Source organism: Pleurodeles waltl, chromosome 2_1 (assembly GCF_031143425.1).
Source record: "Pleurodeles waltl isolate 20211129_DDA chromosome 2_1, aPleWal1.hap1.20221129, whole genome shotgun sequence".
Taxonomy (NCBI): Eukaryota; Metazoa; Chordata; class Amphibia; order Caudata; family Salamandridae; genus Pleurodeles; species Pleurodeles waltl.
In genome coordinates, this window is record NC_090438.1 from 826,490,992 (window position 1) to 826,635,170 (window position 144,179).

Consider the following 144,179-nt stretch of genomic DNA (forward strand, 5'->3'; position numbering starts at 1 on the left):
GGAGCATGGTGCTAACATGAAGCACCGTGCAATGTGTTGCTGACCTAATAAAATATGTTAACAACTTTTTTACCCTTGACAAATTCAATTACTACTGACAAATCTCTTTCGGTGATATGGCTGTCAAATTCTAATAACAGTGATGCCCACCTGCTTGTTTGATTATACCCTAGGACTACAAATGACGGCCTCTGTACATAGTCGATAGCAACCGTCCGCAGGTGTGTGATTATTTTGTGTGCTCATTACATGTTGGTGTTGGACGTTTATTGCGCACATGTGATCTGTAAGCCACTTATGTGACCTTCATTGTGTGAATAATTACTTGAGGCAGATGTAATTGTTTGATGCTGGTCCTCCTTTCCTCTGAATCAGAAAATGGTGTTATTAGGAGCAATTAACAGACAGACTACACGAGAAGAAAAAAAACGCAACACTTGATGAAACTTTGGCCTGGTCTTTTGTGACGCCTGACGAAAATGTGTATTGTTCATTTCACACTCAGAGGATGCACAACTGCACCAGTGTGAACAGTCAGCCCTCCATTGGTGTCGTGTGTGCCAGCGAGGCGTCACCGCACCTCCACAGAGTGAGCTCAAATGGTTGTTCGTGTCAACACCGCTTTTTGCAATGTTCGTGCTTGATGTCGTTGTTCGTGTCAACACCGCTTTTTGCAATGTTCGTGCTTGATGTCGACATCTGTCGCTCCAGATGGTAACTTCTACACAATAGCGCCCTGAAAAACTATGATCGCCGAGGCCAGGGAGAGTAATACAACTTAATTGCTGCCATACTCCATTACAGGGGTGAGCGCTTCTCTGGTGTGACCCTGCCTGGAGGTACAGAAACGAGATCATGTCATCCGTTACATTCATGTTTCGCTGGGACGGTCACTCCACAAATTATACCATTTGTGTGGCTATGTGCTGGTTCCAAACAAATGGAACTATGGGGCAGATTTGCTAACTTTTCGCGCAATGTAGCACAGAAACCAAAGTTGCTGTAGTGTTCCGTGAAAGGGAGAGAGCAGCACAATGCTTATTAAACTAGGTTACTGTTTCCCTCTCTCCTGCACTGGCAACATTAAAGTTACCATGCACCAATGCACACATCCAAGCATCAAAGTACAAGTGTGTGTGTGTCAGACATCAAGACTAGTGGGCAGATTTATGGAAAGTGGCGCTGCACGGAGTGCAGCACCACTTTCCCTGCGCTCCTTAGCGCTCTCCTACCACCACCATGAGTGCGCCATATTTAAAACACGGCGCACCATGGCGCAGGAGAGGCAGCAATAGTCATTTTTTATGACGCTATTGATGTACTCTGCAGGAGTAGTGCCAAACTTTTGCTCTGCTCTGAGCAGGCGGTAAAAGTGCAGGAAAAAATGACGCAAGGAAATCTTTTAAATTTCCTTGCACCATTTTTTGGCCCCCCTAATGGGGGAACACCCCCTTTGCATACATTATGTTGCAGGCATAATGTAGCGCAAAGGGTTCCAAAGTGGCGCAATGCAAGCATTGCGCCACTTTGTAAATATGGCGCAGGGATTTTGGCCTCGTTGAGCCACATTAGTGTCAAGAACAATGACGCTAATGGGACGCAAGGAGGCGCTCGAGGCTCTTAAGTATGCCCCTAAGTTTTCTACTCGAAGGTTTTCCTTCCAGTACAAAATACTATGCATCGACATAGTTTAACACTATTTCCACTTTTGTATGTGTATTGTACAGTGCACCACACATGCAAAGCAGAACATTTTGGAGAAAATAAAACATTGCGCTAATTTAATACTAGATTTTATTTTTGGAGGCAAGTCCTGTGCATAAATATTAGTAAATCGCACTTTGTGTCAAAAACTGTGGTGGTTGTACAGGAAAGCCCATGTAACACCCACTGTACGCTCCCTTGAAGCAAACTAATTTGAAGCAGTACATTGTGCTACTTTATCTGACTTTAGGTTACTTTTCAGCACAAAACAACTCTTGCGCTGGAAAGTAAATCTTAATTCTACAGTTTGCGTCAGTTTGTGCACTTAAGTGATGCACCCCTGGAGCAAAGTGTTAGTAAGTATTCCCCTTTTTACATGGTCCGTTTTGCGTTTTGCTAAATATTGTATGCCCGCACTTACACACATAGGTGTTCCTTTAAACATGATCACCATCATTTTGCATGTGAAAAATCAGTTTTTACACATAGTGCAATTTTCACATATTTTCTATTTAGCATGAAATGTTCCGAGCAGATTGTATCTTATCTCTGTTGCGGTGAAACCACCTCACAGATTGGTAAAAATTGTGTGGTATAGTGGCCCAAAACTGGTCTTTATTGTTTTAGAAAAATATGTAAAATTGTGATCTCGTTGATACTCCTTTTTCATTTTTTAGCTAAGAATGTTAGATCAGGAGGATGTTAGATCAGGAGGCAAAGATTAGTTGCAGTTGTTAATTGTGTTGCAATTTGTGACTTCAGATTTAGGTCCTGTTTAAAATGGGGCTGGCAAACCCGTTTAGGGTACAAACTCATTTGCGCCCTAAACATAATTTCACTGTGGGATCTGATCCTTCAATACACTAAATTACAGGAGCAAAGAGCAGAAACTAACCGTTTTTTGCTCAACTTTTATTAGGTATGATCATGTGTAAATTGCACCTTATTCCTTTAATTAGTTCTCCCACCCAGGAGTGGCATGCAGTGCTTAATTGCTTAATAGGGGCAGGGTGACACGTGCGGGTGGGGGAATTAATAAAAAAAAAACTTACCTGTATTGTCATCGCCACTGCTGTCACCACTGCATCCCTCCTCTGCTGCAGGCAGGCTGCAGGCACAGGCTCCCAGCCTGCCCTGGGGCCAATCCAGACGCTGCTCAGAGCAGCATTAGGATAGGCTCGGAGCACCCAGCCAGGGCGCTCGCAGGTAAACTGGGAGCCTATGCCTGCTCTCTGTAGCCCTGCAACACAATGCCAGGCTGGTGAGAGCCTACTCCGTGTGTGTGTTTGGCCCGCCCGAGACGGTCAGCCAAACATACATGCGCAATGAGGGAGACTGCTCGTCACATCCTGTAGCCCTGACCCTTTTACTAAAAAATGATAATAAACATAGTTTATTAGCATTTTGTTAGTAAAAGGTTTGCTGCTGCTGCTTGCAGGGGGGGGGGGAATGCTCCTCCGTCCTAGTGGAGGAGCCATGCCTGCCCCCATCTACCCTATTCCTGGAAGCACAAATCCTAGACATATGTGGACTACATACCAGTACTAACAATTTTCACCCACTTTCTGTAGCCCAATATGAATAATTTCTCAAGTCCTAAATTCTACAAAAGGCCATTATCTGTGGCAGTCAGCTATGGGTAAAAGTGGGTTTAGACAGTCACTCACCCAACCCTTCAGTGTTGTGTTTTAATGCACATAAAGCCATGGAGTTGTGCACCTGTAGACATTTTGGGAAACCTGTACAAAGTTTATCTTTCCACTTTTAGCGTGATTATCCATTCATACTGCGGGTGGTCCAGTGGAGTGGGAGCATTTTAGGTGACATGTGTAATGTGCTTACACCATTCATTGAAAACGTACTGTATCACATACATCATCAAAAGTGTTGTTGTTCAGTCTCCTTTAGTCATTGGCATCTTTGATACTAGAACTTTCAGTCTTTGGCGTGAGACATTGTGAATCACATGGTAGATCATCCCACGGGAGAATTGTATTTTGGCCTTCTTACTATTGGCTCTTTGGATTTATCTTTCCACCCCCATCCAAATGTATGAGGGGCTAGTCTGAAATGTACACTCTGCCTTCACACATTTAGGGAGTCATTATGACCCTGGTGGTCAGTGGAAATGTGGCGGAAGTGCAGCCAACAGGCTGGCGGTACATACCGCCACATTATGACATTGGCGGGTTGGCTGAAGCCAACCCCATAATGTACCACACCAACCGCCATGGGGGTAGCAGCCGCCGGGCTGGAGATAACAATCTCCAACCCGGCGGCACTACTGTCCCGCCGGTGACATTATGACCCTGCCTACTGCCATGGTTTTCGTGGCGTTCGTAATACCACGAAAACCATGGTGGTAGGCCCACCCCCAACACTCCCCAGACAACCTCCACCCCCTCCTTCATCCAAGCTCCCCCCTTTCAATCCTCCCCCTCGTACACACACACTCGCAAGCACACGCCACACATTCACACACTCACACAGGCATACACGCATTCATACACACATGCATCCATTCACTCACGCACACATCCATACACAAATCCAAACTTAAACATAGACACGCATTCACAATTGCATTCACGCACGCATTCTCACACATGCACACACATGAAAGCAACATTACGCACTCATACGCATGCAAGCACACACTCACACATTCATGCACAAACCCCCCCCCACACACACACACACAACACTCCCCACGCCCCTCCCCTGTCGGAAAGCCGACTTACCTGAATCCAGGGGGTCTTCCGGCAGGGGACGGGATGGGGCGCTGCTACCTCCAGCAGCGCCAGCCAGCAGACCATGCCAGGCTGTATTATTTTTCATAATATGGTTGGCAGCGGTCTACTGGTGTGACGCTGCTGGTGGTAGCAGTGCCACCTTAACACCGCCCGCCAGCATAGCCACAGCCCGATTTCCGCCCTTCTTGTGGCAGAAATCCAGCTGTGGTCATATTATGGCAGACGGATGTTAACTGCAGCGACAGTCTTTTGGCGCTGTGGCACTTATCGCCAAAGTTATAATGTAGCCCTTAATTCTTTATGCTATGCACCTTCTATTGTATATACAAAGCAGTTCTTTTTCAAATTACTTTGTAATTCAGTGTGCATTTTTTGTTTTTGTCAGCGCTTAAGTGTTAGGGGCATATTTACAAAATAAAAATCATGCAGCGGAGTGCAGCAAGTCACCTTGTTGTGCTGCGTGATACGGAAAGGGCAGTATTTAATATTATACGGCACATTCCTGTCTTTTCCCAGCACAATGTGCATAGCACCAGTGCAGGCCCCTTTGCACCATGGTGCAAGTGTGTCTGAGTTGTAAGTATGATTGTTTTTGTTCAGGAAGGGACACAAAATTCCTCTGAGGCATTTTCCTCTTTCTATGTGTGGTGCAGAGTGCAGCACACACAGAAAGAGGAAGTAACAAGGAGAAATAAAGATATTTCTCCTCCTTACGTCTCCTAACGAGGACTAGCATTTTGACAGATTCCCATGTCTAGCAGTAATGGTAAATCTGGGAATTCCCCATCATTCATCTTTGGATACGTTGGAACACCCACGCTTCACCCACGGAACGCCTTCCCAGGGTAGAGTAATGTAACACAGCGATTTGCCCTGTGTTGGGTTCCTCTAGATTTATCAAGCTGTGCAAGGCCACTTAAGGCTTGACAAGAGTTGCATCGCTTTTGCACCTCATTGAGTGGCGCAAGGGCCATGCAAATCTTTAATAAATATGCCCCTTAGTGTCAAACTTGTTGGCTTTGCCGGTGCTTGTTTCACCTGGAGTGGAGTTGTTCAGGTGGTGTGTTATCAGTTCCACCCATGGTCAACTCATCCACCAGTCTTCATCTGCCCTCCAGATCACCTTATGCTCAGCAGCAACGTTTTATTCGTCTCTCACTGAACGGCATTTAGTGCATCACCATACTGCAGTGTGGTGTGACGCCAATGCACACATGGAAGAATCACAGATTCTGACCCCGTTGTTGACAGGTTGTCGGTTGATGATGGGTATTGCCCTTGCTGGACCCAGTACAGAAGAATGTGTCCGCAGGAAGTGTGCATGTTCACTGGTTGAGGAGCTCTCTGTGTTGTGCTGCTCTTGTCAGACTTCAGGTGGAGGACCTGGAAGCGGGTTATTTTCAGTAAGGACAGTTTTCATTGTCATTGCACCGAGTGAAAGGTTGGATACGACTTCCGTGCGTTGCTTTTCACAGGTTGCTTGTATTTCACATAATCTACCGGCGCGTTGGGCCTGCTTGCTTGTATGTGCAGCTTCTATATTTGGCTAACATATTCCTTGCAATGGTTGTGATAATTAAGCCTTGCTTTTCGTCGCCAGTGACTGGAGGATGAGCTCGAAGCGTGCTCAGATGTTATCGCTGGTTGCTAGGTAGGATGGTTTTGAAGAGCTTTGCTAAATGGCATACTAAAATGATTGCAGCTAGCTGTGTTAATAGTGCATGCTTTGCATAAAGCAGGGTGATGTAATCAGTCTCGAGGACATTCCAGGTAGTGTGAATATTCATCATGTAATTAAGCCAATTGATTTCCGTGATTTCGGAGTATTTCCACGTTTTGTGAATTTTTGCTGTACATCGAGGCTATTAGATTTCGCCATGCAAACCACACGTCCTCGCCTGTTCTGTTTTATGCAGTAGCTTTATTTCTATAGCACAAACCTTGCTGGGAATAAAAGGAATGCAGAACAAAAGGGGAGAGCCTAGCCTGTGACCCAAGTCATTTACAATATGGGAGGAAGGAGGTTAAAACTACCCTCTGATTGTACATGGCGTGTTCTGTGGATGTCCACAGACCCGAATGTCTTGCAGGAAGAGGAACTCCCATAAGAATGTGGCATTTTGGGGCAGCTGTTTTTAACAAAAGATCAGGACCCCCATGAGCCACAAACTGAGGATCACAAACAAAGAAGGACGGGGCCACGGCTTCATCTCAAATTCAGAAGGATCATGGACTCAATGGTGTGTCCAAGGAAGCTCAGACTCTGCCCAAAGACGCAAGAGGATTGAAGACCTACTCCATTTGTCAAGTGAGGCATGGAGGCATCCGAAAGTCTAGAGTATTATAGACGCACCCCAGAGGTTACAGGATGTGCAGAGATGGCAAAAGAGCACAATGAGACCTCTAAAGAGTGTCCATATTCTGAAAGCAGTGTGGACCGTACAAATGGTAGTAGGAGCCATACAAGCACCCATACAATAGCGTAACATACCATAACAATCTTGACACGGAACATTAGGGAAGAACAAAATCTTAAACCATGAGAGATCCTGGGAGATCCCATTAGTTCAGAGAGAACTAGGACCTCTACTGGTTTGTGGCACAATTGAGGGACATGCACAGATGACCAGCAGGATCACTACTGTCGAAGATATCATGAGTGGCGACTGGACCCTTCAACACAAACTGACTAGGAAGACATCCAGAAATGAATCTCTTAACAAGGAAGAATATGTGATGCCTGACAGGACAGACACCGTTTCCCACTATCAGAAGACTTCCCAAAGCCCAAGACACAAAGGACAGGGCCTTGAACAATTTGTGTACTAATTGTGACCTATCTCAAATCCCAACATTAAAACCTTTAGAGGAAAGGGCGACTGATGGAAGCTTCCACTATATAAATGTATGTTTTCTTGGTTTTCTTGGTACAGCCTCCTAGGGAAACAACGCATCTAACGTGAGCTCAAGTTAGAGAAGAGACACCTCAGTTAAACATGGCCTGCAGTGACATAATTAGAAACCCGGCAGAGCTAGAAGGGATGCTCATCTGAAATTTTTTAACAAGAAGGTTCCCAGTCTGTTTTACAGAAAGTGTCAGAGTAGATCACCTGATATTCCAGCAAGGTGTGCTGGTAGGCGGTTGGGTTCATCCATGTTTTGCAGAAAAGAGTGATACTCCTGTTCCTCTCCTTTACGGGCCATAACCTCAACCAACCCCTTAAAATCATAATAGATAGTGAAACCAAAACCTGTAGCTGAAACCACAGTTAGAAGACTACCTGAGACGCAGTTGTGGAGCCAGGATTTTAGGAGCCATAGGCATTTTGCTGTCTGGGTACTCCTCTCCTCCTATGATTACTAAATTAACTTGCTGACCTGTGACACCTTCCTGTATTGGTGATGTACATAATTTATCTACTGATGATTTAACAAAACAACGCTCCTGTCGAGAAAACAATTTAATGAAAAGATAGACCATTACCCATTGACGACAGAGGACAACTCGCCTCCAAGCAGACACCCTAGCATCTATGGGCTGCCCCTTCCAAATTGAAAATTTGCTACTGGTACCTCCATGATTTAACTTGGCAAAAAATATGAAGGGTGTATTGCCAAATGCTTCCTCAAAACCTCTTGCCACTTGATTTGCAGTATTATCCTATTTAGAATATAAAGGCATTAGTTGACATTGTTCTGTTTCTGCATCTTTATTGCGTAGTCACGCCCAGCATGTGATCTGTGGTACCTGATGTAAGTCTTATGGGCTCCTGACCAATGGATGTGCATATATGGTTTTTTTGCACACTAAAGGGGTACCTTTCTTCCTTTATTCCAAAGTGGCTGTTTTTTGTGCCTAGCTTATTGGTATCGGCTATAGCCCCTCCAAGTAGGAAACACGTGATACTTTGAGGTTTTCAAGGCTGTTTTTAAGGCCAGTGGGTCCAAATTTATTTTTCACCATGTAATGAACCATGAACCCATGAGAATGAGCAATGAATTACGAAAAACAGATGTTACTAGTAACCTCTTCTAGAAGTGTCGGACGTGTGCACATGTGCCGACATTTGGTTGTATGACCTTTGAGGGATTTGCACTGTTTTGTGATTATTTTTAAGGCGATCATTTTTCAGTCATCTCTCTCTGCAGCCATGCAAGGCTGGAAGCGTTCTGCTGCTGTGGCGTTTAAATACACACTGTGGTGACTTTTATATTCTTTAAAAATAGTATGCTGGTATACATTCGCAGACCACATTCCATAACCTGGAAGTATATCCTCATCTTTGCATTTCTTGACTACCACACGTCCATCCGTGTCCTTCATCTTCAAGTAGGGCATCAGGCAGAATATATTGCTGGAAGATGTTGCTGCTAAGAGTTGTTGACCACACATGGCACTGGGTGGCATAATGTAAGCAATTGGTAAAGCCTCCCAGCCATACCTTTCCAACACCAAAATGATATACCCACCGCCCAATGGACAATATATGCCCTCCCAACCACCTAACAAGATCACAGGGGATGGTGTGGCATACTAAGAGGACTTAAATACGAATAAATACCCAATACTGAAAACATATATCGGAAGACAACAAGGACTCACTAGTTCAGTGAAAATTTTCTAGAGAGGCTCCCCTGGCTAGTCAACAGTGCTAGAAACCATAGCAAAGTAAAAGGACAATGGTTCCATTAAATTTGAACAACATATTATTTGTTGTCAGAACACAATTAATATGCAATATTTAGAGATATAAATATATATTAGACGCAGCCTCAAATCATTCAAGCAAATCAGTGAATTAAGATAAAGTAATAATATATACGTAAGTGGTGCTCAGTGGTGTGAACGACTTGGTGCCCAGGGCGAACAGGGAAATAATTCTGCACCCAAGGATTATAGGACAGTGGCGGAAACTAATTTGTGATCACACCTTTGTACTAAACACTGCCCCGTTAACACTTCTAAGCATCATTTGCTGCTGTTATTGATTTATACGAATAGATTAATTTACTTATGATTTATGGCTGTGTATAGTATATTGCTTACATTAATTGTGTACTATCAACAAAGTACCTGCTACATCATCCAATATTTATATTTAAAGGCACAATTTGTGTTATTTATGATTACTCGAGGCCCGTCACCATTAGATCACCCTGTTGTATTTCACAGAAACCATACTAATATTTGAGTGAGTGTTATATCCATGACACTAGTTTAACATAACATATATATTTTGACAATGAATATATTTTCCAGTTTTTTTGGTGGCTGAAATCTGACTGCTGAAATTCAAAGGAAAGCGTGTAAATTCGTGAGCATATAGTTGGTGGTACTTGTGTCATCTCCACAATTTTGAATGTGTAGGTGCTTTTTAAAGTCAAAAGATGAGAAGGTCTGGCCTACTTGGCTTATTGCTAAATAGAGACTCCATTGTAATGGAGAGTCCTTTCACTTCAGAGGGAGGCTAATCGGCAATCCCACCAGTTTAGAGTCTACAAGGGCGACGGGTCGTTTTAATTTACAAGTCAATTTGAAAGAGAAATTATGAACATTTGCCCCACCTGCATTTAGTGACTGAATTGGAGACCACTAAACCTCTGGAAGCTATTATCTTGATTGTCTCTGGCCACCCAGTGCAAAATGGAAGGCAGCTGTGAAGAGAAGATAAAAGACACCTCACATTCTGCAGCAGGGAATGTCGAAGATGGGGGCCAGTGCGACATTTAAAGAAGATGATGAGGTTGATGGTGTAAGTTAAAAAAAATATCAGAAACTATAATCCTGGTCGAATTTCCTAAATTATCTTATTGGTTTGGGGAGAACTATCTTACCTTTGCCTTTCAATGTTACTAAGCCATAGCGGTAACAAAAATGCCTCTTTACTATTGAAGGACCATATTTAGTATACTTTTGTGTTTTCTTTTTTGTGCAACGCAAACTGAACTACATGATATATGTGAAAGTATTGATCAGTTTTCATGTCCAAACATTTCTGCTTTGAAAAGTTGATGCTAGTGCATTGTAAAAACGGTTTGCGCTATGTAGTGGCAAACCTCTGTTAGGCCCATATTTATACTTTTTGACGCAAAACTGTGTTTGCTTAGTTTTCTATCAAAAAGTATAGCCCAGGACTCCAGCCGGGCACCAAATTTATGGAATGGTGCAAACCGGCACAAAGGGTGGGCTAGCGTAAAAAAAAATATGATATTAGCCAGGTGGTGGTGACGGTATGAGAGAAGGGGATTTTGCACCAAAAAATGACGTTAGACTGGTTAGAGGCAAAAAGAATGCCTCTAACCAACTAGCATCATTTTCTGACACAAAACCATCCATACCACATGACTCCTGTCTTAGACAAGACAGAAGTCATGCCCACCATTCCAATCGCCAGCACAGGGGACAAGGGTCCCCTTGGCATGGCCATTGCATCCTGTGCCATGCAGGGGGCCCCAAGTTGGGCCCCCAATGGCACCTTAATTAAAAACAAAATACTTACCTATACTTGCCCTACTTACCTGGGATGAGGTCCCCCATCCTCCGGTGTCCCTCTGGTGTGGGTGTTCCTAGGGGTTGAGGAGGGCACCTGTGGGCCCATTCCATTGTGTTTAACCATGGAAATGGGTCCACAGGTCCCCTAACGCCTGGTCTGACCCAGGCATTAAATAATGGTGCAAAGCAAGCTTTGCACTATTATTGGGCCCCTCCTCCCACCCATGATTCATTTTAGCACAGGGGATTAATATGGGGGTGTGGGGTTAGCATCTCAATGATGCAAGGTAGGTTCACGCATCTGAAAAATGGTGCAACCTCCAATACTTTGATGTGAGACGGGTCTAGCGTCAAAATATAAATAAGGAGTTAGTTTTGCGCCCAATTTGCGTAAAAAAAATGATGTAAATCCGGCACAAAGGGAGTATAAATATGCCCCTGAATGTGTTCGAAAGTGATCAACAGGATTGGAGCAGTGCAAACATACCTGTGATTTGACGCAAACCCAGATCTACGTAGTGTGACCAGGCTTTGCATGTAATCTTAGCACCCAATGAAAGCAGACACAAAAAACGGGCAAAAGAAAAATTGTGGGATTTTTTTTACGTGTAATACATGAAATGTCTGCACTATTTACACAGAGCCAGGTGTTTGAGCATTGGAATGTGTTCTGCACCGTGGCCCTCAAGTATGAATCTCACACAAGAAACTGTTCCCTTGCTTGCCTCTGTGCTGTGGCTCAGTGGTTAGCCTTACACCAAAACAAATGTTTTTCCACAAATGCTGCCCTTACAATTACCGGTGCAAGGGTCTAGCTACCAGTGGTGATGCCATTGCAATACACGAGGCCCAGAGGTGGGCCATCTACAACAGCCCCTTGAGCCTTGAGAGGGCACCTAAATAACCACAGAGTTCAAGGAGCATTAAAGATGACTTTAGATTCTGTTGTTATGTTGTCACATATTCTGTGAATGCAAAAACAGAGGTCAAGTGTCAGTCTAGTCTACTGACAAATTACTTCGTATTCTTTTGACAGGATCATTGCAGTTTGCTTTTCTTTCAGTTTCTGCAAAGTGTGAGGATTTTGTAAAGTGAACCATGTGAAAACTTTGCTGGATTTAAGCGAAAGGCTGTGCAGTGTCAACGGCTGTACAATGTTAGTTGCTGCTAACACACAACAACATTTAAATACCTCTAAGTAGGCTAAGTAGGTACAAATGTTTAAAAATATTTAAAAATTAATAAACAGGAAAGCACAAATTAAGCACTTTTTCTATTTGTGGGAAAAAATGATTTTAAAAGGGTCAAAAGAAACCAAGACACTTTATTTGTTGATGCGCAAATGACAACTATTTGCTGAAACCCAATTTTCACACATTATCGTTTGTGCGCTATATAGAGCTGTCAGAAAAATCATATGTCTACAAATTTAGAGGTCCTTTCAATGGAAAATGAGCTGCCTGTAAATGACAGTGGCTACTACATCATCCATTAGTTATCTATCTGTGACAGTATGCTACTAAATGCAACAGTAGCTACATAATACACACTTATCACTCTCCTGCTGAATGTGCGTGACTCATTTGCAATACATTATTTTTTGGGTGATGCTTGGATTTCTCAGAATCCGTATGAGTTTGGTGATGTAACATTGGACCAAGCTTTACCTGGCTGATGAGGAGCCTTAACTAGGGCAAAACTGGTCCAAGGTTGCTTTAATTCTAGATCAGGGAGGACCTGGCTTGGCAGTTCAGGCTGGACTTTTCCCACTGCAGCAGGGTCAAGACTGATTTGAAATATGGCATGATGTGCAAAATACCGATGGACTGGGATGTGTCATGAGTAATTACCAGTGGCTGAGATTAATTCAAGCATTCCATCCATCACTTTTTTTATATAGTTTAACATGGATGGCAGCACAACCAGTCTGAAAATTGTTCCAGCATCACTACCTACTAGCACCTCAGGAGCACTTATAGCACTGCGAGCTTGCTGTTCGTTCCGTCCGATTTCCTCAGCTGCAGGACTCAGGTTGCATGCAGCAGAATCTACTGAAGCACCTGGCAGGGCACTGCAATGGCCTCATTGTGCCCACACTGAATGGCTGAGCAATATCCATGCTTACTTTTCTAAATGCAGAGTGCGTCATTTGGTCCTGACTGCCTGACACCAGCAGAAGAAGTTTTGCCCCTGCTGCTGGGTAGCTACTGAAGACCAGACAGTCCGAGTAATTACCGTGGCCAGCCTGAGGGGTGGAGGGCAGACGATGGCAGTTCATAATATAACATAGAATTACTTAGGGCAGGGCATAGGGATTGAAAGGCAAAAATGAATAATTTGAGCTTGCTTTGTTTGTTTCATTTTATGCTAAAAATGCAGAGTTAACTTTAAACAACTCCTTGGGGTCACTAATGCACAATTCTTCCTTATTAAAACCAGAAGCAGGAATAGCTATCCTTCTGAGACCTGTGGAAAGCAGTCACAATCTCAGAAAACAAGATGTTTTTCCCCAGAGTGCGATTGTAAGAGAGGAGGAATTCGAAAACTGTTATACACATTAATGTAACAGAGGTGTGTGAGCCAATAAGTTAACACAGGGAGATGAGTTACTGGTCTGTCTTGGTTTTAAGAGATTCCAGCCACAAGCTGAACCTTGGGAACATTTGGCATGGAATTTGTGCAACAAATATTATGTTAAAAAAGTGTCTTAAAAATTCAAAAAAGTATATATTTTTTACAAGCATTTCACCTTAGTACATTAGAATACAGCACTGCATTTAGAGGTATTAACAGTGATAGTTTTTCAACATAAAACATTCATGCCCCCGCCCCGCACTCTGGCAACAATACCATTAGTGAACTAAGAGGCAAGTCAGTTGTCAGGCGCACTCTATATCTGGGGTATGTTCTTATTTACATGGAGCCACATTATGGTCTATTAAGTCAAACACAAAAGAGATTTTTGTACAGCACACATCCTCACATATTTGAAAATGTTCTTGTTAATGAAAAATATAAAATAATTACCTAGGATCATACAAGTTGGTCAAGTGGCCAAGGTAGGATTGTAATTCAGCCACTAGATTGGCATCCCTTTCTCTCTCCCATTTGACATCAAAGTATAATGTTTTGTCTTTCATTCTTAAGCCCATATTTATACTATTTTAGCACCGCATTTGCACCGCGTTTGGACGCAAAAGCAGCGCAAACTTGCAAAATACTGCGTTAAAAAGTGGCACAAACGCTTCCAGTGTGATACCTGTTTTGCATGTGAGAATATCTTAGCTTAGATAACTGATGAACAACTTGTGGAGCGCTAAGGGAACTTACACAGCTGTCAAATGCAGCATGTGTGTGTGTGTGTGTTTACAAACAAGTTTGATCCACTGGTATAGATGCTGTCGATATTCTGTGTCAATATTCTGTGTTTCAAAGGTAAATTTGCATTGTTTTTACCCAGATTGGTATGAGTTCCTTGGATGTGAGGGAAGTATGTACTCCTGCCTTGTGCTGTATCTTTTATGTTTGTGGAAATCTTGCTATGCATGTGAGTCTATCTTACACTAAAACACCCGAATCTGCTACTTACTCTTGTACCAAATCTAAAATGCTGCTTGTTTGTTGTACCTAAAGAAGGGGTTAAATATTGCTGCCTGGTGCCACACTTGTTCCATGTCTTTGAAGGAATCTTGCAGTGGCCTTGCAATACCACACATTGCATGTCTTTGAAATGTGCTTGAACTGGCTGGCCCTGCAGTTCCACACGTGTTCAATGTCTTTGAAAGAAGCTTGCACTGGCCATGCATTTTCACATTTGTTCCATTTCTTTGAATGAAGCTTGATCTGCTTGGTTCTGCAGTAGCACACTTGTTTCATGTCTCTAAAGTAACCTTGCACTGACTGGCACCTGCAGTACCATACTTGTTCCATGCCTTTCAAGGACGATTGTGATGACCTTGACTAGTGCTGTATGTCTTCTGCATGTGAGCCAAGAACTCCCTGCGTTACAACTCGTTTTGCTCTGTCTATTTCTGTGTATTTTAAAACTGACCAAAGGTTTTAGCTCTCTCACCAGCCACAGGTTTCCTCAATAATAATACTTAATCTTCCTTAGAGAAAACGGGCTTTAGGTAAGCCCAATTCAGTGATTCATCAGACCGAATGTTATTCACATATTGGTTTAGTCCTTCACAAAATACATACAAATACATACAAATGGGCAGTGGATCACCCCTCTTCAGCCATTAGCTTTGTTGCCAATGTTTGGCTCTGCCGAGTAGACAACCGCTGATTTTCAGGATGTCAGGTAGTCTGAGTAACAGCATTTTACCTACTAACTCTGTGTTACTCTGCATCCATTTAAGTCTGACCTCAGGAGATATTTCCTTTAGTTCATCCCCAGCAGATCACCTGCAAATGCAGACTAGTGCTGAGTAATGAGCGTACCAGCAGCTACACTGGTATTGGACCACAACTCACTTATGCAGAATGCCAGGCATCACCGTTGCAAGTTGCAAAACCCTGCCACCACCTTGAAATGGTACTCTAAATACTCTAACAATTTTTACTGTTCCAAAATGGCAGACCAGTTTTTTATTGCAGCACATGCCCTCCACATTTAGTTGGCATATGTTTTATTTTGCTTATTTGTTTCTTTATTTTTAGCGTATGCTTGCACTACAAAGAAAACCACCACACTATTTTTAAAAGGCAGGTGCAACTTTTTTTAATGCTAAGACTTTTCCCAGCAAAAGTCAACAAAGATCAGACTCACATAGTCTGCAGTGCTCGTCCAAGTTTGGCTTATGGGAGATTAGATGACCATGTATTGTAGCTTGATTAAAGTGTAATGTTCTATACCTTTATATCCAGCTCCAGATCTTCGCGAAGATTCCCAATGTTGATTCTTGTAGGTTCTGGTCAGTCCGAGGTAAGGACGACCCTTTCTGGTAGCCACGGTGCTGCTGACGAAGGGATGTCGAAGATGACTGTGCCCTCAAGAAGGAGTCCCAAGAGGAAAAAAACCCAAAAGGAAAAACCTCAGCGCAGACTGGAGATCAAGGAGGAGCCAAGGGAGAAACAACAAGACGGACCAAGGCAGGAACAGAGTAAATCAGAGATTCAAGGGAATCCAAGAAGGAGGACAAGCCAACAGGAACGTAGATAAATCAGGCAGGTACTATATGCATCAGCGGAGCGTGGTCACCTCAACCGGAGGCGAAAAGTGTTGCAATGCAAGGAAATGAAGAACTCAGCCCCTTATGAACCCATAGAAAGGAAGTGACACAACAGGAAGTAAAAGGAGTCCATCTTGGATAGGGAATAGGAAACAAGGAAGAGGCCACCATGTTGGAAAGGTGAGTACAAATACTGTTCCCTAAGCATTCTGGGAACAAAAAAGGAAAAAGGAAAGAGCAGTACATGTCCCCAAGAAAAAGGTAAAAAAAGAACTGTATAGACATTGGAATTGTGGCTCCAATCGGAGCCGCAGTGTTAATTTAATGCACTACCGGCCGCTGCACTGTCCTGCGGTGTGCCTGACATAGATTCAAGGCAGGCATTGGGAGTTCTTCCAAAATGCCAGAAGAGCCATAGTGGGCCTCTGCATTAACCCCTGGAAGGGAGCGCAGCCTCCTGCAGCGGCAAGCCAGGTCACGTTGAGGCCCGAGTCAGAGCCCACAGCGTAACATCAAGAGCTTTCAATAATACTAGTGGACCAATGCTTCAGATACTCAACCTGTGTCTCCTATGCCATCATCTGCCCAAACTCTTCTTCTTCCTAGTGAGCGGTTTACTGTGTTTGAGCAGTATGCTTGTGTGAGCGCTGGATAGATATCATGATTTGTGAGTGAATTGTGAGGGACGTGCTTCAGTGAATACAGGATTAACATTGTCTTTTGTGAGTGCAAAGTTGAAAGTTGTGCTTTTGTGAGTGCAGAGTGAGGCACATGCCCCTGTGAGTGCAATGTGAGGGATGTGCCTATGTGAGGGTAGTAGTGTGGGGGTCCCTGTATTTTACACCTTTGCATGCATGCAAGTTACAAGGGCCAAACCTACTGGCATTGGTAATGCTATTTTGAGTTACGGCTTTGACTTGCAGAAATGCCAGGCTGGGAGTGAAAATACAATAGTGTGTGTATGAGAATGGTAGTGAGTTGTCAGATACAGACTCTGTCAACTTTCTTTCAGGAGCATCAGTGGCAGCTGACAGTCTGACATGCCACACCGGTGGGGAGCCCAGTTATTTTGCTTGCACTAGGTCCCATGGCATTGAGTAATGCAGCGTTGTAAATTTTCATGTGGCGCCCCACAAATTTAGCAAATCTGCACCCTAGTTTGGTAAATGCATTTGGCCCTGGGATAGCCCCATTAGTTTAATGTTTGCTGCTCTGATGTCTGTGCAACCTGAAGGCAAGTTATTGCTTCTACACTGGGCCACCACTTTAATCTTTTCAAGGCATATACATTGAGCTGCATTGAGGAAGGTGATCGTAGCCTATATAGGTTATAATGCCACAAATCAGTGAAAATTTACAATAACAAGCAATGTATAAAATCACATTATCATCCAATAACATGCAAGGCAATGGATCACTGTTTCATAAACAAGAAATTAACAAACCACACACACTGTGGGACTTACACAGTGCTACATCTATTCTTCCTTTAAAGAAGCAAACATTCAAACATGAACAACTGAGGGTTGGAAAAACCTCCAATGATCTACCACCAGATTTCTTCAACGGCTTGGGAGGGAGGACAAAAAGGATGGAGGGTGGGGAAGCCCATTAGATACATGTTATATGAAGCAAGACAAGAGGGTGGGCTTCCATTAGACCTGCAAAAAGCTACTATTATGCTTATAAGCAAGCAAGGCAAACCACAGGCGGACTGCCTCTCATACAGGTCCATCTCCTTGCTGATTATTGAGTCAAAAATCATGGCAAACATCCTTGTCAATCGACTATAGATAGTAGTCAATCAAGGAATCCACTTAGACGAATCAGGATTTATACCCTACATTTCGCCCAGGCATAATCTTAGAGGTCTGTACGTATACATCAAAACTACAGACAATGCAAAAACCAGCCATGTTACAGGCACTGGATGCCGAAATTCGACTAGCCGTGGCTGTGCAGCAGTGTGATGCCAGTTTGCTTTGATGACTATCCAATGGCTGGGCAGTTTTTCACTGACTATACGACGTCACTGGCCAGCAAGCCAGCAAGACTCTTGGTAAGACTGTGTGAAGTGGAATCAAATTGAAAAAAGTAGAAAAAGCTCAGGTTATTTTGAGAAAAATTAAGCTCATGGTTATTCAAAGGACTTTTGGGAGAGACGAGTTCACTTTGACATCCACTGGGATGTCCTTTTTAGAGTGTTTTATCCCCAACACTGGACAATACACAAGATGAGCCACCGGTACCAAAATCAAGACACCAGAAGGGCACAATCAGCACAGTATTCCAAGGTTTATAAAATGAGCAGCTACTTTCTAGGTGGAGCACGAAAAAAGGGCACCGTATTTTAAATAGGATATTTGAGCTGGCTCAATACCTCAGATCTGCCCTCCATGAATTAGAGTACTATTCACAAATGAGAACTAGATAGAATATGCATTTAGATCTAGATAAATACTATGAATGATGACTTACCAGTAATGTCTACACTATACAATTGAAAGAATCCCATTTTTAGGTGTAGGTTTGGCAGCACTTGTCAACCAGACCTCTTGCTAACAATAGACAGGATGGGCTCTGCGACTGGCAATTTCAACCACTGGCTTTCTTCAACCTGCCTATTTCACCCATGGGCTTGAGATTGTCAGTCATCTATTAGCTCAGTATTCACATCTCCTTAATGTTCTTGGCTATTTGAGTGTATCCTTCCCCCGCCACACCAGTGCTTGTATTGAACTGCATAAGGACTACTGTTGCCGCAAGCTCTCTTTCTCCGCTCCTGCTGGCTCCGTCCATGTGTCTCGCTTTGCTTTAATATTATAAATTTGCATGTTTTAACGTAGCACATGCAGTACACTAGTAGTATTTGGATTTGTTAACTATACTGCCTCACACTTTCAATTTGCTATTTCATTTGCCCGGTGGTTATGATTACTAGCTTTGAGGTTATCTGCATGCAGAGCAACTCACCAAAATGCCAGGGGTAGCGTAATTGACATAACTCTCCCTTTGACTTTTATTTTCACTCACACACACATTATACCTACACATTTACTCTGTCTCACATAAATACACTCTCACACGCAAGCATGCACCAAATGTACATTTAAAAAAAAAATACTTACCTCAGCTGCCAGATAGGGACATATTCCATCTAATTGTACTTTATTTTTGATTTTTATTACACAAATAGTGGATAACAGTATTCACTATTTGTGTAGTAAAAGAATTGACATAAAACCATGAAAGTGGAACCCCGATGAGCTGCCCTTCTCTTCCAGGCACTGAATTTTCCTCCCTTGAGGCAGGGGTCACAAAGGCAGTGCCAAGGGTCACAAGGGGCACCCCAGGGGTTGCAGCTTCGACCCCTGGCGACCCTTAAATGACCTCAATGGCGAAGGAGCGTCGTCCCCGGAGCTAAGCCAGGAGCTGAAAGATAAAACAATAGGGTGGGCTGGGCAACAGGAGGTGGGAGGAGGAGAGAGTGCACTTAAGTGCATATGTGTGTTTGGCCGACTGTCTCAGGCTGGCCAAACACACATGCGCACTTAGGTTTCTCCAGCCTGGCTGTGTTGAACAGCTGGGCTGGAGAAACTGCACATTCCCCAGAGTTGTGTCTAAGCGGAAGTCCAAGCCGCTCAGACCAATCCTGATGCTGCTTTCATGCTAGGTTTAGCATGAAAGCAGTGCCAGAATTGCTGGGGAGCCTGTGCTGGCGTCCCAGTGAATGCTGGGACACCAGAAGAGGATCGAGGAGGCAGCAGGAGGCGGTGGCGATGGCAGAAGGTACGTTTTTTAAAAATTATTTTTAGCCGCCCCCCACACACAAGATTTGCGGCAGCCGCAGCTGCTCAATGGTTATCTGTATGAGAATTCTAAGGTCCTCAAGGTCTTTTCACTTTGTTGCCTTTATATCATTGTTCTGTGCATTAGAGAAGTGTGGGCTGCTCATGCACATGGTGTATCTGTTATTTAGGCATTAATGAATATATAGCTTTGCTACACAGTGACCAAAACAATTTGCTTTATCGATAACGATGTCGCTGTCTTGTTAGAGGGTCAGGTTCTATTTGCAAAAGGGAAGGAACGAATCCAGCGTGAACTTGTTTAAATAAGACAAACCCATTAATATTCGGCAGGAATAGTGTGACACAATTGACAAGGTTTATTTGTCTACCCAGATCCGAGGCTGCATTTTTTAGTTTTGAAATTAGCATTCTGAGACTTGCAAATTTCCTCGATGACTTGACAGCCATTTTTGCAGTCGTTCACAAAGAGATCTTCACAGCCCTTTTCAAGGGCTCTTAAGGCCAAGACTATAAGAGAAGCCAGCATGATGAGAAATCCTAGATTTCCATTATTCAGCTCAGTAACCGATCGATGTTGAAACACTTCCCACACAGACTCAAAGAAAATACAACACACTTCCAACCACACCCACACGGTGTTGCATGCTATATGTGTGGATCCGGGCTTCAGTGCCCACCTAGAGGAAGCAGGTGCTATAAGAATGCTACAATACAATACAATACAGAACACAGCTTTCACAGTCAGACACCGTGGGCATGGTGGATGAATGCAGATGATAACTTCTTTTTATATAGCACTTTAAACAGCACCTACTGTTTTTAAGCATTATAAATTATATGCGTGGTGATTGCATTTATATAGTACTTTTTACCACTGAGGAAGGGCTGACAGACTTGGAGGGCATGTAGCACCCTACCCCGTGGGAGTGCCATGGATTGAAGACTGCATGTGTCATATTGGCCTGTATGTGTAGTGTCGAAGTCACGGTACTCAAATCATGGACCTTAGAAGTAGTAGTGGCTCGTGGGCCGCGGAAGGGGCGGGGAGGCGCGGGGTGGGGAGTGGGGAATAAATATTTAATTACACTTCTTTAAAAAATCACTTACCTCCTCTGCCACTCCTCTGATTCTCGATGCTCTTCGCTGCAGGCACAGGCTCCCAGCCTGCCCTGCGCCAATCCTGACGCTGCTCAGAGCAGCGTCAGGATTGGCGGAGCGCCCAACCAGGGCGCTCCCAGGCAGACTGGTAGCCTGTGCAGGCTCTCTCCAGCCCAGCAACTGAGAAGGCCGGCCAAACACACATGTGCTGTGAAGTGGGAGAGCTGAGCACTCCCCCTCAGTGCACATCACCCCGTGGCACCGTCCCTTTCAAAGAAAACGCTAATAAATATAGTTTATTATTGTTTTCTTTAAAAGGTTTTGCAGCTTCCGCTACTGGCGGGGGCGACACTCCTCCACCCAAACAGAGGAGCCACCACTACTTAGAAGGACGGAATGCTGAGTAGGCCTTGTCGTGATTCAAATTCATAATTTACGGGTCACAACCTTTTCAATTGTGTTCATCTCACTGGCCCATCATGCAGATCAGAAACTGTGCTATGACCACCAGTTTATGAAGGACAGAATGATCCAGGTCACAGTGAAAACACGTTTTTCAATTCCCACAAATATGTTGCAGCCTGTCGCAGAGTCATACATGTATAGTGTGCTCTGCGAACTTTGTTGTGCACCATTTGTGCCTCCTGCTTGCACCCACTGAGCAACATTCGTCCACATGTTTATTATACATCTGAGCAAATTACCGTACATAACATATTTGTATATAGTGGATTTGGTGTAAACATTAAGGAGAATTCCCCACAGTTTGTGCTTCTGATGTATCTCCTTTTTTAGAATTTGTTTGGGTGGTAGAATTGCACATATTCAGGTTTCTTTCAGATTGGAAGCTCAATAACAGATTTATGTATTTCTTTTTAACTCTGTCCCTCAGTATTTCCAACAGTTTCTGTTGCATTTATTTTCAGTACATTCCAGTTTAATGTCTGTACTATTTACTGCATTCTGCAGTTACTAATGGGACTTTTCTGATGACATATTACACCCTCGCTGTGTGTGAAATCTCCTCCTGCGTGATTGAAAGCACAGTTAACTACAACTGAACCATACCATAACTTGCTTCACATACACATAGTATAGCCATAAACCACCATAACAAGCTGGCAGAATTCGTGAGATCATTCTTCCGATAGGTTAGGGACTAGCGAACGTGAGCCATGTTACAAAACAAGCAGAAAGCACTGATTTACGTTGCGTATACAATGACTGGTAGACTCACAGGCTGCCCCTCCATTGATGTAGGCCTTCAATGCTCTCTTTACTGGTGCAGAACCCCTAAAGAGGTCGAAGGCGGTCCATTGGACATTACCTGCCCATGCTGGAAGGACCTCTAGGCGCGGCACCCACTGCATGGCGCACAGTTACGGTGTCTGTGGAGGGCCTGTATGTAGGGCCGGTTTTAGCGCTGGTGACGCCCTGTGCGACAGTCTTTTTTGGCACCTGCCACCCCATGACCACATCCTTGGATTTCCTCACTACCACCCGGCAAATGTGCCTCTCTTCTCCATAGCCCCCCTTTCACATACATTCATTTGTTTTAAAGAGATTGTAAAGGCTGGCTTTACTAATCCACTCTGCTATCCACACAAAATACAGATCTGCTCTTTGCAGCAGGCACAGTAACCCTCTACGCTACTTTATGGTGAGTCAAAGCTGCCGCTAGACAAAACTCCCATCTCTCTCCCTAGCAGGAACATTAATCACAAGAGATATCTTGACATTTTAATTGCTTCCTAAAGGCCGAACATACAAAGAACGTTTCAGCAGGTGTTTTTAAATCGCAAGTTTCATAAGTTTATTGCTTAAAATAGTGCCCCCGGTGGTCAGCGCCCCCCCAATCCATGTCAGCACCCGGTGAGACCGCTTGCACCGCCCTAAAGCCGGCCCTGCCTGAATGACTGCTCAAGTAATGTGGCACAGGTGCAAGGGCATTGCCATTCCCTCATTTGCATGGTACAGTACATACAGTTCAATGAACAACTACTTCACCTATGCACACCGAGCAGTGTACATCGCAGAAGAGCCTCACAAAGATGGCTGGCCCCTGCTGTTATCCCAAAGGAGCCAAGCGTGCCCTTCACAGGGGCAAACACCTGCTGTGAACCTTTGATGACATGGCCCAAGATTATGGACAGTCTTATGAAGCTATGAACAATTCCGTAATTTTTTCCTCCTATCTGCTTTAAGGCCCCTTTCATATCTTTTTCGGAACTTCTACTCACTAGGACCACGCAAGCGAGTAATGCGGCTCTCGCTGCTCTCAGCAGGTGGTAAATGGCAGCAAGGAGGGCAGTGCAGGGCCAGGATGGGGAGAGGATTAGGAAGGGTGGGTAGCAGTGTGCAGGTGAGATGTGGCCTGGCAGGGGGAGCAGTAGAAGCGGTCGGGAAGGGACCAGGGTCAGGCTGCACCTGCAGCCCGAACCGAAAGCGACATCACCAATCAGATTTCCTGGCTGCTAAAACTGGGCCTTGTGTTCCTGCAACCAAGAAATGTGGGTGTGGGAACACTGCGTCCCTTATAGTGGGGCAGAGTGGTACCCCACATGTGAATACGGCTCTGTCCGACCTATAGTCAGACCACTGGTACTTTAAAGCAGCATGCAGTACCTAAGAGTACCGATAAACATATAAATAAAATGCACATGAGGGAAAGTACAAACATGATAATAATATTGCACCTAACAAGACACGTTTGCTCATGCTGGTTGTTTGATTCTGAAATATGTCCATGTCTGTTTTTCTTATTGCAGTCTGGCCTGACCTATTGTTTGGGCACACTTATGCTGTGTAGAAGATCCTTAAGTATTTAAAACATCCTGAGCCAGATTTTCTAAGGTTTCGTGTTGGGATTGCATCACTTTTGTGGTGCAGCCCGAAGCAAAATCCTTTTTGACATTAATTAAACACCACAAAACCACTTTGAGTGGCTTTGCATGGTTTAGTAAACACAAAGCAGTACAAGTCAGCGCATAGCGCTGCCTTTGGTTACCTTGCATTGGGAAGGCGTTCCAGGGTGGAGCATGGGCATTCCCATGCATCCACCCATGGGTTTTGGCATATTCTCAGATTTACTTAAGCTAGTACATTTGGGAATGTAACAAAATGCTACACCTTCCTCAGTGAGACATAACAAGGAGAAATATGTTTATTTCTCCTAATTTCTTTCTCTTTCTACGGGTGCTGCATTCTCAAGCACACTAAAAAGAGAAATATGCCGCTGATGATTGTTTTTGTGCAGGAAGGTGTACATTCCTGCAGAAACTCAGTCCTGCCCATACCCAGGCACCCTTGCACTACGGCGGAATGGTGCCTGTATTGCTGGTAGGCTGCATAAAGCACCTTGTCTTTGTAAATATGGTGCATTTCTGCTACCTCCATTTCACACAATGCAACACAGCAAGTTGCCATGGTGTGTTGGTTGCATTGTGTGAAATGTAACTAAATCTGCCCCCCTGGTTTTTATTAGAGTAGGGGCCCACACCGGGCACTTAAAAGTCCTGGGTGGACCATGGCGGACGGAGTCTCCTCCTATAAGTTTAAGGAGAGGTAGCCGTCCCCCATGCAGTCACCTTGCGTTTTCATTACTTTTCCCAAGGGCAAACTTGTGCCTTTGTGGCCCACAGTGTTTTCCGCATTAAAACAACATCTTTCTCCTGGAGAAGAGCCCAGATTGAGGTTAATTCAGGGTGGACTGCCCCAGATTAACCCATCTGTGCCTTAAAAAAGTCAGGAATGTTTTTTGTTTTTTTTACTGTCAAAAACAACAACAGAAACCAAACATATAACACCGAACAATCGATTCTTTATAAAATGTACACCAAATACATTTTATTTCTTCGTTGAAAACTGCAGTTTGTGAATGTAAATAAGACGTGTCTTTAAAACTGTTATGACTTTGTGCAGTTTGTGTTTGGAAATCAAACACCTTAGAAGAAGTAATATAAATAAAAAACGTTATATTAAAATTTCTGTTCATGATTATACATGGGTTTTTGAACTGGCTTTATACAGCCAGGGGACAAAATCAGTTAGTGCTAAGAACACATAGCTTGATAAATAATTTTTGTAAAATGTCAAAATTTCAATACATCACATGCAATAGGGTTGTGGCACTTCTTCTCTTGACATGAGTGCCTTTGACGTCACTTCATGTGACGTCACTTTTCATTGCCTATGGTAACTAGTCCCTTCACTATTTTTTCTAGGACTTGCTGGAACATCTTCCATAATGTTACTTCAAGGGCAGCACGCCTCTCTACTTTCTGCAGAGCATAGACCCACACTTACTTTAAATTCTCAGGTATAACTGCGAGGACCTCATAACGAGTCCATTAGTAATACCTTTTTTAATACATCTGATATCAAAAAGATCTAGGGCCTCATTTACAAGGATTTGGCATAGGGCAGTGCCACACGTTTTTTTGCTGCCCTGCCCTACGCCAGATTGAAAGGGCAGGAATGCACCGTATCCAAGAGATATTGTGCATTCTTGTCCTTTCAGCTGGCACACAATTTAGTGGCGAGTGCCAACGCAGGCACCCTTGCACCATAGTAAGTAACCATAGTAGCAGGATTGTTTTTGTGCAGGAAGGGACATTTCCTGCACAAAAACAACCCTAGGAGGTGTTTTCCTCGATCTATGTGTGCTGCAGGAAAAAAATCAGGAGAAATAAAAACATTTCTCTGCTTTGGGAGGCGTGACGATTTGGCACTGCCCCAGGTTTACAGGCTGTTATAAATCAGGTGCAGCATCAAAATCCATGGGTGTTGTGTGGGAAAACCCACTGCTACTCCCATGGAATGCCCACTGGTGCACAGTAAGGCAACGTAGCGCTTTGCCTTTTGCGACATCTAGGTCACTCTCTACCTAGGCTTGTGCCCTCTGTAACACATTGCGGGTGAAATAAGGTTGAATGAAAAACTTATACAGAAATTTAAAAACATTGCTGTCCAGAGTACACCAGGTGTGCTGGTCATTCTTTGTGACTTTGCAACTCTTTGATGGTTATCTGAAGCTAAAAAGCCGGTGGCTGGACTTGGCAGCGAGCCAACGGGTTAGATTGGGTTATTTTCTGTCCTTTCAGCCCCTTACCAGACCTCAGTGAAGTCTTGACAAACAGCATCAGTGTGGTAGTAATTCACATTCAGGGATGTAGCTTCCTCACAAAGGTTCTGAAATGGATAGATGAGCAGCAGATAACATCCTATTTGCCAGAGTAACAATAAGGTAATATGTCTGGGATATAAAGACCTTGAAGCTTAGTGATAAAATTGTATTATGCTCGGCAGTGCAGGACAGGAATACGATCTGAAGATTACTGGGAACAATAAATTGACCATGAGATCACAAAGTCTATGAACAGCTTTTAAGCCTTCTGTAATTGTATTTTGTAGAGTATCAGAAGGATAAAGAGGGGGCGAATTTCACAGGCAGTGAAATAATACCTCCTCTGTTAAGACTGTATTTTTGATTACATGTACAGTCATGTATGTGTCCGCTTCACTGAAGATTACTTTTATTAATATTGCAAGGCCTGGACAGCGGCTTGTTCGTGTTTCTAGTTATGTTATTCTGAGATTATTGGCAAGGCTCAGCTGCTGCAACATGCCTAGGGGGAATGGGAAGATGGAGGATAGCTTTCACATCTGCAGGAAACCATTTTTATTTTCACACCAATCCATGTTCCTAATGGTACCAGTAAGCAATTTGTACAGTCATGGTTTTGGTTCCGAATCATCAGTGCTTAGCAAAAACTCTGTAGTACTAATGAATGAAGTGATGTATTGTACACCATTATAGTTCGTTGCTTAGTAACGGGCCTAAGAGGTGCATCAGTGTCATTCTATATCATCACTTTATAAGAGTCCTTGATCAGCTATGTACACATACTGTCAAAATATGGGCACAGGTTTGAGAGGAGCCACATGAAGCAAACTTGTCAAGTTGGACTCAATCTTTGAATCAATCAATGGACTGTAAGCATAGAAATGGTCGCGCTGCCCTCCAGTTAGCCAGAAGTGGATCATTATCTGTGGCAAAGGTGGCATATTCATGGCTAACTTCTGTAACAGAACCATGGTGTGGGGGTGTGTGACAGGAAAATGTTTAATGGATACCAGAAGGCGTAATAGATTGATAAGTAATCTTTTATTTTAATTCTTCCACGTTTCCCCTATTTATGAAGATCTCTCAGTTTGTCTCTTCTGCCACTGGTCTTGTCTTTATTTTCTCTGGGTAGTCTTTCTCTTGCAGATCCTTCGTAACTTGGTCATCTTTTTCTTCAGGTACTCGTCACGGAATTCCAGCAATGGTGACACCGGAGGGGAGAGAAAAAGAAGCTGATTTAGAAGGCATCCTGGTAGGTAGCTTATAGCCCTATTCTCCAGTTTATCTCATTATTCTCCTGTCTTCTCCTTGTGTTGTTAGTGCGGTTCTTACTTCTCTCTCTCTTATTTAAATTTTCTCTTTCCTTTTTCCTCGTGGCTCAATACTGTCCTCCACGTTATCTATGTTTTTTTTTTTTTTCCTTTTTCTTGGGTTTCTTTTGGTTAGTAACGTGCTGCCCTTTTTCACCCTGTGTCTCCCTGAAGTCTTTCCTGGTTGTGCATTCTCTTTTCTATATTTCCTGTCTTGGTTTTCCCCTTTTATTTATTTATTTTGTGCACTTAGGCTTGCGTTGTGACTTTTCCCTTTTTTAAATTGTATTTCTTTTGTGCGCGTAGGCATGCTGCTTGACTTTCCCCTTCGTTTCTTCCCAACCCCCAGTATACCCCGTACCTGCTCTGGCCACGTTCTTCCTAGAACGTGGTCGGCTCCAGTGTTTTCTCTCCCTCCTTCTTCTCCCGCTAGTTCTTCTCTTCGGGGTTGTTGCGTCTCACCGCCACCGAGCTGCAACTCTCTGCCTCAATCCCAAAGCTCCGCGTCTCCTGTGAATGCTGCTTCGGCTGGCCTCTGTCTTTCTCCGTCTCCTCTGGTTCCTGGCGGCCATCTCCTCTTGCGTTCGTGGCCTCTCCTTCGCGTCCCCATCCTCCCCTTTGGTACCGACGCTGACCGACTTTTCCCGGCACTGCGCGCTTGAAATATGCCCTGCCTCTTCCTCTTCAGCTGTGGGCCATCGTCAAGTTCCCCAGGGGCACGTCTCACGCGGCCCGGGTCCCGGCGCCCTATCACATTTACTCCCCCTAGAGTGTGGCTGATCGAGCCATGCATTGGACGGATAATGAGACAGATAATCCACATTGGTTAGTAGGGAACCAGGGGAGTGTTGAATCTGAAATGAAAAAGATTGGAGCGATACGAACCGCCGTAAGATGCGTGAATTCATTTCCTTGTGCTTAGAAAGCCAAGTCAAAGGGGCGTGGTCTGTAAGGAGGATAAAGCTCCTTCCAAGGAGGTAGTATCGAAGGGATTCCAGGGCCCATTTAATCGCAAGGCATTCTTTTTCAACAGTAGCATAATGTTGTTACCGGGGTAAGAGTTTTCTGCTTATATAGACAATGGGATGATAGTATCCATCATCCGCTTCTTGAGACAACACCGCACCTAGTCCCTGATCTGAAGCATCAGTTGTACCTGAAAGGGTTTGTGGAAGTCTGGACAATGCAAAATCGGTTCAGTAGTCAATAGGGATTTTAAATGATGAAAGCGCTGACGTTCTAAGTCAGTTAACTGGCATATATGATTGGGATGTTTCTTTTGCAGTAGGGCAGCGAGATCGGAAAAATTTGGAATAAACCTTCTCATCAGGTACTTGTCATAGAATTCCAGCAATGGTGACACCGGAGGGGAGAGAAAAAGAAGCCGATTTAGAAGGTATGCTGGTAGGTAGCTTATAGCCCTTTTCTCCTGTTTATCTTCTTATTCTCCTGTCTTCTCCTTGTGTTGTTAGTGTGGTTCTTACTTCTCTCTCTCGTATTTAAATTTTCTCTTTCCTTTTTTCTCGTGGCTCAATACTGTCCTCTACGTTATCTATGTTTTTTCTTTTTTCCTTTTTCTTGGGTTTCTTTTAGTTAGTCTCCCTGAAGTCTTTCCAGCTTGTGCGTTCTCTTTTCTATATTTCCTGTCTTGGTTTTTCCCTTTTATTTATTTATTTTGAGTGCTTAGGCTTGCTGTGTGACTTTCCCCTTTTTAAAATTGTATTTCTTTTGTGCGCGTAGACATGCTGCGTGACTTTACCCTTTGTTTCTTCCCAACCCCCAGTATACCCTCTGTACCTGCTCTGGCCACGTTCTTCCTAGAATGTGGCCGGCTCCAGCGTTTTCTCTCCCTTTGTCTTCTCCCTCTAGTTCTTCTTTTCGGGGTTGTCGCGTCTCACTGTGACCGAGCTGCAATTCTCTGCCTCAATCCCAAAGCTCTGCGTGCCCTGGGAATGCTGCTTCGGCTGGCCTCCTTCTTTCTCCATCTCCGGTTCCTGGCGGCCATCTCCTCTCAGGTTGGTGGCCTCTTCTTTTCTTCGCGTCCCCGTCCTCCTCTTTGGTACTGGTGCTGACTGACTTTTCCCGGCACTGCGCCCTTGAAATATGCCCCATCTCTTCCTCTTAAGCTCTGGGCCATCGTCGAGTTCCCCCGGGGCACGTCTCACGTGGCCCGGGCCCAGGTGCCCTATCACAGGGTGCAAGGTCCATCATGTACCCAATAGATAGGAAAAGCAGTGGTCCCTTACAGAGAAGTGGCAGAAATACCAACATGCTGGTGGTTTATGTGTTTCTGAACCACCATCCTGAACAGAGATCTGAACAGAGATCTGGAACCTTATCTTCCCCACTGTGTGTGCTTTAAGTTTAGCCTATCTCTGCTGAGGCTTAGACCTCCCTTTAGGTCTTCACTCAACAAAGGTTATCAGGGATGCCGATATTGTATCTAAAGAATGTGCAGCCTTACTAGCCTCACTGGTAGCAGCAGTAACTAGCCCTCTAAATATCGGCTATAACTGCAAGACTGTTAAGGAATCTTTCTTTACTTCTCTCCCTCCGAAATCATATCACGGCCATGGGACCGAAGTCGCTAACTATCCTGCCCCACAAACTTCACCCAGGCCTAATTTTGGTTGTGTGACACATTATGGTTGTCAAATTTTTTATTTTTGCAATTTTCTGAGAACCACCTCAAGCTCCAGGCCCACCAATATGGATTCTACGCAAGTCTTTGTGCTAGCCTCTATCTTGAACAATTTCATATTTCAGCAAACGAAGGATAGTAAAACATAATTATCTTCTTTGATGGTTTTAATTTTTTTTCATTCACTTTTTATTTATGTGTGAGACGGTCCTACTTAGTCTGCTAACGAGCTGTTAAACTCTGGCATTGGACACGTCTGGACCCAAACTTCAATGATTTAATAGCTTCCTGTACAACAGAACATAAGGAATGCAAATTGACAACTTTAACACAGCATCTACCCTGTTCACTGTGGTGTTCTTAATTCATCTCTAACCCTTTCCTTTCTAGTTTTCACATACTTGTTTCCTAAATAGCTATGCGTTCCTCAAAGATATTAACCTTGACGTCTGTTCCTATGCCAGTGACACATAACGCTACCTCTAAGTCACTGACACAGTGGAACATCTTCCTTTGTAGGGAGGGCCTGTGATGCCACAAGGGATGGATAAGAAAGAGTGGACTGAAGTTGCTGCTGCACTCCACCTTCTTCAGACACATTATGGCAGGGCAGTAACAAAAAGTACTTTCCCCCAATAAAGACAGCTGCAAAAATCCTTCCCTACACCTCACTTAGGATCACTGACAGAGTATCAGAAACACAAATATTGTGTGGATAGAGTATTTTGTCAAAAATATTGAGTATAGATTTACTATTCTTAACTCCACATCTATGCACCTTGAAAGTATATTTATCGTGAAGGTACATATTTGTGAAGTTACATATAGTAAAACTTTGTTTACCTATAGAAACTTACCTTCACAATATTTGTGTTCTGATATTCTTGACACAATATATTGTCCTACAATATTTTTATGTCCAATATTCTGTATAAACCCCCCTTCAGTTATCCTCCAAGCAACGTCCAAGTATTCTGACCTAAAGAAACATTTAAGAATGTGTTTGGTTGCAGGACTTGAAACGTGCAGACTGTGCATATAAGTGCCTCTGCGGGCTAGAAGATATTGGAAAAGGTGGGATAACATCAGCTTTAACCCTCTATGTTCCAACACGACACTGGAGATCTGGCTTTCTTCTAGTAATTAAAGTGCTATGTTTCAAGAAAGTAATTTGCATAAGGAAGTCCTTTAGGTTCTTGCCCTACCAGCTGTGGACCAATATTCCCCTACAGCTCCATATGCTGACTACTGTGATGCGTAAAAATGTCCTATTTTGTATTTAGTTATATGTGTTTGTGACATTTGCTACTGTCTTGGTTTTATGACTGTTTCCCTCTGTTTTATGTATGTCTGTGACGGTGGTCTGGCCCCAGTGCCATGATGCCCTTTGCATAAATGTGTTCTATAAATAAATAAATAAGTTACACATGAGACAGGACTGATGGCTTTCCAAAGCGTAGGGCATGGTCAGGAATCAGACTACACGAGGACAGTCCATTGCGAATGATGGTCTTGCTGGCTTTCCTGGTGAAGATCAGTGTAGCTGGAGTTCGTTCCATAGTTCCAGAGCTACCAAATGCCATTTTGACTCTCTCCGGAAACTTCAAATGCTGGCCTCCTTTGAAAGTGAATCTATAAATTACTCATCATTTTTTCCCACTCAAATATGAGAAACAAATACCTCTCTACATATAAAACCGAAACCTTCGTTTATATGTGTTCTAGTCCGTTGTCTTTCAGACCAAGTGGGGTTGTGCTAGAATGAAGCCATTTTACAGTCAGCTGTTCAGAGTGCCAAGTTATTGAGTTGTGATGTCATGTTTCGGAAGATTAACGAAAGTCCCAGACAGATACCATTTGAAGTTTAGTTCAGTGTAAAGAATATTTTAGCTGTAAATGATTTTGTTTAGCTTCTTATATCCATGTTTCCATCACATTCCTATTCTTCTAGTCTGCTGATCTAAATTTATGTTATCGCCTCCCTCTCTTCTAGTCACCACCAGGTCTCCCATAATATTAGACTTCTCCCACCAAAGCAATTTCTGGTATTACTTCCTTCCCTATCACAACCATCACACTCACCTGGGCCCTCCTTCCACGGATGGCCACGTCCTGTGCGTTCCAAGCCAATCCACCAATAGGGTTCTCATTTCCACGACCCCTAGTGCTACTTTGCGTTTGTCACCCCCAAATCTGCAATTAGTTGCCAATCCGCATAAAACAACTCCCACCCTCTTACTCACACAAGAGGTAGTACATGAGATGTCTTCAGTGAAATCTCCCAATCAGGTTCAGTTTAATGGCCCTCTTACAATTGAGGGCATAATACTCTACTCACATAACTCTAAGATAAGAAACTCTAAAAAAATACCACTCCAGGTACTGTGGTCGAAAGCACCAGCCAAAGAGGACCCTTCATCTGATCTGCACTAAGAGGGTTGGTTAGCGCACATAAATATTTGAACAAATTACAAATGCTTTCTGGTTCATCTATGACATATCAGGAGTACAATTGCAAAATATTTAAATTATTTACTCCAGGGTTTTTTGTTTTTTAATTGTGTTATGAGCATTGCATTATTTAACTTTGTGTCTCAACTTCCCTAGTGGAAATAAGCTCTGGTGCTTGCCCGTAAATTACTGCTGTATTTCTCCCAGCAGACTTTTCTGGACTTTTTGCCGTGATTTTTGTGGTAATATGGAGCCAGGCTTGTCATTTAATATGGACGTTTGTTCAACACTTTTCTGACAGCCAAAACCACAAATGTATGCACTTGCCCCATTCCATGTATGCTATCGCTGCTGCTCATGAATGAGTCCTCTATGACCATGTGTATACTTTGGCAATATATAGTTCTAATGTAGAGTTTACCAGTGCTTGATGATAGTGAGCTATGCTTTAAATTCTAAGGGACAGATTTACTAACACTTTGTGCTGTTTTTGTGTCAGACAAATAATGCAAACCAGCTCAAATTATTGTACTATTCAGTGCAAATCTTGTTTTGATCTGGAAAGTAGCCCAAAGTAGGGCAATGTGCTACTTTGTGCTACTTTGCATCAAAGGACGTACCACTGGTGGTACTTAGGTGTTCTTATCCGACGATCCATGTATTTTGACTTAAATCCCTTTCTACTAACACTGATAGACAGGGATTTTAGTAAGAAAATTATACCTCCTCCAGGCATGCACAATATTAGAGTAAAGTGTTCTATTTCTCAAACCTGTCCACCTCTGCATGTGTGCTGTGCTGCACAAATACAAAGTGGGAAAGGTGTTAAACTTTGTCAAATCATAGTATTTTGTACTAGGAGGGTACCCTTCCAGTACAAACCTTAAGCTAGATTTCACACACACCCTTGCCCTATAGTGCAACGGTGTGTGCATTGGTGTCAGGCAGTCTAAAGCGGCACAGAGATACAGGGCCATATCTTTCATAGATATGGTGCTGTTCTGCTCACTCTCTTTCATGCAACACAGCACAGTGACTTTGGTTGCTGCCCTGTGTTCGATGAAAACTTAAGAAATCTCCCTCTAAGTCTGAAAATCATGGTCAATAACAACATTAAGGAAAACAACTTTGAGGAGAGAGGTGAAGCTGTGAGGCTGTGGTTGATTTTGTTTTAAACCAAATGTTATTGTTTAAAGATACTACGCATGCAACATACATCGGTAATAGCAAACACTGAGTATTCCGATCAGGTACTTCATATCGATTCTCATCCATATACATTATAAACAGTATCGCATTGGTACACCATAATAGTTCCACAAATTTACACCATGCTTTGTCATGTTTCTTTGGACATTCTCAGGAGGCATACATTGTTTTTTCTTGGTGTGCACAACAGTCCACCCCCATCCTCCACACCACCATCAATGGAATTGTAGGTTGGTTCCACATGCGGGCTATGTCTCTTTTCATAATGAGGCAAACCACTTCTAGAAAGATCTGCTCAGCGTGGGGGCTTCACAGTTCCTCAAATAGTCCCAGTAGTGCTGTTTTAGGGGTCAAAACAATTTAACGCCCAGGATCTTCAACATCTCTTTGCCAACCGCCACCATGAAGGGTTTTATCCGAGAACAGTCCCAAACCACATGGAAGAAGTCTTCCAAGGGAAAGTTACATCTAGCACGGGCTGGGTGAGTCTTTGGGGACATTCGCTGCAATCGTGCAGGGTCTAGGTAGGTGGCATGAAAGCAGCTGAATTGTACCAAGCGTAGTCTTGCCAATATGGCTAGTTCCTTCGGGGCCAGGGATGTCTCCCAACAATCATCATCATCTAGCTCCCCGACCCACTTTGCCCATATCTGTTTCAGGAAGCCAAAGCCATCTAGTGCATTGGTGAGCAATGATCTGTAAATTTGGGATAACGCTTTTTCCCCCCAAATATCCCATTAGTATCTTTACTTTAAGTGAATTGTAGTTAGGGAGTTGAGTTTCCCGGGGGACGTGCACCGCTAGGACATGCTGCATCTGTAGGTAGCGGAAAAATTGTGTATTAGCTAAATCATATTGTTCTTTTAGATCCTGAAAGGACATTAGATTTCCCCCTCTATAGACGTCTCCCAAGTAAGTAATCCCTATCTGGTCCCAGCATTGAAAACCCGTAAGTGCTGTAAGCTGTTGTAGCCACGTACCCTGCCACAAGGACGTCATCCATGTTAAACAACGGTCCCATTGTATGAAGCGCAAGGCTGCCCTCCAGCAGTATATGGCTCGTCGAGTACAAGAGGGCATCTCTTTGGATATTTTACCCCCATATCGCAGACCAAGAAGTCCATCAAAACCAACTGAATAAACCTCGAGTCAGTAAGCGGGGCCATCCCAGCTCTCTGCAAACCAGTCATTGACAGGCACTAGTTGTTAGGCAAGATAGTAAATATATAATTCTGGACTTCCCAACCCCCCCTTCGAATTGAGATTTTTATGCCGAGTTGCAGGCTACTTTGTGCCCCCCGTTCCATATGAAAGTCGTCATTTTTGATGATAGGAATCGGACCACTCGCATGGTATACATTAGGAGAAGTTCGCCAAAATCTAAAGATAGTGAGGGAGCCACATCATTTTGAGAAGAGCTGTGCACCCCATTGAGTTTAAGGGAAGAATCTTCCTTCGTTGTAAATCTCAGTCAAAGGCCGTGATCAGATGTTTGAAGTTAAGTTGCCATGCCAGTTCAGGGAGGTATAATATGTGAACCCCTAGATATTTGAAGGCATTCTTCCGTACCGGGAGGTTGGGGCACCAGCAGCACCCCTACGCGTACAGTCAGTAAAGCCACCAGGGTGGAATTTAATGGCATTGACAAGAAGCCCGGATAGCTCCCTGTTCAAATCTAATAACTCCACGCACCTAGGACCTGAGGTGGGGGGGTCACCCAAGAATACCAGAACGCCTTCCGCATATAATGCCACTATGTCTTCTAGTCTGTCCCTCCATCTCCAGCCCCACATAAGAGGGTCACCATGCAACAGCCATGCCAAGGGCTCCATAGCTAGAGCTAATAGTAATGGGGGGAGGGAACATCCCTGGCGTGTTCCAGTCCGATTCAGAAATGGGGGGATAAAACTCCATTCACTTGGACCTGGGCTACTGGACTTTGCTACAGGCAGTGGATCATTTTACAAAATTGTATTCCCAGCACCATACGCAGTAGGTCCACTTTCATAAATTCCCATGAGATCGTGTCAACTGCTTTCTATGAGAAGCAGGGACGGTTTACCGTACAGATTTGGGCTTCTGGAAAGAGCTGCCTGAACCCGACGGATACAGTGCAGAGTACTTCTGCCTGGCATGAATTCACATTGATCTGGGTGGATGAGATGAGATAGTGTGTGAGTTAGTCATGTGGCCAATATTTTGGCCAGATCTTAATCTCAGAGTTATTTAAGAGAGATTCGATGGTGTGATGCACATTGGTCACAACGAAACCCTTCTTCGGGAGGACCACAACTGTGGCACAGTCGAGTGCAGTGGTATTTTTTTATTTTGTAGGATTTTCAAGCAATGTCAGTAAACCCATTTTTAGAAGTACGAGTTCTCTGCTATATTTTTGCTACTCTTAATATTAGATATTTTCCATGATTGCATGGTTAAAAATGGAAAGTCCTCCACTGCATAAATTTACTCTAGGGTTGCGCTATGTGACCTTCCAAAAATCAGTCAGTCATTGAATCCCTCCAACTCCGAAGCACCTAAAACATTGCATACATGTGCAGTATCGTGTGGCAATATGTCCTTGGCTGGCTGGATTCCCACCATCTTGCTTGATACAGATAGACTTGTCAAATATCTCTCGGAGAGCACTTTTCCTTCTAACAAGGCTGCACTCGGCACTGCATGTGGATCTGTCAATAATGCTTCTTCTAAAATGGATAATCCTGGAAAAGCGAGATTGTGAGTCTTTTTCAAAAAACGGAATTCAAATTGTTAGGTTCTGGAACAGAGAAACATTTAGCAAACATCCCTTGGCTGATCGAAGTTGGCGTTTTGCTGTATAATTTTAGAAAGAGTTTAATTTATGGTTGTATTTGGAACTGCTGGCCACCAGCAAACATTTTTGGAGACCAGGACCTTTTCATCATCAGACTTTGACCCAGAGCAAGAGAGAAAAAGGCAGAAGGAGAAAGTATGAGGAAAGAAAGATAATAAATCAGTGACGAGAGGAGAAAGCAGGGATGCAAAATATATGAGAGAGAAAAAGGAAGCAACAGGAAGCGATTAATGGTGTAAAGAAGAGGCATGAGGTGCAATCAAGACGAGGGAGCTTTGTTAGTCTGTTAGTCGGCAGCCCTACCAGTGAACTCCTAAAAAATCTTTGGGCACCTGTTTCTTTCCTTCTTTCATTTTTTCTTTTGTTTTTTTTCTTGTTTTTTCTTTTTCAACAATATCTCTTATTTTAGAGCCTTTGAGTTAAGAAAAACAGGAAGTCCGCCTGGTAGCATCTGTGCAAAATTGTTGAACCATTCTTCCTCAAAAATGTTGACCTTCTCTTCTCCCGAAGTCTTCACTCACAAGTGGCAACCTAGCATTTGGGGACGGGCCGTCCACTCTCACCCCTAGAGGTGTCAGGCAAAGTTCAGCCGCTCTCCTTTCTCGTGCCCTAGGCATGCCCACCATCCCTCAATCTCTGCTCTCGGTTATGCTTGTCTCTATACTCTGTAAGGAGCGTTAGCAAAGCCAGTTGACTCGCTTTTCATGTTCTGCAGGGTTATAATTGCTTGTCATGTCTGCCTTTTATGATTGATACTAATCTTTTATTTTTCCCGGAATAGCTGTGCTCTGATGGAGCAAACTGATTTAAGTGTGTCAGTCCGAGCTGCTTCCCCATCGAGCGTTAAAATAGCACGCGCGGTAAAGTTAACCCCACTCAGCTTCACGCAGGCAGAGTTGATATTTTTAACCTCCGCCCTCCTTTTTCATTTTTATTGGACAAGGTCTGGGACCTTTGTAGGGCTCCTGGAGCATCACCATAGTCTACTGTGCAATGAAGCAGGCTGTTCGGATCCGTCCAAAACCAGAGAGGCATTTGAGGTGGCTTCCTTGCAATCAGCATGTTGCAAGGAGGGTGCGTTACTCTCGCCCTGATTTTTCCTTAAGGTCTTCCAAGCACTACAGCTGTCCGAAATACTTCGCTAAAGCATGAAGTCTGCAAAATCGTCCTGCAAAAGAATTTCGCCTACAGAACAAATTGGGACTGCTTTACAACTTTTTCCATTTAGATAAAATGTTGTGAATTTTGTGATGTTTTCGAAATTTTCAACTCTCAATCTCCTGAAAATCATGAAACACCATAGATGGGTGAAATGTTGTGATCTTTTGCAAAACCAGAAAATCGCCCAAAAAATCATGCTGTATTTTGCAAAACCCCAAAAAATCACCCATTCCTACCGAAGACACTAATTATGAGGTGCACTTTATGCTTAGATTTTAATTGATGTCTTGGATCTGGTAGGAGTTGCACCTGTCTTCCCGCCTTAAGCGTGAATCATTAGACATTGAAAGGTGTTTGCTTATGGCTGCTGTGCATTCACCGAGGCAGGTGATGAATTCTTAGACCCTGGCCAAATAGCAAAGTGAACGAAAGAGGAGAGCTCAAACGACCTCATCCCAGAGGTTACCAGAGACATAAAGTTCTCCAAGGAAGCCTTTGTAAATTATTTGGCCAAATGCTACATTTTCTAACTCCATTTTGCAGGAATTTTGGCTAAAACTCCAAGATTAGATTAGATTTAAATGTATTGCTCAATTAATAAAAACCATTGCAATATAAAACAAACACTACATAATAAAACTAACACTTAAAATAAAATAGTTTTTTTTTTTTAAAAGGCTTGACTGTTAAAAATCATTTCTAACCAAAAATAAACCTATGGGATCAACCTTTGAGAAATAACCTACAGCAATTTTCCCAAGTCTGCTTTGGTCAGTTTCTTATGGAGCAGTTGTAAAAATTGTACCCCTTTACAGCAAAATGAAATTGACCCACCCTTGAGCCAGAAGATTACAGCCGATCTACAAGGCTAAAGCTCCAAATGTTCACCATTTTTTAAAGATACTCCCATTAAATAAAGGTCTACTATGCAAGCTGCATTGTACAAATGTTTCATTGAGATGTGGGTGCACCAGCACCATCAAATAGCTTTAAACAAATTAAACCAAAATATTTTATAGCAGGTTCTGCCACAGAAATTTGATTACAAAATATATATAGAACTCAGTTCACATAATCTGGGCCAACAGTTTGATATGGCCTTCCATTTCCAAACAGATATAAAACATCATCTTTCACTTCATTTCCTATCCCATCCCTTTGAATTTATTGTAAAGAAAAGGATGGTAAAATGAAAAGTTTAATTTGCGTGTCTACCTCTAAACATATCTAGACAGGAGACGTATTTCCCAAGTTTGACAGATCTTACAAGGCTTAGCAGAGAAAGGTTACACCATCTCAGAAGCCGAGGGCTCAGACAATAGTCACAGTGATATTAAGTCCACTATAAATGAAGGTCACAAAATACTTTAACATGGATGCTGACATAGCTGACACAGAAAGTAAGTGCCCACTCTTAACAACAAGCATTTGCAATGTAACCGGTCTCGCATTTGCTTGAGCTATTAGAGTTGTAAGCTCCTAACAGGACTTTTCTTGGCACATAAACTGAAAATTAAAAGTAAAACAGTTTCACATAAGTGAGCTGATCCACAGTCCCCCGGCTGCCATGAGCATCAGCGTGAAGAAACACACAAAAGGAAAAAGATGTTCGCTCGCAGTCCAACTTATTGGAAAAAGTGCAATTAGCCATGTAACGGGGCGATGGCCAAGGCGGTAACAAAACCTCCCCAAGGAAGGACAAAGGTAAGCCATTTACCAATGTCATCAAAGGATTTTTGAAGGGCAAACCCACGAACGAGTGGTAGTGATGGGCGTGATGTGAGCGTTGTTAAAAGCCCAGATACATACCAACACGTCGGAAAAGCAGTGATTGCGCACTGCATGTGCAACCTAAAAATATACCATAACACCAGCTATAGGTGTCCAAAAATACGCATGAATTAATACTGTAATGCCAAGTTGACATATTTAAGGAATGCACTAATTGTGCACCAGAGAGTCAGGTGAGCATTTTTAATAAAGAAACCTATGCTGTTCCCATGCTAAATATTAGCTTATTATTTTCTAAAATTCAGCTCTACATTTGATCATCAACTTATCATTTTTATCATTTTTCTAAACTATGCCGATTTGTTTATTAATAACACCTTCCAATTTTCAGAGAAGCACTCCTTTTTCACCAAATGTTAGCGTGTCTTTTTCAGTAACTACGTTTTTTCTATCCATTATCAACATGCTGCCAGGGATGCTTAACCTATGCCAGTTATTATCATTTTTGTCCTGATAACCTCTATTCAGTTGTTCAATGTTTGATGCAATTCCACTTTCTGGTAGTGTTTTTTCGATCATTTTCACAAATATTGCATGACTTAAAAAATGTAGACATCCAGCCAACACGTGTTTTGCAATATAATCGCTTCTCCGGGGATGATTTTAGGGATGATTTCACAAATGTGCCACTTGTAACCAACCTCTCAGATCTCCTTCACAATTCGACTTGAAAACAGTAGAATGGACCACACATTATTATTATCATCTAATTGACCCCAACTAAACATATGATCCGAAAATGTCCAAAGTAGTCATCAATGCCCCATGATAAGGGTAACTCCTCTGTACTGCAATGCCAAAGACCCGATCTGATCCAATTCTGAGACTTTAATAACAACTTGACAAATTTAGTGAATGCATTTTGTTACTACGATTTTGCATCCGGATAACCTCTAGGCACGTCATTCCCATTATGTGTTTAGGATTGGTCCAACATATGCTAGTCGATAACATGCCTATAGATATGTCTTATTTCCCACCCAATGTTGTTCCTGGGCTTAGGTGCTGTTGTTTTACCCCCAACTCATTGGGGTCAGACCCAGAAGACATATAAATACTTTTTAGTGAAAAGGAGACCAGGCAGGTGTTTCTCACTCTCACTGAGTTAAAATCAGTGAGAGGAAGTGTTTAGAGTCACAAGAATCCATCTGAGAATTCTCACTCATTGGGAGCTTATATGGAGCCTTATCTCACATACCAAAATCAGTATGCACACACAACAGATGGTCTTTCACTTTATGAAAATTGATTATACACTATATTTCTATACATCGGAAGCATTAGAATAATCATAAGTATTGTAAACAACTCAGCAATTATTATGGAAATTACTGCAAATGTTAAATATGCCACAATCTCATTTCATCACACATCCCTTCTTTAACTCTTTCTAAATTAGTTGTATCCAGTCTTCTTATAGCATGGTTGTGTAAGCTGTTTTATGTGTTAATATACCAATATGCCAACTTATGCAATGCTTCTCCGCATTCCTTATGGTGACTTGAGGCTGGAAGTTGGAACTCCACGGTCCAATGCGTTCTCCAGCAACCAGTCCACATGTATCCCCCTGCTGCTTGCACGTATACGTTAAATATTTTGTGTAAGTTTGGAGTTTGACAGCCCAAGGAGGGGTTAATTCATGCTTGGCCTTTGTATCAATGTACTGAATAAATGAACAATGCATTCCGTTTCAAAGCATATGTGGAAGTTTAATGCTACTTTCCTTCCCTCCACTTAGAAGAAGTACAACAGAAGGTCCTCTCCGTCAAATCTATCTGTTCAGCTGCCATGCTCACAAGCAATGTGTGCACCCAAGAACTGAAAGGTTCTTTCTCCGTCTTATTAGCATGAATTAGGAAATCTATGGCAATCTAAGCACATTTAAGGTGTCAGATTGTCCATCTCTCCTCTTCTGGGTCTTTCACTTTCACAGTACATGCACAACACTTTAACAAAAAAGGCAGCGTTAAGTTAGCATGAGTTATAAGTTATGCTAAGTTATGTGTATTTGTTAAGCAAACTATCACCTGCGAGGCTATCCTGGTACTGAGCAGATGTGTGCCTATCCCTTCCTAAGGTAGGTTAGTCAAAGGAAAAGCCAGGTATTAAGCTTCTTGGGGAATTCAAGAAGGGGGGAGGAGGCTCTGATGTGAAGTGGCGGGGGGGGGCTTTCCCTGTTTTAAGAACGATGTAAGAAAACATACACAACCAGGCCTGTATTGCATCAACGCAAAAGATAGGTAAATGCCCCAACATACATGTCAGAGCTGCAGCATTTACCAGTCAATACCATGTCCCCAGGGGTGCTCAGTGATAGGCCAGTCGATACCATGTTTCCAGGTAGATATTTTCAAGACAAATACAAATGCCAATTCTGTCACACTGAATACTCCAGAGTAAAAGTAATATTGAAACTTTCTTAATAGGTTTTTTAGGAGGCGTGGCTTCGGGCGTCAAGATGGCGGTCGCACTCTAAGAGTGCTCTGGACCCCTCCGTCATCCGCCCTACGAAGCTGCCACTATTCACACTACTGGCGCTGCCCTGGGGGTGCCCATCGGCTCCTGAACCCCAGAGATCCCCCCTGGAACCATCCTCGGCATATTCGAGCCGTAATAGAACCAGCCGCGGCCGGCTCGATAAATTCAAAATGGCGGCCGGGACCGCGGCGCTCGGCTGAACCCGAGGTGGGAGGCTCCCCCGCTGGGGCGACCGCTCGGTGGGGGATGCCGGAGACGCCGGCCCTGCGGTCCGGGACTCGGGCCCCTTGTGGGCCGATGTGAGGCAAAACGTGTCTGCAGTGAGGAGGAGGACTCCTGGCGACCTGGGCCCGGGAGAAGTGAAGGATATCCCGAGACGCGAGGAGGTCTCCTCCGTCCAGAGTGAACGAGGCCCGGGAATCAAGGAGGGGCCGTGAACACGACTCCGGATGCGCTCCTGAGGGGAGCTGGCTCGCCCGGCGGCCGTCCCGAGTGGAGGGACTGGCGTCGGGGACACCGGCGCTGTGCACCGAGACCCGGGCCCCGGTGGGTCAGGCCGTGATCACACGAGCGGCAGCTGAAGGACTCTCGGGGGGTCGGACCCTCTACACAGGTATGCGGGGACCCGAGAGATAAAACTGACCTTAACAGGGAGGCTGCCAAGTGGGCCATTCCTGCTCCCAGTCACTGACTTTGAACGCCTGGGGCGGAGTAGGTGGCCCCCCGGAGATCGCTGGCGTTGGGCCTTAGGGGGCGAGAGAACTCCGGACCGAGGGGCGGGGATCCCCCCCCTTCTCGGAGGAAAACGAAGGCACCCCAGCGCGTGCTCGGCGGGAAAGAAACCCCCAATCAACACAATACAACGAGCACTTGAATCCAGGAAAGGACAAACCCCACCATCCTGACTGGTACCGAGAGACCTCTCTGGCCCCTAGCCGCACTCTGGGGACACGGCGCGGGCAACACTTCGACCGGCCCCGGACGGGGGGGAGCCGATGGAGACGTCCTGGACTGTGGGGAGGGCAGGGAGTCCTGCGAGCCCCCGATGACCTGGAGGCACGAGGTGAGACCCGACGCAACTCTGGGCAGTCGCCTGACGGTGTGAGGTAACGGAGTGGAGAGGAGCAGTGCCTGTTGGACCCCGAGAAGGTGATTGGGCTGATGCCCACCAGCGTGTGCTCTGATGCCCCACTGATAGACCCCCTCTGAGGTGGTCCCCTGTCGAAGCGGCCGGACGCAGAAACCTGGACGAGGTGGATCTGGGTGACGACCGGCCACCCCCAATTCCCTGAGACAGAATGGGAAAGGACAAAGCAAACAAACAACCCCCGACCTGCCAGCAAAAGATCGACCAGTTCACGATGCCAACGGGCCCCAGAAGAGAAGGGGAAACCGCCAGCGGAGGCGCAGCGCTTGACGGAGTGAGCGCCATCCTCCAAGCAATTCATTCGTCGCAATCGGCTGTGGAGACCAAAATTGGGGAAGTGCGTGAGGACATAGGCCTTATCAGACAGGACCTCAGAAATGCAGTGAGCCGAATTACGGAGGTGGAGGGCTGGGTCTCCCAGACCGAAGACGAGCTGGCTGATCTTAAAACAAAAGTGGCCCAGCTACAAACACGTACCAGCGAGCTGCACCGCCGTGCTGAGGATGCAGAAAATCGATCGAGACGCAACAATCTGCGTTTTATCGGATTCCCGGAGGGTGCGGAGGAGGATAAAGTATTGGAATTTTTGGAGCGCTGGATCAAGACTTGGATGCCAGACCAGGCCCTCCCACCCTGGTTTGCAATTGAACGCGCTCACAGAGCCCTTGCCCCGCGCCCCCCTCCGGGTGGCCCGAAGCGCCCGATGATTGCACGTTTTTTTAACTTTAAAGATCGAGACAATATCCTTAAAGAGGCGAGACGTCCGGAAGATCTTCAATGGGAGAACCACAAGATCCTGATATTCCCAGACTACACACGGGAGGTTCAGACCCGCCGCCGATCGTACGAGCAAGTCAAACAGAAACTCAGAGCAATGCAACTCTCATACATGCTCCTCTTCCCGGCGCGGCTTAAGGTCATCGTGGCTGGTAGGTCGCATTTCTTTGAATCTCCGGAGGAGGCATGGGACTGGCTGACCGAGGAGGGCGTTGGAGCCCGAAAAGGAGCCCCAAAGCAGGGAGGAGAGCCCGCTCGGCGTAGACCCCCCCTTCCGGGGGGGGCCCCGAAGGAGTCGGAGGCGCACCAGTTCTCGGAAAGGGATGCGGGATGGTCTGGCCGTTTCTGGAGGTGGAGGAATGGCTGGAGACTCTAGCTCCCGGGTGGAGGGACTCTCCATCGAGTCCCCAGAGGGGCAGGAACAGATACAATCCGAGGATGATAGACGTCTGAGCCAGTCCCCGGTGCTTGGTTGAACTGTTACACAGAGTCTTCGCTGTGGCACATGGAGGGGATCGGGGGGAACGAACCGCCTTTGTGGGGCCCCTGGGGCGCGTCGTCGGACGATTCGGCGGCCCCCCGGGGTTCGCCACACAAGACTTGAAGACTTTTCACTTATGATTGCAGAATGATCCGACTGAATGGAGGGGTCCACCACTCCACTCCCAAGACAGTCTAGCTGGCTGTTATGTTCTGGTTGGGGTCAGGGGCGACAGATGCTTCCGTGGTGGGAGTATGGGGTGGGGGGCAGTTGGGGGGCGAGAAGTTTGAGTTGGGGTTAGATAGTAGCACTCGGTCATGTACTGACTATAGGTTTAGTACCTCAATGTTATGTTTTAAACGGTCATCCCTATTTCCACTGACAGACACCCAGCAAGATATGACACCCACGCAGCCCACGCCTGGTCCTCACTGACACAAATCATCTCCTGGAATGTAAACGGGCTCTTAGATAAGATCAAACGATCTGCAGTTTTCAGCACCCTCCGCAGATACTCCCCCTCAGTGGTCCTACTGCAGGAAACTCATCTCATGGGAACTAAATGCCCTATGCTCACACGGGGAGGATTTGATAGGGTTTACCACGCAGGCTTCTCCAGGGGTTCCAGGGGAGTGGCCATTCTGCTCAGCCGCTCTCTACCTATGGTAATAACATCTACGCTGTCTGACCCACAGGGCAGATTCGTGATCGCTTCAGGGATGCTTCACGGCACACCGCTGAACCTTGTATGCGCATACGCCCCCCCAGCGGGATTCGACGCCTTCTTACTCTCACTCCGCCAGGTGGTAGCGGGACTCCCCCAGGGAACCACGTTGATAGGAGGGGATTTTAATGCTGTTCTGGACCCCAGACTGGATATATCCGGTGACATTACCACTGGTAGGGCCTCTCGGGCTGCGAGTCTTAACGGATGGGTGGAGAGCCTCGGCCTCTGCGAGATATGGAGAACCTGGCACCCTAAAGAACGTCAATACACACACACATCAGCCGCCCACCGGACACATTCCAGAATTGATTTAATATTTATGCCTGCGCTGGATGTCATCGGTGTCACGGGGACCGATATACTGCCACGAGGGGTCTCAGACCACGCACCTGTGCGAGTCCGACTGGGTGGGACAGACCCCACCAGGTGCCCATTTTGGCGCCTGAATGCATGGCGCTTACAAGATAACGAATATACCCTTGAAATAAGAGACCGCCTCGCTCAGTATTTTGAGTTGAACTTGGGAACGGTCCAGTCCCCAGGTATAATATGGGCTGCCGGCAAAGCTACACTAAGAGGGCATGCCAAGTGTCTTCTTCGTGCACGGGAACGTGCTCGAGACTCAAGAGTGTCTGCGTTGGAGGCTGAGGCGCTGAATCTGGAGCGCCAGCAAACGACCTTATCCTCGGCCTCTATTCTGAGGCAACTTACTAAGACCCGAGAGGAAATCAGACACTTGGGGGGTGATTCTAATCCTGGCGGGCGGCGGAGGCCGCCCGCCAGAATTCCGCCCCCATAATACCGCTCCGCGGTCAGAAGACCGCGGAGGGTATTATGAGTTTTTCCCTGGGCTGGCGGGCGGTCTCCAAAAGACCGCCCGCCAGCCCAGGGAAAAACTCCCTTCCCACGAGGATGCCGGCTCGTAATCGAGCCGGCGGAGTGGGAAGGTGCGACGGGTGCAGTAGCACCCGTCGCGTATTTCAGTGTCTGCAAGGCAGACACTGAAATACCTTGCGGGGCCCTCTTACGGGGGCCCCGCGACCCCCCCTACCGCCATCCTGTTCATGGCGGCTTTCCCGCCATGAACAGGATGGCGGTAGGGGGGGTCAGAATCCCCCATGGCGGCGCAGCAAGCTGCGCCGCCATGGGGGATTCTGAGGGCAGCGGTAAACCGGCGGGAGACCGCCGGTTTACCCTTTCTGACCGCGGCCAAAGCGCCGCGGTCAGAATGCCCTGCGGGGCACCGCCGGCCTGTCGGCGGTGCTCCCGCCGACCCTCGCCCCGGCGGTCAAAGACCGCCGGGGTTAGAATCAGGGCCTTGGTCCTTGAGTCGGCAAAACACCTTTGGAGAGCATCGGCCGCCCGAATATATGGCTGGGGGGACAAGAATGGAAAACTCCTGCATTGGCTGGCCACCCGCCCCCTGGCCAATAGAATCATACCTGAAATTAGAGACGACTCAGGTGCTCTCGCCAAAGCGCCCATCGAGATAGCTCAGAGCTTCGCCTCTTACTATGCACGCCTGTACGCAGAGCACCCTCGGCCCACCGTTGAAAGGGAATCCCCCCTCCTGAACGACATAACTCTTTCCAGAGTCTCCCAGACGGCCAGGAGTAGTATGGATGAGGCAATCAGCCTCACAGAAATAACCAACGCGATTGCCAACCTGGCATCAGGCAAGACCCCAGGTCCTGATGGATTCCCGCCAGAGTTATATAAGAAATGCAGCGATATTCTGGCTCCACATCTGCTCAACATGTACGAGGAGGCTGAGCGGAGGGGACACTTCCCTCCTGGGATTGATCTAGCGACAATAGTAGTGATCCCCAAGACCCAGCCCCCGTCGCAAAACTGCTCGGCATACCGACCCATTTCACTCCTGAACACTGAAGTCAAGGTACTAGCCTCAATCCTCGCCTCAAGACTAAGAGATGCAATACCCACACTGGTGCATCCTGACCAATGTGGCTTTATGCCTGCCCGTAGTACTAGACATTGTATTAGGAGATTACACCTAGCGTTGGCGCATCAAAAGACCCTGCCTCGAACCCCTCTGGCTTTGCTTCTACTCGACTTTGAGAAAGCCTTTGACATGGTAGACTGGTCCTACCTCGAAAACGTCCTACAAAGCAACGGCCTTGGGCCCAGATTCCGAGGATTGGTGAAACTACTTTATGCTAATCCCACGGCACATGTCCAAGTAAACGGAGTAATCTCAGACCCATTCCCTATCGGCCGTGGCACCAGGCAGGGATGTCCATTATCCCCCCTGCTTTTCGCATTAACAATAGAGCCTCTGGCGAAAATGCTAAGGGAAGATCCGCTGATAGAGGGCTGGTCCTGGCCCGTCTGCCAAGAGGATCGCGTGGCACTGTACGCGGACGATGTCCTGCTGTACATCTCAAACCCGGCCAAAAGTGCCCCCCGCATTCTACAAATTCTAGATCTCTTCTCGGATGCCTCAGGACTGACCCTGAACCCTAGTAAGTCCCTGCTGGTTCCTCTCCATCAATCTCGAGACTGCATAGACTGGCAGCAAAACATTCCAATACGAAGAAATAGTTTTAAATACCTAGGCATGCATGTCTCCTTGCTCCCTGAATTAGCATGGGAGCTTAACATTACACCATTAACCAAAAGAATAAAAAACGACCTCCAACGCTGGAGTGACCTCCCCCTTAACTTGTATGGGAGAATCGCTCTTTACAAGATGATGGTTCTCCCCAGACTCCTTTACCTCCTCCAGAACTTCCCTTATCCTATCCCCATGAGATGGTTCAGGGAAATGGACTCACAGGCACGCAAATTTTTATGGAACGGCACCCGTCCTCGATTGGCGCTTAAAAAATGCCAGAAGGACGTCTACGAGGAGGGATTGGGAATGTCCAACATCCATTACTACCACCTAGCAACGCAACTACTAGTGATAAATGATTGGGTGGGGGGTGGATGGACAGATCCGGCGTATCGATTAGAACTTCAGACCATGAGTTACCCAAAGATCTTCGATGCTCTGTATGGAGGCCCGATCTCGCGTGGGACCGCGGAGGTGACCGGGGTGGTACTGCGGGGTTGGCGGACGGCCCAAAAGGTGACAGGGTGGTGGGGACGCCTCACCCATCAGACTCCACTATGGCAGGGAAAACACTTAAGAGAGATAGCGAGATTGGAGGGATTCCAGAAGTGGGACAACATAGGTATTTCTACCCTAGGCGACGTATGGGACGGCTCACACATGCGCTCTTTTGAAGACCTCCAGAAAACGTTCTCACTAAATAAGACGCAATTCCATAAGTATCTCCAGATCCGCCACGCCTTGCTGACAGAAATCCGGACAGGGGATAATATACCTGAATATAGCCCTATGGAGGCGAAAGCCCTGATGGGGAGCCTAGGTAGAGGAGGTGTCTCCCAGATATATCGCTTGTTGATTGCCACCACTGGTGCCGCCATGGAGGGACTCCGTCAGAGATGGGAAGGGTGGGTGGGTCCTATGGAAGAGGTAGACTGGAACGAAGCATTAGCAGCCCCACACACTTTAACGATGACGACTCGTCTCCGACTAATACAGACTTATTATCTCCATATTGCTTACCTAACACCCGTCAGGTTGTACAGGGCAGGTCTCCGTGACGCAGCTGACTGTCCACGTTGTAGGGACCCAGACGCTGACTTTTTCCACATGGTATGGTCCTGCCCAATTATTAAAGCTTACTGGGGGGCTGTTACCATGGAGATCTCAACGGCCTTACAGTATGACATCGAGTTGACGCCAATGTTGCTCCTATTGGGGATCATGGGTGACGCTGGACTGAGGAGGGCGGAACGGACCTTTCTGGGGGTGGCGTCCTTAGTGGCCAAAAGAGACATAATGACGGACTGGAAAGCCCAAAACGCACCGGCTCTGACTAAATGGAGAAGAGGAGTGGACTGGTGTGCTCAACGTGAAAAACTCGTTTACGAGGCCAGAGAGTGCCCGAATAAATATGATAGGGTTTGGGGGAAATGGGAGGCCACTGCACTCAACCCCCCTGCACTGTCGACTGCCTCAGCACCAGAAAGCACCTAAACGGGCTTCCCTCTCCCCCTTTATTGGGTGGTGACAGGCATGGGATACTTTACAAAGAGACGCATAATCTTCACACACAGTGTATTGTCTGAGAATGGGGATTGACCATTGTTTGGTGCCCGTTGGCGCCTAGTTACGTGTATGTATTTTGTTTTTCTCTTTTGCAAAACCAATAAAAATATCTTTATCAAAAAAATAAAATAGGTTTTTTAAATACTTCCCCGGGCTAATTATTGTCACCATATGTCGAGGTGTGCCCCACCTCATGCTAGTGAAAGCCATGTGCTTAGACGTCCTCGATCTATATCGATGCCAAAGCTATAAAGTGCAGAAGTGCATCCTGTCATATTAGTTAATGTCAATGTCAACATTTGCCCAGCTGTCCCCCATACATGCTAGTGAACGCTGCCAGGTGCCCAGGGACTACCATGACACAGTTAATTCTATAATGTGCACAAGTAACACCTGCCATATACAAATAAAATCCTGGATGCGGGGCAAGTATTTTCCATAAGCCACTCAGTGACATCACAAACCCAAGTATACTGATGTTATGTCAATAGATGTCATCAAATTTCTAGATGTTTCCTACAAAATGCAGTCAGTGCCACCATGTTCACAAGTGTCTCTCATATGCCAGTTATCATGTGGCTGAATATACCCTACCAATTCTACACAGTAACCTTTTGTTTCCAGACACACCCTTTGTCAGCAAATGTATCACATGTTCAAGTACTCCTATTCATTAACCATTTTTGTGTTATGCACCCATGTCATCCTAAAATATGAGTTACAGGCACCATGTGCTCAGGTATGTACCATCCATTGCCAGACAATGCCATGTTCCCATGCCAGGTATTGCCATCATGGAATCTGATATACCCTGTCATACAGCAGGCAATGACAGGTGTCAGTGCATCTACCATATACTAGGCATGCCACTGTATGCCTGGCTATCACCTATAGGTAATTTCTATTCATTTTTGGTTTATATAGTAGGAACTAGCCATTTCTGATATAATTAATTTGGCAGAGTAGTGTCTATAGGGTCTGGATTTATATTGAAGCATTTGAGAAGACATAGAAGTGTACACATTTATGTAAAGAAGGAGCATTGATTTTTTAATCTAATTTACAGTAGAGGAATAATTCCAGCATAGAAAAGGAACAATTCATAACTACACACATACAGGGTGAATAAACAGATATTTTCCTGGAAAGTAAAAGAGTCACAAACATCTGCTAAAAGGCGATTGGTATATACAAATCATTCACATTCCTTTCATTGCCTCGGGGAGGACATCAATGTTCAAGGGGTAGTGAAATTGCTAACCGACATGCGAACTGTCGGCTTAAAGCAAATAGCATCAGGTCTAACACACAAGGCTAGGCATACCCTTGATTTCATTTTTACTTATATGGTGGCTACAATATGCAAACCTCTCCCTCCGATCACTTGGTCTGATCACCATCTCATTAAGCTGTACTTCATTTGCAATATGGTCGACACCAAGCACAATACTGCGGACACTGATGAAGCAGAAAATGAAGGTTTTGATTTATTAACGCATAAACGTAGTGCTGACATAATCGTGTGTGACATTAACCGAATTAATGAAGATTGTACGGGGACAAAATGTGCCTCAGAGTAGTTTGCCATCATTTATATGCGTGCTTTATATAACGTGGTGTATTAGAATTGCACTAATCCGACATAATCATAAACATGTGCTACGATTTGCTTATTTGAAATGCCTTAGCTTAGCATTACTTTAGCGGAGGCTTTGGCCTAGTTGCCTGGTCTCACGGTTTAAATGTTCGTATTTTTCCACTGTGCTATTAAACGTGTATTTCTGCTTGAAGCTGTACTTTTCCACAGAGACTGTTCACATGCTTATTTTAAAGTTGGTGCCAGCATGGCATATTTTCTCTTTAATTCAAGGTCGGCTTGCAGGTGCGGACAATGGAGGCTCTGAGAGTAAGCTAATCGAGAGACAATGTTGCAACTTGCGTACCCATCTCCAAGGATAATGTATGCTTAAGTAAAAGCTTGAGAACTGTCGTTTTTGATTGGTCAATTTGAAGCTAACCTATGAACCCTCCAATGGAGACCCTACTGGACTTGAACTGTTGTCTATAAAACCCAGGTGCACGAGAGGAAAGCTCTCTATCTTCGGACATCCCGCCATTTTGACTTCGTAGCTACTATGACCCATTTTGCTGCGACGCCATTTTGAGAGACTTTGATGCTTTCTCTAATCGAGAGAAAGAGACTTTAATGATTCTTGCCCTAGAGACTTTAACTTTGATTTGTCCCTTTGCATGAAGTAGTAATTTATCTTGCCGCCGTGAGGCAATTGCCCCGTTCACCCCTGTCCCTTGTCCCGTCCCATCCCATGCTGATCGAGAAACGGTACCTGTGAGACGAAGACTTCATTGATTGCTGATTGGAATTGGTAATTATGAAAGGAAATTGTAAAATTGCATTGTGTTCCTTTTAGGTAACCAACTGCTGATTTTGATAAAGACCCTAGCTAGGAGTTTTCTAAATTGATGTTGCCAAATTGTTTTTGCATGAAGTCCCACATGCTGATGCTAATTTGAGGTTAGACGAGGATTCCATATGTCGCACGATGCAATTTGAGATCTTGTTATGCTGACTAAATGTACGCAATTAGCCCATTGCAGATTATCGTATTAGTGCTTTGCATTGCCACTATCGAATGCCTTGTGATTCAAATGCTACATAGATTACATTTGTTCCGACGATATGGACAGCTATTAATGTTCATTTATGTTTATCATTTGGTGTTGAGACACATCTATATCGTGCTAGCTTTGTTAATATAGGGAAATAAACTCACTAACTTTGCAATAAACTGGTGTGGTTATTCCTGGCTGAAAGGTCAGGGTTCGCCGAAATGTATTCTGGATTAATTGTTAAGTGTTATGTTGTTCAAGGTGTTGCTTATGTTCGTTATTGATTATCGATTTAAGGTGATTGATCGATTAAGAGTACAGAGAGTTCCCACTTAGTCAAAAGATTCATCGACCTAAAGAGCGTCCGAACGCGGGTAAATTGTTACCACGTTCCGCTCTATCAGTAGATGGTAGCAGAGGACGGTTACGTCTTTTGGGACCCTGTACCATTAGAGTACATGGTGTCGAACTAACGGTTACGCATTTTGAGGCCTCATTCGAAAAGTTGAATCAGATTTTCTTGGATGAAAATAATTGACAAGATGATGATGGGCTAGGTCCACCGCGACTTTCCCGGGATCTCGGAGCTTGCGAATGGAGAGAACGGAGATGTGGAATCAGCGCCGGCGGTACTAGTGATGGTATGAGTGAAGTTAGGGTTTTGCGCTTGCACAGCTTATTGCCGCAGAGTGTGTGAAAAGGTTGTGAGGATTTTTCTTTAAGGATAGCGGAGGCGCGACTCCGAGTGTAGAAGTAGAGAAGTCGTCGAACTTCATAGAGACATCGGAGGTGCGGCTCCGAGTACGAGAGTAGGGAAGTCGTCGAACTTCATGTGCGTCTGGCGCTTTGTGCATAAAAAGGTCCACGTGGTTGTTGTTGTTGAGACGGGCCCTGCGAGGTCAAGAGACTCCGGAGTATGTTGATCCATGTTGTGGTCTGGGCGGTTTAGTAGGTTGATCGGGCGTGGTCAACGAGTGGGTACGTGTGTTAGGGAGTGATAGGAACTTCGACTTCGGGCTTTGACAAGATTCTAAGTGCACTAGAACAGATCATTGACAAGTTGAGAGTAGGTCTGCGGGTCAGATTTGCTTGCGAATGTGGGGAATGAGAAAGACGGAATAGCGGCCGAAGCAGGTGAAAGAGATCGAATAGTGGCCGAGGTTAGTGAAAAGTCCCTAAGGTCCTGAAGCGATTATGTTACCCTTCCTGTAGTAAACCGACAGATCTGTTTTGGTTTTTGGTAGCTCGCGATACATGCAAAAAGTTGTTACGGGAGGACCTGAGTGAAGGAGGATTAGCCGCGAGGCTTTGTCAGCCGCAGTGTGTGTGAGTGTGACGTCACTAAGAGCCGCGCTGGGATAGGTTGGTTGGAGAGAAGGGTCGCGCACGGATTGGACGCAGTCCGTGGGACTCGATTGGAAGGGGAAAGGCAGGTGAAGAGTATTCCGGGAATTAAAGTCACCTATTGATTACAAATTTTGTGGAATAACAGTGACCTATTGATTGTAAACTTTGTGAATTAAAAGACGAGAAAATGAAATTCCTTAAAGCATTCAGGAGCGCGATGAAGGGAGAGTCTTACATCAAAGCGAGCGTAGGGGAGGAGACGCCGCCTGAGGGCACACCAGCTTACATTGTAATGGAGGAAAAAGGGGTAGCTCCGTGCCTTTGGCTAAAACAATGGCACAAGTGGACAGAGAAACATGGGAGCGTAGCATTCCCGATACATGGGACATTCAATATAAGGGTCCTAGAGAATTTGAGATTCGCGATGTATGACATGAAGGTGCCTCCAAGGCCAGCACAGTTTGAGGCTCTAGCAATTTGGGAACTCATGGCTAGACAGCAACAGAAAAACAAGTTTGAAACAAGGATGAGGAAGGTAGAAAAGACACTAGCGGATGCTAGGTGGGATAATGCGCAGAAGGTGTGGAGGTCAGATGTATTGCAGGGAATAAAATTGTTCCCCGCAATTACTAAAGATGAAGAGGAGACAGGTAAGAAAGCTACCTGTAAGACAGACAGGAAATGTTCCAAGGATAGAGAGAACGAGGAAAAGTTGAGAAGAGAAGAGGAGTTAGAGGATGAGGAGTTGATAATGCAATTGCTGAACGACCGTCCACCACCTTATGCAGAGAATGGACAAGGTCCAAGTACCAGTTCTGCCCCTCCGGCATCGGTACAGAACAGTGAAACGCAGAATCCAGAAGCACCATCGGGATCTAAGGATCCGAGTTTACTGCTCACCCCACAGATACCGCAGGTTAGGAGAATGTATCCAGATGTGCCCGTGTTGAAACCAGCAGAACATTATCAGCCGCAGATGCCAGGGTACTACAGCAGTGATAATAGTGGAGGAATGATTCTAGATCCAACCGTAAGGGGCGTACAGAATGGTTACAACCCAACAATGGCACAAGCTGAATCAACTCAGTTTATGATGCCTCAAAAGCAGATGCAGGGAGGAAACGCTCATGCTCAAATGACGAGGAGTCAGATGGGCATGCCGGCAATGATGACCCATAATATGGGGATGAACATGCCTCAGAATATGGGAAATGGACAGAATCCCGATGCAATATCACTGCCCATTACTGTAGGTCCAGTGGTACCTTTGTATAGTCAGCCTAACTTAGGTATGAGCAGTCAGGGACAAATGCTGCAGAATGGGACAGAAAGAAGGTGCATAGAAAACACTCCAGGGATAACCCCGATAGTGGCTCAGCCAACTGGGTCTGGGTCCTTGATGGAGTTTAGTCCCGTATGCGCTCAATCAACACTGGTGAGGTCGAGCCCCCCACTGATAATACCATTAACATCGAACACTGAAAAGTTGCCGCAACCATCGATGGCAGTCGATGTGAATGCCACACTGATGGGGGTAAATGCGCAACAGCTGACACAGTGGTTCAACAGTCTAAATTCCACACAAAGTTCAGACAGTGGGAAAGGAGACGATTACTTGAGCAGGATGAGGCTGAACATGGAAGCACAAGAATTGGTGGAAGGGAATATGGGTGTGAACAGGTTAGAATCCTACACGGAAGAGGAATTGAGGTATCTATGTCCAAAGATCACGAAAGAGGTAAACAAGGTACATAAAAGTTTGCAGGAAGTAGCAGACAGGAACGGGATTGACATAGGCAAGACGAAACACTTGAGCAGGAGCTATAGGTTGGATTTTGGGACCACAGATTTTGAACACATGAGATCAGCAGGCATGAAGGCACACCTTAGAGAATTATTGCAGAGTGCCCAAGTGTGGAGGTGCTTAGACAAGTGGGAAAGCAGATGGGTAAAGAGGAAGGATAAGAGGAGGGACAGTGCCACAGAGCACAATGAGAAAGGACCGCAGAGTAGTGATACAGTAACTATGTTACCAATGAGGGAGACAGCAGGGGGAAAATTAGTACATGTACCATGGCACAGGAGTGATATTCAGTCTTTTCCGAATGATTTTCCCAAACTGAGGGAGAAGCCGATCGAATGGTATCAACAGACTGATAGGTTTGTGAAGCTTGCCAAATGTCTCTGGGAAGACCTGAACACTCTATTCGAGATTGTGGTTCCGGCAGATTTGTGGGAGGATTGCAAAAGAGCTGTAGGTTGGCCGACAAGTGAACCAGAGAGAGACAGAGAGACGGGTGCACCATCACCTATGGTGATGTGTCTGTACTATAAGGTGATTGAGCATTTGAAGACAAAGGTTGCCGCGAAAAATGTGGATTGGCAGAAAATTGATCGAACTGCCCAAGAGGCTAAAGAATCGATTCATTGTTACTATGAGAGGTTGTTGAAGGCGTTCAAGAATTACAGTGGCACGGAAGCAATTGAGGCGAAGGATATGCTTCATTTTGTGTTCAGATTTGTGGAAGGGCTGAGACCAGAGATAAGTCAGATGATAAAATCGCATTTGATCTGCTGGCAGTCGAAACCGATTGATGAAGTCTTGACTTATGCGAAATACTGTAGCGACGAAATTGAGGTGAAACAGAAAAAGCTGAAAGAGAAGGTGATGATGATGCAGCTTAAGGCGGCTCAGACAGGCTTGCAAGGGTTGCCAGGGATGCAAGGGTTCCAACAGCAGGTACCGCAACAGCAGCCGCAGTTGCAGGGAAACATGGTGTTTCAGCAACAGCAGCCGCAGTTGCAAGGAAACATGGCGTTTCAGCCACAGGGCAGAGGCAGAGGCAGAGGAGGTTTTGTGAATAATGGTCCGGATTTGAACACTGTTGTGACAGGTGTGCAGGCAATGAAGAAAGTGATGCCGTGTCATGCGTGCGGAAACGTAGGTCATTGGAAACGCGAGTGCCCGATGGTGGTGCAGGAAGGCGCAGGTGCAGGTGTAGGTGTTGGTCAGCAAAACAATGATGTCAATGCATTTCAGACAATGAGAGGACCGAAAATGAGAGGTCTAAACCCAAATTTTCAGACCATAAACCAATTGCAGGGATTACAACCTATGCAGCCGCAGCAGATGCAGATGCCCCGTGTGCAGATGACGCAGATGCAGCCGATGCAACAGCAGTTACCTATGGTACCTAATCAGCAAATGCAAATACCTTTGGCACCAATGAGTCAGCAGCAAATGATGGTTCCTCCACAGGTAACGGGTCAGGTAATGAGCACAAACGGCACAGTACAACAGTTCCCATTACACAGTGAGAGTGGAATAAACAACGTATGGGAGAGTGAAAGTTCAGGAGAAGAAGGAGACTGTGTGCTTGCGGCATCCTTGGAAGTCGATCAAAGGGGTCCGTACGTAGAGGGAAGAGTAATGGGTCATCGTGTTTCATTCTTGGTTGACACGGGAGCCACACGTTCAACTGTTAAGAGCAGTGAAGTACCAAATTTGCCACTCTCAGGGAGGACAGTTCAAGTGGTGGGAGTAGCAAACAGGCATCTGACGAACCCAATAACAGATCCGATACCAGTCAACATTGGAAACTATCAAGGGGTACATCAGTTTGTGGTGTGTGACTCAAGCCCGATAGCACTGTTAGGAAGAGACCTATTGTGTAAATTGGGTTGCTCGATCATGTGTTCAAACGAAGGAATAACAATAGAGACGAGCAATGATGGGGAAGACGAGGACAGTGTAGAGGGGGATGAGATAGAAACAGTTGACGAAGAGTATCCTCTGATTTGTCTTTTACCAATGATAACTGAAGAAGATATCCCAGCAGAATTACGGGAAACAGTCGGAAAGGAAGTGTGGGACATGACAGGGAAAGAGGTGGGATTGATGAAAGGAGTAGAACCAGTAAAAGTGATGGTAAAGCCCAATGCGATCTTTCCCCAGACCCCACAATACCACATGCCACAAGATACCCTCATGAAAGTTGCCCAACTTATTGACGAATTCGTGAAGCAGGGCGTACTGAAAGAAGTATTAAGCAGCCCATGTAATTCACCGATAATGGGACTAATGAAGCCAAGTGGGAAAGTCCGACTTGTACAGGATTTGAGAAAAATAAATGACATCATAATCAAGTGCTGCCCTGTCGTACCGAATCCGGCTGTGATAATGTTTCAGATCCCTTGCGAAGCTGAGTGGTTCTCAGTCATCGATTTGTCACAAGCATTCTTTTCTGTGCCTCTTCATGAGGACAGCCAATTCCTCTTTTGTTTCAAATTCCTAGACAGAGTATACAGTTGGTGTCGAATTCCTCAAGGGTTCTCTGAGTCACCGTCGATATTCAATCAGGTTCTAAAGAAAGACTTGGAAGAGTTAGAGTTGCCATTCGAGTCAACCTTGGTACAGTACATTGACGACTTACTGGTTGCATCAAAGACAGAAAGTGGCTGCACAGCCGATACCATTGCTCTGTTGAACCATTTGGGAGGGAATGGACACAAGGTGTCTCCTTCCAAACTGCAGTTCTGTCAGAAGAAAGTGAAATACTTGGGTCACCAGATAGAGAAAGGGTCACGGAAAATAATGAAGGAAAGAATTACCAGTGTACTTCAAATGAGTCCACCAAAGACAAGGAAGGAGGTGAGGAAGTTTTTGGGAATGGTGGGATACTGTCGCCAGTGGATTCCCAACTTCTCGTCTCTAGCAAAGCCTCTACTGAAATTGACCCAGAAGGATGCCTTGGATCAGATCGAACTGAAAGGGGATGAGATCGATGCTTTTGTTGAATTAAAGGAGTGCATGTGCAGGGCTCCAGCTTTAGGTATGCCTGATTACACGAAGCCTTTCACATTGTTTTGCCATGAACGTGATGCATGCTCTTTGTCTGTCTTGACCCAAGCCCATGGTGGCGTAAACAGACCAGTAGCGTATTTTTCAGCTACTCTGGATCCGGTTGCAGCAGCACTCCCAGGGTGTTTGCGCGCCGTAGCAGCAGTTGGTATCAGCCTCACTCAGAGTGAAGGAATAGTGATGGGACACCCAGTAACAGTCATGGTCCCTCACTCAGTTGAGATACTTTTGACCCGATCCCGAACGCAGCACATGACTGGAGCAAGACTCACAAGGTATGAAACGACTATTCTGGGCTCACCGAATGTGCAGCTGAAAAGGTGCACCACGTTGAACCCAGCTACCTTGCTTCCTGGAGAACATGCTGAAATTGAGAACGCTGAAGACGTCGAGCATGACTGCCTTCAGGTGACTGAATTTTGCACAAAACCCCGACCGGACATCAAGGATACAAAACTTGATGTAAATGACCAAATTCTTTTTGTTGATGGTTCATGTCTAAGAGATGGGGTGGGAATTTTGAAAGCAGGATATGCTGTATGTACTGTGACAGGGGTCTTGGAAGCGGGATGGCTCCAAGGAGTCTATTCTGCACAAGTAGCAGAACTTGTAGCCCTTACTAGAGCATGTCAATTGTCTGCATTGATGAAAGTCACCATTTACACTGATAGCCAATACGGGTTTGGGATTGTGCATGACTTTGGACAACTGTGGTCACAGAGAGGTTTCCTGACTTCTTCAGGATCCCCAGTGAAAAATGGGGAGAGAATAAGGGAGTTGTTACATGCCATTCAAGTGCCAGCTGAAGTTGCAGTGGTAAAGTGCAGTGCTCACACGAAAGGACAGGATTATGTGTCTCTGGGAAATGCCTATGCAGATCAAGTCGCAAGATTTTGCGCTTTGAACTGTATATTGCTAAGGGATGATTGGAATACAATAAGTGAACCAGAACTCGAACCAGCTGAAGCATTTGCCTTGAAGGTCGTAGATACAATAGAAGAACTAAAAGCACTACAAAGTAATGTCAGGGAGGATGAAAGAGATTCCTGGATTAAATCACAATGTATAAAGAGACAAGACGAGCTATGGGTTTCACATGAGGGAAAATTTGTTCTGCCAAATGGTCTCTTATCACAGCTTGCGCGGTTCTATCATGGGCAAGCTCACCTAGGGAGAGATGCCATGATAAGATTGTTCAAAACTGATTGGTTTAACCCCAGATTTCGTCAAGCTGCAGAAGCAGTTTGCCATCGATGTGTCACTTGCCAACAGATGAACCCAGGAAAGGGAACAGTTGTGAACGCGAGCCACATTGGTAGGGCAAGCGGTCCTTTTAGTCGTATGCAGATGGACTTCATTGAGATGCCTGTGCATGGAGGTTTAAGATATGTGTTGGTGGTTGTGTGTATTTTTAGTCATTGGATTGAGGCATACCCCACACGTAGAAACGACAGCCTTACAGTTGCCAAGCTATTATTGAGGGAGTTAATACCACGTTTCGGATTCCCGATCTCTTTAGAATCAGATAGGGGAAGTCACTTCAATAACGAGGTGATGAAGTTACTTTGCGAAGCACTGAACATTGAGCAAAAGCTGCACTGTAGCTATCGCCCTGAAGCATCAGGACTGGTGGAGCAGATGAATGGTACGCTGAAGTCGAGAATGGCAAAAATATGTGCATCAACAAATTTGAAATGGCCTGACGCATTGCCCTTAGTGCTAATGTCAATGAGAAACACTCCGGATAGAAAAACTGGATTGTCTCCGCACGAAATTCTCATGGGCAGGGCTATGAGACTTCCTGCAGTTCCCGCAAACATGCTTTTGAATATTACAGATGATATGGTGTTAGACTACTGCAAAGGTCTGGCTGACGTGGTTCGCTCTTTCTCTCACCAGGTGGAAGCGACCACCTTGCCACTGATCCAAGGTCCAGGACACGCACTGAAAGCAGGTGACTGGGTCGTGATAAAGAAGCACGTGAGGAAGTCGTGTCTGGAACCCCGTTGGAAAGGCCCTTTCCAAGTGATCCTGACGACAACTACCGCTGTGAAGTGTGCGGGGGTTCCCAACTGGATTCACGCCAGTCATACAAAGAAGGTGCTGTGTCCCACAGATGAGGAAGTTGAAGCGCTGAAACTACCAGTGCCTGATAAAACGGTGCCGAGTGCTGGGACAGAACAAAAGCGAACTGAAAGCGAACAAGCAACAGCAGGAGAAAAGGAGATATTATTGGAGAACGAAGAGTCCGACTCACTTGGGGAAGACCAAGGAGAAAGTTCAGACAGCGACGACGAAGCTGCAGGTGACAAAGAGCCTGAAGCAGCTGAGGGTAGCAAAAAGCCTGAAGCAGCTGAAGGTGACAAGGAACCTGAAGCAGCTGAAAGTGATACAGAGCCTGAAGAAAGTAACGGTGACGAAGGGCTCGAAGAGAGTGAGAAGGCAGGAGAGCCTGAGCAGAAGGGGGCTTTCCCAGAAACAGACGATACAGAAAAAGAAAAGGAAAACGTGACTGATTCCCCTGAAGGTGGGGACAAAGAAGAGCAGAACGAAAGAGTTCAAACCTCTACAGAAAAGGGTGCAGGTCCATCAAATGGACACTGTGCAAAAAGAAGACTAAGTATCTCACCGATAAAAGAAAAGGGTAAAGAAGGTTTGAACGAAGGAGGAAGGCCGAAAGTGAAAGAGAAAAGAAAGGAAGTGACTGTCGTGGAACAATCGTCAAGTGAAGAAAAAGACTTGGCGAAGGAGGAGAGTGCCAGCGAAGCAGAATCAAAGAGAGAAGCAAAATTGAAAAGGAAAAGGATACCAAACAAGAGGTATTCCGGTCCTGAATGGGCATATGCGGTAAATGATGATTGGACTGATGAGTTTGTATCTCTAAGCATCGAGAACGAAGAAGAAGAAGAGATACCAATAGAAAAGAAAAGTTTCATAGACTCTGTTGATTGAAAAGGTAGTAAATGGTATTGCTTGCTGCAATCTAACGTGAGACAACCAACCAGCTGAGACATTGCTAAACCGAATTGAGACAAATGCTGCTAACCGATAAGTGACTGGCCTTTTGAAGAAGACGGTGTGAACATTGTGCTCGTTCAAGCTTTGTAACTGAATTGCTAAGTAGTTTCATTTATAGGTGCTTCTAGCTCTCTGATTCTATACAGATCATGCCTGGGTACGCTATGCAAAACAATAGAAAGAAGTATTGTAAATACGTTTGTATAGGCTTGGTACTAACATGTGTACTAATAATAATGGCAATTGTATTTGGAATGCATGGGAAGGGTGAGAAGGAAACTATTGCTGCTTCTACTATTGTTCCTATTACTGTCACTGAACTAACACCATTGAAAAGACTAGCAATGGATGAGAGGCTCTTGCATGATAAGAAAGAGCTTTCGTATAACGTTTTCTATCGCTTACTAACAGAGTATGTTGAGACTATGGATGCGAAAGATTGTTATGTGTGTACCCAGATACCGACATCAGTAAAGGAAGGGGTGACTTATCACCACATGCCTCTTACATATGGGATTACATGTAGTATAGTAATGTCTAGGTTTTATGGTCAATCTAATATACAGTATTTTTTCTCAAATTATGATGTTACCTTTGCTTATGTTCCTATAATAGCACAGCTAAGCGAGACTGCAAAATATTGGGATTACAAAATTATGAGGGACTTTTTCGAGCCAATGCAACCTTTTGAAACGGCTCATGCTCATAGGGAGAACCTTACTTGCTCCGTCTCTGCAGTAGAAATAAGCTTTTTAGATCGCACGGATGATAGAAGGGCTCAAATGAAGGCGAAATTAGAAAAAGAACTACATAAGAGGACTTCAGTAGATAACTATGACTTTGCTGCTATAAAGACACAAGGGAAAATTGCTTTAGATGCTTGGCATGTAGGGAAGTTTTGTATATATCGAGGTGAATCTTACTATGACAATATTTTTGTAGGAGCGAGTGAATGCAAACATACGTTTATCTTTAAGGCCAAATGGACATTCATGATGGACGGACTTGACCCTGTCATTCCAGGGGTGTATTACATTTGTGGGCATAATGCCTATTATCGTCTTCCAAAGGGATGGTGGGGAAGATGTTATTTGGGTATAGTGTTTCCAAAGGTTTATCAACTGGATGACATATCGATGATTGAAAAGACACCTGGATCCCATCGTATCCAGAAAAGAGAGACCGCAGCTGCTGTGGTAGGTGATATATTTGGAGCCATGATTCCTTCATTGGGAGTTGTGCTGAATTCCATCAAAATAAGAAAGTTGTCTACCATAGTGGATAACATGTTGACAAAGTTTTCAGGTGCTATAATCCTGATGGATGCTGAACTTGCAGCGGAAAGAGCTATGACTCTTCAAAATAGGCTTGCTTTAGACATTCTTTTAGCAAAGGATGGAGGCGTTTGCAAAATGATTGGTGCACGTCACTGCTGCACCTATATACCTGATAATAGTGTGAAGATTAAAACTATGCTTGCTAATCTAACAAAAGAAAGTGCAGATTTGAAAGAACTGAAAGAACCAGGAGTGTGGGAAAAGGTTGGAAAGGGACTTGCTTCAGTGGGACATTGGATTGGGGGAATTTGGAATGGAATATTATTGAAAATAATAGAAGGAATATTAATAGTAATAATTTGTGTATTTGGAATTTGGGGAATAAAAAGGGGAATAATAATGATTATGGAGAGAATTAAAAGAAGAAAGGAGGAGAAAATAATGAAAAGAATGGCAGAAGAATACAAAGCGCAAACTAGGGGAACTAAAAGGAAAAGGGAGCTGACAGAATTTTAATGGGATAAAATTTGTGGGCTAAATTTGTGTGATGACAAGTAGTCATCAGAGGAGGGATTGATGAAGCAGAAAATGAAGGTTTTGATTTATTAACGCATAAACGTAGTGCTGACATAATCGTGTGTGACATTAACCGAATTAATGAAGATTGTACGGGGACAAAATGTGCCTCAGAGTAGTTTGCCATCATTTATATGCGTGCTTTATATAACGTGGTGTATTAGAATTGCACTAATCCGACATAATCATAAACATGTGCTACGATTTGCTTATTTGAAATGCCTTAGCTTAGCATTACTTTAGCGGAGGCTTTGGCCTAGTTGCCTGGTCTCACGGTTTAAATGTTCGTATTTTTCCACTGTGCTATTAAACGTGTATTTCTGCTTGAAGCTGTACTTTTCCACAGAGACTGTTCACATGCTTATCTTAAAGTTGGTGCCAGCATGGCATATTTTCTCTTTAATTCAAGGTCGGCTTGCAGGTGCGGACAATCGAGGCTCTGAGAGTAAGCTAATCGAGAGACAATGTTGCAACTTGCGTACCCATCTCCAAGGATAATGTATGCTTAAGTAAAAGCTTGAGAACTGTCGTTTTTGATTGGTCAATTTGAAGCTAACCTATGAACCCTCCAATGGAGACCCTACTGGACTTGAACTGTTGTCTATAAAACCCAGGTGCACGAGAGGAAAGCTCTCTATCTTCGGACATCCCGCCATTTTGACTTCGTAGCTAATATGACCCATTTTGCTGCGACGCCATTTTGAGAGACTTTGATGCTTTCTCTAATCGAGAGAAAGAGACTTTAATGATTCTTGCCCTAGAGACTTTAACTTTGATTTGTCCCTTTGCATGAAGTAGTAATTTATCTTGCCGCCGTGAGGCAATTGCCCCGTTCACCCCTGTCCCTTGTCCCGTCCCATGCTGATCGAGAAACGGTACCTGTGAGACGAAGACTTCATTGATTGCTGATTGGAATTGGTAATTATGAAAGGAAATTGTAAAATTGCATTGTGTTCCTTTTAGGTAACCAACTGCTGATTTTGATAAAGACCCTAGCTAGGAGTTTTCTAAATTGATGTTGCCAAATTGTTTTTGCATGAAGTCCCACATGCTGATGCTAATTTGAGGTTAGACGAGGATTCCATATGTCGCACGATGCAATTTGAGATCTTGTTATGCTGACTAAATGTACGCAATTAGCCCATTGCAGATTATCGTATTAGTGCTTTGCATTGCCACTATCGAATGCCTTGTGATTCAAATGCTACATAGATTACATTTGTTCCGACGATATGGACAGCTATTAATGTTCATTTATGTTTATCATTTGGTGTTGAGACACATCTATATCGTGCTAGCTTTGTTAATATAGGGAAATAAACTCACTAACTTTGCAATAAACTGGTGTGGTTATTCCTGGCTGAAAGGTCAGGGTTCGCCGAAATGTATTCTGGATTAATTGTTAAGTGTTATGTTGTTCAAGGTGTTGCTTATGTTCGTTATTGATTATCGATTTAAGGTGATTGATCGATTAAGAGTACAGAGAGTTCCCACTTAGTCAAAAGATTCATTGACCTAAAGAGCGTCCGAACGCGGGTAAATTGTTACCACGTTCCGCTCTATCAATACTATATCTCAGTGCCCCTGAAAACTGGTCTCCCGCACCACCTTTGTGGAGGCATTCAAAGCCCCAACTTTGTCCCTCAACATGGATATTGACTCTGCCCTTGCTACCTATAACAAGGCATCAATTAATGCTTTTGATCACATATCATAATTTAAAACATCATCAGCTGCCGCTACCAGATGTCACACACCTTGTTTCAATGATGCTTTACGCCGTGAAAAAAACTAATGCAAACATTTGGAGCATAGATAGTGCTCATCAAAATTGTGTATTGATAAAGTAGCTTACTGGGATGGACTAAAGATATATTCCAGCATGATACAGACAGCCCTTAAAGCATACAAAGCCACATTCATCCAGTGGGCAATTCCACCAGGGAGCTAAATGAAGTGTTAAATAACTTTCTGAAACCCCAGGCTTGCGTTCCTGCCATTTCTACCTTACAAAATCTGTGTGACTCTCTCGCAGATATTTTTTAAGAGAAAATTGATACCATCTATAACAGTTTTCCGATCTGTACGGCTATTTCGGAGTCCAAATTTGGTCAGAACCTTCACACCCAGAGGCTATGGCATTCATTGGGGATTTTCAGCCCTGAACTACGGAGCAAGTTGCTGGACTTCTATTATGAGTCAAATTGGGCTCTCCCACGATCCATGTCCTCCGAAAATTGTCTCCAGATTAGCGCAACATCTTGTGCCATTGATTATGGCACCGGTGAATCTGTCAGTAATTTCCACAAAGCTGCCTTTGGAATGGAAACGTATGTTAGTACCTCCACTTTTGAAAAATCCTACCTTAAATCCGGAGGTTCTCTCAAATGACCTTGTTGGTCAAAATTCTGTAAAGTTTCATTAACAGCCAACAGACATCCTTTCTAAAGACACAGAAGATCTTGGACCTTTCTCAATCTGGCGTCTGAGCCCAACATAGTACAGAGATGGCACTGACACAGTTGCAGACAGTATCCGTCTTTCTCTGGATGTTAGTACTCCAGTAATGCCAATCCTATTGGACCTATCTGCGGCTTTCGACATGGTTTCCCATGCCATTCATATCCGCAGACTCCATTCAGCGGGGTATTTATGGCAGGGCGCTTAAGCTGCTCAGGGATTTTCTGGACAATTGTACGCAACAGGTAGATCTGTGCCCTTTCAAATCTAGAATGATGCATGTCAACAGAGGGGTCCTTCAGGACTTGTGTTTGTGCCAGCCACTTTTCAGTGTTTATGTACCAACCCTGGCCCAGATCGTAAGAGCATGTAGAGTGGAGATCATGTCTTACACAGATGACACACAACTTCTCATTCCTTTCGGTTCTGGGGGGAGAGTGAAAAGAGAGTGCTGAAGAGAAAAGAGATGAGGTTGAAGATTTGCAGATGGTTGAGATGTGCAGAGAAAAAGGGCTTACATATCTAACATAAGGCACACATAACGGAAGGCAAATACTCCTTCCACAGTCCTCAATAATATTTAAATTACAGTCTCACAATTTCAGAATTGAAACATTTCCAATGTTAAATACTTAAAACAAATCGTTGTTTGTACTCATTCATCTTAAACAACTAACAACCATTGACAAAGCCAATAGTACCGGCAGCTTTTCAGTGAATGTCAGTTGTTGAATGATATATCTGGAGGTATTAACATCTCAGAGAGAAATCAACTACATGTTGCGTGGCACACTAAGGGAATCACAGAAACATATTTTAAATGTTCCCTTTTATGGAGCACCCACATTGTTCTTCCCACTTAAAGACCTGTCTGCACATTTTGCTATATGACTGACTGCAGCCAGCAGCTGTGGTTGCTTCCTGAAGCCTAGTTAGAGCATTTTCTTCCAAAGTCCATGCCGCATGCAGTGCAAGACACTGGGCAAGCACACACTTGAAAGGGCCTGAAGCTGTCATTTTCAATTAAATCTGGCCCTTAGTATATCGTGTTTAGCAAATATCTGAATTTTGATTAAGAGGGTTTCTTTTGTTTTGGAGTCTCTTTGCTCTGCCAAAATCATTAGTTTGTGTAGTAGATATTCAATTGTTTAGATGTATATGTGGTGCAGAGTGCTCTCAATATGCAGCAGCTTCCTGTCAGAAGCCAGTTTTGGGATCAGAGGACAAGCGTGTTTTTTTTTCTCTGTGCACAGGATATTAGTATTTCTGCTAAATTACAGAATCCATTGAAAGCAGTTACTCTATATTTTGGAATTTCAGGGGGAATGGCGGTCCCAAAATCAACAAAGACACAAAAGGTGATAGGAGGAATGTCTGCAATATGTCTAACTACAAGCAGTTGAAGGGGGTGGCATTCCAATCCGTTGTTCTTTTCTCAACCATACCACCTCAGAATAGACCCAATCATATGAAAATCAGTCTTGGTCCTGCTCCATCCGGACCTTTCCATCCTGAGCTGCCTAGCCAGGTCCACTATGAGCCATAACATAAGCAACCAAAAGCCGGTTGTGGCCTGATTGAGCCTCTTTCGTTGGGTGTAGCTTGGTTACAGTGGCACTGTGAACAAGGGACCCATGCCTGGGCATACCCATGGCCATGTAGGGCACTACATCAAAGGCACAAATAGTGATAGGAGGAATATATGAGCATACATACACACACACATAAACACACTGATAACACATATTGATCCATTAACCTTACCATAACAGGGCTATGGTTTGGGGCAGGAAAATAGGTCACAGGGCCCTGGCTCTGGGCCTGCCTGGGAGCTAAGCATGAAGCTGCTGCCCTAAGCCAGGTCCCGCAGCAGGAGTTTTAAATAGTTGGGGGCTAAAAAGTAAAGTGCAATGAAGGGCAGGGTGGGAAGATGGCAGTTGAATGATACTCTATTAATATAGAAATCGTGCAAGGCACAGCAGCAACCATAGATACTGCTTTGCCTTGCATTAAAAGAAGTCAACAGGACAGCATAATATCCACGAAGATATGATGCTGCTGCTGTCACCACCTGTGCTGCACACTGTAGCTGTCCTGACGAATCAAATTTTTGGGGAAACAGCTTCTTGCTACAATGTCCCTGTAAACTTCAGAAATTGCTGAGCTTGCATTGCTCCCGCCGGGCGAGGATCAATGCAATTAAAACCAATGGTGAATTGATATGTTGTATATAGGTAAACCGTGTCATTAACCATGTCTCAGAGAGTCAGTCACATCACTTCTTTGTGCTTATGGGTAGTATAGTTTAAATTACGGGGGAAGAGTGATGGGTGACCTGAGCCTTAATAAAAGAATTGCTTACTGGTGCAAGAGAAGTAGATAAAAGGATCTACAAAACACTATAAAAACAATGTGCCTGATTTAGAGTTTGGCTCAAATGTGACAAATATCCCATCCGTGTATTACAATTCCATAATATCCTACGGAAATCTTAATATTGCATGCAGAATATCCGTCAATTTCGTGATGGAGTAACCTGTCCGCCAACCTCTAAATCCGGTCCTATGTCATGAAAAAATCATGTTGTTTCTGACAATTTTGGAGAATATCATGATAGCAGCACAAGGCATGATAGTGATGCGAATAGGGGTGCCACTGGGGGGAATACAGCATGAATCACTGAGGCACATTCTTGATAACAGAAAGCTGGTACAAAAAGCAGTTATAAAATTAGCGTGCGAGTGATGGCCAAATGCAAGGTGGAACCGACTGATGATTACCCTAGAAGAGGATAAATTTGTGAGGTCTAGACATTGCTAGAGTCGCAAAGCATGTGTATGTGACAAGATTGCCAGATACTGCATAGCCAAAGATCAGGAATCTCTTTAAGGACAACCTCCTACCTCACTCTGTATGCAACAGTCGAATAAGTGGTGGAACTGGATGGTCAAGAGTGAAAGAATTGTACATTTTGAAGTTCTGAAACGTTGTTCAGTCCAGTTAAAAGTGTTACATTTCAGGATCAGAGTGGCCTCTTTCTTGAGGAGAATGTAGTCTTGGGTCTTTAAAAATTACAAATCAGAAATTACAGTAAAGTGCTTGAAATTAATCCCCATTTTCAGAATGTTTCAGACCTATTAATGCAAAGGCACCACAGGTCAACAACTTCTTTATGACGTATTCTCCTTAGATACATATGCATGTTTTGTGCATGAAAATATTGCCTAAAAGTTGAGGGAGTAATTATATTTTCACATTTTCTAGAAACAGCTTTATGTGGAATTGGGCTACCAACACATTCAGGCAGTTACTCTTCAGACAGTGAATTCAATTATGTACGTATGTATGTATGTATGTGTGTATGTATGTTTGTATTAAAAGTTAGCTTACTTACAAATGAGGTAGTTCACTTTTTGATATCCAACTAAAGTAAGCAGTCATCAAACTGATTAATGTGGATAAAGGTCTTCTACTTCCTGCTGGTGCAAAGGAGTGTAAATGGTCAACAGATCTGTGTTACTATGGAGTTCCTGGTCCTTTATAAATAGCTTTTCCTTCTTGATCTTCTTTGTTTCAAACCAGGCCATGTTCTTCCTGTGTGTTGTGCATTCACTTTAGCAACACAAATGGGTGATGGACGGAGTGTTGAAACTTTTCAAACTCTCATCCCTAGTCACAGATTTGGGTTTAATGCATTGTTCCGTATCTCACAATGCCACCCCAGTTTGGACCTAGCCATATGCAAATCAGTCTTGACCCTGTCCCCTGTGGGAACAGTCCAGCCTGAACAGCCTGATCTTCTCTGCTGAAAGTTTTCCATTGTAGGTGACAGTTGTGAATATAATGCAACAGATTTTGGTGCTGGTTTGGGCTCGTAGGGTAAGCATGGTAGTTCCTAGAGTGGGTAGGTGATCTAGTTGCACTGCCTCAGTCCCTTGGTGTGTCTTACTGCTGCATGGAGGACACACTTTAGTGTGACCAGTTAGATGTCTAGGATTTTGACATGTGAGGCATTGCCTACCTCTAAGTGTAATGGGACCATGGCATTAAATGGAATTTCTGAACTATTTTTCTGAAAAGTTTTCTGTGACCTTTTAAAGAAGTGAGAGCTGGTTCAATGCCATCTATGTCTTTTTAGTTATATGTGTCTTGAAGCTGAAGGTGCTCTTGATGTGGAATGTGAGGATCATGTGCTACAGGTCAGTATGAGGGTGCATCCATTATGGGTCAGTGCAGTGCGCCATTCTTGTACTTGAACTTGGTTTTGTTATCGGTGATAAGGAAAGACTGTATTTTTAGAGGATTCACTTTCAATTAGGGCTTTGATATCCAGGCTTGAATATGCTAAGGCAAGTATTTATGTTGTTGATGTTTTAGCCCACTGCAAGTTGAGGTGTATGTCATCTACATACTATTAGATCTTGATGTTCTTGCTAGCTAGTATTGAGACAAGGGTTTTCATGGAGAGCATGAAGATACCTGGTCATAAATGGTACCATTGAGTTTGTTGAAGGTCATTGGAATGCATTCTGATTGTAAGGAATTCATTTAGATGTGCTGGTATCCAGTGCTAGATTGGCTTTAGAGGCAGTCTGTCACTGCCAGCCAGGTCAGCTTGAAATGATGAGTGGTGGACTGATTTGTTTGGTGCCACAGGACCAAACGAATGGCAAACATATTGGCCCTTTAAAGATGGTCCATCTCGCAGTGCCAGACTGCCGAAAGTCCAATCTAACACTGCTGGTATCAGTTTGGTGGCTTCATTGAAGCCTGTCCTGCTACATGAGAGTTAAAGAGCAGCAAAACATTTGTCAGTACATCAGCCATTCCATCTTCATTAGGTGACACACTAGGTGGTTGTATGACTCTAACATTTCTGTTAATTAACGTATAGGATAATATCTGAATGTGATAGTTTAAGTGTAGTAAGACTTTTGTTTTCTCACCTCTGAGATGTTCATATAATTGAAGAACTGTCTATACTCCACCCTCTCCTCCAGCATTAGGTGGTGTTATGATTCTTTAGGATGGAATAAGCGAGAGGGAAGAGTGAGAAGCAGACTGGGAAAGGTTCACTCATCTTCCCAATTTTTGCCAATAAATATCAAAGGAAGTGAACCTCCACCATTCTCAAGACCAAAAATATATTAAAATTATTTTGTGACCCTCAAGAGCTGGTTTCTATCAGCAGTATGTTGTTATCAGCTGATGTAATAATAGCTGGTAGCCTCATCATTGGATCTTACTTCCACCAGGAGGGTGAATGTCTTGATGTAGAGATATGGTGGGATCTGTGAAAGTGTGCAGAGAGATACAATTACCTTCTATCCAGAAATGGTGCTGTTTTATTAGAATCAGAACATTACAGGGGTAAGATTAATAAAAGTGGGATGTGATAGGGATGTGTTACATAGCCTTCTCATCTATAAAAATGGTTGACATGTTTCAGCCTACTTGGGCCTACAAAGGTTGTCTGCTTTCTTCAATCTACCAGATCCCATTCACGCCCAACGGGACAATCCCCATTGAAGCCTGGAAGCTAGTACACAGACTCATTCCAACTGGAGATGGGAAATCTTTTCCTAATATTGTGCAGAATGGAAAGGATGCTGAAAGTGAGGAAGGGGCGAAGAACTCCTTCAGAATGCTGTGCAGGCACTTGTCCCACCTCCTCCAACATCCTATGGGGCTCTGACACCCGCTATAAAAGGGAATAGCATTTCCATCTCCAGTCGGAGTGAGTCAGTGTACTTACTTCCAGATGTGCTGACACTCCATAGAATGTTGGTGGATTTTGAATGTGAAGAGGAGTTAAGACAGTCTCAAGCAAGGTGCTTCCGAGCAGCTTGGGGTGGTTCAGCTTTATGTATTACTCACCGAATAAGCCTTGTCTTCATTCCATGCTTCCTCCCCTTCATCACTATGGGGGTCATTTTGACCCTGGCGGTCTTTTGACTGCTAGGGTAAATGTGGCGGTCCCACCACCAATAGGCTGGCGTTGCAGACCACCACATTATGAGTGTGGCAGGTTGGCCTCTGCCAATCTGCCACATCTCCACTCATAATGCCATGGCGGTCCACAGAAGACCGCCGGCGGTAACAGGAGCCGCCTTTCCGCCAGGGTTTCCGCAGCGGTAGCACCGCCACAAGAACGCTGGCGGAAAGGCTACAGATGACAGGGAATTTCTTCCCTGTCACCGGTAGATGGCTCCCCCAGCACCCCCCAGAAAGCACTAGACCCCCCTCCCCCACCTCCTTTTCAGCCACAGCACCCCCTCCCAAAACCCCCCATCCGCGCCCCCTTCAACCAGTAAGATATTACTTTGTGGCGCATATAAAATGCAATTTATTAATTTCCTTTCTCAACCATAATGTATAAAGTTACATTTGCACTTTTATCACTGTCTCGAGTTAGAGTTACTTCGTCACCAAACACGATGTGACCCAGACATGACACTGGGCCTTCTACCTGGTAACATCACAGGAAGCAAAATAACCTGTCCTTTGATCAAGGTGTTCTTACAGGAAGTGATGCAGTGTGACCTTTGACACAGGAACTGACATCGCTGCTGTTAAAATGCCTACAAATAGGCGTGAAGTTAATATAATAATGTATCATTGTTAAGACAAAAACCAGAAAATAAGTGGAAACTTTAGACCCTTGGAAGACGCCTGTTTGGTGCTGAGGTTACAGAATTTCTCCCTCTGAATTTACATAGAAAAAGAAAAAAGTGTGCTTGGGAGGTATGGCATGCAGCCGCGAGACATGACTTTTCCTGTTTCAGAGTAAAGTATGGCAGGACGCCTCATTTTTTGAGAAGCACCTTCTCCTACCTACCTGTCTCCCCTAAATTGAATTAAAAGTAATTACCAAAGACCCGTAAAACACAAGAAAGGCGAAGAGAGTCAGGTAGTCCAAAGGAAAGAAGAGCAGGGCAAAAACAGTGGCAAAACAATTATAAGAAGTCCCACAAAAACAAACGACTATGTTTACCCAGTGCTTAATTTGTAAATAAAATGGTGCCGGTGCCCAAAGCCCTCCTCTTAAACACGCTGCTGCTGCAATTAAATGTGAGAACACGGAATACTGAGGCGGCGTAATCCTGAAGCAATCTCGGGCCTCTTCAATCCATGTAAAGCCACTTCCTGCCCCTTCAGCTCACTCTTGCAGCTTTCTACTTTCTACCCTTTGTGACGCTTTTTCGTTTTTCCATTCCTCCGTCTTTCCCATATGTGTCTTTTGCTCACAGCAAATGCTTGAGGCAGAAGAATAAGCCCGGCCCTCAAAAATAAGTACCGGTGCTCAGCACCGGAAACAACAAGCACACATTAAGCACTGTGTTTACCAAACATTTGCTTTTTGTAGCTATGACTGTTGTACTATTGCTGGCTTACTCCTGAATTCCACGACTGAGCCAGGAGTACCTTAGGAGTAAGTCACAGCATTTGTGAACCATCATTTGAGATCCTGGAAGAAACTATGGGGGTTATTACAACTTTGGAGGAGGTGTTAATCCGTCCCAAAAGTGACGGTAAAGTGACGGATATACCACCAGCCGTATTACGAGTTCCATAGGATATATGGCTGGTGGTATATCCGTCACTTTACCGTCACTTTTGGGACGGATTAACACCTCCTCCAAAGTTGTAATAACCCCCTATGTGTCTGATTTAGAGCGTGGTGGAGAGGGTACTCCGCCACAACTTGATGGAAGATCATGCTCAACAAACCCTCAGTCAGCTGAACTGTGAGTTTTCTGAGAGCAGTTCTCCATTGCCTCTGTGACAGAAAACATACTCCATGGCCCAAGGGAGCAGAGGCCATTGAAGTAAGAGTATGAGATTACCCGCCTTATTTAGATCAGGTGCTCCGATGTTCTTTTTCACTATCTGTCTCTGCCCAATAAGTCCTGGCAGTTACAAACCACTGCCATGTAAAACCTGGCGGTCATGAACTGAAAAAAAATAATGACCACACACTCCCTGGGAGTAAACTCTTATGGTGTTGAGGTCATCATGTTTGTATTTTTCAGGAACACACGGCTTCTATGGTAGTTTATTTCTGAAAAAAACAAGTAGTTTTGTGCGCCTGTCGCTTGAACAGTCGGTGGTGGGCAAGCACCAAGCTTGCTGTCCCTGTTCGGGAGCTACCCGTCCAGTGAATGCACAGAGATTATTGCTCGGTTAATAGTGAGCTTGAAATATGGTTGTCTTATTTATGCCGGGGGCTGATATATGTCCTATGCCAGATGGTCAGAGAAAAGACCCCAAGGGCTAAATAGGCCTCTAAGTCCAGTACTGCCACCTGTGAGCAGTAATGCAAGGAGCTGCAGTGGCTCTTACAATTAGCTGGCCAACGTGACTCCTGTCTGTGCTTTAATTAAGTACATTCACCTCCACTTCAGTTAAAACATGTGTCTCAGAAGTCATTCTAATTGGATGTATGCATATTTTATCCTTCAGACAAATGTATGTTGTCAAGGGCTTTCGAGGGAATGATTCACTGGGGATTCACAGCAAATAGTGTTATTTGGTATTTAAAAATGTGACCACATCTTATTCGAGTTGCCATATTATGACAATGCTGATGTGTTTCATGGTTTTGAGACTAATAAACTTACTAGTAGAATTGTAATCAAAAGGGAATAAACATAATAAAATCATACTAAACTGGTGTGGTTATTCATGACTGAAAGGTCATAGTGGTTTCCGAGTCTTCTTAATGTTATTGATTCATCTAATTGATTTGTTATGGTGAATATTGATGACGTTATTGACTTATTGATTGACATGTGGATTAGCTATCTCGTCTTAAGGTGTCTTCAATCAGGGTCAAAAGATTCATCGGCCTAAAACGAGTCCCAGAGTGAATAAATTATCTAGTAAGGGACGCATTGGCAGTTCTTGTAGCAGAGGACGGTTTGGCCCTTTGGGGGCCCTAGGACGAGGGACCATTGTTTAAAAGTATTTTTGAAATAATGCAAATTGGAGGTATGATGTGCCCCTAAGTCCCAAATGACTTTCCCGGAATCTCTGAGCTTGCCTAAGTGAGTTGGGTATGTTCTCGGCGTCCTAGCATGTGTGTAATAGAATTTGCGCTTCCTCAGCTTATGCATATCGCAGGTGATTTGTGAAGTTTGTGTGAATTTAGGCCAGGTATTGTTTTAGTAGGAGTGGGCGTACTCCACAGTATGAGAGTAGGGAAGTTGGCGAACTTCATGTGAGTGTGGCGCTTTGTGCTAAAAAATTGTCCACGTGGTTATTGGTGATGTACAGACCTGTCATGGTCTGAGACTCCGGAGTATATTGAAAAGTGCATGAGACACTTGGTTTATGTTGTAATTTGTGCGGTTTAATAGGACAATCGGGCGTGGTTGACGAGTCGAGTTTGAGTCAAATGTGTGAATGCAACCTTCGATGGAGATTTGGCAAGTTCTAAAGTGCACTAGAACGAACCATTGACAAGTCGAAAGTAGGATTTGCGGGTCAAATTCTGCTTGCGAGTGCGGGATCTGAGAAGGAGAGAGTAGCGGCCGAGGCTTCAAGTGAAATCTCTGCAAAGTTCTGAAGCGATTGTGTTACCCTTCCTGTAGTAAACCGGCAAATTTGAATTTATTGTTAAGGTGCTCGAAATATATTGCATTAGTCTTTGTGTGGATTTATAGTAAGGAAGACAAGCCACAAGACTTTGTCAGCTGCAGTGTGTGTGAGTGTGACGTCATTGGAGCCGCGCTGGGATAGGTCAGTTGCCAAGAGGGGTTGCGCACGGACTGGCAGCCGTCCGTGAGAGGCAATTGGTTGAGATGGTAGGCAAAGAGTGTTCTGTGAATTAAAGTCACTTCCTGATTAGATTCTAAACAAAATAAAAAACGCAAAAATTAAGTTTTTCAAGGCTCTAAAGACTGCTTTGAGGGGAGATACATACAATACAGGGAATGTGGGGGAGCCTACACCGCCAGAGAATACACCGGCTTATACCGTAATGGAGGAGAAGGGAGTTGCGCCATGTCTTTAGCTAAAGCAGTGGTGCAAAATGAAAGAAAAGGAGGGATGTTTGGCGTTTCCGGAGTACGGAATGTTTAATATAAGGATTTTGGAAAATTTGCGGAGGGTGTTAAGTGAGCAAAAACCGCGTCCAAGACCAGCTCAGTTTGAGGCATTAGCGATTTGGGATTTAATGGCCATACAACAGAGGCAGCAGAAATTTGTGAGGAGAATGAGAAATGCAGAAAAGACTCTAGCAGAGGCTAGATGGGATAGTGAGACCAAGATGTGGAGAAGGGGAATAGTTGACGGAGTTAGGATGTTTCCGGCAATAACACAAGAAGCCGAGACACAGGGAAAGAAGGCCACTTGTAAGACAGACAAGGGCTCTATTAAGCCAAAGGAGACTCAGAAGTCTTGGGCAGATGCTGATGATTCAGACGATGAAGAGTTTCTTAATCAGTTGTTACATGATCGCCCGCCACCATATGCCATGAATGATAATGGACCAAGTACTAGTGCGGGTCCAGAAGATCTGACACCAAATCTGAGTGTCATAAATACAGTACAGACAAGCAATACAGTTCCGATACAGAATTGTGTTAGTGTATCCACTGCACCAGATACGCAGATACAGTTGCAGCCGCTGCCAATTCAGAGGCTCTATCCTGATGTCCCAATATTAGAGACAACTACGAGTTTGATGGTGCCGCCTGATCCAGTATACACAAGATCAAAGTTGGTGCAGATTGAGCCAACCCCATAATTGCTGCCCCAGCCGCAGCAACAGGTGGTTCCGAATTACACTTCTGTCACAGGACCGCAGTCGGTAGCCACAGCACCCATGATGAATCAAGCTATGGGAGTTAATGCTCCACAGGGCTTGGGAATTGGACAGACACCAGCTGCTATATCATTGCCAATCACTGTTGGTCCGCCAGTACCGATGAATGCGCAAGCTAAGCCTAGCGTATGTGACCAAGAAGTAATGACCCAAAAGGCGATAAGAGGAGGGTTCACAGGAAACTTGCAGGGAATGACACAGGGGGGACAGACAGCCGAAAGGTCTAGATCCTTGTTGGACTTCAGTCCGATTGGGGTTCCTTTGGAGACAATGAGGCAAACAGGGTTGGGTACACTAACCTCACAGGTAATGAGTACAAATACGTCACAGACACCAATGATGCAGTCTGGAAATGTCTTGTTGCAAGGCTTAACAGCGCAACAATTGAATGAGTGGTTAGACAAGCTCAACACTCCGCAGACTACTTCAGTGACTGCAGAGAGATCAGAAAGAGAGGAGTACCTGAATTTTGTGAGGTTGGGTGTGAAAGTCACAGAATTAGTAGAAGGAACAATGGGGGTGAACAGATTAGAGTCATACACGGAAGCAGAATTGAGGTTTCTGTGCCCCAAAATAACCAAAGAAGTGAGCAGGGTACATCAGAGGTTGGCAAACCTAGCGGACAAATACTGCATAGACTTAGACAATACTAAGCATTTGAAGAGGAGTTATAGGTTAGACTTTGAACCTAAAGATTTCGATCACATGAGATCCACCGGAATGAAGGCACATCTCAAAGAGATATTGCAGAGTGCTCAAATTTGGGGAGCATTAGAGAAGTGGGAAGGCAGATGGGCAAAGAAGAGAGATAAAGAGAAAGGTGACTGCCCGGAACCGAAGCAGGCGAAAGCTGCACCAGACACGGGGACAATAAAAATGTTACCAATGAGAGAAACAGCTGGAGGGGTTCTAGTCCATGTACTGTGGTCTAGGGGTGACATCCTGTCATTCACAAATGATTATCCCAGGTTGAGGGAAAAGCCAATAGAGTGGTACCAGCAGACTGACAGGTCTGTGAAGCTTATGAAATGTCTTTGGGAAGACTTGAATACATTGTTTGAGATCATAGTCCCAGCTGACTTATGGCTTGAGTGCAAGAGGGGTGTGGATTGGCCGACAGAGGAGCCGACAAGGGACAAGGCTACTGGAGCACCGTCTCCTGATGTGATGAAGTATTACCATAAGGTGATTGAGTTTTTGAAGCAGAAGGTGTCGCCGAAAGTTACTGATTGGCAGAAAATTGATCGAACGTCACAGGAGGGCAAAGAGTCGATACATGCTATGAGAGGTTGTTGAAGGCATTCAAACACTATAGTGGCACTGAGGTCATAGAACCGAAAGACATGAATCATCTTGTGTTCAGATTTGTTGATGGACTGAGACCAGAAATTAGCCAGATGATTAAGAATCATTTGATCTGTTGGCAAGCGAAGCCGATTGATGAAGTGTTGCAGTATGCGAAATATTGTAGCAATGAGATTGAATTGAAACAGAAAAAGCTGAAAGAGAAGGTGATGGTGATGCAAATTAGAGCAGCTCAAGCAGGGATGCAGGGAAATGTAGTACAGCAGATGGTACAGAAGCAACCGCAAGGAAACAGAATTTTTCAGTTACAACCGAGAGGACGAGGGCGAGGGCGAGGAGGTTTTGTGAACCGTGGTCCAGATTCAGGTACCATTGTGGTTCAAAACGATGTGCAAGGGATGAAAAAGGTGTTACCATGTCACGCATGCGGGGGCGTGGGACACTGGAAGCGGGAGTGCCCAATGATGGTGCAGGATGGTGTTGTTCAACAAAGCAATGATGTTGGTACATTTCAAAATGTGATTGGTCCAAGAGTGAGGGGTCAAAATCCGAACTTCCAGAATAACACGGTGCAGATGCAGGGACTCCAGCCTATGCAACAAATGCAAATGCCACGTGTTCAACTAGCACAGACGCAGCAGGTACAACAGCAGATTTCCATGGTACCTAGACAGCAAATACAGTTACCACTAGCTCCAATGGGACAGCAACAGGTGATGCTTCCTCAACAGGTCACAGGTCAAACAATGAGTCAAAATAATACAGTACAACAGTTCCCATTGCGTGGTGAGGATGGAATAAACGATGAATGGTCGGATGATTGTTCAGATAGTGAGGAGTGCAGTCTTGCAGCGTCCCTAGAAGTAGATCAGAGGGGACCTTATGTTCAGGGAAAGGTGATGGGTCATAAGGTTTCATTCCTAGTTGATACAGGAGCTACACACTCTACAGTCAGAAGTGCAGAGGTTCCGAAATTGCCACTTTCGGGGCGTACCGTAAGGGTGGTAGGAGTAGCAAATCAGCTCCTGACAAATCCGATTACAGATCCGGTCCAAGTTGAGATTGGTACCTTCCAGGGATTACATAGATTTGTATTCTGTGACTCGAGTCCCGTATCCCTACTGGGAAGAGACTTACTGTGTAAGACGAGGTGTTCAATTACCTGTTCCAATGAAGGGATTGAGGTGCAGGCAAACAGTGATGATGAAGGGGACGATGGTCAGATCTCAGAGCCGGAGACCGCAAATGAGGAGTACCCTTTGATAACCTTCTTCCCGATGTTCACAGTGACTGATTTACCAGCCGAATTACAGGGAACAGTGACAGAGAAAGTGTGGTTCTTGACAAGAAAGGAAGTGGGATTAATAAGAGGAGTAGAGCCAGTCAAGGTAGAATTGAAGCAAAACGCCGTGTTTCCCCAGGTACCGCACATAAAGTGTCCCCAAAGAAGCTACAGTACTGTCAGAAAGAGGTGAAGTACTTAGGTCACCTGATTGAAAAAGGGTCGAGGAAAATATCCACAGAAAGGGTGACAGCCATATTGCAGATGAACCCCCCGACTACCAAGAGGGAGGTTAGGATGTTTTTGGGAATGGTGGGCTACTGTCGTCAATGGATTCCCAACTTCTCGATTATCTCTAAACCTTTGGTGTGGTTGACTGTCAAAGAAATTCAAGACGGCCCGGGTGCCATAACCATGTCTGAGAAAGAGATTAGGGCATTCATTGAACTGAGGGAAAGCATGTGCAGGGCACCAGCTTTAGGTATGCCTGATTACACAAAGCCTTTTGTATTGTTTTGTCATGAACGTGATGCTTGTTCTTTGTCTGTCCTGACACAGGTCCATGGAGGTGCAAACCGCCCAGTAGCATATTTTTCAGCTACTTTGGACCCAGTCGCAGCAGCCTTACCGGGTTGTTTGCGTGCAGTTGCAGCAGTTGGACAAAGCTTCACTCAGTGTGAAGGTATAGTGATGGGACATCCCTTAATAGTAATGGTCCCACATTCAGTTGAAATTCTGTTGACCCGAACAAAGACTCAACATATGACGAATGCTCACCTGACAAAGTATGAAACAATTATACTGGGGTCACCTAATGTATCTTTGAAGAGATGTACTGTGTTGAACCCGGCAACTTTGCTTCCTAATGAAAATGCAGACATTGATGATGCTGAGGAGGTGGAACATGATTGTCTTGAGGTAACGGATCTGTGCACCAAACCGAGACCTGACATTAAAGATACCCAATTGGAAGAAAATGATTACATTGTCTTTGTTGATGTTCATGCCTGAGAGACTCAGGAGGAGTACTGAGAGCTGGATATGCCGTGTGTACAATCTCTGGTATCCTAGAAGTATCCTGGCTCAAAAGAGTATACTCTGCTCAAGTGGCTGAATTAATTGCTCTCACTAGGGCATGCCACACTGCTGAGAACCTGAAAGTCACTATTTATACTGATAGCAGATATGGATTTGGAATTGTCCATGATTTTGGCCAGTTGTGGTCACAGAGGGGTTTCCTGACCTCTTCTGGTTCTCCAGTGAAAAATGGTGAAAGAATTAAGGAATTGTTGCACGCGATTCAATTACCTCTTGAAATTGCCGTGGTAAAATGCAATGCTCATGTTAAATCACAAGACTTTGTGTCAATGGGAAATGGATATGCAGATCAAGTGGCAAGGTTTTGTGCATTGAACTGTATATCGTTTCAAGACCAATGGGAATTGTTACCTGAAACTGAAAATGAAACATGCTCAGGGTATGCAGTAAGGGTGGTTGACACACTGGATGAGTTGAGATCGTTGCAGGGACGTGCCAGCAAAGAGGAGAAATGCTCTTGGCTCAAAATGCAATGCGTACAGAGATCTGATGATTTATGGGTTTCAGAGGAGGGGAAAATGGTTTTGCCAAAAAGCCTTTTGTCACAGTTTGCGAGTTTTTACCATGGTAAAGCACATGTTGGGAGAGACGCAATGATCAGGTTGTTCAAAGTCGATTGGTTCAATCCAAAATTCAGACAAGCTGCAGAAGTTATCTGTCACAGGTGCATTATCTGTCAGCAGATGAATGCGGGGAAAGGGACTGTGGTGAATTTGAGCCACATTGGGAGAGCAGGAGGTCCATTTAGCAGAATTCAGATGGATTTTTATTGCGATGCCTGTATGTGGAGGTCTGAGGTACGTGTTGGTGATTGTGTGCATTTTCAGTCACTGAATTGAAGCTTACCCTACACGTAGAAATGACAGTCTCACAGTAGCGAAGCTGCTGCTTAGGGAGTTGATACCACGTTTCGGGTTTCCGATCTCTTTAGAATCAGATAGGGGAAGCCACTTCAGCAATGAGGTGATTAAGCTCTATGTGCTGCCCTGAACATTGAACAGAAATTACATTGTAGCTACCGCCCTGAAGCATCAGGACTAGTGGAGCAGATTAATAGTACCTTGAAGTTGAGAATGGCAAAGATGTGTGCAGCCACAAATTTGAAATGGCCAGATGCATTGCCCTTAGTGCTGATGTCAATGAGAAACACACCCGACAAGAAAACAGGACTGTCTCCTCATGAAATTCTTATGGGCCGAGCTATGAGATTGCCAGCAGTGCCTGCAAATGCTCTTGTGAATATCATGGATTATATGGTGTTAGACTACTGCAAGGGTCTGGCTGACGTGGTCTGCTCTTTCTCTCACCAGGTGGAAGCTACCACATTGCCACCGATAAATGATCCAGGTCACAGCCTGAAAGCCGGTGATTGGGTTGTTGTCAAGAAACATGTGAGGAAGTTGTGTTTGGAGCCACGTTGGAAGGGGCTGTATCAAGTAATACTGACAACTATTACTGCTGTGAAATGTGCAGGACTTCCAAACTGGATCCATGCCAGTCACACAAAGAAGGTGACGTGTCCATCTGATGAGGAACTTGAATTGTCAAAAACAACAGCTGCAGAGAAGGAAGTCTCAGGGCCGGAGAGTAATCAAAGGGGAACTGGGACTGAAGGAGAGGCTGTTGAGGATGGCTTGGTCACTCAAACAGCAAACGAAATCCAGAGAGGTGACGGTGAGCCTATCTCAACTGAGGCGCCAGGAGGACCGACCCAAAGAGAGGTTCTCCCAGAAGCAGACGGATACGGGTTCGAAGTTGAGCCCTTGACAGAACCTGAAGGCGAAGGAGGTGAGGTAGAAGGAGGTCAAAGAGTTCCGACTCCTCCTGAGCTGCTTGCAGATCCATCAAGAGAAAACACCATAGCACAAGAGGAGGGCACTGTTCAACATCCTGAACACTTAAAGGAGATAACTGGCCAGAACCACAAGCTGCAAAAGAGAAAGTGGTTATTGATGAAACAATAGAGGAAGAAGTTGACACAACAAGGAAGGAAGATCTCAGTGAAGGAGAGTTACAAGGTGATCGCAAACTGAAAAGAAAGAGAGTTGCAAACAGGAGATATGCAGGTCCTGAATGGGCTTATGCGACATCAGCTGAGTGGCAACAAGAGTTCTTGGCATTCTGTTTTGATCGAGAAATTCCAGGTCAATACTACGGCACCTGAATTCAACCATAGAAAGAGACTGTGCTAAATTGAAATTAAATAGAGAGAGAAACCTGAGAAAAGAGACTGATAAATTACTGGATGTGACACTGTTAACCTGAATTGACTCTGAAAAACCAATTATGACAAGCTGCTAACCTGATTTGACAAAGGGTCCTGGGAGTGAGTGAAACGCTATAAATACTTGCCAAGAGAGAGACTTTGCACGAAAAGAAAAGAAAAAAAGCTTTAGATCTTCCTCAAGTTGATTGTTTGCTTTATATTATTCTGCTCTCGGATTCTTTACAGATCACGAGTAACATTAGAGATAATGATAATAGGGGTAGCATTCGTAGATGGTTAAGTGTTATTCTGGGTGTTGTGTGTGCAATAGTAATTATAGGTGTGATTGTGGGAATGCCATTGGTGGATAAGAGTGCGATTAACAGTGCTTCAATTCCTGAGACTGCTACACTAACACCATGGGAGAGGTTTGAGCAGGATACAAAGTATTTGCATGAGGGAACTAATACGAAAAAGGAACTATCTACTAATGTCTTCTATCGCTTGTTGAATGAGTATGTTGAAACAATGGATGCGAAGAATTGCTATGTGTGCACGAAGATTTCTTCGTCAGTACAAGAAGGGGTTACTTATCATAGTTTGCCACTTACCTACGGAATAAGCTGTAGTTTGCTATTAACAAGATTCTATGATCAAGAACATATTCAATACTTCTATTCTAATCTAGATGTAGTGTTTTCTTTTGTGCCTATAATTGAGTTTTTAAGTAAAATAGCTAAGGAACATAATATAAAAATAGTTAGGGGTTTCTTTGAGCCGACACTGACATTTGGGACAGCTTATGCGCACCGCAATAATCTAACCTGCTCACAACCGCCTGTAGAGAAGAGCTTCTTAGATCACACTGATGATAGAAGAAAAGCGTTAAAGGAAAAGCTAGAAAAGGGATTAGGAAAACGAACGTTTGCGAATGATTATGCTTTTAGTGCAATAAAGGCGCAGGGCAAGCCAGCTGTGGATGCATTACACGTAGGAAAGCTTTGTATATATAGGCCAAAATCTGATCATGACACTTTATTTGGGGGAACGAGTGAATGCAGACATGTGTTTTTGTTTCAGAGTAAGTGGACATTCATGTTAAATGGACAGGATCCAGCGATCCCTGGGATCTATTACATATGTGGACTTAATGCTTATTACCGTCTTCCAAAGGGATGGTATGGGACATGTTATTTGGGAATAGTTTTCCCAAAGATCTACCAATTTGACGACTTAAAGAAATTTCCTATAATGTCTGAATAACATCATACTAGACAAAAGAGAGAGACAGTGGCTGCTGTCATAGGTGATATATTTGGAGCCATAATTCCTTCAGTAGGGGTTATTTTAAACTCCATAAAGATGCAAAAGTTGTCTACTATTGTGGATAACATGCTGACAAACTTCACAGGGGCTATACTCCTGATGGATACTGAACTTGCTACGGAGAGGGCTATGACTCTTCAAAACCACGTTGCTTTAGACATTCTTTTAGCGAAGAGTGGCGGAGTCTGTAAGATGCTTAATGAGCGTCACTGTTGTACATTCATTCCTGACAATAGTAATAAGATTATGAGTATGCTTACTAACCTAACAAGAGATAGTACAGATTTGAAGGAGCTGAAGGAAACTGGAGTTTGGGAAAAGGTTGGAAAGGGACTTGCTAAAGTAGGGAGTTGGTTTAGTAGTATTTGGAATGGGATACTTGCAAAAATAATATGGGGTATATTGATTGTTCTAGCTTGTTAATTTGGACTATGGTTATCGTGCAAACTTAGTAAAAGAATTAGAGAAATATTGGCAAAACGCAATAAAAGGAAAGAGGAAAAGAAAAAGGAGAAAATATTCAAAGAAATTTATGCAAAATCAAGGAGGGGAGAAGAAATTGAAATTCATGAATTAAAAAAGTAAAAGGTTGTGAAGGGAAAGGTTTTTGTGTGATGACAAGTGTCATCAGAGGAGGGATTGTTGGAGCATAGCTCTTATAATCAAAATTAACATGAAAATGTTTATGAACTAATGCATAATAATGCCGCATAGAAAATGTATTAATGTGTTTCACTAACGTGAGTCCGAAATGTGCCCACGGGGAGTGGCCGCCAATATATACGGGGACTAATAAAATTGACTAATAATGAGTTATTGATGCACTAATGTATGATTTTGTATTAGTATTAAGAGCTATACATTAAGGTTTTGCTAATTAATTCACTAGGCCTTAGTTAGCATGAGTCGGGGCCTAGCTGCCTGGTTTCATATTAAATGTGTTTTTCTAACGTGCAGTGTGCTGACTTGCTGAAGGACATGTTATCGTATTTTTCTAGAAACTAGAAGATGAGTGTAACTGTAGTAGATCCGTTCTCATGAAACTCGACTTGCTCAAGGAAACATTCTTGCTGAATGCAACTGTGTAGACTTGCAACAGGTACAAGGTTGCCTAAACCGGTATAGACAATGGAACCACTGACTGGGGATGCGAGAGGACTACGTGAATATGAAATCATACCGGACATTCTACCCGTTGGAGACGTCAATCACAAGAACCAATAAACTACCTGAGAACTGTTATGAGGTGACAATTTTGATGGTACGACTGGTAAACCATTGGATGGAGATAGTGGTGTGCCGAAACCTGCCCAATTAAAAATTAGGGAACTATACAACAGAAAAGGGATAAAAACCTTGGACACGAGGAGCCATTGGGGATGCCATTGCGATCTATTCTTGCTATTACCCAGACACTTTGTCACTCTGCCTAAAGACTTTGCTGTTTGACTCCTCAAACCATCCTCACCCTTACCTTGCCCGTTCTATACTTCTCCTCCTTATGAGGGAAGTGTCCCTTCTTACCCCGTCTTGCTGAACTTTGCTGTGTTTCCTGGCTGATGGTGAATCAACGGATGTCCTGAGGACGAAGATTGACTCTGTATGCTGACCCATTACGGAGGGTAACGATATGATGATGAAATTGTAATTGTCTGTTTGCCTTTCTTTTCTAGGTACCAACTGCTTCTTTTGTCAGAGACCATAGTTAGATGTTTTCTAAATTTGTGTTGCTAAATTGTTTTGCATGAAGCCCAACATGCCAATGCTAATTCGAGGGTAGTTAAGAAGTTCACTAAACGGACACAAATAGACAAATGACTGAATCAATGCTTTGTTGAATAATGCGCTAATGATACTCTGCTAAGGTTAACCTATGTTGACGTTGTGTTATGTTCTAATGTTCGTGATCTTTGCTTTGACGAAATCTTATTCGAGGTGCCATATTATGACAATGCTGATGTGTTTCATAGTTTTGAGACTAATAAACTTACTAGTAGAATTGTAATCAAGAGGGAATAAACATTATAAAATCGTACTAAACTGGTGTGGTTATTCATGACTGAAAGGTCATGGTGGTTTCCGAGTCTTATTAATGTTATTGATTAATCTAATTGATTTGTTATGGTGAATATTGATGACGTTATTGACTAATTGATTGACATGTGGATTAGATATCTCGTCTTAAGGTGTCTTCAATCAGGGTCAAAAGATTAATCGGCCTAAAACGAGTCCCAGAGTGAATAAATTATCTAGTAAGGGACGCGTTGGCAGGGTTAGCAGGCTGTCCCCCAGACATGCGCCATCGATTATGTGTGTAACAGTTTCACCCAGAAAAAAACACTTCCTGACCTCATTCTATTTAGGGATAGAGAAAAAGAAGCTCAAGTCTACAGACCAAAATGCCTTCTTGGCGTTTAGCGTTAGAGTGGCCACTATAGAGCGGGTGAATTAAGCGTCCGAAGAGTATGCCTAGTTGGCCTTCTGTGCATACGGTCCGCTTGGTCTGGATGGATTAATGCATTTAAACTCTTGGTCTGGGTGGATTAATCCACCGAAACTTTAAGAGAGCCTTGTTGCCAGAACAGTGGCAAGTACATTGGTTTCCATATTTAATAGTGATATTGGTCTGTATGATACCCAATCTTTTGACAGCTCCTCCCTCTCTAATTAACGTTAATTTAGCTATTCGCATATTCATTGCAGTCGCCACTTCTCGTCTCCATAACATCAATTCCGCATGTTTCCTGATAGACGCTTGAAAAGTTCTGTGAAAAATTAATTGGGCTCCGGGGCCTTACCACTGCTGGATGGGAGATTGCAGTTTAAGTTTGCATTGGATTGGAGTCCGAGAGGCATACTGTAATCGCTTTTGTAAGTGCTCTGCCACTCTGTGCGTTCGCTCTACCGAGAAGGATAACAGACCTTGGGGTTTCACGTTTCTTGCAATCCGTTCTTCCACGAATCCGCCCTAGCCAAATCAGTGCCAACTTTCATTTAACGTAGATCAATGTGACTAAAATGAACACAAATTTCAGATCCACAGTATCAAAACAACAGAACATAACCATTTTAATCAGCAGGAGAATATTTAATGAGTTAAAACATATTTGGTGTTTATATTCTCTCACTTTCTTTCTCTTTTGATTATGAAAAAGGACTTATAATATTGAAATGTGCTACACATGTGTGCACCAATTTCAAGGCATGAAACATAATTCCTCATGAGCGAACCATAAGGTGAATTTGCAGTAATGACCTAATGGAACATGATGTTCAGCAAATTCGCTGGTCCGTGTGCTTTCTGGGAAAATGTGTTCTCCGATCTCGGTTTACATTACTCTAAACATATTACCTAACTGATACATCTAGACTGAGGTATTTGCTAATATCAAAAAATCCATACAGACAGCCGCCTGCTGTCTTAGATGAAAATCCTGCAGGGTGACAGCCGAGCATGACACTCAGTCATGTCTCACATTCAGACAGAGTAGCCCAACCCGTAGAATTCACTGTAGACGAATGAAGCTGTAAGACTCAGAAACTGAAGCCGGGAGTATGTGTCACCACATGTACAGTATATAACCATGTAATTAAACTTCCCAAATTCAGTTTCCTAATGGGTTGTAATCAACTGCAATGCAAATTTAATGAAGTCTGATGTTCAAAATGAAAAAAAGCAGATCCAATATCCACCATAGTATTAAATTAATCAATAATCTAATTTGATCTTTTAGTTTTGACTGCAGCCTTTATCCACAAGGCAAGCGAAGTCTCGGGTTACCTGACACTGATGGCAAATATTAACATCAGACAAGTAGTCGGCAGTGCTCTCTGAATCCCAACAAAAGGGGTATGAGGCTACACTGATGGATTTCTGCACAAGCTACTTTTATGCTCATAGAGTAAAGGATTCCTACACAAAACTATATAGATTAAGATCCTCATTTACAAGAAACTGAGGCATCGACCCGATGCATCAGATTTCTTGTGCTGCCCAACGATTCCCTAACAACACCATAATTCGATGTATTTACTGTACAGAGCTCCATGGCACACATTTTCACAGATGTGTCAGAAATTCTGACACATTGATGGACTAGCGTAAAAAAAAAGAAATGACGCAACTCCGGCAATGCGAGGAAGGCTCCCATAGAAAAAAGACCCGTGCTCTGAGCAGGCATTAAAATTTTTACGCAGTGTAGTCGCAGAATGATGCAGTGAAATATACATTTCACTGCGTCAGTTCTGCATGGCTTTTTGCCTGGGAACCCCCACCTTGCATAAATTATACATGATGCAGGTATAATGTGACACACGGCTTTACAAACTGATGCATTGGGCACAATGGGTCAGTTTGTAAATCTGGAGCAGTGTAAAGCACTGCTTAGCGCCACCGCACCGTCAAAAACAATTATGCAATCGTGGTGCAAAGGCCTTGTAAATGAGGCCCCAAGTATTTGAAAAATAATCTGTTTTAAAAGTATTTTAATGCAGTTTTCTTTTAAGTATAATGTAGATCAGACATTGCTCACAGACTATCAATCATTATCCAAAAATATTGAACAGTTATTTCTCCAGCTATCCAATACATAGAAAATACATTTCAGACGTTGTTTGCGGGATTTATGTTATCCCATTTTGAAATTTCTGGTTGCTATGTAGCATATTTTACAGGGGGAAGCAGATGAATGTAATAGAAAACGGGCTGGTTAAAGATGATCAGCATAGAACTCATAGGTTATTGCCACAGATTAAGAATCTCAAGAAAACCACATGTTAATTTATCATGGTTGGTTGCAAAGCTCGTAACAGCATCCTAAGTTCTCTTGCATGGCTTGTGGGTGGGGTGCAGAGAAGAAAAGAAGGGATCAGGGGAGCCACTAGGTCTCACAGAGCCGCACTGCATTATGGGTAGGCAACCTTAGTTGAAGGTAGGGGCAGGAAAAAAGTAGGTGAGCCAGAGTACTAGTCTTTACAGAATATAAGGGGTCAATTGAGCAAGGCAGTAATTTACCTTTAAATCAATGAATAATGAAGAAATATAAGGTGAAAGAAATCAATCAAAACTGGAGCATTGAGGAAAAAGGTGTAATAGAAATATTTCAATCAATATCTAATCATGACATCATTTGGAGTTTACATAGCAAGGAGTCACTAAAGAATAAACCCACACACACCTTTACATAAAAATGTCTCTATTGTTGCCCCTTCACCACACAGAACCAGTGAAGGACATTACTGCACCTTGCATTCTCCTTGCACAGGTGAAGAACAACAATACACTTATGTAAACTACTTTGCATTTAGAATTATAGCACACTCCTGCAAACAGAAATTTAGACAACACATTCCTAGACAAAACTATGCTATAGCTCTAGCAGCAACGCCTGCAGGGGTATGCAGGGGTATGCCACACATATTAGGGATGTGCAAAAAGGAGCGTACTGTGTCACACAGCCAAAGATGCCCTATGCTGCTACCCTTGGCTCTCCTGCTGAAGGTTCTGTAATATTCAGTGGATAGAAAATGCACTGTACTGCAATTACATATAAAAAAGTATGTCATTTTCTAAAGGAGAACGTGCCAATGTTAGCGTGGGTCATAGGAATATACAGCTGGCACTGCACCAGATGTATCATGGAGTGCCATGAGGCACTTGGCAAATCAGAGATAGTGTAACACTGGTACTGTCATCCTGTGGAACTGGGCATGCCCATGCAACAAGACCACCAAATAGGAGGTCTACAGGTTTACCACACTTGGGCCCATAACTTACTCAAATTTCCACACCACAGAACACAACATCTAAATGTGCTGTTGTGTAGGAGAAAACAAAGGAATGAGCCACATGCTGGTATCATCTTTGAGTTAATGCCTTGTGTGGCTCATAGCTTCCAGCTACTGATCAGAGGAGACGACGCACTATCTTGCTTAGGTTTTAGGATTTGTGGTAGTATGGTGGAGACATATCCAGCTAATACAAATATGTATGTGACAACCACATAATGTTCAGATGTGTTAAATCAGTGCTGTGTACTGCAGCATACATACACTGCCTCTATTTAGGGGAAATCCTTTAATTCCCCCTCTTTTGCACCACTTTTCAGTAGAAATGTATTGTTGTCTGCAAAACCTGGCCGGCCTATCTTATAGTATATTATGCACCTCTCTTGAATGGTGAGAGTGAAAGCACACGTTCATATGCAAGAGATGATAAACCGTCCCTGTACCTATCCATTTATGTCCTAACTAGCAAACCTATGACCAACCCGTTCTAGTTTCTTAATCTACTCATTCAGGGACATACCTATACAGTCGCCCCTTCCCCCGCACACACACAGCTGTAGAGCCCCCAGATCATGTTGTGTCCAAACATGTTTGCAGTACAGATGAGCCTACAACTCTTCCATCCAATAATCTAAGGCAGGTCATTGTCTAGGCCACTTGCTGGTTCCCCTAATCTGCCCCATGAGAAGTCGCCTTCCCTGCCCTTGGCAATGGCTCGTGATTCACTCTAAGGAGATCAGGAACAACTCATCTTCACAGGTGGGCTGGGTGGGTTAGAGGGGACACATGGAGACTGATTAGCCCCACAGGTTTCCAGATAGAAAGGGCTGAGATTTGTGGCCAATAAGAGGCTGTTATTACGCTGCACCTACTGCCACCCAGTGAGTTTAACTAGTGTTTCTGATAAAGGAGCAGAGTCTCAGACAAGATATGGGTTGGAGCTGACGAGAGGCTGGTTGGAGGCTTTTATCCTGGACAGTTTGAGACGATTGGGCACAGACAACTTGGAAAAAGGAGCAGTTTATCTAAGGAATGCAAACTGGTATCAGCTGGATATGAGAGCTGTTTGTACAAAGCAGCCTAGTGATTGCAAAATAGTAAGGTACACACAACTTAATTTTAGATTTAATAAAGATTGGTGAAATAAGAGCTAAATATAAGGTGGCTGCCATTTTAAGGTCAAGCCTTCTAGACAGCAAGTGTGCTGTCTGTTACAAATCATATAGTGGACTTACCAACAAAATACTGGGGATAGGAGTCTGCCCAGTGCTTACAATTGGTTCACTTTCCTGTCATTCTTATTTGTCTACTTCTTGTGTCATGGCTTGTCAGTCTTGTGTTTGTCCCTCCCATAGAACATAGCCTCTTTACCAACCGCTTTGATTGTCTGGCTTCTATGTTTCCACTGTTTGCTTTAAAACGCACTACTTTTTTATTTTGGGTTAAACACTCCTTTGGAGTGAGTGCATGAGTTTGCCAGCTGTCTCCCTCATGTGCTTCTCTTCCCCTTCACTCACTGTTGCTGTTTTTTCTTTCTCACCTATTGCTTCTCCTCCTTACCCTTCATGTTGCTTCCTCCTGCTCACACCCAACTTCTATCTTGCCAGTTGCTTCTCCTCTACTGCCCCCTCTCCACATTGCTTTCATCCTCCCATGTTTGCTTTCTCCCACCCCAGTCTCCCTACCCTGGTCTTCTATGGTGCTAGCCCCTCAACCACACTTGTTTATGTACTACTTATTTATGTTTTTTAAACACTGACCCAAATCTGTAAAAAAAAAAAAAATGCTCACATCTTTTTGTATGCGTGCATGACTGGTGTACATGCCCACAAAACGACGCAATTGCTGCATTGTATCACCTTTTTCTTTTTGTTTTTAGGATTACCATGATAGAAACAGTGAAAGTACTTTGAGTAGACATGGAAGTTTAGATTGCATGACACTCTGCAAAAAATTAGCTTTATCAAAGTTTGCAGCATCTATATTGTGGGAAAAAATAAGACTGGTAAAATTGTACCAAAAATGTAGCCTACTGAAAAAGCTAGATTAAAAAAGTTGTGGCTACAAAAAAGTCAAAACACCTTTGTGCCTTATAGATCAAAGGTAACTGTACTAAGGGTAGGTGCAGGAAGGCAGCCTCCTGCTAGATTGGAGAGAAGCATTTACAGTGAAGTAGGGAAGGGGTGGTGGACTTGTGAAGGGCTTTTAGGATTCAGGAAAGGGTAGCATTAAAGTGTAGTAAGGGACTTATAAGATTCAGGAGGAAGGGTGTATAATTGGGCAGTAAGGGGACCTAGGGGGCTTTTAGGGCTCAGGAAAGGACAGCACTAAAAGATAGTAACTTTTTTTAGGGGTTCAGGAAGGGGAAGAGTTAAAGGTCAGTAAGGGGTTTTTAGGATTCAGGGAAGGTTGCGTAAAGAGGTGGTAAGGGGTTGGTAGTGTTCAGGGACTGCTACCAATAAAGGGAAGTAAGGGTTTTTAGGTTCTGAGAAGGGTCTCACTAAGAGATATTGAAGGGTGTTAAGGGTTCAGGGTAGGGTAACATTAAAGTGTAGTTAGGTTTTTTGAGGTTCAGGAAAGGGTAGCGTTAAAAAGTAATATGGTTGAAGAAAGTGGAGCAATAACAGAAGTGAGGGGTTTTAGGTTCAAGGAAGGGTATTTTGTGTTAAGGGATAGTACAGGATTTTTAGGGTTCAGAGAAGGGTGCAGATAGAAGGTTATTAGGATTTAGGTAGCAAGGGCCTGGCAGGGCTCAGTGATTAGTAGTGTTAAGGGGGGTGTTTGGGCTTATAGGGTTCTGGGACGGCTAGCAATACAGTATGAGATAGTAAAGGGGTTTAGTGATTAAGGCTCGAAAGACGTTAAATATATGACATCATTGGAATTCTTACCTGATTGGAATTGTCAAAGGTGAATGTTGTTGACATTTTAAAGTCAACCTAATTACATACAACCAACATGGATACCACAGACCCCTTTATTCTCTTAGAAGTGTATGCGGAAATGTAATACCCAGTCTGCAGCTTTTGGTTTGAGTAGGCTTCTGATCTGCCTCGATATCTTGCAGACATTTCAAGAGCACCGCCTGTAATTCTCTCACAGTATATAGTGAGGCAGTGTCAAAGGGTTTAGAGGAGTTCCACCTCAGCACACAAGGCTTCAGGCTTATTCTCTTCTATTGGATTTCTGTGCGACTTAATTTTGGCTCATAGGCCTCTCATTGCAGCATTACTGAAGGGGAGCATCTAGAGAAATGTATTATGTATGTGCTCATGTAAGTTTTACAATAATAGCATTCCTTACTGTAGTGCCAAGTGCCGGCTTCCCTCTTGTAATCGGTTGGATAAGAATGCAAGTTTGTGAATGTGTGTGCATTTATGGCAAGTCTGGTAGCTCAGCGTACTAATGCATTCCCGGCAGCCATTTTTTTTGGACCCTATGGTCCATGGTTCACATTCCAGGATGTTCTCTCAGCCTTCCATTTTTCAGAACCTGAACAAATGAGTACCATTGAGTTCTGTACAAAGTTGCCAATGGGGTGAACGTGTGCCTTACAAGACAGGTCATAGGAGTGTCCACATACGCCATGAAAACAATTTTGGCTTAAGTTTAATATTTCCCCAGGTTTGTTACTGCATTGAAGGTACTTGTGCACAGGTGTCCATGATTCTGTGCTCTGTTGTACTGTATAGGTCAGTTTGTTCATGTGGAAAATTAAACAATGTTTTATATTTCACAAGAAAATTAAATATCAGAGCATTTTTGTGAAACAGGATCCTTCAAACCAGACTGTGTAAGAAAATAGCTAATGAAATGTTGAAACGAAGACGAAGAGGCAAAAAACGCGCACAGACACTCCTCAGTGAGTACAGCTGAAATGTAAAAGGAAAGGTCATGAGTCCACAAATTGTAGCATTTAAATGCGAAAGTCTGCTCTGCACAGCTAACACAAAGATCACAAACTATTGTCCAAACATATAGGACCCGATTCACGAAAATAAGCCCCAAAATATGGTCTGAAATGTGCTGATAACACCTGACTGTATTTTTACATTTATTTTGTGTTGACCAACATTCTCATAATCTGCCTGGAAAGCTGCATGATGCTCAGGTTTCAAGGTATACAACTGGAATGTCAGCTGACGTGTCCCACAGGGTCCTATTCCCACTAGGAGTAGTTCTCCATAATGGAGGCAATGCTGTAGCGTGAAAGAACATTTTTCTTTTTTTCCTCCGTGTGGAAAACGTTTTTTTCCCGTGGGGAAAACCTCTTCCCTTACATGCCAGCAACACTGAGGGTGATCCTTTTCCCTCCCCATCAAGTAAGTCCTCCACCATTTCCAGGTTGGAAAGGAACAAGACTGAACTATGTTCAAGTTAATGGGCGTTCGCAAACTTTCAAGGCAAACCATGACTTGGAAATTGGCGATTCTCACCTTTTGATAGGATTTACGAATGTGGATTTATCTGCGGTTGTGGCGGAAAAATCTGAAGGGGTAGAAGAACACATGCCTGTCAGGAATCCCTTAGGTACTCTCATCAGGAGTAAAAAACAGTAAATTGCGGCATAAACCTAGATTTACAACAAAATTTGTCTTTGCGAAAGGGCCCATAAAGTTCTGTGAGTTTACACTGGCAGTCTGTCTGTGGCACACACCTCTAAAGGTTGTGGAACTCCTTTGTGATTGCTCAGTCTTTGTAATGGACTTTGAAGGTATGGTTGAGGCTAATGTATCACTGGATTACGTATACCATATGAAGTGCATATGACCCCAAGTAAAACATTTGAACAATTTGGTCAATTGTATCATGACCATCTCACATAGCATTTCTGTGTCAAGTGTTCTAAGCAAACATAATGAGTGTATCACAAATCACACATCATATGTGCCTTCTGCAGCACAGATTGAAATGTACCTCAGTATTAAGTCAATTTATCATGTACATGGTTAATTGATCAATGTAGACTGACATCAGTTCAATATTTTATTCTAACAGTTTTTTTTAAAGGGTTCTAAACAATTTCCTGATCCATGAAGTTCACTATTGTTCCCAGTGCATTGTGGCATTAAGCCTTTGTACAGGGGACTTCCATTTCCATTTCCATGGTGGAGTATCCCACCCGACATATTGGCGGGTGCTGTGATTGGGTTGATTGTACTTTTCGCCCTGACCTACTGGCAGGCATATGGGACTCAGTAAGTTCATTATATATCCCATTCCAAATTACATAGTGAGTGTTCTCTAACACAAAAGAGTTGTCTTCATCTTCTCCATATAGTAATTTACTTCAGCTTGTATACTTATGTCAGCTGATGTTATAGCACAGATCTGATACACCATTTTGGAACCATCTGTCACAGATGCCTTTCTATGTATATTTCGTCCTGATGATGACCCTCTGATTTTTTCACTGGGGTTGAAATGTCAACATCTAATAAGTGGCACCAACAAGATTCTGCAACTTATGTTTTTATGTAGATCGCATCCTTAGCCCAAGTACTGTATTGACACTTATTTTAATTGTTCCTCATGACCAATAACAATGTTTAGTTACTCTGCCTTCTTACTGTATGTATAGTGCTTATCACTGCACTGAGCACTGCGCTTTTATGCACTTTTTGGATACTCCTTCAAAACAATCACATTTTTTATAACACACAATGCAGAAGAGCATGTTTGTAGTGCGTGTGTGTGTCCTCGTTTATTTTGTTATGAAAATTAATGCATTGTAAGGTCTTAATGTGATTTCTTGTGGAAGGGGGCACCTGTTGCTGTGACCCTTCTGGGGTGTGGCAAGGCTTATTTGCACATGATTGCTCTTATTTGGTGACAGAGATTAAATAAATTATGGGGTGGATTGCCACCTAGAGTTATTATCAGTTGTTTACACTAATTCAAAGATTCCCTACATCATTTTACTCACTCTTAGCATATCATCTTTAACATAGAGCAACAAAACAAAACACAGCGTTGTTAATACCACAATAGAAAGAACTGCAACATGCTATCAGGCAGATTCTGCTTGTGCGCATGCGAAGCAAAGTTGTGGTGAGATGATACCAGTCTGTGGGATCTGCCTGCTGTTGGCGCTGTGAGGATGAGTGTTTAGAATTATGAACAGAGTAAAGGACGAGGTTGGCATCTATAGGTGCACTGCAGAAGATATTCTGCAGGTGTTGAAGCAGCTGCATGGAATTCAGGTGTTACCATGCACTTGTCCCCATGGCCGGTGAGAAGTGTGGACATTCTTCTACCTTTCATTCCGTAAAAGAAAAAAACCCATGCTGTCGTTTCGAATGATCATTAATTCCAATGAGACCAATAACAGGAGTTATTGTTTCTCTCGAAAAAGGAGCTCAGTGACAACTCTGTGACTCTTGTGTCCTCTACTCAGAAACTCCATATGCCCGAAGCAATTGGCCTCTCTCAGTGAAATACCGGGAGGAAATATAGAATAATCAAAGAGATCAGGAACAGGTTTACCAATTTTCAATTACCAATTTCCCCAGTAATTTCTTATTTCTAAGGTGACCTTCAGGATCCCACCTGTAATTGGTGGGTGAATCCCATACCACTTTCCATTTTACCAGTACCCCAGTATCTGAAACTCCCTAAGGTGGGGATGGAGGGGTGTATTAATGGATTCATTAATGTACCCTGGTAATAAAGCTTTCACTTGCACTTTGCTAGTGCCTTCATGATTAATTTTGAGAAATGACATGTAATTAAGCCAAATCAATACTAAATGCAAAATATAAGGAATATTCTTATGATACAAAGACTAGAATGCATTGAGAGTCATGAAAATCTATCTAAATGTGTTGCGTAGGCTCTCATTATCCTAATGATTCTACTGGATTTTTGGGCAGCAAGATCGTTCACAGTGTGGGGGACTAAGTCTAACCCACGATGAAGGACCCTTGTTACCCCAAATCCGGGTTATGCTCCTAGCAGTGCCTCATCTCTCCCGAAGGGAAGAAACAATTGGGCAGCCGAGCGCATGTCATCTTAGTACTTCCCAGGGAAGTCGTGGTCACTCAGGTCACAACCAGTTCTCTCATACAAAGTGCGGTCTCAAATATAAATGACAAAGGCAGTTTGAGTTTCAAAGATTAGTTTAATAAAACAACTGCATTTTAGATAACAAGGCGTGAGCCGCAATAACCAGAACCATACAACACAGTAAGATGGAAATAGTAACGAGGAGAGTGAAACATAAAAATAAGGCTATCATATTGTAACTAAAATATGTTCTCTCTAAGTTATGTTTAGATCACAGCATGTGAAGCTCTAAGCCTGCCTTTCTGGTTTCCCCTAGAGGACATCAACCTTCATACCTGAGCAAAGGCCTGTGATCTGGATCAGCATCTGCAACAGGGCAGTCAGCATCTAGTTGTGGGTTCCTGTTCGGAATCTCCCTCTTCCGTGTACCGGGACTAGAAAGTGTTTTTATACTATTGATGTGAACTAACACCCTGATGTTCCTGCGTAAGGATGTGTACTGTCTACGAACCATAAAGACTAAACTTCTACCACGTCTATCGGCAATGTACCAGACTGTATCCTTGACTGAAGCACAGAGTGAGCAAGAATGTATTGTTTGAGAACACAGTGCTGAAGTAAGCTAAACAGTATGATAGAAGGAAATAAAACAAGACCGTGAAACTGGTTATTGTAAAATAACAGTGCGAGGCTAAATAAAATGCATCTAGGGCAAAGTGCACAGAGGCCTAATACGTTAAGCTAACACGCATAAAGCTACAATAAAAATGGCCACACTACAAATGCACTTAAATCCTGCTCATTTAACGTTAGACCAGAAGCTGATTTATGTAGGTGGTGCCAGTCATTCTGAGTCACATCCCAGTGTGCTGATGGAGGAGTGTATACACACAGAAAAGTTTCCCTTTTTGAATTGTTCTCAAACAGATACGCCTAAAAGATATTGCTGGCACACAAATGCTGTACAAAGTAACTGATGACTAACTCGTAACCGTATCCAAACCCTAATGCAAAAATAAAATAAAATACCCTTCTTAGACCACAGTGTGTTATTGATTGTTTTCACATTCTATTTTATTAAATTGTTATAATAACTACACAAAGCGACTTCTGTAGCATACTACTTCATATTCCTATTTGTTTATAATTAAAATTTGTCATCAATTGAATTAAAAACATTCATGTTCACACTTAAAACTTACTCCCTCGTATATACTCTAAAAAACTGATGGAGCACTGTACTTGTAAAACAAGCTCAGTGATGGTGCATTGGACACCAGGTGTTTACAGTATGACCCGGACAATACACATAGGACAGAACCTCAAAAAATCGATGCAACATTATGTAGAATTAATAACCTTATTCCAAAGTACGCTCTTGCACTGGCTATTGACTAAATTAAATCAACTGCTCACTTCCATGAGTGTGGTGTTACATTGAAAAATGTTGACCCTCATTCTGAGTCAATAAAATGAGTTATTGTGGTAACTGCATGCTCTGAAATCCTAATACCACAAGAAGTGGTAATTCGGAGGTATGATATTGACACAGAGATTCAAGTTTTCTGTCTGTGGAATGGGGAATTCCTACCTAAATTGATGTTTCCTCACCAGTTTCTAGAGATAGTCAAAATCTGGACATATTGTGCCAGGATTTGTTTGGCTAAATGTGTCATTGGAATCCCTGGGCACAGTAATACATCATGTGAGAATGACGCGTAGTTCGGGATATGGATCCAGCCAGAAACTCCTGTTTCTGCCCAAATTCTCAAATTTCAAGACGCTCAGACTGACAACCTTTCTCTGAATTTCTGCAGCCTGACAGCCAGGAAAGGATGTTGGTAATGTGAGTTGCACTGGGGGAGAGGTTTCCTGGTAAAGGTCTGAGCACAAAGGAACTGCAGGACGTTCAAGGTTGAGCAAATCACCAGTGGTAGGTAAATTAAAAGAATGGCTGAATAATGAACAATGAATAACACTACTAGACAAGCGACTTGCAGGACCAGCAACAGCAAACTTTCATAGGGGTATACCACGCTATATGACTGAGAAGATATCAGTTAAACTAGTTAATGGCAAGGGGTTGGCACAGCCATCCCTTGCTACTAGTCAACCCTGGAGACGTGAACAATGTATACTTGGGTTGTATGTCAAAATAATGAAGAAATAAATATTGTGATGCAAACATGTCATGTCCCAAAAATAGGCATTGAAAATATTGTGACTGTAAGTATATATAGGTTAATATAGATTGCCTATTCTGCCATCAAGGCACACATTTGTGGAGTTAGGTAGAGCAAACATATACTTACTTATATATATATATAAATATATATATATGCTGACATTCCCAATATTTTAATTCTCGCTATTTTGGCCACAATATTTTTGCATCACAGCATTCCATCCACAAAATTCTGGTAGTATACCCATTCTTAGATGGCTGGGTTGAGAAACTAGGCTAGGAACTGGCAGAGCTGTCGGTGGCAGAGAGTAGAGTGCTAATATTTGTAGTCCATTTTGAGGGGTGAAGTTGACATGTGTATTGCATGAGGGCTGGATATTAGTCATTCCATCACAAAAGGAAAATATTGTGCTGTAAAGATATGAAAGGAAAAAAGAGGCAACTTATGCATACAAAAGTGTGCAGGATGCAGAGATTGTAAAAAGGCCGACAGGTGGCTGTTAAATTTGGTGTACTGTATTTGCATCCTTTGGTCCTGCACATTTGTTAGTGTCAGATATGCACAATTTAAAAAGTAACTAAAAGTGAATGCATATGGTTGGGAAACTGTCAATTTATCTCATTTGAATATGCAAATGGGAGCATCTGAGGCGCATGCATGGGCAAAGAATAATGTCAATGGAAATCAGGGCAACATGCACAGAGCAGAATATCCTAGAGAATATCCTAGAGAGTAGGGCGTGACCTAGAATAAACAATGAAACCCAGGGAAAATCCGACGAGCAGCTTATCCTAAGGAGGAGGAGTAGCCCAGGCAAACAGTGAAAATTAAGGAACCATCAGATGAGTAGTTTAACTAGTGGACAAGAATCTGGCCTAGAATAAACAGGGACAAATAGGGAAGCACTAGATGAACATCATATCCTACAAAGGAGGGATTGGCCTAAAACAAACAATGAAGATTAAAAAACACCCCCTGAGTAGCGCATCCTATAGTGTATGAAATGGCTTAGAACAGTAGTTCCCAACCTGTGGACTGGGGACCTCTGGCGGTCCGAGAAGTCTCTTCATGGGATGTGGGACTACTTAGAAAATTAAGTGATATTAACAGATTAGGTCCCCAGCTTTAGGTAATGACTCAGTGGGGGGTCCGGATTCCAATACTGATTCTGTGGAGCTCAACGAGTTCCAGTAATGATGAAGTGGGGGTCCACAGAAGTCAAAAGGTTGGGAACCACTGGCCTAGGATAACCAGGGACATTTAGGCAGTGGCGGCGGCGGCAAATCTCAAGGGGAGGGTTGGGAGAGGGACAGGAAGGGGGGTGAATTAAAAAAAAAAAAAAACATACCTTTTCCTGTTGCTGCCTCCTGCAGCATTGCTCCTCTGGTGCTGGGACAGCAATGGCTTGGACTACCGCTCAGACGCAACCCTGGGGTCTATTCAGTTTTTCCAGCCTGGCTATGTACACAGCTGGGCTGAAGAAACCTAAGTGTGCATGTGTGTTTGGCTGGCCTGAGACAGCTAGCCAAACACACATGTGCACTTAGCGTACTCCACTCCTCCCACCTCCCATGGCCCAGCCTCGCCCCACCATGAACACGCTGCTGGCTGAGCCGGCAGATGAAAGATAAACCGATAATTAAATATTGTTTTATCTTTCATCTCCTGGATTACCCAGGGGGCGACCCCTGCATTTAGGGAAGCATACACAAAGCAACATATCCTATAGAATATTGAGATACCAACAGTAATTATGAAAATTGAGTAGCATACCCTATACAGAAGGGATCAGTCTAAAATACACAGGGACAATTAGAAAAGCACCTTGTGAGCAGGAGATCCCATAGAGAAGGAAGTGTCCTAGAAAACAATATTGAAAATTAGGGAGGCAACCAGTGGGCAGCATATCCTACAGAGTAACTTGCTAATTCACAACAAGTACCAACTGATCTCCAATTTTCACTGATCCGAATGAAAGTAAAGCTGCACTCGCAAAACTTGTCATTGGTATAACAATTACATTATATTCGTGTGAACATTCCTTTGTGAACAGGAATGTGGCTCAAGGATGAAGGATCGTTGAAGCAAAAACCTGTTAACAAAGAAAATTGCAAGACACACAAAATCACATATTTTACGATGAAAAGCATTAGCCTAACAATTCTTCCTGGACATGCAACGACCAGAGAAATCTTCATGTTTCATATCTTATCAATGATACATGCATAATGAAAATGGAACACAGCAGCAAAAAAGGTAATAATATTCATCATGTACATGGAGAACGTCAAGCAATAACATTTTTTTAAATCACTGCCAGAGGCAAATTAATATCTGTGACACCGCCATATCTCACAACATTTGAATGAGAGTCTTCTTGCCTTCAGCGGGCTGCTTACACTAACCCTATATCTTGATGCCTGGGATAGAAAATAGAGAATAGGTGGGGAATATTGGTTTCCTGCTGGGCTGTACTTCTGAATATCAACACCAATAACAATAGTGGAGCAAGAATATGTAGGACAGAATATTGAGGGACAACATTTCTAAAAGGCAAATTCAAGTAGGAAATAATAGATTTACTATTCCTAACTTCACATTTAAATACCTTGAAAGTATATGTACTGTGCAGGTACATGTATGTGGAGCTAGGTATAAAAAATGCAGACTTACCTGTAATTTTGTTCACTCATTTTGTCCTCAATATGCTGTCCCACCAATATATTGTGGGTTCAATATTCAGGGTGCACACCTTCATGTAGTTTTATGAAGCTGTATTCACCATCTACGAAGAGAGTTAATGACGGTGAGAGAAAAAAGGTCAGATGCTGTTTCCTATGCTTCTGTCTCTTCTTGCAAGCCTCCATTGGTATACCTGCCTTCCCTGTTGTAAGCTGTGACCCTCAAGACTTTCCTATATAAAGGCTGCCCAATAATAAATCCTAGTTGAAGGAAACAATGCTCCTGACACTTAAAAATCCTTGAATCCAAGAACTTCCAACGGTTGCAAGAGGAAAATTGCTTAGCAGCAGAGACAATCCCCTTATAAAAAGGGCTATTATGAGAGAGAGCTCTAACTATATTTTAGTTGTGCTACTAACAAACAAAAACAAAGACGCAATGGCAAAGCAAATAGGCTGCCATTTTCTGCCAGCCATTTGGCTTTATCAGTGCTTGTTTTGTGTTGTCATGGTGATACATAGGACCATATTTATACTTTTTTAGCGCTACATTTGCGCAAACTTACAAAATACAGTCGTATTTTGTAAGTTTGCGCCGCTTTTGCGTCAATAAGCGGCGCAAATGCGGCGCTAAAAAAGTATAAATATGGCCCATAGTCTTTTGTCTTAAAAAGCACACATTCCATAGATGTCCTGGCACTGAAGGGAACTACGTTGTTTGCAGATGTACTCTTTGCCACAGAGCAGAGTTCCATCAATCACAGTGAGGTTAGACAATGGCTGAAGAGTGCTGACCCATTGCCCCATGTTGTATGCTGTAGTGGGCAGAACAAAAATGTGAATTACAGAATAAAGGACCAATGGATGAAGAGGGCTAAATGAAAGCCCCTATAAGTATATTATACATACAATTTTAGTGAAATCAAAAAGTATTGGCTAATGAAAGACCTAAAAACAATACAATGCAGTCACAAGTTTACAGTACTTCGCATAAGCATAACCTTCATCAACGACACATGCCATTATGCAACACTTCCTTCTGTGAATGCCTTTTATCTATCACCTATATTTACTGCATGGATTATTTGTATTACTTGATATTGCTTTGTACAGCCACAGAAGCCTGAGTGCTTATTGAAACAGGAACATATGTGCTAACACATATAACTGTAACAGGTAAGATGCTGTGAGTCATTCATAGGTTCCTACTGATGGGATGCTAATGACTGCAATGCTTCTGCTCAATTAGGCTTTAATCATCAGTGTAATCAGTTTAATCGTGCGAAAGTCACATTAAGGCATTTTGTCAAGAAAAATTGTGGTTTACATAGAATGCATATTTTACACGATTCACATGCAGTCACATACACACACCTCTTGCTCTGCGCAGTTTCTGTACACAAAGAATGGCCATCTCTATGATTCCGCACAAGTATGGATTTTGCACACACAAGCAGGTATAACTTGTGCACATATTCTGAATATTTGTGACATAACCTTTGTCACAAAAAAGCACAAAATCAAGAAAGCCTCAGGAGTTCAATGCAGTCTCAGTTGTTTCATAACAATAGCAACATTATGAGTAGCTAAAGTAAACAAATTGAAATAATACACAGTGTTTTTTAGAATGTTTAGAACGTGATGCAACACAATAAACATAAAAAAATAAGGCAACATCTTACAAGCACAGTTAGAGTAAAACTAATCATCAAATTGTCTTAAAAAAACTACGATTGCACATCATATTGTCAAGAAAAAGGCTGTGTTGTAGCACAATCTCAGATCTCTAAACCCAAAGAACCAAAAATGATCATTGGATTAAAAAGGCTGAGGACAACCCTTTGACAAACATTCTCTTTTTCAAAACAAGAAATTATTTAAGACTGAAGACCCTGATGCATGCAAGATCGGTATTCCCTTTTGCTCACGCACAACAAACTACTCCGTTTTTATACTTTCAGCGAGAAGGGTGAAAAGGGATAATCCTGTGAGACAAAGGTACATGCCTACAACAGCACAGTCAGAGCAGAATGCCTGCAAAAACTTCATAACAATGGTACTCTGATCATTTAACCTGCAGGCACGAGGGAAGCAATTGAGTTCCTATGTTACAGGCAAGACGGATTCACTTAAATAAGTGACTGTTATTCGAAATTGCCAAATACTCCAACTTGCTGTTTCCAAAAACAAACGGATGCCAAACTAAGTAACTGTCTTAACAATGAATGGACTGATTATAAATGCTCGGAATTGCTGAAGCAAATAAAGCCCAGAATACCCACAATTCACAAACAGTTGTTAAGATAACAGACTGAACCATCTTCTTTGCAGTGGAAGCCTTGAGTCATCCAATTTCAAAATGCTGTCATTTATTTCCTCATAGTACAAACAAACACATTGAGAAGATTTACTAAGACCACCACCCACAGAGTTCCTGGACAAAATATTTATACTAACCATTGAGGGAAAATAGATATTGGACAGATTTGATGTTATGCGTTTACATTCATAAACTTTAAAGGCAGAAGAACTCACAACGGTGAAGTAATTATAGGGGCGCACTCAACTTCCCATCAACCATGATTTCAAATTACAGAAGCTGAAACTCATGTTACATAAAATGATTTCAGATTGAAATATGATTGCTTTCTTCACTGTTGGGTCTTGCTAATGAGTTCACATGGCTTAACACCTATGCCACAATTTCCAAGGACAACTATGAGAGAACACCCATCCTGTTTATTCATCCATGCAGCAAGCATATTAAACTAGCTTAGGTTTATAAAATGTTTCCACTTTGGAAACAGAGGCCCAGATTTTAGAGGGCCTAGTACTGAGCAGGCGTTAAAAGGGGGAACAACATTAATTTCGATGGGCCCCTATGTGCTGTGCAGGATTAGCACCTACATTTTGGCGCTACTACACAGTACATCAATAGCGTCCAAAATTTGACGCCATTGCCCCTACCCTGCGCCATGATGCGCCTTATGTTAAATACAGCACACACACGTGGCGGTAGGGGGCGCAAGAAAAGTTTTGCTGCATTGGTTGCAGTGCCACTTTTCTTAAATCAGGCCTGGAGTGCTCACTCGTCATTTTATTTTATAGATCACCTTAATAACATACAGACCCAGATCTATTAACAATTTGGGCAGCACCATCCTGTGAGGAATTCTACAGCAATGAAGTGAAAAAAAATCGCAGTCACTAATTTATGAAGAGTCACTCCCTGAAGATGTCTTCAGTTGTGCTCACTTAAAAAATGCCATTTCAGGGCTCCTCTAAATGCTGGACTATGATGCAAGTACTAGTTAGTGGTGTCTTGTTTGAAATTTGTACTCAAGGCACAGCCTCTTGTATAAATGTATAGACATGCACACCTGTGCGGGGGTTAACTGTGATGCAAGGGGAATTTCATTAAAATTGCAGGTTTTGCATAGAAATAGCGCACAATATCCATTGCTTGTGCTTGGTTTCTTATGGTACGATGAGGATTCAATGCAACGCCAGGTCAAGCTATTTTTTGGTAGATCTGATTTCATGTGGCATCCTGGGAGTGTTTATGCTGTTTCGCCATGTTATGCCCCTATTTTAGGGATTCGTAGAGGTCTGGTGTTTGCAAGCTCACTGACATTTGGTGCTGCGTGTTAACATTTGACCCAAAATTCCTTATGTGTGCAAGAAATGGTTGTTTCTTCTGTTTGTGCCTGTTTGCATTGCGGGAGCACCCATGCTAATCAATAGAAGGTTGTGCCACAGTTCATGATTTGCTTCACTGAACGTTTAGCTAAAAAGATCAGTTAGACCAATCTAACAGTTATTAAGCAAGGTTACTTTCTCAGTACCAATACATTTTGAAAACCCACAAACAGGAACACATTATTACATACATTCAGAATCATACACAGCACTAAAACCTTGTTTCCTTTTCTCCCATGGACCATTTCTGATCCTGAAGAGATGAAAATGGAAGCTACAGTTAGATGAGATGGAAAGTAGATTTCTGGAGAAAAGATAGAATCCAAAAGAATCTGCCAGGAATAAAGCCCTAGGGTAGGGATACTCATTGTACAGCCCAGGGCCCACTTGCTGCACCCCCGAGCTTTACATGTACCCCACCCCAGTGAATAGTAGCTCAGAGCTGCTGGTTAATTCACTGACCACTAACCTTCAGAAAGATGTTCAACAAACAGGCAAACATGTTTGCTGAAGTAAAGGAAAAGACGCAGTGAAGGTGTCCTGCATTACCTATCTTTAGGAACACCTTCATGTTTAAATACATTGTCCAACAAATATGTTAAAATGTGATAATATCTCTTCAAAACTTAAGAAAAGTGGATTTTCTAACATGTGGAAGGGTTTCACCTGAGTACATCAGATTATATCACTGCATTGAGAGGCATTTATTAGAAGTGAAAGTTTCACAAAATTAACTTAGAAACATTCACGCCCTCCTCCATCTCTACTGACAATGCTATTAGCCAACCGTGAGACACGTCAGTTGTTATGAGCATTCTTTATGTGGCCTAGGTTGTTATTATACATGGAACAAAATTATAGTCTGTAAAATCAAACACAAGAGAAGGTTTTGTACAGAGCACTTCCTTGCAGCATACTTCAAGGTGATCCCATCTGTGATAATGGAGAATAAGGAGGCAAGGAGATTTAGAACAATTGCCCCAGATCATACAATTTGGTCAAGGGAGAAAGCTGAAATTGATCCTATGTTTCTGGTTTCACATTGTTCAATTCAGCCCTTGATGGGTATCTCTCTCTCATTTTACATCAAAAGTTAATGCTTTGTGTTTAATACTTAGCATATAAAGCAAGAGGGTGGGTGGCAGATAGAAACTGTATGAAGACTTAGCTCATTTTGGGCTCGAGCATCCAAGAGAATGTCAAGGTGACCCAGATCCAGGCATCTGACTTGAAACTTCAGTGGCGTGCCCACTTAAAAAAAAAAAAATGTATTAAAGTTTGCATGAGTACTTAAATACAGTAAAGATGTGAAAGCATGAAGTATGAACATTACACTACAATGCAATACAAGTTAACATAAGTAACAGCACAAACTGATGAAGTTCCAAATGGTAGACTCCGAATCTGGGGATAAGGGAGGGTTGGTTAGGTATGGAGGCAGGCTGTAGCAGGTCAGTAGGAAAAGTGGTTAGTAAAGCTCTTGGCAGTGGTGGGGCAGTGCAGGCTAAGCTGTAAGGTGTATTTGTATGGTGGCAAGTTGTGAGCACCAGCTAGGTGGGGAGTGGGTGTGGGTTCTAGTAGTAAATAAAGTGAGGCATGTGAAGTCTGGAGGCTGGCCCATGAGCATTCCTTGGGTAGGCCTGTAGCATGATCGCCTCATGAGGGACGATCGTCTGGAGTTATGAGGTGCAGGAATTGTGTCAAAAGGGTGTCCCACTTTTGGGAAATTGGGCATTTCGAAAGATGTTGTACGTCCTCGTAGCAGAGGGTCATGCCATCCGCTGTTCCCAGTTTGTGAACTGCACCCTGTCATGCCACCAATGGTGGATCAGTCAGGACTTTCCAATGAAGAGTGAGTGTTCTTTTGGTCAGTAAAAGGGCCAGTCCTGAAGAGCATGTGGACCGAGTGCTCCTTTTTGTGCTTAGCAATGCCAAGAGCACATGGCTCCCATGTAGAGATGTATGAGAGTTTAGTGATATCATGAAGCACAGTGAGTGGCATGCCATCCTTACCACATTATGACAAATAGGGGTACAAAAGCATAGGAGGACATCATTTGGCCATGATTAAACAATTTAGTGAAGCAGAAGTACCAACAAAACAGTGCAGGACTTGTTGTCTTAAAGCCCATAGCTTTCTCACTACACCACATTTTAGTGTGTAAACTATGAGACCGGGGCCCAGATTTACTAACATTTTGTGGCAGGTTTCCATCACAAAGTGATGCCAACGTGGACAAAATGTTTATTTGGGATGTACTGTCCAGTGCAAATCTTCTTTTGTGTTGAAAAATAGCTCTAAAGTAAAGCAAATGGCCACATTTTGCTGATTTGTGTTGCCTTGCATGAAGGGGGTGTACCATGTGTGGTACATGAGCATCCCTAGGCAATCACCCATGGTTCATGACACAAAGTTCTATCTACTAACGTTTGTAGATACAGCATCTTTGAAACTGGAGTTAAAAAAGAGCCAGGATTTTATTTCCCCAAACATTTCTGATTTCGCATGTGTGGTGCTCTGTATAGTACACATTTGAAGTGGCAAACGTTTTAAAGTTTGTATAAGCATCGTATTTTGTACTGAAAGAGTATATGCTACACTTCAAGCAGAACACTTTAAACTATGGTGCAGAGGCGTGTGTGTAGTGCTAGGAAGCCTGATTGTAGACCAGCACTAGGGAAGAAAGCAGGTATGCCATATCTTAGTAGATATGGTGCTGTCCTGCTCTCACCCTATCATGCAAAGCTGTGTAGCAACCTTGGTTGCTGCACTCTCTTATGTGACAAATTTGTAAATATGACCCTGGTAGTTCTCACCCTTGAGTAAAATCAAAAGATTGTTTTCTTTTCACATAATTACCACCGGTGTAGAACTTGATTTAAGTAATTCTTATTTGTGTAAAAAAGGATCAAAGAAGTATGTACAAAAGCCATTTCTCTAGAGCATAAAAGCATAAACGTTTTCACAAGTGGAGGCAGGAGTTATTAAAAACAAATTCTTTTGGTTTGATAGCTTCCATCTTGCTGATTATTCAATAGCTGGGCTTTGAGTGGTTCCAATGGTGAAGCTCAGAGACTACTCTCACCGAAGAACTGACACTGTGTTTTAAAACTTGCCCAGAATGCTACGGCTAAAACCTTCCCACCGTATCATATCTAGAGGTGGAGATTGTGTCTTCAATAGCACACCTTGATGGGGAGTGTTTGTCAAGGATTTTTTAAAGAACTTGCTATCTTCACTGAGTCTGTGTCAAAGCACTCCTATTGTTTATAGATAAGAGTAAAAGACATAAAGTGATTGGGGGGCCTAAGATTCGATTTAATTCTATCTTAATAATCAAGTTACTTCCTTTGTATACTTCACTCACATAAAGTAGTGACAGCAAGCAGAGAAGGCTTTGCTCCAATCCACACCGTGTACATTCTTTCACCATTCCCCTAACCAACACCATGCGGGCATCAATGCCCCAAAATCAGTAACATGCCATACTTTTTGGCCCCAGAAAAGTGTTTGTGAGTACCCATGCTTTGAGCTTGGTTCTCAACATATAAACATCTGCAAGACAACAACTAATAAGGCTTATGCCCAGATATAGCATCAGATAACTGCACTCAAATTTCAAGGCACAGAAAGGAGTCCACAGGTGGTGACTGAAAGGCTCATTATAAAGAGGCTTTCTGGAAAAATATTGGGAAGACGTACAGGCTAGGGGATTCCAATGCGATTCTAGTGGATTTGTTTTTTTTGGTATATCATGTTTATCGGAGTGTGTTTGTGCATCTAAGCCATCTCATCAGCCTTATTCTCAGAGCTCTAATATGTTGGAGTCACTGTGTATCATGCTGCTAAGTAGAAACCTCAGCATTAATCATTGTAAATGTTTGGACTTCACTATTATAGAATTATCAGCACAGGACAGACTGTGATGGTCACTAAAATGAAGTTCCAAAATAAAAAGTAAGTGAAATATTTAACCAAGCCTCCATGTAGATATGCAGTGTGGTACCAGAATATGAACAAGTCCCACCTCTGGGCCTGCGCCAGTGACTGTTGTTGTAAATTAAAGATGGAACTCATAATGAGTTTGAATCCTAATGCCAGCAAGGTGGACTTAGAGTCTTCCATCCTGAAGGTCAGTAAAGAGAGTGCCATAAACTGAGCAATAGTGTCATTAATTCTTAACAGTACTTAGAAATCACAGAGAAGTTTCATAAAATGCAAGTGACTGTATTTAGGATTTTCCTCCTCTTAATAGACATTAAAGGTGATAGATCAGAACAAAACCCACTTACGTCTTGCTGATGGTTTGAAAGCCTTTGATGTATCCTGCATCGGATATCCCAGGCCTACTCCAGTTTTGGGAAGAGATGAAGACCCACCTCTTGCAAGAACACCGCATCATGATGCAGTAACAGTCCACTTCAGCGGGTTGGCACTCAGCTGTATTTTGGCTAGGGTTTCTCTATACACATACCACATACATACATCTTATAATATGTTTTCATGAACATTTAATTCAAACAATTATTTTTCTTTATTCTTTTTGCTTTGCATCATGCACTAAAACAGACTGTGAAGGCTTTCATTGCATGGTGTGGTTGATATTGGTGTAATTACAAATGCTACCCAGAAGGCTTTCGTGTTAATTTCAGTAAAGCCCTCATGACTCAGGTTTGCACATTTGCAACCTTGGTTGAGATCAGTCTTCAAGCAGAAGCATGATGGTGTTAGCGTGTCAGACCTTAATAAGTAAACCTACAAGGGGATGCAAATAGGTCGATGAACCTTTTGACTCACAATTAAGATGTTCCCACCATAACTCCAGTACATGCAGATCAATAATCAATAATTAATCAATAACATCAATGATCAATGACAATCAATAGCATTAGTAATCACTGCAGTCAGTAATTTTCACATACCATGACCTTTCAGTCATGAATAAACACACCTTTAGTAAAAGTTAGAATATTTAGGGGCATATTTATACTCCGTTTGCGCCGAAATTGCGTCGTTTTTTTTTACGCAATTTCGACGCAAAACTAACTCCATATTTATACTTTGGCGTTAGACGCGTCTAGCGCCAAAGTCCATGGAGTTAGCGTCATTTTTTTGCGTGAACACCTTCCTTGCGTTAATGATATGCAAGGTAGGCGTTCCCGTCTTAAAAAATGACTCCGATGCATATGCGTCGTATTTATACTCCCGGGCAAAAATGACGCCCGGGAGTGGGCGGGTCTAAAAAACCCGCATTAGCGCCGGATTTTAGCGCCTGGGTCAGAGGTGCCCTCCCCTGTCCCCAGGGACACCCCCTGCCACCATTGCCCACCCCAGGAGGACACCCAAGGATGGAGGGACCCACCCCAGGGACATTAAGGTAAGTCCAGGTAAGTATATATATATATTTTTTTTTTGTGGCATAGGGGGGCCTGATTTGTGCCCCCCTACAAGCCACTATGCCCAATGACCATGCCCAGGGGACAGAAGTCCCCTGGGCATGGCCATTGGGCAAGGGGGCATGACTCCTGTCTTTGCTAAGACAGGAGTCATTTCAATGGGGGATGGGCGTCGTAAAAAAATGGCGCAAATCGGGTTGTGGCGATTTTTTTGCCTCAGCCTGACTTGCACCATTTGTGGACGCCCATACGCCATTTTCCCCCTACGCCGGCGCTGCCTGGTGTACGTCGTTTTTTTCAACGCACACCAGACAGCGCCGGCGGCTAACGCCGGCTAACGTCATTGAATAAATACGGCACCCGCATGGCGCTTCAGAATGGCGTTAGCCGGCGCTAATTTTTTGGGCGCAAAACTGCGTTAGCGCAGTTTTGCGTCAAAAAGTATAAATATGGCCCTTATTACCCTATATTAACAATACTAATGTCATGAAAGATAATCTCAATTCAAAGGATAAGCATACGGAAACATCACTGGCTGTCCAAAGCAGTGAAAGAAGCTTATCAAAGCTTGAGCCACTTCACATTCTAAAGTTACAGTTTGGTTAACAAGAACTTTTGCACAAATGATATCACACACATTTATTTTCAGCAAAAAAAAGACATCAAATGTTACTCCATATAGTGAACTTCATTAGTGAGGAATTCTTATCTAACACCAAATAAGCATCAGTTTGTTGGGCTTCATTGGAAAATAATTTAGTAAACACAACGTTGGAAAACATCTAACTATAGCTCTATCAAAATTGTGCGGTTACCTAGAAACAAAAAGCAAATAGTCTTAAGAAACACATCAATAGTAATATACCTCTCCTCAAATGGATCGGCAAGCTAAGATAGTCTTCGTCATAAGGACATCAGTTCGGTCAGCAAGGCATCAGGATTCAGCATCAAAGTTCAGCAAACGCAAGGCCCATATTTATACTTTTTTTAGCGCCGCATTTGCGTCGTTTTTTTACGCAAAAGCGGCTGATTGCGGCTGATTTTGCATCAAAAAACGACGCAAATGCGGCGCTAAAAAATTATAAATATGGGTCTAAGTCTTTAAGCAGTAAAGATACGCACGTCTCTTGTGTAGACGCTCAAAACAATAACGACCTTTCGGCCTGAAAGAAAATGGGTAAATGGACTAACTTCCATCAGTGCAGTCCGGCTAAGTTAGATTTTCTAAAACTACTTCCCAAGTCCCTATTGGTCAAGGGATCGCATGTTCACACTTTGTCCAATAAAACAAAAACATCAAATCTATACTTTCTACTAGTACTCTGTTCACATGTCGCTGATTGGCTCCTCTTGTAATGTCCTCCTCATCCGGCTCGTCAGGTAACAATATTGTTGCAGCTTATACTCCAGTCAGTGTCCCTATTGTTCTTCTCCTGACAAAGTCAGTCTTACACACATTACACGTATAATGTTACATTTATCAAGAACAGCATCTTCTAGCAATCGGTTCTCATGAGAAAAGACTTTTAGCTACGAGTACATTTGGTCAGCACAGTGGAAAATCACAATGTAATTCTCTAAGCAAATATTTTATTAATCGGTTTAGAAATACAGCTTGACATCAGGCTGCAACTAGGCCAAGACCTCCACTAAATCAAAGCCTACAATTAATAAAGCTAATACATAATGCATAACCCTCAATATGATGTGTTACTACATTAATCAAACAAAAAACTCTATATTTCATATTAATAAGCCATTAATAAGTATACTCCGTGAACATTGGCGGCCACTCACGTGGACACAATTTCAAATGCGTGCATTATTTTTCTCTATTATTACATTTTCTACGCAAATCCATTACTCATAATACATGAATACTCATCAATATTTTTTTATTAAAACACCTGCTTTAGCAATGGTACTCCTAGTCTTTCTTCTTCCCCCATAATTTCTCTCACTTAAAGCACACGGATATAATTATGTTATTTAACAACATAATGTGTTACAAAAATTGAATTGTCATACATATCCGTAACCACAAGAGACGAATCACAATCATACAAAAAACACTTAGCCCTTTGTTTAGAGTAGGACGGGAGTGTAAAAAATCAAAGTAAATCCGCAGTAAACCGATTTCTTTGACTGAACAGTTTTTAAAATCATGTAGTATTATGGTATCACAAAATGTGGTACCGTATCACAGAAAGGGAATATCATACCTCTTAGCACTAGTAAAACTGGTGATAACATTGCACGTTTACATGCAGAAAACCATATGGAAACACTCTACCTATTGTTATTTCCTTTACAGTGCTAAAATTGTGATAAAATCACAATTATTTTTGGTGCTAATGCAATTACTGAATTGTGCTGTTAATCCAACACATATGTTAAATTATAAAGGACCCCCTGATGCAAGTGCACTCTCAATGTTGAGTGTTTTTTTTAGTATTTGGGAGCGTTTAAGGGAATGACCATTATCAGCTCCACTTGATAATTAGGGGCTGATTTAAGAGCCCCTAGGGCCTTCTTGCACTAATTAGCATCATTTTTGTCTATGCTAATGTGGCCCAACGAGGCCAAAATTGCAGTGCCAAATTTACAAAGTGGCACAATGCATGCATTGCACCACTTTGTAACCCTTTGCCCTACATTATGCCTGCGCCTGGCATAATGTATGCAAAGGGGCATTCCCCTGTTAGGTGATTGGTGGTTGGAGGGTCTACACCACTTTTGATGCCCGATAGGATTTGTAAGGGGAGGGAGAGTATTACCCCTGAAGAGTACCAGTTTCCCGGGCCTTGAATTGTGTACTTGCATTGGGGCGTAGTACGGGGTCAAGGGGTTTATAATCTCGAAACTGGATCATTTCTTGCATTTTGTTCCTGAACCTTACGACACTGTCCAGCATCTTCCTAGGATCACACCTTCGAGCTGCACTCTGGGGATGTATGAGAATGTGGTATCCATGTTTAAATATTTCTTCTATAACACTCTGGCCACGGCCCTATTGATCTCAGGGACTGGAAGAAATCATTTTTCTTCACACTTTTTTCACAATAGGTACGGTTACATTGGCACCAATTTGGGAATGGGGGCCTAGCAAGGGCAAATAACTAGGTAGGTGGAGGCAAGGGAGTAACCAGAAAATTAAAATACTATCACTTTGACACAAACGTGTAAATACACTGTGTGAGAGAAGCACGTAAAGCAAACACCGCCTAAGATAGTTCTCTTCATCTGCATATCCACCTATTTATCCATTCATCCTCCCACCTTTCCATCTTATCTTTCGTTGTTCCTTCTCCCTATTCTTTCAGTCTCCATCCGTTCGTTATTCCAACAACCCATGACCATATCATTCGTCCATCAGGCTACTCATTCATTCATCCATCATTTTACTCATCTATCCATCCTTTCCTATTTCCAGCCATCTCTCCATTAATCCTTTCATCATTGCATCCATCAAATGACCATTCTGTTCACACCTCGATCCATCCACCCTTTTGACTCTTCCTTCCTTATTGTTTTTACACCCTTTCACCTAATTTTTCTTACAGCCATCATTATTTCTGCCTTCCTCCCAACCTTTAACAAATGATCCTTTCAGCCCTCTCTCCATCCATAATTCCAACCTCTTATCCTTGCACTCTTTCTTTAATTTGTTTCACCATTTATTTGCTTCTCTTCTTCTTTCACCTTTCCTGTCTTTATTCCTTTTCTTCCTTGCATATTTTCTACCTTTCCTTACTTTCACTCTTTCGTTCTTTAAGCCATACCTTTTCCCTTTCCAGATTCTGAAGCATATTTACCTACATTTCATGCAGTGCAGCAAGTCAGCTTGCTGAGCTGTGCTGCCTGTAACTGATAGGGCAGAAATGCCCCATATTTAACATAATATGGGACAATCCTGTCCTTTCCTTGTGCTGGTGCCCTTTTGGCTGCCTGGCGCCAATGCAGGCAGTCTTGCACTGTGGTGTAAGGATGCCTGAGTTGCAGACAGGATTGATTTTGTGCAGGAATAGCAACCTTCCTGCACAAAAACAATCCTCTGAACCATTTCCTCTTTCTGTGTGTGCTGCAGTATGCAGCACACATACAGGAAAAAATTAGGAGAAATAAAGATATTTCTCCCCGATACACCTCATCTGGGGAGGCATAGCATTTTGACTCATTCCCTAGTCTACCAGAAATGGTAAATCTGGGAGTACGCCAAAGTCAATGTGGGGTGTGTGGGAACACCCATGCTCCACCCATGGAACACCTCCCTTGGGCAGACCAACACAAAGCAGTGGGCATTACTCTAGATTTATCAAGCCACACAGGGCCACTTAAGGAGGCCTTACGTGGCTTAATATATCTAATTTAGGAGATGGTTCACCATTGCACCCCTTTTCCTGGTGCAAGGGTGACACAACTACTTGATAAATATGCCTATGTATTTCTGACATCGAATTTCTCTCATTTTGCTCCCCACACTCATTCTATTTTCTGCTCTCTGTTATTTTTAGATGCTTTCATCATTCCTTTGCCTCTCTCATTCCCTGAACTTTGCTCACTTGGCAGCTCTTGACCCTCACTTCAAAGATGTGCCTGCTCTTCCCTAACATCCTTTTATGAGCATTTGTCCGCAGAGCTAAAGACAGAGGAGCCCAACTATAAAACTTGTCAACTATCAGTGAGATCCACCGCAGTACACCTAGGCACCTGCGACTGACACAGCATTCTTGGCAGACTACTAACAATGTCTGTGAATTGTAAAGGAGTAATACTTCACCCGCTCAGAATAGTACTAGTCCAGACTTACTACTTTTTGTGGGAATCTGGCCCTTTGTCCTTTTGCCTTGCAAAAACAGGAGATTGAAGTTCTCATCTAAAATCCAGAGCCACTCTACTGATAATAATATTACATGTTCGAAAGCTAGAGCTAATTAAGGTCACAGGACTCTCCACATCTCCAGAGCACTTGCACTCCCAAATCAAGCTCTTCCATGGTACAGCACGGGGGTGCATTTGCATCTTATTGATTGTTCAAGTTTGAAGCTCTTAGCCGATGAGGAGCCATGTTCTAGAGGGGACACGGCGAGATAATGAGTTATTGACCTAGAGGAGAGAAGAGGGAGAGGCCATTGCTCAGTTTGATTAGAAGACATGACCTTGTTCCTATCTGCCTGGCTCCCAACCTGACCCAGCAATAAAACAATTAACCTTCACAATCTCACACTTTGGTAGCACTCTTGGCTTGAGTGACAGCTTTTATATTTTTCTGAATACTTATGCCAATCACTGGATGAGAAGCAAGCAAATGAGGAGATGTGCTTCAGTGACTGCTATACTTTTCAAATCTGGGTTGTAGTCTGGCTATGGGCGCTGGACAAAATATTGTATGTATTTATTTATGTTTTTAACTATGTATTTATTTAGTCGTGTGTGTGCAATGCCACTAAAAACAGTTTCTTGGTTCTCTGGAGCATGAAAAGAGGGAAAAAAGGGAAGTAGCGCGAAAAAGATAAAATAAGAAAAAGACTTAATACTAAACAATACAGTGAACGCAATAGACAGGTTTAAAATTAAATCTTGAAATTAGAGAATTTGGAGATCAGACCACTGAGTCTAGGAAAAACGTGTATGGTTTCTGGAATATACTATGTGCCTGTGCCGCAAAGTCTTCATAGATAATATGCTCAATTTAAGATATTCCGTGTGCACAGCCCAAATTATATTCCCATTGCCATTCCCATCAAATCTGAATTTCTGTAATGTACTATTAGTAGAAAACTACACACAACAGAATGGTACTAACAGCACCTTCTGTTTCTGCCATATAAAACTGAGGTGGTTGCTGCTCCTTGGAGCTAGACTGTACTTTATCAAACTCCTAAAAAGGTATGCTGAAATGTGCAGGGCCAGTGGCACCCACACAACATTAGGAACACACCATTCATTCACACAACTTCCAGGTCTTGTTTGCAGTATCAATCCACTATTCTCAAAAGTTCAGTTCTTCTAAAAATACCCGAAAACCGCTCTAATATCCACAGGATTAGTACCTGAGTTGTAGTGCTTCAAATACACGTGTTGCGTGGGGGTTTGACTCCCTCGTGTGTGTTTTATTTATTTTGCCCTGCTGTAAATTTATTTAAAATAATTCAGTTTCTGATGGAGGGGAGAGTGACGTTGGCTAGTAACAGGAAATGTTTTCTTCAGAGGGACAGGAGTATTTATAATCTCGCGCTGCTCATAACTCCCGCCTTCCTGCACTTATGAAAGGAGTCCAAAGCATATCTCAAAAGGACTCCATTCTGGGTTAGGCAGTTTTTGCCCAGTATTTCTCCCTCCCCTTAAGTTACTGGTAACATGGGCATTAGTGACGTCAAGGGAGGCAGACATTTCCCAGAACAGGTGTTTCCGCACCACCACTGGCATATTTGTGGCCTCTACTTCACCTGCACATATCTGTGTCTAATACTTCTTATTTTGTTGGTGCTGGTAAATACTATTGGGGTAAATCCGGCCTATGAGTGGAGCAGGCCCAATTGGGGTTACCGGGGCCATTTTGATGGAGGACCTCTGTGCGGAGCAGGATATACATCTCTGAATGGTTCTCTGCTGACATCTCTGCTAACCCATACCCAGGCCAGATGGGCCTCAGGGGCACTTCATAAAATCTGTGTAGTAGTGGGTAAAAAGAGTAGGCAAGACGAGCAGATTTGTCAGGAGCTCATTTGTGTGCACAATATGCAGTCAATTGCAGGATGATAGAGAACTGGAGAAAAATCTGATAAATGAGTGGAACAGAAAATATTATTTCAAAGGGAAGAAAAAGGTGGAAAGGAGTAAATTCCTTTGCAGAATATTGTTAGTCCAAACAATTCAAATGGTTAAACTGTGCCACATCATTTCATTTCAAGAGAAAGTCTCTAGAGCCCCTGGCTGACACATTTGAACCAGCAGTATGCCAATGATTTTAAAAAATGCATGATCGCCTAGGAAAGCTATTGCTGACACTGTTGTAACTTTTTAGACTACTTCTTAGCTACTACCATTACATTTATTGTTGTTTCAATAAACTACTGAAAGAAATGTAGAAGATGTCCTAACAATGAAATCTTGAAATAACACAATAATGTCTGGACTTGCCAGAATCACAGACTTAGGGTATCCCTTATCAACTACTTGTTAAGGAAGCAACATCGGCAAACCACTTGATTTATTGTGATGGAATAAAATATCAGTTGGTGCTATATATCTGAACGTATTCATGAATTTATTTTGATTTTTAAGGCAAGCGCTACTGATGACATAGACTGACTGAGGACATGCTAAGTCATGATATAGCAATGCAGATTGTTGGGTACATGAGACAGTCATTATTTGTGGGACAAAGTACTCCCAGCAGCACATTTTGAAGAGATTTTATATCACTGAGGAGTTGTGATCATATATGGAAATAAGGCCACAAGCCGAGTGTCCTTATAAAATAACGCAGCTTTGAGGTGGCTTGCAATATTATTTTTATGTACAGTTGTTGGCATTTCAGTTTATGATAAGGACCCAGCCTACACCAAGTTCTAGCATATGAAGTTTTTGTATTTTTACCAGGCCTATGGCTTGGTGATTTCTCACGCCACCCCTTGAACCATTCTTAGAACACATTTCCCATTAAACATTCAAAGGGTTTTGGGAAGCTTTTGGAATGGCATGCATTGTTGATTGGTTATTCTGACCAATGTGATGGCTTGTTTATTTCCCATATGACACCCCTAAAATAAAGGAATGCCTTTTAGATAAAGGAATTAAGGCCCATATTTATACTTTTTTAGCACTTCATTTGCGCTACTTTTTAACGCAAAAGCAGCGCAAACTTACAAAATACAGATGTATTTTGTAAGTTTGCGCCGCTTTTGCGTAAAAAAATTACGCAAATGCGGGGCTAAAAAAGTATAAATATGGGCATAAATTAATTAGAGGGGGTGAGTGCATGCTGAAGGCCACCTTGCTTCTTACAGCTTCCTTCGATGTGCAGCTACATTGGTCTGTTCGTTCTAACACAAAGACCAAGGGCTCGTTTCACAAGAGCATTTATAAGGATGGGAAGTAGAGTTACCGGAGTACTCTTTTGCGTACTATTACCTTTGTGACTCTACTCATTTTTTTCCAATCAGGGGCAATGCTCGGTGACATGCCATTTGTGTTCACAGAGGTGATTCTGGAAGAGCTGAAGTTGCTGACAGCAAACACTAGAACTTGCACTGGAGGTGGTGCAGAGACCTGAGAAGGTGGTCTGTGCTCCTATTCCTCCTGTGTGGAGTTCTCCATACCAGTCAGGGTACGGGAGGTCCTGTCCAAAAGCACATTTTTTCTAAAAAGAAAACATTTATCCCAGTGTAGAACGTCCTTCCCCTGCACCCTCCAAATACCACAAGGGCGCATCATTTTTAATTTCACAGCAAATCATAACAGTACTGCATATTTCACTTGAGTATGTCACCATGGTATAGTTTAAGAAACCCACCATGCATTTTCTAGATCTATGGGCTGATGTACAGAGACAGGTGACAAATAATGGTTGCAAAGTGCGGCAGCGATGCTACCTACAAAGTAATATGCCACATTGCAAAATCTCCAGTCGCAGGTCTCAGTCTCACCTGCCTAAGAAAATGAATTAGGCAGGAATCTGTGTGCGACCCCCTTGATTGGCTACAAACACAAGAGTGGTGGTCTGCACAGAACAGCAGCCTCTGTTTGCATTCCCAAATGGAAAATGGAAAATTGCTTTAAAATAGGTTCCCCGTTTGGGAAAACATCAGGGGGGGGGCATGCAGTGTCAGAATCTGCTGACATGATTCACAAAGGGGAAGATGTCCCCCTTGAGAATCAGTTATCACCCCAACTCGGGTGTCAGTGACTCGCAGTGGTTTCCGCCCGCAACTGTGCTCGCGCGCCATTAATACATCCATGTTGAATCAGAAATAGAAGAGGAAAGTCCATTGCGCACTCCCCCCTGTTTGCAGTACAAAAAGGTGCGCAAATGCCTTTTAGGAGTCAGGAAAGATGTTCAGACTCATTTAAGGGATTTGTATATTCTAAAAGACCTTTTGGGGCCGCAGCCCCCGAAACTGTGCGAATCGCAGAGTTTGAGGGGCTATTTTCAAATTGGGATGTAAATTGATTCCGAAAAGTGTGAAAGACTAAAGAAATGAAAATATTCGGAGGTAAACATAAAATACATTTGGCAAAATGTGTGATGCTCTTCTTCGTGTGGTCATGTGACTTGAAATAAATGCTGTTAAGGCAGCTACTGGATACATTTCTTTTCCATCTTGTAATGCATAGAACAGTCAAAATGGCACTTTATTGGGCGAGGAGTACGTTCAATCTCTATTAAGCTACCAAAGCCAGATGGCCTATACTTAGAGGAGAATGAAAGTAACCTCTTTTTGTCCAAAGGAAAGTGCTCATTTCGAGCTGAAAGTACAGGCTCTTAGAAGGGCTTAGCCAAGGTCCACTCCTATGTCATCATTGGCATGGTAACCATGCTGTGATTTGCTGGGAATGATAAATTACATATGTGCTGATGGTACGCTCGCTTTTGGAAAGTAAATGAGGAGCTCATCCAGAAAACAGCCATGGGATTGTTTCAAAAGGATAACAATTTTCTGAGCTAACAGGATATTGCTCTTCTGTTTACTTGCAGAGGTGCACACACCAAGCACGGCAGCGTGTACCGTCACGTCCAATAATCAAAAATAACCAATAACCACTGGATTAAACACTACCCTTGGATTCTGAACTAGGGTGCTTCAATACCTCAAAAGGGCTAGTAGGCGCTATACATATGCAGTTAGAATGCTGTACAAGACCCAGAACACACTTAAGTCCAGAGTGGACCAAGCGAGAAATATTAGCCATTTTTATTGTACATCACCAATGCTTTTTTAATCTAGGTTTGGGCGGTGATGGAGAAGCAAGACTTAATGAGTGCAATTTGCATTGTTTACAAAGGCTCATATGTTTCTGCTCACCAATGTACATATTTAACTTTACCATTCAGTAAATAACTCACAAATCTGACACGGAAATGCCAGTAGTCACCCCAAGGCTTCTCCTTATTGCTTGCGGATACTGAGGAATTTTCATTGTTGTGGAAGTAGGGTTAGTTGAAGGTGTTTTACAGTTTTTTTTCTTTTTTGTTTGCATGGACTGTGGTTTGTGATCATAACCTCTGCCCTTATCTGTGAATCCAGTATATGGAGCAGTTAAGAGAAGCCTGCCCTGAACTTCCAACATCTGAGACAATCCAAATAGATGTTTGGAAAGAGGTTTAAGAAGAATGGATGGGGGCATTGAGAGACTGTAAAACAATTAATGAAGACGCAGATTAATGCTCTGTAGTTTTTATCCCCTAGAGATGCTGGTACGTGTGCCATTCCTATACCCTAGCCTATCCCAGGGACTCCACAATTTTGGGATGTTAATCATCATGTTTGTCCCCATTGCTAGTGCTCACCTCATAATGACATCTGGTTCATCAATATCTACAATCTGCAGCTTCCAAATCTCTCTACTAAGGTCTAAGGTCCCAATCTGAGAATTATGAGGCTCATTTGTATCCTACCTTGTCACCCCATCAACCAACCTAGTGGCAGGTTGACTGTTCATATCCTGCCGTAATCTTAAACTTGACCGCTTGAAATGGTACATGGAAATGCTGCCAGAGGAGACAGAGGGAAATGTTGGGAGATGTTAAATTGTATGTCAAAAGTCACAGAAACTGGTCTATGGCTGTTGGAACAGTATGAGCCCTATGGGCATGGATGCAATTGAAGTGGACAATAAACCATTGTCATGGTGGGACTGTGCCTGGATGGTGAAGCTGCCATGACCCCTATAGGCACCATTGAAGTATTTCATGTCTAGTGCCACTCTTTGAGGTTTGGAACCCCAAGTGACATATTGGAGAATGTAGCATAGAACTAATTCTGTTCATTTGCATTTATTTATTTAAGAGAGAGAGATATATATCCGTCCTAATTGAGTGAGCTACTTGAGTGAGAATAGCCGTGCAAATGTTCAGTGACAGGTAGTTGGAATACGTGTACATAACTAAGTGATGTATGGGTTCTAATGATGTGGAGATTATAAACATATCAATACTCCCAAGGCAAGGCTACTATTGACAGACACTTTATATTAGCAGCATCCACAGTAGTTTCTGCATGGAACATTTTGCAGTGATCCCACAATGCAAAATCCTCATGCATTTTCCATAGTACCTTTTAAGAAGCATTACCACAAAAACTGCTCAATGGATTTACAACAATTTGCCAGGAAACTAGATCTGTCTCCAGAAAGCGTAATCTGTTCAGTAGTTTTTGAAACTCAAAAGAATAAAAGGCCCCAGTGCTTGGGATCCCTGGGACCACTAGAGGCTTTGGGAGGGAGGGTGTGCTCCTCCTCCCCTTTAAAAAAAAGCAAAGGCATTGAGAGATCGAGTCTCCAGGGCCCATAGTGGCTTCGGTAGGGAGCCACGTGCCCATGTCCTCATAATAAACAAAAATTGAGGCCTTGGGGGATAGGTTCCCTGGGCCTATTGTTTCATGAGGAGGAGAGCGGCGCTCATTTCTAAATGTATGTTTGACCCTGGGGGATATGGTTCCGTAAAAGCCTCGGGAGGTTGGGGAATGTGTGCTCCTGTCCCCTCATAAAAAAGGGGACAGGAGGGTCAAGGATTGGGGCACAAGGCCCCTTCCCCTTAAAAAAAAAAATACCAGCCCTGGGTGATGGGGACCCCTAGGCCTGCAAATCTTCAGGAAGGGGGGCCACGTCCCCCCTCTTCTTGTTTTGACAAATTAGCCTGTGGCCACCTCTACACCAAGCATGGCTGAAGGCCAGATGCAGGGTGTAGGCTTTCTTGCCTGTGAGGGGTAGGCCACAGCACCTGGCCACACGGTGGGGGTTGTCTGTATGTATGGTAATAAAAGATTACTTCACATTTTAAAAAAGCACTAGAAATTTGCTGAAAAGAACAAAGGTTAAAGTGGCGTTACAGTTAGGGGATAATTTCAGTGAAGTGACAAACAGAAGGTTTTAAACTAAAAAAACACTGAAATTCACTAGTTATATTTATCTCTCGTAGCTATAACTCATGCCCTAAGGAAACTATAACCTGCACCGTCACCATGGACTGCTAACTACCCCACATATTACATCACTCATGACATGTTCTATGACATCATTGATAACATCACTGCAACATTTGCAATGACATCAATGATGACAAAACTGTTCATGGTTGGGGCACGAGTGTAATTATCGTTAGGATCGGTTTTCCATGTGAAAATGATTTTTTGGTATGCTAATAACAGGTAACTTTCCTCAAAAAAGGGTAAGCCAATTCAGCTCCTTTGTGAAAAGTTTCAGGGTGATCCAACAAGTGGGGGCTAACAAAAAGCGGGGTCTCAAAACACATTTTCCTCATGCAATTTCCCATAGGAATAGTGAACAGTATGACTTCCAAAATGGCTGAACTGAATTACACCAGTTTTGGGAGAAGGCTAGATTTTTACTCAGAAAGCGTTCTTTTTGTGATTTGGTTTAAATCTGTTCAGCAGTTTTCGAGTTCTTATTGGGTGGTTGCTGCATGAAGAGAAAGTTGCAGCTGCCATTTTATGACTTAAGGACTCTGTCCCTGTGTCGTAGAAAAAGAGTGCAAGGTGGGAGTATCCTGGCCCATGTGTGCGGGGGTGGGTGCAAGTGGGATATACCCCAGGGTAAGATGAAAAATATATTTTTTCATGGCACTGCTGTACCACTGTACTACCGATGGGCTCAGAACAGCCCCCTTTGTAATTTTGCTGTGGTACCACACCACCATGGAAAGAAAAGGTCAGGGCCTTGTAGCGCTGCAAGCCGATGGCACCTGGCCATCAAAGGGGTCCTGGCCGCCCATGGGAGGTTGGGTGAAGGCCTGGCTCTTCTGCTTACCCCACGCTGCGCACTGCCAATGGCTGTGTGCCAGGGGGTTGTCAGCATCTGGACTGTTGGGCGCAGGGCCTGGCCTCCATGCATTGGTTGTTACCTAACATATTATATCACACAGGACATGTTCTTTGGCATCATTGATAAGATCAATGCAACAACTGAAATGACGTCATTGATGACAATGCTGTGCATGTCAGGAGAGCGAGTTATAGTTATTTCAGAAGAAGCGAGTGGATGTTTTTCTTTTAGAATTAGCGTGAATTCTGTTGCTCTGATAAGGTTAGGCAGGGCACCACAGGAAGTCTTTGTGTTGTTAAGAGGTTCTGATTGAACAGTCACTAGGTTCAAAGAGGGGAGTAACGTGACACTAATGCAGAGAGCTGGAATGGTGCAGAGGTTTTCTGGCTTTGTAGACTAGGGTAAGTCTCTTGTAATGCACCATCTACTTTGGCAGTCCCACCTGTTTTGGTCTCTCTACATAATGCTGAGCAGCAGGTTAAAGAGAATCTATTTTGATTAATTTGTCAAACAGGGCATCAGTTTATGTGGGAAATCCAATCACCATGATTTTGAGTTACTCAGCTTGCTGACAGCTAATCCTTTATTCATGGATTTTGCTATTTTGAGCGGGAGAGGTAGTCTGATTCTTCTTATGTTGAGCATCTGGAGTTGATTTAATTTTGTGGTGCTTGTGATGACTGGGGACATATGGATGGTAGAATTAGACTGTGCTCAGAGTTTCTGGCTGTTGTATAGGGTATTAATGAATCAGTAAGGAATGTGATGGGATATTGTGTGGGGAGTGGAGAGGTCTGAGGCAGGAGGCACTTTTGTTTCTCACAGAGTTTGACATTAAAATGCCGACAGTCACCCAATGCCTGATAGCTATAAGCCAGTTACAAATGTTGAGATTCGAGGAGAGATGTGAAGCTGTGGACAAAGAGAAATATTTGTGTGCCATCATCGCACATGTTGTCACTGAAGGCTTTGATGTACAGGTAGATCTTGGGGTACTGACTCTAAGGCAGGTCAGAGAAGAGGGTGCGTGATAGACTGAAATTGAATGGTCTGAGAGGCAGGACAAGGACCATTGAAATGATTCCCATGGAGATTAAAGCCTGGAGCATGGCAAAATGTTCAACTATGTTGAACTCTGAGGAAAGATCAAGGAGAATGAGACCAGCAGAGAGGTTATTGTGGTGAGGAACTTTGCAGTGTTTAGGTGTAACATAGATTTAACAGATCCTCAGTCGGTGGCCCACTTTGTTAGGCATGTCTGTAAGCAGATGAAGCAAGTGTGGCAGACATTTCTGGTGCATTTTATGGACCCTATGTCTGTGCATCTGGTTTGTGTCTCTGCAGGCCTGAGCATGATACTAAAGACTGCTCCTATGAAAGATGTTAGGAGTGTTATCCAGAGTATCTGAGTGCACATAAGCAAGAGTATGACACCATCATGTGAAATGTTCAATTTCCTCTGCTCCACCAGTGGCAGTTTTCCAGTTAGCAGGGACCTGCATGCTTAGCAAGCAATGAACATACTGCCTCCACATTTGCTGTAAATTACAACCTATTAGTTGAGTTGAGCCCTAAAGATGTGCTTTCTGATTCCTTCACCACCATTACATCATCCATGGAACAGTTTTCTTTTTGTTCTTGGAGTACAGTTACATCATCTTGCACAGGGAAAATATCTCACACATCAGATCTCCAGTGGATACTCTATTGTACTTTCAAGATGTCTGTGTCATTGTAGTAATACACATACATGGAGTGTGAGGACACTGTAATCTCCTTATGGTGTTTCTAAGTCCAGTGACTCATCCAGCCACAGATAATGCTTTGCAGTGTCTGCCACTTCACCCTTCACCCAGCAGTAATGAAGTACAAGATGCTGGTGCAAAAACCTTAGGCTAGATATGTCATTCTCCCTTATTCCACTGTGCATTCCGAATTTCGAAACCACAATATTGATGGGGCGTAATATTGAAGACAGAATTTCGAAAAAAGTGTCTCCAGGTGAGTAAGTCTAGATTTTCTATACATAACTCCACATATATGTACCTACGTGATACTTATATCTTCAAGGTACATAGATTTGAAGATTGGAATAGTAAATCTATACATTCCTATATAAACTTACATTTCAATACTTTGCCCCTCAATATTCTGTCCTCGATATACTTCTGCCTCGATATTGTCAGTGTTGTTATTCAGTAGTATAATCCTTATACGATGGATCCTTAAGTGGGTGTCATGCTGCTAGGTATTATGCAGTTGGCTCTGCTAGGAACACTGTGAAACTGATACTTCCACCCTCCACTCCTTCTCCCAATGCATGTTATTACAACATCCTGCTGTCTATACCTTATTGGTCAATGCCAGCTTTGATCGTTCCTCAAATTTCTTCGCTTAGGAGCCTGGAAGCCAGAGTCTTCTCTCATTCTTTCATATTGCTTAAGGGTTGCAATGCCCTTCTTGTGATTCCCATCAGAACCAATCTGGGTATTCAGTGCTGCTTCACACCAAGTCCCACTTCTCCTTATTTGCCTGTTCTGCAATATAACTGTATTGCTATTGACCACATTGTTGGGTGCATGTGGCATCCCATGAAGCTTTCTAGTGACCTCTCTGTTTTAGACTGAATGGTAGAGTAAGATCATGGGAGGCTACATCTTCTGTATAAGGAGCATTTCTTCTTTGGTGAAGCTGGGCATTTTGCTAGGTGGTACATGTCTCATTTTTTTGTGGCCCTCATTGGCGCTGTCACTCAATAGTCAGTGTTTACACTGGCTGTTTAAAATGTGTTAGACAGGGTCAGCTGTCTGCGACCTTTGTACCAGGTGGCAGTTGGGTAGCACTGGGTTTTTGAGGACCTGTGAAATATTCTGGCAGTATGGTCTACCTATGTGTGCAGCTCCTGCTGATCTTCAGAATCACTGTTGGTGCTGGATTCCTGGCACTCCAGGCTGCTTTTTTTTCTATACTCCCCCTTTTTTACATTTAAGTATTCTCCGTTTATGAGTGGTATAGGCATTGCTTACTCTTTTGATTGGTAAATGACTAGCAAATTCAGGTAAATGGGGAACCATGTAGAATGAAGGACAACTTCAGTAGTGCTGGGTTGTGTTCACATGCGCTCTGTGGCAGTTGCAGTGAAGCATGGCCCATGTCTTTCCTGGGTATGTGCTCTTCCCTATATGGGTACAAAGAGGTTCTGTCCATTGTGTTCTTTTATTGTGGAGCCACACGTTGTGGTATGCTCCTTGTCTTGGCACACTGACTACTGCAGCCTGCTGTGATTCTGTTTTTTTCAGATGTGTCAGATTCTCATCTTGGGACCATACTGATGGGCATCAGGTTGGTGACCTTTGTTATTTGCACATCTCGTGAAACAATCATTGGGGTAGTTGTAAGGGCACGGACGCAATATGCTGAGTTGGGTGAGTGGATAATGTTGACTAATTTGTCTCCTATGGGCTACTTTCTGCTTCACTCCAGCCTGTATGCATGTGTGCCCGATACTCTTAGCAGTAGCTCCTGCATCATGTGTTCTTCCATGACTTGGACAGGATGAGTCCCATGACTTTGTTCGTTTTATAGATACTTCTTAAATATGTGATATTGTGTGTTAAGCTTATCCTCCCTGTGTGAAACGTGATTTGCAGCTGGAGTCCTGTTTATTGGCCACGAGGGGCAAGTGGTTCTGGTGAGAGCTACATTATTATAGTGCAGCTTTGCTGGTGCGGGAGGCATTGATTTGGTATAATATGCTATGCCTTTTGTTTTAGATGCTTTTTGACTTGACGTGGTCATGTTGGTTGACCAAAGCTCACATATTATGCTGTGTGAGTGAAAGGTCTGTGGTTTAAATTTATTATTATGGCTGTGTTTGTGGGTGTGTCATTTTTTCATAATCACTGGACTTTGTTGGATTTCTGCGACCCACATGTGTATGTCGAATTAGCTTTGCCATCTGGCTGTTAGCTTGCACGCTGCTTATCAGCCCTTCAACTTGTGTAGGCGTTGCAATTCACCGTCGCCATTAAAGGGTGGGCTCCCATATAATGTCATGCTTTGCCTAATACAGTCTAATTCGGGCACCAAAAACTACCGAAAAGCAACAGGTTAAATAGAAATACAACATGAAGGAAACAGAGAGCTTGAGACACCAGCGCCAAGAGGCAAGCAGGATGAATATTACGTTTGATGTCCAACAATGTATAGCACGAGCTGTACCCACTACAGGCCATTTCTAATGATCAACTGAAATTTGCACCAGCAACGCCTACACTACCATCGGATGGCAAAGGCAGCAATCATGAACATCAAAGTCTGGGTGCAAAGGCAATGACATATGAAAGCATAAATAAATACACAAATAAGTAAATAAATGAATCAGAATAAGTACATTAGCATAGTCCGATTTTGAAGATCATTTTCCTGAAACGTCTGTACTTGTAGATGTAGATTGTAGATGTGAAAAGTATGCAAAGTCACCAAGTTGTATCATTCGGCAAATTAGTATGGCTTGAAAGTATTTAAAAAATAAAACTGCAGGCGCGAATTGCAGTGAACTTATTTGTCAAAAACACACAAGGGAGATCGTTACAATACAACGTATAAAGAAAAGAGACACGGTATGCAAATCAACGAGGCAACTAAAAGTTATTGAAAGCACCACTGAAAGATGTTATTTTATGTTAAATACTCTTTTGCACACTGTCAACACAAGGGCGATTGCCAAATAGCTACTGGTGGGTAAGAATACATTAGGATGCAACACGTTTTTCCAAACGCTTCCTGCTGAATTAGCTCAAGCAGTGCTGACAAGAGTTCCAAGGAAGGCACACATTTTTTAAAATCAGTCTAGCTCCGGGAATTGGGAGCAGACGGCTCACACTGGAGATGCTAGAATGTTTTTTAACCCCCGGTAATAACATTTGCAGATGAAAAAAAAATCCATTTGCACTCTTTTTTCCTGCCCGTGATCTTGTCAATATGGAGATATCAACACTCCAGAATGTGTTTAATGAAAATGTGTGGTTGCCATGGCGAAGAGACAGCGTTGACATATTCCCCGTGCTAAAAATTAGTCGCCAGTCTGCATTTCCATTTTGACGGCTCCTCCATGGGTTAAAACCTTTCAACGGGATCCAAGAAATTAAGATGGCGTCGTCATTAGACGCTGATTCGAATAGTTTAGTAGGACTTCTTTTTTTCCCCAAGAAAATGATGATTAAATTACTGTGAGCAGGCCTATTTCGGGCCTTCATCGTGAGAGGCTCAGCATGGCACCATCATGGAAGGCTGTGGAGATTTGCATGTTTCCAGAACTTTCCTCACAGGAAACGGATACATGAGGGACAGTTTATGTAGAGGCCTTACATGGAAATGTCACGCATATTAATACTATTATCTTTAATAAATGATAATGACATCACCTGGGAGGAGGGACAGCATTTTATAGATAAACAACAATGTCGAAGCCTACCGACCTCTTTTGTGCAGGCTAGCGACCACCTGTGGCGATAATTACAGGGATATATGTCAATGTATAAATGCATCTGGTGCACTGGATATTGCTCGTACCTACAATATCTGGATTCAGCTCCTGAGCTCACAGCTGTATCCTTTGAGTCCTTTTCTTAACATTATGCAGGGAGCATGATATGTATGGGTTTCTGATGAAAAGTCAGTACCTTGACACCTGGACCCAAATGCAAAACATTATCTTTGGTAAATAGATCGCAGCTTATTTCTACACTATGAGGGCCAATTCACAAAAGCTTAAAATAGTACACCTATATTACTCTTTTGGATACTCTTATATACCTTTGTGAATTGTCCCAAAACTTCTAAAATGGAAATAAAATAGTAATAATCAGGGAAATTTTATATGGAACTAGTAACAATTGAACTAACGATGACCACTTTGTGTGTTTAGTAATAGGGAGTTTGACAAATCGGGGGCGACTTACAAAGGAATGAAAGATAACGTAAAAAGAGTACTCCTGTGGTACTACGTCCTGTACTCATAAATGCTTTTGTGAATTGGCTGCTCTCTTGGACGCTGGGTAAATAGAATAAGGAGAAATCATGTAACGTTTCGCTCCCAATGTTAAGGCAGCATATCAAATTTACGTTTATGGTGCAAACTGAAATACATAAAGAGGCACACTGAAATTGAGTAACTTATAAAAACACCATAAACAATTATATCTGTAGAGTGTGTATGATAAATCAATTTAAATTAATTACTGCAAAGAATGATCACAGATGTGTTATTTTTCATTGCACCCTACTCATATTAACAATTCAATTACATTTTAAAACTTTAAAAAAAAATCACAATATTTTAAATGCATAACTCTTCACAAAATTTGCTACTTATGAAATAAAAATAAACATGTTAGTAAGAGAGGATTTTCTCCTAAATTGTTGTTTAAAAAAAATTTAAACAATACATATAACTACAGTAATTATTTATCCACATTTAATTTAACGAGGTAAGGTGCTACAACATTTTTTCTATTAGTTTTAAGTTAATAACAACTATTTTATATCAATCTACATATACTTGATTCATGAAAACGTTTTTTTAAAATAATAAACGTTTATTAATTTTTCCCTTTCCTTTCCCAAAGTCACAGACCATGAACAAAAAATGCAACTACAAAGGACAGTAGCTGTGCAACGCATTCCATGCACTTACGAGGGAGCACATAGTACTATACTTGATGCAACAAGATAAACAAGCTGAGCACAGTGCAGGGCAAAAAATATATGTGCCATGAGCGCGTGGGGTAAGATAGTGGAAGACATACACAGATAGTATCCTTGTACAGGCTGCAAGATAAAAATGTGAAATTACCATGGGACAGTGGTGAAAGCTCAAATGTTGCTGCGAGTAATTTAGGTCCTATGTGATTATGTTACATTATAAACAGGCACTACATAGCTTGTAAATTAAAAGTTCTACATCAACTCACAGGTTCCTTTGCATATCCAGAAGGAGCAGCTATTCTTGCAGCAGGACAGCACCATTACCATGGTCCTCAGTGGGCAGCTATCCCTCTCTTTGGACTGAGGGCTTGGGGTGTAGCCGTTACAATACAGTTTGATGTTGCTAGCGCATGAGTTTTATAGAACATTTTTAATGAGTAATCATGTATTCTGGGCAATAGATTTGTGTAGAAAATGTATTAAGCTAGAAAAGTAATGCATGCATTTAAAAATGTGATCACGATGAGTGGCCGTCAATATTCATGAAGTATACTCATTAATGGTTTATTAATATGAAATGTTGAGTATATGTTAGATTAATGCAGTAAAATGCCATATTAAGGGTTCTACATTATGTATTAGTTTATTATTGAAAGTCTTAACTTAGCAGAGGTCTTGACCTAGTTGCATGGCCTCATGTCGAGCTGTATCTGTATTTCTAAACCGATTAATAAAATGGCTGTCTTAGAGAGTGAAATTGTGATTTTCCACTGTACTGTCTAAATGTGCTCGTAGCTAAAAGTCTTTCTCATGAGAACTGCTTGCTAGAAGATGCTGTTCTTGTTAAATGTAACAATATTTATGTAATGTGTGTAAAACTGGCTTTCTCAGTAGAAGAACAAGGGAGACACTGACTGGAGTATAAGCTGCAACAATATTTTTACTTGATGAAACGGACGATGAGGACATTACAGGAGAAGCCTATCAGCAACATGTGAATGAAGTACTAGTAGAAGTTTCAGATTTGATGTTTTAGTTGTATTGGACAAAGTGCGAACATGCGATCCCTTGACCAATAGGGACTTGGGAAGTAGTTTTAGTGAATCTAGCTTAGCAGGACTGCACTGATTGAAGACAACGCATTTGCCTATTTTCTTTCTTGCCGAAAGGTCATTATTTTCTTGAGCGTCTTGACAAGAAACATGCTTATCTTTATTGCTTAAAGACTTTGAGGTTTTCTGAACTTTGATGCTGAATGCTGATGCCTTGCTGACCGAACTGATGTTCTGCTGACGAAGACTATCTTAGCTTGCCGATCCAAATTGAGGAGAGGTATATGAATTTCTAAATGTGACTTGCAATGTATGTTTGCTTTTTCTTTCTAGGTACCAACCACACTGTTTTGATGGAGCTATAGCGAGATGTTTTCCAAATTTGTGTTTGTTAAATTGTTTTGCATGAAGCCAAACATGCTGATGCTAATCCGGTGTTAGTTAAGGATTCTCACTAGTGAAAGTCTGCTACAGAGAATAGCGTTTGATGTTTTTTCTTTGCTAAATCTAAATGTATGTGATATTGTTTCCACAAATGTTCTTGTTACTGATTTGCACTGTAACCTTAGAGTGTATAATAGTACAAGCTTTGATTAGATTGCTTTTCTTTTGGCGCTTAGAACAGCCAGTGTTATTTCTGTATGTGTATCATTTGATTCTGAGATTAATTTACATGACCTTAGCATTGTTAATGTAGGGAAATAAATATTCTAACTTTTACTAATGGTGTGGTTATTCATGATTGAAAGGTCATGGTGTGTGACAAATGCTGGCTCCCTTGATTAGTAATGCTACTGATTATCAGAACTTAAGTACCAGGCGAACCCCAGATGCTATATCTTTACCTATTACTGTTGGTCCAGCCGTACCCCTATTTGCACAAAAGAAACCTAGTGTAGGTGAACAGGGTGTCATGACACAGAACGCAATGGGGGGGGATGACATAACGAAAACACTTGAGTAGTCTCTCATGTGGGACAGACTTTTGACCGATCAAGATCACTGTTAGACCTTAGTCCTTTCCGAGTACTTCTAGATACTATGGTAGGGTCGAACATTAGCCAGAGATTGAAATTGTTGACACCGCAGACCCCAAATGCAGTTGCACAGCAGGTGCCACTGGTCCAAGCCAGTAACTTCTTGTTGCAAGGGTTGACAGCTCAGCAGTTGATTGAATGGTTAGACAAGCTGAATACCCCACCGAGTGCATCTAGGGGAGAGGATTGTATGAACAATGCTAGGCTAATCATGAAAGCGGGTGAGCTCATTGAGGGAAGTATGGGTATGAATAGGTTAGAATCCTACACAGAAACAGAATTGAGATACCTATGCCCGAAAATTACATGGGAAGTGAGTAATGTGAAATTTGAAAAGGAGTTACGGACTAGATTTTGAGACTAAAGATTTTGAACACATGAGATCTACCGGAAAGAAGGCACACCTTAAGGAATTGCTTCAAAATGCCCAGACTTGGGGAGCATTAGATAAGTGGGTGGGAAGGTAGATGAGTAAAGAAAAGAGACAAAAGGAAAAGGGATTCTCTGGAGCTGACTACAAATGTGAAGCAAGGCCAAGATCCAGTGAAGGTTTTACCAATGAGCGAGGCTCCAGGAGGGAATGTTATTCATGTCCCTTGGAGCAGAAGTGACATTCTATCATTTACAAATGATTATTCAAAGTTGAGATAGAAGCCAGTGGAGTGGTATCAGCAGACAGACATCTGTGAAACTTGCAAAGTGCCTGTGGGAAGACTTTAACACCTTATTAGAGATAGTGGTCCCAGCTGATCTGTTAATAGAGTGTACAAGGAGTGTAAATTGGCCAACAAGCGAACCAGAGAGAGACAAGAATACAGGTGCACGTCTCCCGAGGTAATGAAATATTAATATAAGGTGACTGAATTTTTGAAAGCGAGAATTTTGCCCAAGAATATTGATTGGCAGAGAATTGGCAGGACAGCTCAGGAAACAAAGGAGTTGATACACGCGTACTATGATAGATTGTTACAGGCGTTCAAGCATTACAATGGTACAGAAACAATTGAGGTGAAGGATGTGCTTCTTTTTGTGTCTAGATTTGTGGAAGGATTGAGACCTGAAATTAGCCAGATGATTAAGAGTCATTTGATTTGCTGGCAAGCAAAGCCGATTGATGAGGTGTTGCAGTATGCAAAGTACTGTAGTGATGAAAGTGAGTTGAAGCAGTAAAAGCTGAAAGAGAAGACGATGGTGATGCAGATTAAAGCTGCTCAGACAGCCATGCAAGGGAATTTTCCACAACACTGCCACAGCAACAGCAGGGAAACATGATGTTTCAGCCCCAGATGAGAGGTAGAGGTCATGGAAGTAATATGTGAATCATGGTCCAGATTTAGGTACTGTGTTGGTTCAGAATTATGTGCAGGGAATGAAGAAATTATTGCTTTGTCACGTTTGCGGAGCCGTTGGACATAGGAAACAGGAGTGTCTGATGATGGTGCAAGAAGGTGTTGTTCAGCAAAGTAATTACATCAATTCATTCCAGAACATGAGAGGACTGAGAATGAGAGGGCCTAGTCCAAATTTCCAAAATAATGTGAATCAAATGCAAGCATTTCCAACCCATGCAGCAGGTGTAAATGTCACATGTACAAATGACACAGTTGCAGCCAATGCAGCAGCAGGTTCCCATGGTATCTAGACAGCAAATTCAAATACCTCAACCCCAATGGAACAGCGACAAAAGATGCTGTCTCAACAGGTCACAGGTCCAAAGCTTAACCAAAGTAATACCACAGTACGACAATTCCCGTTACACAGTGAGAATGGAATAAACGATGATTGGATGAGCGAAAGTTCAGATGAGGAGCCATGTGTGCTTGCAACCTCCTTAGACGTAGATCAGAGAGGTCCCTATGTGAAGGGAAAAGTTATGGGTCACAGAGTTTCATTCTCTGTTGACACAGGAGCTACACACTCTACGGTGAGAAGTGCAGAAGTTCCAAACTTGCCCCTTTCAGGTAAAACAGTTCAGATTGTGGGGGTAGCGAATCAGTACTTGACCAACCCGATTACAGACCCAGTTCAGGTTAAAATTGGCAACTTTCAGGGATTGCACAAATTCATAGTCTGTGATTCTAGTCCAGTATCCCTACTGGGAAGAGACTTGCTGTGTAAAACAAAATGCTCGATTACTTGTTCAAATGATGGAATTGAAACTCAGACGAATAGTGATGATGAAGATGATCAAGCCCCAGAGACCGAATGTGAGACTACAAATGAGGAATACCCTCTGATTGAATTTTTCCCAATGTTCCCAGTGAAGGAGCTTCATCCTGATTTGCACGGAACGGTTAAGGAGAAGGTGTGGGATCTGACGGGAAAAGAGATAGGTCTGATAAAGGGAGTTGAGCCAGTTAAAGTTACTGTAAAGCCGAATGCAGTTTTTCCTCAAATTCTCCAGTACCACATGCCACAAGATGTCCTTATCAAGGTCTCCCAAATAATTGCAGACTTTGTGAAACAAGGGGTTTTGAAGGAAGTATTGAGCAGCCCATGTAATTCACAGATAATGGGTTTGCAAAGGCCCTGTGGGAAAGTTCAAATTGTCCAGAATTTGAGAAAAATAAATGAGATTGTGGACAAATGTTGTCCAGCTGTGATAATGTTTCAGACTCCATGTGATGCTGAGTGGTTCCCTGTCATTGATTTGCCACAAGCTTTCTTTTCTGTGCCTCTTCACGAGGACAGCCAATTTCTTTTTTGTTTAAAATTTTTGGACAGAGTTTACTGCTGGTGCTGAATTCCTTAAGGGTTATCAGAGTCACCTTACATATTTAATCAGATCTTGAAAAAGAATTTGGAATCGTTGGAATTACCTATCCAATTGACCTTAGTACATTACACTGATGATTTGCTGATTGCATCCAAAACAAGGGACGAGTGCAAGCATGACACAATTGCTTTACTGAACCATTTGGGAAAGAATGGTCATAAAGTGTCTCCGCTTGCAATACTGTCAAAAAGAAGTGAAATACTTGGGTCACTAGATTGAGAAGGGATCGAGAAATATATCCAAAGAAAGGGTTACAACCATATTGCAGATGAATCCCCCGACCACACAGAGAGAGGCCAAGATGTTTTTAGGGATAATAGGCTACTGTCGCCAATGGATTCCAAATTTTTAAGTCATTTGAGACCATTGCAGGGCCTGATTCAAAAAGAAGTCACTGATCCCATAGTGTTAGACCAGGCTGAAATGAAAGCATTCACTGAATTGAGAAAGAGTCTGTGCAAGGCTCCGGCTTTGGGTATGCCTGACTACATGAAACCTTTCACTTTGTTTTGTCACGAGCGTGATGCATGTTCTTTGTCTGTCTTGACACAGGTCCATGGAGGTGTAAACCACCCAGTAGCATATTTTTCAGCTACTTTGGACCCAGTTGCAGCAGCCTTACCAGGTTGTTTGCATGCAGTTGCAGCAGTTGGACAGAGCCTTACACAGTGTGAGGACACTGTGATGGGATACCGTTTGACTGTAACAGTCCCTCACTCGATTGAGATTTTACTTACAAGAACAAAAACCCAATATTTGACTGGTGTTAGATTGACCAGATATGAAACCAGTATTCTAGGGTCACCAAATGTGTCATTGAAAAGATGTACAGTGCTGAACCCAGCAACCTTACTTCCAAATTAAATTGTTGAAATTGAAACATTCGGAGACATTGAGCATGATTGTCTTGAAGTAACTGATTTGTGCACAAAACCGAGACTTGATATTAGAGACACCCTATTGGAAGAGAATAATTATCTTGGTTGATGGTTCTTGTCAAAGAGACAATACAGGGACACTGAGAGCAGGAAATGCTGTGTGCACAATTACTGGTATTTTGGAAGCCTCTTTGCTTTGGGGAGTGTATTCTGCCCAAATACTGGTAGCCCTTACTGGAGCGTGCCATGTTTCTGCTCAGCTGAAAGCTACTATCTATATGGATAGCCAGTATGGATTCGGAATAGTCCATGATTTTAGGAGGTTATGGTCACAAAGAGGTTTCATGACCTCTTCTGGTTCACCAGTGAGAAATGGTGAAAGGATTAAAGAACTGTCACATGCTATCCAAATGCCTGAAAAGATTGCCGTGGTGAAATACAGTGCACATTTAAAGTCACAGGACTTCGTTTCATTGGGAAATGGACATTCGGATCAAGTTGCAAGGTTTTGCGCGTTGAACTGTATATCGTTCAAAGATAAGTGGGAACTGTTACCTGAAGAAGACAAAACATGTACAAGTTTTGCATTGAAAGTAATTGATACCTTGGAGGAATTGATAATGTTGCAGAATAATGCTAACAGGGAAGAGAAATGTTCATGGAGTAAAATGAAATGAGTGCAAAGACAAGATGAATTGTGGGTTTTAGAAGAGGGTCAACTATTTTTGCCTAATAGTCTATTGTCGCAAATGGCTAGGTATTATCATGGTCAAGCACATGTTGTGAGGGATACCATGGTTCGGTTGTTTAAACATGATTGGTTCAACCCAAGGTTTAGACAGGTTGCTGAAGCAGTTTGCCATAATTGTGTCATTTGCCAGCAAATGAACGCAGGAAAGGGGACAGTGGTTAATTTGAGCCACATTGGAAGAGCAGGAGGTCCATTCATTAGAATGCAGATGGATTTTATTGAGATGCCTGTGTGTGGAGGGTTGAGATATGTGTTGGTGATTGTTTATATTTTTACTCACTGGATTCAAGCGTACTCTACGTGAAGAAATGACAGCCTTACAGTAGCAAAACTACTGCTTAGGGAACTTATACCACGTTTCAGGTTTCCAATCTCTTTAGAATCAGATAGGGGAAATCACTTCAACAATGAGGTAATTAAATTACTATGTGCAGCATTGAACATTGAGCAGAAGTTGCAATCAAGCACCGCCCTGAAGCATCAGGACTAGTGGAACAAATAAATGGTACCTTTAAGTCAGGAGTTGCAAAGATGTGTGCGTACACAAATCTGAAATGGCCTGACACACTGCCTTTTGTTCTGATGACAATGAGAAATACACCCGAAAGGAAAACAGGATTGTCGCAGCATGAGATCCTTATGGGCCGGGCCATGAGGTTGCCAGCGGTGCCTGCAAATGTACTTGTCAACATTACAGATGATATTGTGTTGGACTACTGCAAGGATCTGGCTGATGTGGTTCGCTCTTTCTCTCAACTGGTGGAAGGCTCCACATTGCCGCCAATCCATGACCCAGTGCATAACCTGAGAGCCGGTGACTGGGTTGTGGTCTGGAAAAATGTGAGGAAAACATGCTTGGAGCCTCGTTGGAAAATACCTTTCCAGGTAATTCTGATGACTGCCACAGCTGTGAAGTGTGCTAGAGTTCCAAACTGGATCCACGTTAGCCACATGAAGAAAGTGGCATGTCCACTGGACAATGAAAATGAGTTGTTTAGAGTACCAACAATGATAGTATCAGTCTCAGGGCGGGAAAGAGAAAAAAGAGGAACTGAGACCGGATCTGAGCCTGTTGAGGACTGTTCAGTAACTCCTGTGAGAGACAAAGGAGAAGACCTCCAAGAGGGTAACGGAGAGCCTATCTCAATTGAGGCAGCAGGAGAGCCTAGTCAGAGGAGGGCTTTCCCAGAAGCAGATGACTTTGGGAGACAAAGAGAGCAATTGCCAGACCCCGAGGAGGAAGGAAATGAGGTGGATCAAAGTCACTGTGATCTGACTCTTCCTGAACCAGTCACAGGTCCGTCAAGAGAAAACACCACAGAGCAAGAAGAAGTCACAAGTATAACATTGAAGAGAGCACTGACAAGGGGTCCACTGAAAGTAGAAAAGTGGCCAGAGTCACAAATAAAGAGAAAGGAAGTGGTTGTCGAAACAACAAAGAGAGAAGATCTAAGTCAAGGAGAATTGAATGGTGATCGAAAATTGAAAAGAAAGAGAATAGCAGTCGAAGATACACAGGTCCTGAATGGACGTATGCCACTACAAGTGAATGGCAGCAAGAATTTTTGTCTTTTTGTTTTGATAGAGACATTTTGCGTCAGTATTTTGGCACTTGAAGGAAGCTGATGAACTGAACTGTTGAAATAATTTGAGAAAATGTTTGAGAAGGAGTCTGTTGAAAGTAACCGGAAAAGAATTTGAGGACCTGATTTGACTTTTGAAACCTGATTTTGACAAGCTGCTTACTGATTTTGACAAGGGATCCTGAAAGTGAGACTGAAAGCTGTAAATAACTGCTGAAAGAATATTTTTGGTTTTGATTTTGCTGCAGATTGTATGTGGGATATTGTTTGTGGTATTGATAAGGGTGAAGCCAACCATACTTCTGCTTTTGTGACGACTACTGTACTAACAGCAATAGAGATGTTTAGGTTAGATGAGAAGTACTTGCATGAGGGTTCTAATGCACAAGGTTAACTTCATTTTAATGTCTTGTATTGCTTGCTGAGTATGTTGAAATGATGGATGCGAGGAATTGTTATGTGTGTATGCAGATTCCTTCATCAGTTGAGGAAGGAGTAACTTACCATAGTCTGCCTCTAACATATGGAATAAGGTGTAGTCTGCTACTAACACGATTTTATAACCAGGAGTACATTCAGTATTTTTACTCCAATTATGATATGGTGTTTTCATTTGTCCCTATAATTAGGTATTTGAGGAGGGTAGCTAAGGATAATGACATAGTATTAGTTAGGGGTTTCTTTGAATCTACATTGACATTTGGCACAGCTTTAGCTTACGGGAATAACCTAACATGCTTGCTTACACCTTTAGAAAAGAGTTTCTTAGATCACACAGATGACAGGAGAAAGGCATTGAAGGAGAAGTTAGAAAACGGCTTAGAGAAAAGGACTTACAAGAACGATTATGCTTATAGTGCAATTAAAAACCAAGGGAAATTAGCTCTAGATGCGCAACATGTAGGAAACCTTTTATATATAGGCCTAAATCATGCGCTGACACTTTGTTTGTGGGAACGAGTGAATGTAAACACGTGTTTTTGTTTCAGAGTAAAAGAGCATTTATGTTGAATGGACAGGACCCAGCTATTCCTGGGATATATTTAATCTGTGGTCCAAATGCTTATTATCCAGAACAATGGTTCTTATCAGAAAATGTTGTGGTGGATCCTATTTGGTTTTATTGGGAATGAGAAGATTGCTTAGCCTTGTAGCTTGCAGGCCTGTGCCCCCGTCACCCAGTGACTTTTAAGTTGCTTAGCTTGGTCTGTTTTAGCACATTTATTTAATTATTTCTTCCAAGATGGCTGCCGTGTTTATAGAAAAATGTTTTAGTTTCATGTTCAGTGTCACTCTCTGAAGGCGTCACTATCAGCATCAAAGACAAGTGAAATACGTAGGTATTCACATCATGTATTCCCAATTATGTGTGACAGTAACATAATGTACTTTTCAGGGAATTGTTTATATATTTGTCACCCACCTTTTACTGTTTGGGTTTCTGGTGGGGTACTGCTTGTGAGCTGGGAGGGTTGGGCTGCCAGTTGCAACTTGTTGTTGGATTGGGCTAGTCACCTCAAACAAAAGTGCTGTCATCCCTAAACCAGCAGTCTTGCTTAGACCAAGAGTCCAACTACGACAATGTAAATATACGTGATAACAGTTAGCACAATCACATGAATAATATATTTGCAGGAAGACTGAGAGGAAGCCACTCCTTTGATTGAAAAGACAGAACCCCTTTTTTACCTTTTTTCACAGTATGGTCAGCTTTTATAAAAAGCACTTAAAGGTTCTGTAAGGCATTCCAGCGCTTTATAAGAGCACCAGTTATATTGCATGAAGACACTTTTTTTATGGCACTGGGGAGACTACATGATTTGGCTGAGATCACAGATGTTGAGCCAACGCAGAGACTCGAACTTACTTCCCCAAGTTGGCAGCTCTTTCTGTAACTTCACATCTTCATTATTGGCATATGCAACATGTACAAAAAAACAGTGACAAAGACAATAGATTTTGCACAGGCGAAACCTATGGGCTTTGCCAATGCTTGCTCTTTATTATTACATATAATATGATCTTTAAATACCTACCATCAGGATGTGCACTGTACGAAAAAGCTCACTAAAATGTTGTCCATGTAGAATGGCAACCCAGGCCTTCCAAAGGGTGCACAAAACTGAGTTGCCTCTTAGTTCACTATTGGGATTGTCGGGGTCGGTGGAAGCATGAATGTTTCAAAATGCATGTTTGAACAGTATTCCTTAAAAAATACTGGCACTGATTTAGTCTGATGTACTGCTACTACTAATATGAAACAGTTCTGCATGTGACTATAACACATTTAAAAAATGGATTGAAGAGACTTTTTTATATTTTACATGTTTGGTGCAGAATGCCTATAAAAATGAAGGTGGCCCAAAAGTTAACTGTGCAGGACACCCTAGTTACTTGCTTTCTTTCACATCGATTGACTTGTAAATAAATGCTTGCTCGTTTTAAGCAGGGGCCTGCTTGCAAAGTCGGGAGTGCTCTTGCGTCCACCAGACTATAGATTTACAGGGACATTATAGTATAGATTATACAGCAGGACTGGCTCCAGTGCACCAAAAAGCAAGTAAAAAAATGCTATAATGCAGTCAACGCTGGCTGTGTCATAAAGCTTTTTATCTTTACTTTCAGCCATTTGCAATATGTCTTAAAAACATTGGCAAAACCAATAGATTTCGCATAGGCAAACCTATTGGATTTGCCAATGCTTCTGTGGTCATGTATATGTCCTCCTGTGTCTAACAACAATTGATATACATATACAGTTTAGAGCTATGAGCACTTATTCAAGTGCCTGGTCCTCTTATTGTGTTTCAATTAAGGATTTGAAAGGCATATAATTGGATGGCATTCTGTTGTCTCCTTGTGTTTTATGAGGAACGTATCAGAGTCGCATGCATCCTTGGATGTTGTGATTAGATCATAGTAAGGTAGTTTTATATGGTCCTGCCACCTGTGAAATAAATTAGGGTCTGTCCCAAAGTGTCTTCCCCTGCCCCTGCACCTCAGGCAGTCACCACTGCTACCTCAATTCAGGAAGGACCTTAAGACCTGGGTCTTCAACTGAAGCTCAAAGGACAACCCCCCTGCCCCCCAGCGCCTTGAGACCCTTACCAGTGAATAGTTGCGCTCTATAAACCCTGATTTGATGATTTTGCAGCAGTTGTTCATACCTATTTTCCAAATGTGGATACATGTGCATAGTTTTATCTGTCATTCCGTATCTTTGGAGCTAATCCAGAAAAAGGTGTGCGTATTGTTTCAGGGGATTTCAGGAATAATGTTTTCTATACTTCTGGAGTTATCTGAAGCCACCTTAATTCCCTGTCACCAGCAGCGCTGTGCAAGTCTCTATCTCGGTTTCGTAAAGTCAATCTGAGTTCTTGAAGACATTAATAACCAGCACAGCAGATAATTATGTATACAACATAGCATGTATTACCAACAAATACCCATCAAAATGCAATCTGCAATAGTGCCTGCACACCAAGCAGTTACTTCTTTTCATCAGCCTGAGACAGTCAGAACCATTCTCACACAGATATCGTAGCCAATAGATTACATTCATTGGACATAAAATAAAATACTTCATTTAACAAAAATCGTGTTGAGTACTGCATCCGGACCATTAGTTTAAAACAAAACTTTTAATCAGAAAATAAACATATAAATTATATAGTATCTATATATAACTGAACATATTGCTTCTTTAAAACACTCCAGTTTATTACTAAATATACTAAATATACTCATTTACATAAACTGCCCACATCATCAAGCCACAGATTTGAGAAATCAACAATATCTCAAATGCAGGTCATTGCTAAATCTGTTTCCTTGCTGACTCCGGCTAGGACTGAATGTATAGCTGTGTTGGTGTCGTATCTAGGAAAACCAGTGTGTAAATAATAAAAAAAGATCTCTTCGTCTTTTACCAGTAAATGGAAGCGTGGCTTCTTCCACTGGTTCTGGGGGGGGGGGGAAGTGCCCAGTGAGCTTCATCCTGTGGAGGATGGGGAGAGTGGATGGCTTCTCCACTGGTTCTGGAAGGGGCATTGTGCCCAGTGAGCTTCATCCTGTGGAGGATGGGGTGAGTGGATGTCTTCTTCCACTGGTTCTGGAGGGGGCATAGTGCCCAGTGAGCTTCATCCTGTGGAGGATGGGGTGAGTAGATGGCTTCTTCCACTGGTTCTGGAGGGGGCATTGTGCCCTGTGATGCGGATCTTGGGAGTGCAAGGTCACAGTCTCTCACCTGGGTGTCAGACCCACAGGATTTGCAGGGGCCGGGCCGCACAACAGCCCATGGATGCAAGACTACACACTGTCTGCTGGCAGTGATGGCTGCTCAGTGGTGGCAGTGGTGCTGGTGGCGGTGCTGGCAGTGTTGGAGGGAAGCTCCAACCCTTCCCCTGCAGCCTCGGATGGCTGCCTACTGGGGCTGCTGCTGCTGCAGGCAGTGGTGTTGGTGGCGGTGCTGGCAGTGGTGGGAGGAGGCTGCAGCCCTTCCCATGCAGCCTCGGACAGCTGCCCACTGGGACTGCTGCTGCTGGTAGTGGTGCTGTGGCAGTACTGGTGACGGTGCTGCCAGTGGTGGGGGGAGGCTCCAGCCCTTCCCCAGCAGCCTTGGACAGCTGAAACACCATGGTTGGCGGTGGGAGCTCCGAATAAGTCCCAGCACCAGGCCTCCTGTCCTTCCTGCCTGCTGGTGCAGGCCCCTTTCCCTTCCTGTCAGCAGGTGGGGATTGCTCCTTGCCCTTCCCTGTAGCAGCGGGGGGTGCCTCCTTGCCCTTCCCTGTAGCAGATGGGGGTGCCTCCTTGCCCTTCCCCGTAACAGCTGGAGATGCCTCTTTGGCCTTCCTTGAAGCAGCTGAGGGTGTCTTCTTGCCCTTCCTTGATGCAGCTAGTGGTGCCTCCTTAGCCTCCCTTGCAGCACCTGGTGCAGGCCCCCTTTCAGTGTGGCTGCCTGGTGCCCGGTATCCTCTCCCACCTGGAGTAGCTGTCGACACTACTGTGCCCGTGGACTTGGTGCGTGAGGTGCTCGCCTGGGTTCTGACCACCCTAGTCCGACGTGAAGGATGTGGTGGGAGTGGTAGGGAAGAGGTCAACAGTGGAGAGGAAAAGCTTCTTAGGGACATTGGGGCGGGAAGAGGGTGAAGGTTTGGGAGTGGAGGAAGAGGTGCAGGTGCATGGGCTGGATGCTGTTGTGAGGTGGATGGCGGTTGAGTCCTGAGTGCTTGTGTTTGTGTACTTTGGGAAGAGGGGGCACAAACACAGTGGGAAAGGACACAGGGGAGATGTGCATGGATGTGAGGGTGGTGACTGCCAGTGAGGGGCTGTAGTGCATGCTGGTGTGAGTGGAGACGCAACTAGGAGGGAGGTGGATAAGGAGGAGGAGGGGGACACAGTGGAGGCAGTGGATGTTGGTATGTCTGAACCTGGATGGTGTTTGTGTGAGTGCCTGTGGGATGATGTGTGGTGCTTGTGTTTGCCTGAACCACTCCTGTGTGTTGTCTTGTGTGCATGCTGGTCTGCCTGTGTGCTTGGGATAGGTTGAGGTTGAGGGGAATGGGATTGGGTAGAGGAAGTTGGAGGGGGGAGGCTATAAACCGGGACAATGGCTGCCCTCAGAGAGGAGGCCAGAGCATGGATTGATCTCTGTTGGGCTGCCATGCCAGTGTGAATGCCCTCCAGGAATGCATTGGTCTGTTGCATTTGGGCTGCCAGCCCCTGGATGGCATTCACAATGGTTGAATTCCCAACAGAGATGGATCTCAGGAGGTCAATAGCCTCCTCACTCAGGGCAGCAGGGCTAACTGGAGCACGGTTGAGGTGCCTGGGGAGAAAGATATGCCCACCCTCCTGGATGAGCGGGCACGGGAAACATGCTGAGGGACTGCTGGGAGGGCGGTGCTGGTACGGGGGTGGCGGCTGTACCTGTAGTTGGGGTGGATACAGAGGTGTCCGCTACCACCAGGGAGCTTCCATCAGAGGAGGTATCACTGTCCAAACTGTCCACTCCAGTCTCTGCCGTGGCGCTCCCCTCGCCCTCCGTCCCACCGGTGCCCTCACCATCGGTGAATTTGATCTCCTGGGCCCTGTGGGATGCAGCTCCCTTCATC

At 43.2% G+C, this 144,179-nt stretch overlaps 1 long non-coding RNA gene across 1 annotated transcript; it reads left to right on the forward strand.

Annotated features, from left to right (window-relative positions):
- Nucleotides 1–28,182: 28,182 nt before the first annotated feature.
- LOC138259197 (uncharacterized) lies at nt 28,183–97,138 on the forward strand. Its single transcript, XR_011198666.1, has 3 exons — nt 28,183–28,297; nt 28,758–28,868; nt 96,574–97,138. It is a non-coding gene; the product is annotated as an uncharacterized lncRNA (long non-coding RNA).
- The last annotated feature ends 47,041 nt before the right edge of the window (nt 97,139–144,179 follow it).